The following is a 144,179-nucleotide window of genomic DNA, read 5'->3' as shown; positions in this document are numbered from 1 at the left end:
TTTCTAAAAGAATGACTGTTGAAAAATGAGTGATCAGCATATTTTCTTAGACATGGACATAGGCACAGCTCAGATGTGCAGAGTGCTTCTGGATCAAGTCAAAGGAACCAGCACTACCCAGCGAGAGTGCATCAGTTTTAACAGCACAGTAACTGGTAAGCACTGGGCAAAGTTCACGTGGTCCTGGGGAGAAATAAGAGGGGAGGCCAGATATCAACCCATGGAGGGGACACCAGAGCTGAGACTTATAGGATGAGTAAGAGTTTGTGAGGAGAAAGCGCGTTTGGCACATAGACTGGTCAAACAATGAGTGTAGAAGCAAAAATGGCAATCTCTGATTTGATTTTAACCTTGTAGAAAACTTTTTTCTCCAAGACCAGTAGTAATTTATAATAAACCAACAGATATGCATGGGGCATAGAATATGTCTAGTATCTTTTGTATTGATATCATGAGATTAGTGCAGAGTTAGTAAGAAAAGTTTTTAAGCACTAGAAAATTTCATACTTTCCTAAAGATTGGTATGCATTAAAAAATTTATAAATTGTTCTTACCAGACCCTTCTTAAAGTTCTCAATCCTTTTCTTCCCTAATTTGTTTGTTACCCACAAGGCCCAGGTTGGCATATACTGCCACAAATACGCCATTGCCAAAAAAGGTTGATCCGAAATCCAAACTTCTTTCAAGTCATTGGCCATGCAGATTAACATCAGCCGCACGCACCGACTGGTTGCCATCTTGTAGGACTGGTCTGCATCACTATGCATAGCCTAAGAAATATTTTAAAAATTAAGTGAATGGTGAGTATTTATCCAAGGTATTTCACAGAACTTTTAAGCTAGAAAGGACCCAGAAGTCATCTAGTTGACTTTTCAATGTGACCTCATACCTCTTCAGACCCCAGTGGATATTAATAGGTGTCTATAATATTCCCAAAAGCCTAACAGGAAACACACACTTACCAGATAAGATTGTACAGGCTAACTAAAAGATGAAGGTTCTTGGCTTTTAATTACAATTGTGTCATCTTAATGTACTTAATGATAATTATATATCACTTTAGTAATAAAAATCTTTAAGCAAATTAACACATACATTAACAAATGGAAGTCTATAAAACATAGAGTCCATGGGGGTAAAACAGAGCAAAAAGATAAAAGTGGTTTCTTGGTAGTGAACAAATCTGGCACTGCTCATCTAGTTAACCCACTACCATTCTATCAATAAACAAACTGAGGCCCAGAAAGGTAGCAATTCATCCGTGCTCACACAGATCATTACAATAACCAGGTCTACATGCCAAGTCCCTTGATTCCTATAATTGGGTGATTATTCTATTTTACCTTAGAGCCTCCACAAAAAATGTGAAAATATAAATTATATCTGTTAACATTTACATAGAAGCATATACAGACTTATGTCTCAGTAGAAATAGATCTTAATGAAGAAGGAAAATGTCATGGTTTTTAGAGGGATTTGGGTATTATTGAGTGACACTGGATTCTTCCTGAGACGTGTGCTATTCATTTGGTAAATCACTTGTGATGTGTAATCTGAGCTGAGGAAAACACAGACTTGGGTGAGGCTAAAATAAAATTATCAAAAGTGTTTTTCTAAGCTCCTTCACTGGGATTTCTCTTTAAAAGCCCAGTCAGGTTAATATGCTGAAATTCAGCCACACAGAACCTCTCAGTGTTGCTATAATTTATGAATTTATAGAAACTGGGTTTTTTAAATCACATAATAGTGGGTCACTTACCAGTACTATCTCAGCAATTTCTTTAGCCTTTATTAAAACTGGCTGCTAAAACACTATCAGCTAACCTTAACAATTTTCCTAATGCTATGAGTTAAGGTTTATAAATAAGTCATAAGCAGTTCTAACATGAAAACCTGAGGCACAGTGATACAAAACCTACATATGACTATGAAACCATTCAAATTATACCCCAACGAGAAAAGTTTACCTGTGTGGTATCATTACGTAGGGAGTTCTTCACAATATTTGATTGCACTGGTCCTGGGTAAATGTTAGAAACTACTATACCTGGGTACGTGGCAAGTTCGGTTCGGAGGCCATTAAAAAAACCCTAATATAAAATAAAGCATATAAAATAAATACAGACATATCTCATGAAATTACTTGTCTTTGACTATGAAGGACAATAAGCAGCACATTATAAAATATGTTCTGAAATGCCTGAATAAAGCACAGGAAATGTAATTGTGCAATCTTATTAGCCATTTTTAACCTTAAGACTGGAGGCAATCAAGAATAGCATTCTCAGCTCTTTCTGGGTATGAGTGGCTCACCTGTTTGGAAGTGGTGGATCATGCCATCAGTGATTTTTAGGGTAGGCAAGCACTGGATAGGTGAAAAATGTCCCCTGGAGATTCTGATACACCCTCCTTAGACCAGTCCCCATGTCCCCACTCCAAAAGGGGTGCATGTTTTCCACTGAAAATCACTCAGATTTTGTTTCTTTTTACCCCTCAAGGTGGTTTAAGGTGCCCATATTGGGGCAAGAGGGAGTGAGAAGGATTAGTACTTAACAAACTCTCAAGGAAAAATTCAACTTTTTCTATTTATTACTAGTTTAACAGACAATTAATTTCAGCCAACATCCATCTTTTCTGGGTGGTAAAGACCCTCTAGAACAGCGGTTCTCAACCTGTGGGTCGTGACCCCTTTGGCAACTGAATGACCCTTTCACAGGGGTCGCCTAAGACCATCCTGCATATCAGATATTTACATTACAATTCATAACAGTAGCAACATTACAGTTATGAAGTAGCAACAAAAATAATTTTATGGTTGGGGGTCACAACATGAGGAACTGTATTTAAAGGGCCAGAAGGTTGAGAACCACTGCTCTAGACTTAAAGATACTGGCCATTTCTAACCCAAACAGGGAGTAAACATCTTTCCCTAATCTCTTTTCCTAATTTAGGAAACGGTCCAAGACTAGAAGCTGAGTTAACTACTGAAAAGCCTAAACAGCTAACCCAGGGTACATTTACCTGTGATCCAACAACATTAAATAGTTTTACCAACCCTTAATGCTGACCTCTAACAAATAGGGCCTGTGAGGATCCATGCTGTCAGAGACACACACAGTGCCTAACTCAGATGGACAGGGAAAAAGGCTAAGTGAACTCCCAACCCCTTAGCTTTCCGCCCCACTTTAGCAAAGAGGAGAGAGGAAAGACACCATGAGAGCCAACACATCAAACATCAGCACCTCTCCTTGTTTGAAATCACATCTAGTATAGCGTGTGAACGTTTCATTGATAAACAAGTTCACTCTACAGCTTGCTGGGCATCGGGGAAGGAAACATTCTCTTCAAAGAGCTTTCTGGTTTCAGAGTTCAGCTACTGGTATAAGCAACTAGTCTCAATCTGCCATATGCTGTCAGAGCATCAAATCCAGTAACAAAACAGTGAGTCTTGGAGGACAGGCCAGACACCTCATATTATCTGACTGAAAACATCCTGCATGTCTTATGAGATACTTGGTGCCAAACAGATGGTGTAGCTGCTTTCCCTCATCTACCAGCCCGAGACTTGCCCAACTGCTCTGCAGGAAGTGACTGATACCTAATAGTGCCAGATATGAGGAAATCATCAGTGTAGCTTTCCATTTCATCACTCTCTTCAACTGTCTACTTTTCACAACAGAAAGGACGTCCTAAGGAACTAAAGCTTCAAATTTTCATGAAGCTAATGATCAGTCAGCTATTCATCTCATTATTCCAACAGTGAAACATCCTATGTAAACTGACCTTCAACAGCATTAATTATAAATTGTGTGTCTCCTTTAATCATTCTTCTCCTCTTGGCTTTATGATCTAATTTGTTCCATGTTGCAGTTTAATAACATTTCTTCATATCCACTCTCAGCCAGCATTAAAAATTCATATGTTTCTAATATTCACATCTCATAAGTTAAGCAAACCAAACCAAGCTTTTCTCCTAGCCTCTGCCTTGACTAGATTTTCTTCTTCCAATGCACCCAGGGTAAATTGAGTCAAAGCTAAACCCAGCAAGGGATATGAAGATCAAGGCTAAACATCTAGTGGGTAGTTCCTATTTCTGACATGCTTATATATATATTTAGACCAGGTAAGATAAACCCCACCTAAAAGGGGAAAGGAAAAATAAGTCACAGAAATGGGGAGGAAAACTACATCCTGAAGTATGTAAAGAAGTGAGGAGTAGACCCCAAATTTGCCAAGAAGATATGGTAGAAATGAAGAGAAGGGGAAGGGTGACATATTGACTAGACTATAATTCTTGAGGGCAGGGACCATAGCTCATCTTTATATTCCCAAGATTTGTTGGCAGTGTATAACACAATGTAGGTACTCAATACATGTTTGTTGAATTACAAAGAGGCATGTGAGGCTCAAGTCTTTTTTAGCATTTTCTGGGAATGTCATCTATCAAAGGTCTCCTTGGGGTTCTCTCTGTCTCTCCACATCACTGCCCAGTTCCAATGACCTCTTACAGCGATGGCCATATACCCCCATGTACATTCAGGTCAGTTCTATCAAAGTTTGTTTGAGCAGACTTACCCGAAGAGCATGTTTGCTTGCACAATATCCACTGGAAAGGGGCGCAGCCATGATACCCATAACGCTATTCACAGTTACAATCTTTCCTTGCTTCCTCTCGATCATGTGAGGCAGAACACACTTTGTCAAGGACACAGTTCCTAAGTAGTTAAGCTCTATTAGCTCCTTGTAGACATCCATGCTGGCTTCCACACATAGAGAACGCTGGGATCTTCCACCATTGTTGACCAGAATGTCGATCTAGACAATACAATTAGAAAAGAGGCACTTTGGTGATGACCTGTTGATGGATGGATGGAATCCCCCCTAGGGGTGGTTACTTAGACTGATAACTTGAAGAATCACTGGAAAAGACTGGTGTATTTTCAGAGTCAGTAATAAAAATATAAAATAAAAATTAGAATTCATCCATGGAATTAAATTTCTATTTTAGGTGACTCTTTATGGAAAGTAGTGTCATAAAAATAAAAGGTGCCCTGACCAGTTTGGCTCAGTGGCTAGAGCGTTGGCCTGTGGACTGAAGAGTCCCAGGTTCAATTCCGGTCAAGGACATGTACCTTGGTTGCGGGCACATCCCCAGTAGGGGGTGTGCAGGAGGCAGCTGATGGATGTTTCTCTCTCATTGATGTTTCTAACTCTGTATCCCTCTCCCTTCCTCTCTGTAAAAAATCAATAAAATATATTTTTTTAAAAATCCCTGACCATTTTGGCTCAGTGGCTAGAGCGTCGGCCTGTGGACTGAAGAGTCCCAGGTTCAATTCTGGTCAAGGGCATGTACCTTGGTTGCAGGTACATCCCCAGCAGGGGGTATGCAGGAGGCAGCTGATCGATGTTTCTCTCTCATGGATGTTTCTAACTATCCCTCTCCCTCTCTGTAAAAAATCAATAAAATACATTTTTTTAAAATAAAAAATAAAAAATAAATAAAAGGCACTGAATTTTTAGTTTCTTTTGTTCTACAAGGAGGAGTTAATACTTGTTAAGGTATGAAAAGTACTAATTTCACAAAGCCAACAACTCAGAGATTAAAAAGCCCAACTCATGGGTCTTGATCTCACTGCATGGACCCATTTGCCTAAAGCCCTTTTAATGAAAGCACCACAAATGGGAATCTCTTTGCAGCTACTTCAAAGCAAAACATGTCAATTCAAAATGCTACTTACTTTACCAAACTCCTGCAGAACCGCTTTGGTCGCCACTTCATGTGAACTTATGTCAGCCAGGTCAAAGGGCAAAACAAGTATGTCTTTTCCTTTTAAATTGCCATTCTCTAAATAAAGACACTAAAAATTAGCGTGGAAGTCATGCAACAGTTCAATCAAGCTCTTTGCTACTTGCATTAACACCCATCCTACAACCAGACTTGGCAACAAACTCATTTCTGAGTGGTTCTGCGGAAGAGTTTCTCAGTGATCAGGAAGAGGACTGGTGGTAATGTGGCAACATCTTATCGGATAAAAGCTAGCTGGGTACACAGGAAATAGAATAGCTCTCCTCAACTTGTATATAAACAGTCTAATGTTGGAACAGACTCTAGAAGAAGTCAAGACAGTACTACATGCTAAAAATAAAAATTGCGAGGGCCAGGTCCATGTGGCTCAGCAGTTGAGTGTTGACCTATGAACCAGGAGGTGATGGTTCAATTCCAGGTCAGGGCACATGCCTGGGTTTTGGCCTCGATCCCCAGGAGAGGGTGTGCAGGAGGCAGCCAATCAGTGATTCTCTCTCTTCACTGATGTTTCTATCTCTCCCTCTCCCTTCCTTTCTGAAATCAACAAAATTTTAGAAAAATTTTGGGAGCAATTTCTTTAAAGTACAGAGGCACTTTTGTTTTATGAAAAGTTCACAAAGTTAGTTGCTCTTTTACACACATTGAAAAACAAAGTTTATGCTTAAGATCAGGAAGAAGCTCAGAGCCCTCTGGTGACATGACACATAAAAGCTTCCTTCCAGAGGCTAAGGATCCCAGGAGGCACACAAGGAAAAATACATAATCCTGGAATTTCTAACCAGGAAACATGTTGGACTGTAGAGCCCTTTCTATTTCTGTTCATCAAAAACAATTATTTTTCTTGTGAACTCTAACCTTGGAATACAATAAGTAGTGCCAGTAAGAAAAAACAAGCAAGTAGAGAGATATGTAAAAGCTTTATGGGCGCCGAAACCGGTTTGGCTCAGTGGATAGAGCGTCAGCCTGCGGACTCAAGGGTCCCAGGTTTGATTCCGGTCAAGGGCATGTACCTGGGTTGCGGGCACATCCCCAGTAAGAGATGTGCAGGAGGCAGCTGATCGATGTTTCTCTCTCATCGATGTTTCTAACTCTCTATCCCTCTCTCTTCCTCTCTGTAAAAAATCAATAAAATATATTTAAAAAAAAAAAAAGCTTTATGGGCAAAGGAGTAAATTGTAAAACATTAACTATTTTAAAAGAAAGAGAAAAGTTTGCACCAGTTGTCTGACAGATAAAAGGAAAACAATCAGCTTCATTCCAACTAAGAAATGCTGATATGATTCATTTTTGCCAGTACAGGAACTGCAGGTCTGGACAGTGGAAGAGCAACTATCATAAGAAATGGCCCAGCCCTGGCAGATTTTTCCCAGTGGGTAGAGCACTGACTGTACACCAAAGGGTCACAGGTTCAATTCCTGGTCAAGGACACATACCTGGGTTGCAGGTTCACTTCCCAGCTCCAGACAGTGCGCATGTGAGAGGCAACCAATCAATGTGTGCCTCTCACATCGATGTTCCTCCCCCCCTCCCTCGCTTTCACTTTCAAAATCAATAGAAAAAATAAACTCAGGTGAGGATTAACAGACAAAACAAACAACAAAAGCAAAGAAAGAAATGGCCCAGGGCAGAAACACCAGAGGCCTTTGAACTCAGTGTCCTGAAACGGCCCTAGTAGATTTTGCAACTGACTCATTTCTGGGTGGTTAGTTCCATCAGCAAAGTGAAAGAAAGGTTTCTAAAGAATGATAGGTAGATGACCAAAAAAATGGTCTGCTGGAAAATTCAAAATTATTTCAGTTTAGATACAAAGTGTCCATGAGAAATTATAACTTTATTACTTAAGGCTGCTTTCAATGTGAACATAACTACGTTAAAACACAAACAAAAATAAATATTGTTGCAACATATAGCAATATGAAAAATATTGTCTCAAGTTGCATTTTTTAAACTTCATCCTTTATAACAAAAATTTTATATCATCCTATATGACTTCAATATCTGACATTTTAGCAGAATGTGTCAGGATCCTTTCTAATTAAATTTCTGTGCTTAACATGTGTGTCATACATAAGAACTATTCCTTCTTTAAGTCAAAAATATAAGACATTTATGTGATTTCTAAAAATCCATCAACATTTGAGAGAACTGGTGGTCACTCCCTAATGCCAAGAGGCAATGCAAAAAAAAGTAGAAAGGCAGCAGAAAAAGGGAAGAAAAAGACAAGGGCAGCTAATTAAGAGATGCCAAAAGGAAGAGGATTTGGGTCAAAACACTTGGAGCATTTGGAACCAGAGTATACTGCCCAGGAAAATCCCAGTCTTACTGCTGAAATTCCCCGAACTGTATTTGATTTTGGATTCTGATTTATTGCTGTTTCAGATTTACTTACCAAGGCATCTTCTTTTCACCCTTTCCAGCTCATGCTCTCTCCTGGCAGAGAGCACCAGAGAAACTCCTAGTTTCGACAGCTGGTAAGCCAGCTCCTCACCAATACCACTGGATGCGCCAGTCACCCACACCACCATGTCCGTCAGCTCCCATTCTATTGAGAAAGGAGTAAGGAGTGAGGGGAGAAAATAAGCTATGGATTACACGAATATCCAGAGATTATCCCCCCAAAGAAGTATTTTAAATAATATCCCTAATCATGAACATATAATATGTGGAACTTAAAAATTTTAAATATTGTTTATGGCCTTGATATTATGGTGAGAGTCTCACAGATGTATACTTCTCCCCACACTCAAGTTGTTTGTAAAACTATGTGCATTTTTTAAAAAATATGTTTTTATTGATTTCAGGGAGAGGGAGAGATAGAAGCATCAATGATGAGAGAGAATCATGGATCGACTGCCTCCTGCACACCCGCTACTGGGATCGAGCCTGCAACCTGAGCTTGTGCCGTGACTGGGAATTGAACCGTGACCTCCTGGTTCATGGATCGAGGCTCAACCACTGAGCCACACCAACTGGGCTATGTGAACTTTTATATGATTATCATACCTAAATAAAGTGATTTTTAATTTTTTTATTAAATATCCTAAGAAAACAACTCCTATGCAATTAAAAAAAACATGAATATAAATCATATTGGTAACAGTTATCAATTCTTTTATTTTGTGTATTCAGACTCTTGGGTGAGTTTTCCAAACTTTACTTCAAGGTAAACCTTATAACTCCATGGTCTGACTTCAAGGCTCTACTCATCTATGTATTTGATGGAGAAAAAGTAAGGCTAAGTAAATAGGAAGTCTGCCTAGACTCACTTACTCACTTTCCTTCTCCATAAAACGAGGGATTCAGATTAAGATGATTACTAAAGGTCCTATCCAGTTGTCAATTCTATTATTCTAATTTCTTGCAATGGAGGTATTGATAATGAATCTGAATATGCTAAGTCCTACTCCATGGTATGGTATGGCGAAACCACCCTGGACTTTGAAAGTCATACGTTCCCCTCTGTCAATCATATCTGATGCCTATCAAGTAAAGGTTATTTTGTAAAAATATTCCCCCAAATGCCTGCGCTTTCATCTTAGGAGAAGCCAGTGGTTCACTCACTATGAAATGCATGACAGCGAGATGAAATGCTATACTCTGCTTGCCCAATCATGTTCTCATTAAATAAAAATGTTACAATAATAAAGCAATGATGAGTGATTTATCCTTTTGTCCAATAAAAAAAAACTTGTTTACAATGAAGGAGATGAGAGCCTTGTCTCTCTGAAAGTGTCGAGTCACTGTGATGCAACATTCCCGTGTGCCTTACTCATCAAAATGTGTTATTTATTTAAAAAATAGTTAAGCCAGGAATCACTTAACATGTGCATTTCTGGTTTTCTATTAGAAACATTAAAAATCAGGAAGCTAGTTTACTATTTTCATCAAGCAATTCTACAGCCTGCTAGGTTGACAGTCTGAGCTCCAGAAACTGCCAGGGTTCAAATCCCAGCTCCACCACACACAACAGCGAAATGCTCCTGTGTGAGAACTCGGAACCTTCATTTTCTACAACTGGAAAATGGGATTAATAATAAGAACTCCTCCACTGAACTGTTGAGAGGAATGAGTTAAAACCTATAGTGTTCTCAGAGCAGTGTGTGACTCATACCCAGTGCTTAATCAAATGTCCATTATAATCACTGCTAAAAGTCTTTAAAAAAATAGATGTTTTAAAACCAAAACATAAGATATTCACTCAGTAACTTGTGTGTCCCAATTTCTCCAGCCAGGGGCCATGGGATTACTAACTGTAACCGCTTACCATTTTGTTCATTACTTCCTATGTGTTTGCATTACCTTATTAAAATCCTCAGAAGAAACTTATGAAGTAAGAATTATCTCAATTTTATAAAAAAGGAAACTGAGGTTTACAGAAATTAATTTACCGCATTGGACTACAAACTCCCTTAAGGCTGAGACCCTATCTGCCTTGTTCCTTGCTAGGTCCTCAGTGCCTAGCACACTGTAACATCAATAACCGTAGAGCAAACACCCAAGAGCCCTAGCAGAGCTGGGAGATGAGCCCAGGTACATCTAGCTCCGAAGTCCACACTCTGACCACTAGACTATGGTGCCCGCATTTTAATATAACCAATGATTTACAACCCAACTGTTTTTCAGCCATTCAAGAAAAAGCAACTTGTCCTCAGGAAAGTGGTTTCACGTAAATATCTGAACTGAGGATGGAAACATCCCAAATACCATGTCTAGCCTACAATACTTTCCCATCATATAATATGCTTTCCTGGAAAGGCACAACTGAGCCACCTCCTAAAGGACTTTCTCGGGAATATAAAAATGTCTAATTCAGATAGTCATTTATCCATTCATCGACTACTGATTGTCCCAACGTTCTGCAATTCTCAGACTCTAGGGTAAATATAGTTTGTTTATAATAACTATTTACTAATTAGCATAGGACTAACAAAGATTTTATTTTACTCCAATATTCAAATATTATTGAAATCCAATGATTTACTTTAGTCCACCTGCAGTTCTGGAACCTTCCTGACGAAGAAAATCTTTTTTTAGCACTAACTTTTATTTGCCAATTCCACAGAATCTGGCATACACAGCGGTCTCCCTAAAAAGCCTCTGAAAGCAGATTCTCGAAATTGGAAGGAAACTTACAGTTCACCCCCAAACCCAGTTTGCGAATTCTCTCCCCAGGTTGGCCAGTCTCAACTTCATTCCCTCACAGGATGAGGAAGCTAGTTACCTCCGAGGCATTTGCTCCTTGTTTGGACCAGTCTAATCATTCAAGGAGTTCAAGGATTCTAACAGTGATGTGATGATATACCTTTAACTTCTACCCGCCAGCACCTGACGCCTTGAGGCATCGGAAAGAATAACTCAAGCCTGTCTTGCACATGACAATCCCTCATTTCTTTGAAGTCAGCTGTTATGTCCTCCTTAAGTCCTCTCCTCTTGCTTCTCTAAGGCTACAGAATACATAAACACCTCCAATTTCTGCTACCCTCCCTCAGATGACATGGCATCAGGTTACCTCACTCTTCCGCTCACACCCCTCAGCACAAGCTCTAGTTGGTCAACGTCCCGCTCTATTGAAAGGAGCTGACCAGAGCAGGACACAGGATTCCCCCGGGGGGTCTGTACAGTTCAGAGCAGGGTAAGATGACTAAATTGCTTCGGTTGTTCCCCAGAAGACAGGCTGTGCGAGGGCCTGGACAGTGGCTGGAGCAGTCATCGCTGGATCCCCAGTGCCCAGCACAGAGGCTGACACGGATTATAGAAGACATCTGTTGTTGTTTGCAGTTTGTTGCTTCAAGACACTAAATATCTCCCGGGCTTGCCTAATTTTTCTGGCATTCAGTTCACAGTTGACTCATATTTAGGTTACTGTCAACTAAAACCTGAGTTTTCCCCACATGTGCTGCTGCTGAGACTTTCTCTACTCTGGACTTGTGCCATAGATTTTTCCCTGGACTAAGGTGCAGTATCTAAAATTAGTCACCCTTAAATGTCATCATGAGAGAGATATGCCTGGAAATGCAGAGAATTTCTCTAGAAGGATACATAACAGGTAGGAAATGGTGGTGGCCTCCAGGGAGGCAGACTGGCTAGCTGGGGGAGGAGGCTGGGAAAGCAAGAGCTTTAGTTTTCACTGTATAACCTTTTGTATTTTTAATTTTCTATTGTGTGAGTACATTGTTTATTTTTCAAGTAACAAAAACTAACTCTCCAGAGAAGATAAGGAGGATAATTTTTTTTTCACTTTGGTCTGCCCAGTCTGAGCTGTTTTGGAACCTGAGTCTACCCCATATTCCTTTAACTTTTTTTCAGTATCACCCCTACCCCCAGGAGTCCTATAAATCATTTTTTTCTTAATAACTCCCCCATAGAATTTGAATTCCACTGATATACTACGTATCTGTTTATGTCCTGTACATAAGGAGTTCTATCAAGGTTACTCTTCAGTAAGAATAGCTAAATTTAAAAATTAAAAGTTAAACATTAACATTTAACTTTTACATCTGTATTTGCTGGATAACTTTTAATGTAATGTGTTTTCTTAGATAAATGATAATGTATCAACCTACATATGCAAATTATGTAACTATATAAGAGCAATGTAATTAAAATCCTCCAAAATTGTTATTTTTCCACCAAAAGTAAAACACTGAAATTAAATAAATTTCTTAAAAGTTATGTTTAGTAACATTAACTTTTAACTTTTACTTGATATGTGAAAATAACTTTTAATTTAACTGACTGCTAGATATTGTCAACATTTCTCCTTTCCAATGCTTGACATAATGAGCAGTTGAATATTTTTTGTAGAATTAAGTAACAAAATATAAACTATTTTTGTGTACTTCTCAAATCCAAGTTAATTCAAAAGCATTGAGGAGCCCTAGCCAGTTTGGCTTAGTGGGTAGAGCATTGTTCTGTGGACTGAAAGGTCCCCAGTTCGAATCCAGCCAAGGGCACATGCCCAGGTTGCAGGCTCGATCCCCAGTGTGGGGTGTGCAGGAGGCAGCCCATCAATGATTCTCTCTCATCATTGATGTTTCTATCTCTCTCTCTCTCTCTCTTCCTCTCTGATATATATATATATATATGAAAGCACTGAGGATCAAACACAAACATCCACAAAGCAGCCAGTAGGCACATGCATTCCATCTGCTGAGATGGATGGAGCAAACCATCAAGAGAGAGTCTGTCAATCACAGCCATCAATTTGTCATAGTTTTGTAGCATTGCCCTTGCTATGTGTAGTGTATTTTGCATGAACTCAATAATGTCAGTTGCATATGTTTTACTCCACCCCCCAATAAAAAAGAATGAGAGAAATGAAATACTAAAGAGTAAGATTTTGTCGGGTAGGTTTTAGCTTTGGAGGGGCCCTCTAAGCTTTTTTTCGGTCCCCAAGAACCAATTTTCACCCTCACAAAAGCAATACTGCTTCCCTTCTCTCCTGGCCCCATTTTAAAAGCATAGTAGTTCTCACTTCCAAGCAAACCTATGAATCTTTTCCTACTGGAAACTTGGTCCAGGGGAACCCCACTCCCCCCAGCCCTTATGAATCCAAAGCCCAACTTTGGGCAGGTCATGAAATTTCTCTGAATATTAGTTTCCCTACCTGGAAGATAAGATTCGCAAAGCCTACTTTGTACGAGTCCTTGTAAAAAATAAAGACCACATCTGTAAAGAGCCAAGCACACTGTATTTAATGAATGTTAAGCAGGGCACAGATACCGGTGGGACATGCAGAATGCCCCCTTAGTATGCCAATAATGACCTTTCTCCAGGCAAAATGCCAATTTAGTTCTTTTCGGCTTTATACCTTTACTATTCCAGTAAGTAAGTAGGACCGAACTCTAGATTATGTGGAGAAAGAAAGGATGTTTTAACTGCTCTCACTAAAAATCAGTAACCAAAGGAGAATATAGCCTTTCAAATTCCTTACTGGGCATATTCCATGGGGATAATCACATATACTTTTCAACAGTTTCAACATGAAAAATAAATGATAGAAAGCAGTGCTGTTCTTTCTGCATCCTGAAAAAAGTTTGCCTTGAAGAATAAGTATTTCCAAACTCTATTTTCAGATTCCCCGATGACAAGAGGGGGAAGACCCAACCTTATCTGTACATCCTTTCCACCTGGTGTGAAATGTTAATCTCTGAAATGTATGTACTTCTCGCTCACTCTACCTATACAAGCAGCCCTCACGCTTCCAAGTTAAAGCACAGTTTTAAGGCTTCTCGGAGTTCTTCTCTCGGGCATGTCCTCAATTTGACCCAAATAAAAACTTTTTTCTTAAATTTATAGAGGTCCAGGTGTTCTCTTCGCTGACAATATCAAATTTTACCACTTCAAAACCCCCGGAGAGTGAAAAGTAGTGGATAAACAACTTCAGCAAGTAGATATACGCAGCTCCCGTCCGCAGAAGGGATCTCTCTCTCTCATAAAGCAGGGGGGATGCGCTCACTATTTCTCAAAGTATCCCCGGGGGGCCCGCTAACAGCTTAGGGTGCTGAGGGCGCCCGCCCAGTCCAGCCTGTCCAGCCGACCCGGAGCGAAAACAACGGGCAGACGCGCCTCCTCCTCCCCCACCCGCAGCCGCAGGAAAAGGCTGAGCCCGGCGACGCGGAAGCTCCACGGCACCAGGAGAGACGCGGAGGCAGCGCAATCTCGGCGGCACGGGGCGGCCTCGCACTGCCCAGGGGCGGCTGCGGGCCCTCACCTGGACGTCGGCCCTGCCATTCGGCCCACAGCAGGGTCAGGTCGCCATCGGCCCGCAGGAAGCGCAGCAGCTGCACCACCAACGCGAGCAGCGCGCACAGCGCCAGTAGCCAGAGCAACAAGTCCCAGCTCATCGCGGCCGCGCGCCCGGCTCCGCGGGAGAAGACGGACCGCGCCCCAGCGGCGCCGCGGCTCCGGGATCCCTGCGGCCGCCTCCCGCTCCGCCCTCGGAGTAGCGCCGCCGGGCTCCGCCCAGCCGCACCACCTCCGGGAGCGCCCCCCCCCCCGCCCCCTGCTGCGCGCGTGGGCGTGGGGTGTACCCGCACGTCGGGCCAAGAGTAGCCGGCCCGGCCGTTGCTGCGCAAGTGCTGCCTGCGTGTGCGTCCGAGAAAGGGTTGCTGTAGGAGCAAAAGGCTTGGATTTGTAATATCAAAACCGATTCTTTAGCAGTTGTTTTGAGGTCAATTTTCAGGGCTCTGGTTGTGTCCACAGGAAGACCACAAATATTTCGACCTAAGGACGCAGCCTCCTCCTTCCCCTTTTTCTTCAACTTAAATGAATCGAACAAACCATCAAATCGACCCAACCAAACCCCCATCGAATGAACACAGTCTCTGAGTTAAATTGGTCCCGTGTCAACTTAAATTTGGAAATCACGTTGCAAATGACATTTGCCTCGTTGCTGGACCAGAAAGTGCAACTTCGGCCATGACTGGCCATGAGCACTAGCGCTAGGAGCTTGGATTGGGAAGCTGGGCCAAACGCAGATGAAGTTTGTCACTGCGCAAAGCTGATTAAATCATTTACTTACCTGTGCGCACAAAGAATATGGAAGATGACTGAAATGAAAAAGTGCCCGTGATGTGGCTCAAACACAGTAATTAATTCTTTTGTAATTATTACTATTCATTAAGTATCATTATTACTTATTTATTGTTTCAATTATTATAATTTCTTAGACTTCAACCTGAAAGTCAGGGACTTTGTTTACAAACTTGTATATTCTGCACCCATAAAGTTCCCCTCGCACGTGAGAGCGATAAGAATGTTTAAATTGTGATGAATCAGAAATTGTTATATGGTGTTGGATTCCTCGAGGAAGCTGTGAGCTAGCGAAACTTTGATCTCAACTAATTGTTTACCCCAATTACAACTTGCAATAATATTGCTAGGAGTTGCCCTCATTCGTTTGTCACCTTTGCAATAGGGGTTTATATTCCTTATGAAGAATGACTTTTAAAATAAGATGCTTAAACATACCACACTGAGTGTCACGATAGTGAACAAACTCTGTTTCCTCTGAGCCTGTTTCCCTTTTTGTAAAATAGAAGGGTTGAGTTAGATTTAGTGTTCCAAGCCAGACACCATATTACGGATGGATAACTAGATTCCTATCACAAACTCCAGCTGTTGGGAGGGTGAAAGGGGAGCAGAGCTGCACGTTGCAGTTAGGGCAGTGGGAGATGGAACAGCAGGTTCAGGACTGGGAAAAACTCACCAAAAGAATATGATCTCTAATCTGTCCAGTCCTAGATATTAAGAAGTCTATGTGAGCTCTGAACGTCTAAGTCTCAAAAATGTGTCTCTGCACCCTAGCTAATTTGGCTCAGTGGAGAGAGCACCAGCCACAGACTGAAGGGTCCTGGGTTTGATTCCCATCAAGGGCTGGATCCTCGGCCCTGGATGTAGGAAGCAACCAATCAATGTGCCTCTCTCACATTAATGTTTCTCTATCTCTCCCCCTCCCTTCCATTCTCTCTAAAAATCAATGGAAATTGGGTAAGGATTAACAAAAAATTATATGTATCTTTGCTTTTTAATCTGATAACTTGTCCAGTATAAATGTCTCATTCATTCCAGTGTATGTACTTATTGTAAACTCATATACATAATTTTACGTACATGAATTTATAAGCTGTGATGGTTAATGTTATGTGTTGACTTGGCTAGGCCATGCTGTCCGGTTTTTTGGTCAAACACTTGTCTAATTGTTGTTATGAAGGTATTTTGTAGATGTGATTAACGTTTAAATTAGTAGACGTTGAAAAAGGCAAATTAGCCTCTGTAATGTGGATAGTTCTCATCCAATCAGTTGAAGGACTTAAGTAAAAAAAACAAACAAACAAAAAAAAACCCAAGAAGATGGAGTTCTGACTTCAAACCACCTTTGAACCTGAGCTGCAATATCAACTCTCCCTTCAGTCTCAGTCTGCTAGAAAATTTCAGACTTGATGGCCTCCACAATCAGGTAAGTCAATTCCTTAAAATAAATCTTTCTGTATATATATGTATATATGTGTGTATATGTATTTCCTATTGGTTCTATTTCTGTGGAGAACCCTGACTAATACCCAAACTATAATAAAACCAGACAGTCATGTCACCTCAACAGCAGTTCATACATTGGGAAATGAAAACAACAAATTAATATATACATTTCAACATCAGAAATTTTAATTTCCCTGAATAGAGGCATAATTCATTTTGGAATTCAACTATGTTTAAAGAATCTGTTACTTTCATCAGAAAAACAACTATTGGAGAAACCAAGATGGCGGCATAGGTTAATGCCGGAGTTTGCTTCCTCGAACAACCACTTCAAAAATACAACTAAAAGACGGAACGGACATAATCCAGAACCACAGGAAGGATGGCTGAGTGGAAGTTCTACAACTAGGAGGAACCGAGAATCAGAGGAGGCGCAGTGCTGAAGTAAAATACTAAGGTGCGGAGTGCGCGCGGCGCGGGCTGGTGGCTGAGGGCGTGGTTGTCTATTTCAATCCGGAGGGAGCCTCAGACTCAGAGCTCCAGATCCGGGCGAGTCTCTAGGGACCCAGACTCAAACGGGAGAAGCAGGACTGTCTGGTTACAGTCCCTCCGAGGTTTGCAGCTGTTGCTGGGACAGAGAGGCAGAGCTCCTGGGGACGGACTGAGAGCAGCCATAACTGCTCCCTCCTCCGCCCTGTTGATCCCGTGGGACCCGCCCCGCCCAAGCCCTGCACAGAGGCCGGATAGCCTCAGGCAAAGGCTAGATTAGCACCTCCCTAGAGGACACAAGTTCTTCCACTGCAGACACAGCTGATTATCACAGCCAGTCGGCCTGGAGGTCAAATCCCTCTAGTATTAACTATAACAATCAAGGCTTAACTACAACAAGACTGCGCACAAAGACCACTAGGGGGTGTAACAAGAAATCGTAAAAAAATGCGGAGACAAAGAAACAGGACAAAACTATCAAGGGAGGATATTGAATTCAGAACCACACTTTTGAGGTCTCTCAAGAGGCTTCTAGAGTCTGTCGATAAACTTGATGAGATGTACAGGAAATCTAATGAGACCCTCGATGGTGTGATAAAGGACCATCTAGAAAGTAAGCATACACTGACTGAAATAAAGAATATTATACAGACTCCCAACAGCAAACCAGAGGAGTGCAAGAATCAAGTCAAAGATTTGAAATGCGAAGAAGCGAGAAACACCCAACCGGAAAAGCAAAATGAAAAAAGAACCCAAAAATACGAAGATAGTGTAAGGAGCCTCTGGGACAGCTTCAAACGTACCAACATCAGAATTATAGGGGTACCAGAAGATGAGAGAGAGCAAGATATTGAAAACCTACTTGAAGAAATAATGACAGAAAACTTCCCCCACCTGGTTAAAGAAATAGACTTACAGGTCCAGGAAGCGCAGAGAACCCCAAACAAAAGGAATCCAAAGAAGACCACACCAAGACACATCATAATTAAAATGCCAAGAGCAAAAGACAAAGAGAGAATCTTAAAAGCAGCAAGAGAAAGAAACTCAGTTACCTACAAGGGAATACCCATACGACTGTCAGCTGATTTCTCAACAGAAACTTTGCAGGCCAGAAGGAAGTGGCAAGAAATATTCAAAGTGATGAATAGCAAGAACCTACAACCAAGATTACTATATCCAGCAAAGCTATCATTCAGAATTGAAGGTCAGATAAAGAGCTTCACAGATAAGGAAAAGCTAAAGGAGTTCATCACCACCAAACCAGTATTATATGAAATGCTGAAAGGTATCCTTTAAGAAGAGGAGGAAGAAGAAAAAGGTAAAGATACAAATTATGAACAACAAATATGCATCTATCAACAAATGAATCTAAGAATCAAGTGAATAAATAACCTGATGTACAGAATGAACTGGTGATTATAATAGAATCAGGGACATAGAAAGGGAATGGACTGACTATTCTTGGGGGGAAAAGGGGTGTGGGAGATGCGGGAAGAGACTGGACAAAAATCGTGCACCTATGGATGAACACAGTGGGTGGGGAGTGAGGGCGGAGGGTGGGGTGGGAGCTGGAAGGAGGGGAGTTATGGGGGAAAAAAAGAGGAACAAATGTAATAATCTGCACAATAAAGATTTAATTTTAAAAAAAATTAAAAAAATAAAATAAAATAAAAAATAAACTATTTAATAGAGGTAAAAAAATAAATAATAAAAAAAAAAAGAAAAACAACTATTGTAACTAATATCTTTGCAGTGCAAAATTGTCCATTCTCTCCACCAGTGAGAAAAATCCAGCCTTCAAATCCGCTGCCTCTGGGGAAGATGCTCAGCAAGATTTTCATAAATACTAGCCATCAGAATTTCAGCCATCAGAATTTTCTCTTCCCGTTTGGCACAGAATTTATCACAAAACTTGGAGCCAAAGTGCTCAAAGCAAACAAAGGACAGATAAACAAATGAGCGAGTCTCCTAAGGCCATAATAGTGATGTGGTCATCGCGTGAGTCACCACAAGCCAAGGCAATGGTCCGTGAGTTAGAACAGGGTCCTTTCACAATTAGGGAAAAAAGACTGAAATCATATGCTCTATTTCAGCACCCTACATGATTCTGCCAACACACAAACTTATTCTCGGTGGAAGTATCTGTTTTGGCAAACTATATCCTAGTTTGGGACTAAATCCTCCCCTATCCAAGCCATGATTCACACCTATTTTTTAATTGTTTTATTCCTTTAAGTATTACAAAGAGTATTACATATTTCTCCTTTTTTTTCCCCCGCTTTTGACAATCCCCTGTCCTCCCCTGCCCCCAGTGTCTTATGTCCATTGATTATGCTTATATGCATGCATACAAGTCATGATTCACATCTTAATAGTAAACAACACCATAAAAACAGAATGAAATCAAAACACCATGGTCTAATTACACAAAATATTAAGATGCTATTTTTGATTAATTTCCACTAGAAAGAGCTTCAAAACATTTAATTTCTCCCTACTTACCACCTGCATGTATTGAACAGGCAACAGCAGCAAATTTATTTGTTGTTTTTTTTTAATTAATCTTTATTGTTGAAAGTATTATAGATGTCCCCTTTTCGTCCCATTCTCCCTCCACCTGCAACCCCACCCCCAGGCCTTTACCAAACTACTGTCTGTGTCCATGGTTTATGCATATCCTAATATATAAAAACCCAGGACCCCTAACATCCAAAACGACTGAAGGCTCCACCTACCAGAAGTCAGTGCCGCTGCTGCGGGTGCCCCGACCCAGCACTGACTGCCGAGGGGGCTACAGATCAGGCCCGAAGAGAGGCCTGGAGAGAGAAGCAGGGTTTGATCCATAGCCTCCATGGCAGCTGTTGATCAGCACTTGCCTCTCTCTTTTGCTCCGGGCCTGGCCAGCAGCCTCACCTCTCTTTCTCTCCTGCCTCCGCTGGGGCTGCTGATCAGCCCTGCCTCTCTGACCAGGCCCGTTGATAGGCCCGGAGACGCTGACTGGCATAGAAATCGACCAATCAGAACTAAGTCTGGGTGAAGTGCAAGGAGCCAATGGCTGCCTAGGAGGCGGAGATTTTGACGTTGACTGGCATAGAAACCAACCAATCAGAACCAAATCTAGGTGAACTGCAAAGGCAGAACCTAAGGTGGGGACTGAGGAGGGGTTTTAAGGGCAACAGCTGTTTGGTATAAGGTGTAAGAAAATGGTTCAATTTTTTAATGACTGGTTTGGCAGTATAGTGCATATGGCTGGCTATCAGTCCAGATATAGGGATTATGTATTTTTGTCTGCCAAGAGCATCTCCTCCTGATGAAAAAGGCTTCCCCCCACCCCCGCATTTAAGCAATCCTATCCTATATAATCTATCTATACTACTAAAAGGGTAATATGCTAATTAGACCGGACCGACAGGCCATCTTCCGGACATCCAACTTCCTTCTGGACAAAGCCATGGTGGTGGGGGCCGAGACAGAGGCCATTAGGGGCAACCAGGCTGGCAGGGGAGGGCAGTTGGGGGTGAGATCAGGTCGGCAGGGGAGGGCAGTTAGGGGCAGTCAGGCAGGCAGAGGCAGTTAGGGGTGATCAGGCCAGCAGGGGAGAGCAGTTAGGGGTGAAATCAGGCCAGCAGGGGAGAGCAGTTAGGGGTGAAATCAGGCCAGCAGGGGAGGGCTGTTGGGGGTGAGATCAGGCCAGCAGGGGAGGGCAGTTGGAGGCAACCAGGCTGGCAGGAGAAAGCAGTTGGGGGTGAGATCAGGCTGGCAAGGAAGGGACGTTGCGGGTGATTAGGCAGGCAGGCAGAGGCAGTTAGGGGCAATCAGGCAGGCAGGCAGGTAAGCGGTTAGGAGCCAGCGGTCGCAGATTGCAAGAGGGATGTCCCCCAAGGGTTCCCAGAGTGGAGAGGGTGCAGGCTGGTCTGAGGACCCCCCCCCCCCCCCCGCCCCCATGCACGAATTTCGTGCACTGGGCCACTAGTATGCATATAAGTTCTTAGGTTAATCTCTTCCTGCCCCCTCTCCCTTTCCTCTGAGATTCATCAGTCAGTTCCACGCTTCCATGTCTCTGGATCTATTTTGTCCATCCATTTATTTTGTTCATTAGATTCCACATATGAATGAGATCATGTGATATTTGTCTTTCTCTGACTGGCTTCTTTCACTTAGCATTATACTCTCCAGGTCCCTCCATGCTGTCTCAAAGGGTAAGAAATCCTTCTTTATTACAGCTGCAACTTTCTGATTTTTAAGCATTTAAAAGCAAGAGCTTTTTCAATCCACAAGCCTCACAGGGACCCAGTTAGAGTGCATAGAAACTAAGTCTCATGGCTGAGAACAATGGATTGTCAATGGAGAAAGTTCCAGGCATTCATGCAGCAGAACTTCCAGCCTCTCTAATTCTTGGAATACTTGTATGCTCTAATGACTGTTTTCCTTGGCAGAAGTCAAATACAACTTTAAAACAATAATGAAAGTAAAAAGACCCTCTTCAATGTTTTATTTTCCAATCTTGTCTACCAAACTTTCTTTTTCATCTTGAAATGTGTTAAAGATGTTATTTGAAGTAATTAAATTTCCTTAAACAGCGCTTCCTTCTCTCTTTCCAATTCCTCTGCAAACCTTCACTCCCTCTTCTTCCCCACTCCCATTCTTCTCTAGAAAAATTTTTCAGGCTACCTGGGAGGGGAGAGAAAGAAAAGGAGAGGTTTTCATAAGTAGATTTTGCATTCATATTCATATTGAAGGTGCCCATGAATAAGTCAGCACTGCCCTCTGCTGGATGATCTGTGTTTATTACTCAATAGTTTGTCCAAGATGATTTAAATAGAATTTTTGATATTTTTTCTTAACTTCAATGAAAGGTGCATGGACACCAGGATACCCGAGCTGTCTGGATATTCCTTCATGTCTCTTAATATGGTCTCTTAACATTTGATAAAATGTTCCTCAAAAGAAGCCTGCATTTTCTATTTTTAGAATTATAATTTTAAAAAATGAATTCCAATGCATTAACAAAGAGAAAGAGTCAGAGAGACAACAGAAAAATAGAGGTAGAAATGAGTGAGAGAGAGCTACAGAGACAGAGACAATTCTCTTCAGAATAAATGGGGACTGCTGTCTAACTTTGGCAACCTCAAACATAAAGTCAAGTAAATAAATACTTTCTTTGTGACATCGCCAGCTGCAGTTCTTATAGTGCATATGCTAATTCTAGCTCATGGGACAAACCTTTTACCTTCTTGAAAGAAAATGTCAGCTGTGAGCTTGGTCAGGTATTGGTCCTCCTGCTGTGGAAATGTGATGCTTCTATCAAAACAGATTAAATTGTGGTTTGTTGAGAGTCAACATAAAACCAACTGAAATGTAGCCCCAATTTTGACTTATAAGGTAGGAAAAATAAACAGTACTTAAAAGATACTACTAGATGAGTATCTCTTAGGAAGAAAGAGAAGGAAGGAAGGAAGGGAGGGAGGGAGGGAGGGAGGGAGGGAGGAAGGGAGGAAGGGAGGAAGGGAGGAAGGGAGGAAGGGAGGAAGGGAGGAAGGGAGGAAGGGAGGAAGGGAGTCTCATATAAATTAAACTATATGCCATAAATTACAGTGACAAGAACACCTAGGTGCAATCTTAAGAAAACAAATGCAAATGCAAAATGAGCCACCATTTGTGGGTTAAAGACTTCCAAACCAGACCCTCCAACCCCAACCTCCATCATCTCACCCAGAAGCATGATCCTGGAAGGACATGCGGTTTGGCACAGACAACTTGGATTCCAATTTCACCTCTGCCATTGTGTGGCCTTGAGAAACACCTTGCTTTCCTTATCTGTAAAGTGGAGATAGCGGTACACAACTCACAGAGTCTGAGGAAAATTAAGTGAAATAAAGCATGTAAATCATTTAACATAGTGTCTGGCATATATTAGTTTAAAAAAAAATACTGTTTTCTCCAAACTCCTATATCCACCCAGTTACTAGACAACTAAAAGTGACACGCAGGACATCATGTTCAAGCAACAAGTCTAAAACTCTTGTCCCAGCCCTGATCGGTTTGGCTCAGTGGATAGAGCGTCGGCCCTCGGACTCAAGGGTCCCAGGTTTGATTCCGGTCAAGGGCATGTACCTTGGGTGCGGGCACATACCCAGTAGGGAGTGTGCAGGAGGCAGCTGATCGATGTTTCTCTCTCATTGATGTTTCTAACACTCTATCCCTCTCCCTTCCTCTCTGTAAAAAATCAATAAAATATATTTTAAAAAATAAAAAGAAAACTCTTGTCCCTCAAACCCTCTTTCCTAATTAGTTTCACCATTATTCATTCACCAGGTGTCCACCAGACACTTGAACATTACCCTGCATGCCCTTCTCCCACTTGCCTCCACATCTGCTTGAAAAACACCTCCTCTGCCTTTAATGCTCAGTCCAAATGTCACCTCTCCTGGGAAGAACCTGTATTTTTCTGCTCCTCTCAGACTAAGTCTTTTTTTATCTGGTCCCATTTTCCCAAAGCACTCCATATATATGTCTCTTAGAGAAGTGGCTACACCATGTTGTTGTCACTTGGTTCTCTTTCCCACTGGGCTGTGAGTATTTTTAAAGCAGAGATTGTGTCTTATTCATAGTTTTACTTCCAAGTTCTAGCATTGTACCTGCCACATGCAGATGCTGAAAAACATCTTACCTAATAATAGGCAAACATGCAAATTGACTGTACCTTTGATACACCCCAAGCCATGCCCACCAGCCAATCAGAGTGACTATATGCAAATTAACCCAACCAAGATGGCGGCCAGCAGCCACGGAGCTGGCGCAAGCAGGAGGCTTGGTTGCCCCAATGATGGAGGAAGCCAAGCTTCCCAGCCAGCTGCTGCCTCCTCTCAAGGCAACAAAGTTTCAATTATAGAAGGTAAATAAACCCCAGATACCTGCTTCCAGCCACCATGGCCACTGAGCTGGAGCAAATAAGAAAAAAAACACATAAAAAAAGGAAAGGCTGGGAGCTTCGGTCGCCAGGGGGCTTGGTCAGTCTGAAAACAGCCATCAGCCCCTCACCCAGGCTGGCCAGGCACCCCAGTGGGGACCCCTACCCTGAAGGGGCTGTGGCCAGCCTGAAAACAGCCATCAGCCCCTCACCCAGGCTGGCCAAACCCCCATGGGGTGAGGGTCCCCACTGAGGGTCTTGACCAGCCTGCAAACAGCCATAAGCCCCTCACCCAGACTGGCCAGGCACCCCAGCAGGACCCCCAACCTGATTCAGGACACCCTTCAGGGCAAACCAGTCAGCCCCCACCTGTGCACCAGGCCTCTATTCTATATAATAAAAGGGTAATATGCAAATTGACCCTAACAGCAGAATGAATGGGAATGACTGGTTACTATGACACACACTGACCACCAGGGGGCAGATGCTCAATGCAGGAGCTGTCCCCTGGTGGTCAGTACGCTCCCACAGGGGGAGCTCTGCTCAGCCACAAGCCAGGCTGATGGCTGCCAGCACAGCAGTGGTGGTGGGAGCCTCTCCTGCCTCCTCAGCAGCACTAAGGATGTCCGACTGCAGCTTAGGTCTGCTCCCTGCTGGCAAGTGGACATCCCCTGAGGGCTCCCTGGCTGCCAGAGGGATGTCTGACTTCCAGCTTGGGCCTGATCCCCCAGGGAGCTGGCCTAAGCCAGCAGGTAGACATTCTCTGAGGAGTCCCAGACTGCAAGAGGGCATAGGCCGGTCTGAGGGGACCCCCTCTCCCCCCAAGTGCACAAATTTTTGTGCACCGGGCCTCTAGTTTCTGGAATAAATGAATAAATGGATGCATAGGTGAATGAGTATGTTGTTTGAGTTTCTGAAATGCTAATCTCGCCCCTTTCCCCTGTGGAGCAATAGAGTTAGGAGTCAGATGGAGAATGCCAAGTGTTCCTGCAGCCAGGGTCAGGCTTCCTGTTCCTTCCCCCAACTTTAGATTTCTAGGCCCTGAAAGTCAGACAAGATTTGCTAAGCAGCCACCTTCCCACAGAGGAAATGGCCACCTGTGAATACCTGTCAAGCACGGAGTAGAGACAGGCCTGCCCCTGGAAGCCCGCCCTTGGGTGCTTACCCACGGAACCAGGGGCAGAAGAAAAGGATTGCTATCTGCAGGCAGTGCAGTTCTAAAGATGAGAATGCATACACTAGTGCAAGTTTCCTGTGCAAGGAGCCAGCTGAGTGGCAGGTCGGGGGTGGGGGGGGTGGGGCTGAAATTCAGCCCACACACCACTAGCCAAGTTGGACACACGGGTTTGAGTCTGTGTTATATAAAAATATTGTCTGCTGCCCTGACTGGGCAGTTCAATTGGTTGGAGATTCATCCCATACTCAAAAAAGGTTGTATGTTTCGTTCAGTCAGGGCACATACCCAGGTCACAGGTTCGATCCCTGGTCGGGGCACATATGGGAGGTAACCGATAGATGTCTTTCTCTCTCTCCGTCTCTCTCTCCCTCTCTCTTCTTCTCTCTCTAAAATTGTATATTTGTCTGCTAATCAAGCTCTGTGTTCAGAGGGCTGTGTCCATCCAGAGGGGAATCTTTGTCTCATTTGTACTAAAGCTCCAGGTGAACTCAATGGGACTCTACTAAATATGCTTTTCTCAAATCTCATCAATCAGATGGGTCTTCCCTTCCCCTTGCAGAAGTAAGGACAAAAGTTCCCTTCCCACTTCTTCCAAAAGGTTAGATGTTTCATTTTTTATGAGGTAGGAGAAGGGAAGAGTTCTCCCTAAGAAAAATAGGTGGGGAAAAGAGAATGACTGCTAATTGAACATCTACTATGTACTAGGCACTGGAGCACATGATTTGGATAAACCATTTCATATCATTCACACGATTCTGTAAAAATCGCTATCTTCAGATGAGCATACTGAGGGTTAGAGCTGGCAGACCACCCCTCCAAAAGTGATGACGCTTGGATCCAAAGCCCAGTATCTTAAGCACTACCCCACCCCCATGATACTCTGACTCATCCAACAGATGGCTTATTCTGTAGAATTCCTAGGAGCTAAAGAGCATGAAGTTGAGCAATGCAGACACAAACTATTATCCCAATGTTCTGAACTGAGAGATGCTATCAAGGAAGCACCCAATTTTCAAACACGAGCATTCCAAAAGTTCATCCCAAGACTAGAATTTAGCAAATGCTTTTTTCTAAGTTCTAAATGAAGGTTGGGTTCTTGGGCTAGCTCACAAAATTGTTTTTAGTGTAGTTTGGAACCTTAAGCACTGAAATAGAGCTTCTATGAACATTGATCACTACTGGGCGCCCTCGTGAGCTGTCAATAACCAAGATGGGCTGACTGACTGTGTATATAAGTGACTTGTAAGACAGATGGAGGCAAGGACAGAAGACAAGGAATATAAAACGAAGGATCTATGTAAAAAGTCCTACAAATAAGATTTTGAAAATCTCTTTTGCAGGGCTTCTCAGTCCCATCACTAACACATTGGATTGGACAATTCTTTGTTGTAGGAGGCTGCTGTGTGCATTGTAGAATATTTAGCAGCATCCCTGGCCTCAATCCACAAGATGCAGTAACAATGTCCCACCACCTGTTTACAGGAAAGAAAGGTTCCTTGGGGGATCAAAAATCACTCTCCACTGAGACAGTGAAATGCAATGGTCGCTGAATAATGGCTTACAACCACTTCAGTTTTCTACAACTCTCACAGGCCAGAGGCCCACGTTTCTGTGGATAAACTACTAATATGCAAGACACATAACATTTTTTAAAAGTAAAACACAAGTTCTGAGGGTTGTGACGAATAATTTTTAATACCTGGAAAGATTTAATACCTTTAAACGTCTAGGTATTTTTAATACTTAGAAAGATTTAATGCCATTTTCTTAAATAAGGGATAATTTGAAAATTGCATTCCGGTCAAAATATACTGTTCCCAGGAACAGTCTAAGATATTTTAGGTGAATTATGATACTCTTGTTTTCAGATGGTGATTTAGCACCAACAATGGGCCTTTTCTTTGGCCATAAACAGAAAAATGTGGGTGTGGACATAATGAAGCAATTGTATGGTTTGAAATAGTGACTAACTCACACCCCTCATTGAGAGAGGGTCATGCTACCTTCACAGAGCAGGCCAAGAAAATTCCCATGATGCTAAGCCACATAGAAGAGTTTCTGATTCTACAAAATACTTTGAGTCCCCTACTTTTTTCTCCCTTCCCACTATTCTCCCTTTTCAAATGAACAAAATGTGGTGAAGTTTTCTTCAGAGGCCATCAAGCTAAGGCCCAATTGCCGCTGGGCAGAGTTCAACCTCTCTTTTATATGAAAATTAGAATTTTTATCTGATCAACTTCAAAATCTCCATTCAGAGATGAATGCAGAGGTAGCAAGTTGCTGTGGCTCTCTAAATGTTCCACAAAGCAAACGAAGTCTCCTGAGTCTTCCATAGACATGAGATATTCTCACCTGAAAACTGAATTCTGTAAGGTAGCTGTTACCATTAAACTGATCTCTCTTCTCACCACATCCCCTAATACCAGAACTTTCAAAGAGAATTGAAAACATTCACCTATATGAACAGAATGGAGTGGTTATGAGGTGGGATTCGGGAGCCACATCTGGACCTGGGTCCAGAATCTCAGTTCTGCCATTTACCAGCTGGTGACCTCGGACCCTCACTTCATCCTCTGTGTGCATGTTTCCTCATCTATCCAATGGAGATACTAAAAGTGCCTACTTCTTAATCTTGTTGTGATGAATAAATTAACATTTGTAAAATGCATAGAATGGTGTCTAACATCTAGTAAATGCTATAAAAATATTTGTTGCCCAGCCGGTATTGCTCAGTGTTTGAGTGCTCACCTATGAACCAGGAGGTCATAGTTTAATTCCTGTTCAGGGCATATGTCCAGGTTGCGGGCTCAATCACCAGTGTGGGGCATGCAGAAGGCAGCCGATCAATGGTTCTCTCTCTTCATTGATGTTTCTATCTCTTTCTCCCTCTCTCTTCCTCTCTGAAGTCAATATATATATATATTTGTTAAACAAAATTATAAAATAAATAAAGCAACATGAGGCTTTTGCCCCATTATTGCAATTATTGCCCTAGGAGAAAATTAGGTAATAGACTTTTTGTCTTTCCTACCCACACTTTCTTTGTTCAGTCCCTTCTCCCTTTTTCTGTTTATCTTGAGTTCCCTTTCCCGATTTCTACCAGGGTGTTAGCAAATCACAACTGGTGATGTTTCAGGTGCTAGTCTAAGCTTCCATCTCTAAGGGGACTTTGAATTCCCCTTGGAGACTGTGAAAGGCTGAAAAGTCACTAGCACTTAAAAAAAATGAATCCCCAATTCTAACATGTCATCTACAAACTGTATTTTCAGCTGGGGACACTCTTAAGAGCTTTGTCTGCACACTCCTGAGGCTTGCCCTGGGGAGAATGGTAATGTGAATTCATACCTTTGAGCTTAAAATTTAAATTAAAAATAATAATAATAATAACCAAGCCAAATTTCTGTATTCTAGCACATGACAGTTGTGGCACTGTCCTGAAACGAGTCATCCTAAGCCCAAGTTAGAAGCAGACATAAATTCCAGATGTCAAAAATGTTTTATTTCTTCACTATATAAAAAAGCAAGCAAGATGGAGTGTGATTATTTTTTATTATGGCTTCTTTTACTAGCTGTTAATGTTTACTCACTTCTGATTTTTCTACGATTATCCCCTTGTATGCTGTGGCCTAAATGCATTTAAATTGCCTTTGAATATCCCAAGCAATCCTTACTACCATGGAAACAGAACCAAGGATATGCAAGATGACTCCTCTGGGGCATAATTTGGTGCTTTAGATACTTCTGATTGGTTGCTCCCTGCTCCACCACCCCTTCTCTAAAATGCAATCATGGTGGTTGGATTTATTTTTATTAGCCATGGGAGCACACAATTCACCGAGTAGTGGAAAATGCCATTCATCCATCAAAGCCCTTCCACAGACATTCACAATCATGGGCAGCATTAGCAAGAGCAAATCTGTCTGTATCAGAAAGTATGGGCAGATTGATCCAGGAGAATTTAGGCATTTGCTCAAAGGTCTATGAGGTAACCTGTATCTTTTGTACTTTTATTAGTGGAGGAGAAAAGAGTATGGCCTTGTGCCCCAAAGAAATGCTGCCTAATGCCCTGGCTCTTGAGAATGTGACTTGGCAGTTGTACAATTCTGTATAAAGGGCATATGAGATAGGAACAATTAGGGACCAAAACTGAGACGTATCCAATTTCTGACTCAGTTGTTACAGTATTTATAACCCTAATAAAATAACTTTGCTATATCCCCCCTAGCCCCCACATATGTAAAATGGCCATTTATAGCATGTAGAATTAGGCTTGGGTTTCATTTGAGGTCCATATTTATAAATGAATGATCTTTTGGATGAAAGATTTGACATAAAGAACAAATATTATTTCCCTTGCCTGTCTCATCATCCATGATTAAGATGGGAGAAAAATGTCAAGGTCAAGTCTATCTTTCTTTTTCAAAAAATACCACCTGAGCATGAATATCTATCTCAGCCCCTTAAAAGCATAATGTTCTTATGTTTCCTAAGATAATTGGATTTATGAAATGTACAAAGGCATAAAATATATATTTGTGATTTTTGATTCATTTTTTTCTTCTCCTTTTAGAGTTACTTGGAATTCTCTGGGCATATGTCAATAGACCAGCTGCTTCTTAGAATAAATGATATCATGGCAGTGAAAGGGCACCAAGGCCAGACAAGCCGAGCCTACCTGACATTCGCCTTGCGTAGAAATGATTGTGACATTTAGATGTTGAAGGATGAAAAATTGACAATGAAGGTTAATCTCTATGTTATACAAAAGCTTCTATGCATCTATGAGAAATATATTAATAAATATATTCCAGATATATCTAATAGAAATGTTTATAATATTTCTCATAGATAAAAAAGATGGATTGATAGTTTATGTGAGTGGTTGTAAAATTAGCACATAGAAACTTGGAAAGAAATTGAATTAGTAATCAGATAAATGAAAATAGGAACTATCATGTAACTGATTAGCAAAAACAATTTAGTTATATAATGCTGGCAGTGATGAAAGGTGAGGCAGGCATATATCATGTCTGTGGCCACCAATATCTTTTGATCAACCTTCTTATATTTAGAGAAGTTGTCTTATTGTGAGTCCTGACTCTTAAGGAAAATACACAACTCATTTTTCCAAGCTTCTTTGAAACAGGGATGTAGACATGTCACCTACAGCTATACCCAATTAAGAGTTTGATGTAGAAGAAGAACACAGGAGGGAGCAGATAATGCACAGGATTCATTTTCCGATGGAGATGACAGCAGAGGTGTCTAGCTTGGGGACAGCAAAGGTTCTTGCATCAGCCAGTGCCCAGACTCAGCAGGTGAGCTGTGGTGGTGTTTCCTGATGACAACAACACTGTCTTTTCTGAAACAGTCCCACAGTGTGGTGTGGGAATCCTTTATGGCTGTGGAGCCTCCAAGACTTACTCCCTGGACCTCTGGAAGGATCAATAAATTTCTTAGTTTGCAACTAAGAACACTGATTAGTTTAGTATGTTCATTCATACATCCTTGGTGCAACTATAAATTGGAAGAGTGCTTTAGTATTATATATCAAGACCCAGAGAACATTCCTCTCTGATTCATTAACCCTCTTCTAGGAAGTTATGCTAAAGAAATAGTCCAAAGGAAGAAAAATGGACATAAGAATGAGCATGGTTTAAAATTTCAAAGGATTAGAAACAATCTGAAGGCTCACCCACAGGAGAAGAATTAAGTCAGTTGTATACCCTTAGTAGTCAGTAGACCACCAGCGTTCCTATATGGTGGGTGGGTTGGGACACAGGATTTTGTTGGAGGGAGGCCAGGGGGCTTAAAGCTGCATTTACATAGAGTGTGTGATCTTTTCCCTTAGACTGAATATTTGGGGTTGCTTGTGGTGAATGGAGTTGAAGTACATGAACACCCGCCCCAAATATCTCCCCCAGAGCTGCCACTATTGGCAAAATATTGCACAGTGTACAATAATTATTAGTGATCTTATGTGGCAGAAAATAATGTTCATGATGTCTTAAGGGGATAGAGCAAAACACAAAATTATATCCATGTTGTGACTACAGTTATATAAAACATTGAAAAAATAAATTGAGCCAGGTCTGTAAAAACAAATACAGAAAAACAGTGTGACTTATTGAGTGACAGATTGTTAATAAAGATTTGGTTCTTGTTTTCTGATAATGTCATTTAATGCAACAAATATTTTTAGTCTTTACCAAGCTATCTTAAGTGTTCGAAAGACCCAATCTGAGCTCTAGGTAGCGTGGCTACTTTAGGTGTGCATGGACTCACAGAACCAAAGGAGAAAGGCATCACTCTATGAAACCAGCAGCCACATAGGCCATTCCACCAGAACTCTAAAAGTACACCTGCTCACACGGAGTAACGGGGACTGCTGGTGAGAGAGTAAATTGGCAAACCTCTTTGGCACAATCTAGAAAAGTCAGACTTTCTGTGACTCAGAAAGTCCACTCCTAGGCATTTACTCTGGAGAAACTATTGGCTCAGTTGAACCAAAAAATATGTACAAGATTGCTTATAGTAGTACTATTCCTATTCACCCAAGACTGAAAACAACTCACATGATCAACAAGAGTAGAATGGATTAAAAATGGGCAAACATACGGTGTAATCACATCTTACTTTATAACAATGAATGTATACAAACTAAATTTAGATTCAACAAAATGAATGACTTTCATGAACATAATGGCAAATAAAAGAAGCCAGATATATGACTCCATAAAAAGTTTAAAAGCAGGCAAATTTATACTATTTAGAGATTCATACAAAACTGGTAGAACTACAAAGTAAAGTTAGAAAATTATTAATTCAAATGTCAAGAAACAGTTACTTCTGAGGAGGGAAGGGAAGAAGGAAAGGGGCACATTGGGGCTTCTGACCTGGCAATGTTCTCTCTTGACTTGATGGTTTTGCAGATCCTTTACTCTATAGTTTTGCATTTGCATTAAACAATGTTACATTTATGCTCCTTTCTTTGTGATGTTATAGTTTATATTTTGCAAAAAAAGAAACAGAGGAGACCCTAACAAAAAGGCCTGTCTGTCAGGGATGAGGAGGAGGAGAAAACACCTTTTCCAGAAAAAGAAACCACTTTTAGGTCATTGAAGTAGGAGTTGAAAGCTAGAGAATTGAGTTGAGACCTTGATTAATGAAACTGAGCCACCTGCAGGATTGGGTTATCCAGGAGTATGGTTCAGAAGCACTATTTAATGAATAAATGTGCTCTTTTGAATTCCTCAAAGCAAGGTAACAAACCATCAGGAGCTGTGCCTTTGAAAGGCTTTGAGCAGTGGAAATGAGAGCTCTCTGCAGGTTCTGGACGCTAGTGAACCAGGAAAAAGAGTCCTTTCTTTAGTTCATACCAGAACTTTCTCCTGCCAGCAGATAAGTCAAGGTTGCTGCTTCTGGATCCAAATTAAGGTTGTCTAACACGGTCATGAAGAGTCATGAACACCGGCATGCTTAGTAACTGGCCAGTCCCCACAGGGTTTGGTGGCCCGTGAATGTGCTCTGAGACGAAGAAGAAAGCATTCCAGGCACTATTAGCCTGTTGGCAGGACTCCAACAATTTTAAATGGAACCTCTAATCCCAGAGTAGTGAAGAGTAGAGAGTTGTCACTGCATTTGGCCATGACCAATGAGGCCACCTGACTTGTCGCCTGGTTATAAATTGCTGCCCAGGAAGATTTACGTTAAGCCTACCAAGCCTTCCTCAAACTCACTCGGAACGCAAACTACCTAGCAATTCGTTCAGTTGATTGGGAAGCATGAATGGTCTCCCCCGAACAAAACATTCCACCATGAACCAGAAGTTGTGTCATTACCTGTACATTTGAAAGCTATCATTTAAAGCTCAAGACCTGAGAATTCTCACTGCCTCGAGTTGAGTTTTGTGTTCCTGGCACACTACTAAACTTGGGAAGAAGCAAAAGAAATGATTACTCAGCAATGTAATCATCTGAGCTTGACTTTTTTTTTTTTGAGCTTGACTTTCTATTGTTTAGGATATTTGCAACTCTGTAGGAGCGGTGGTGAACTTATAGATTCTTGTCTGATATAAATACAAGCAATTTCTAACCAGTGCAAAAGATAACCCCATTGTCAAGAGTATGGGTCTTTGGACATTTACAAGTTTTGTATATAACGCAGCAATCTTACACTAGTGCTGTCAAAAATACCCAGTTCCGCCCTAACCGGTTTGGCTCAGTGGATAGAGCATTGACCTGCAGACTGAAGGGTCCCAGGTTTGATTCTGGTCAAGGGCATGTACTTTGGTTGTGGGCACATCCCCAGTAGGGGGTGTGCAGGAAGCAGCTGATCAATGTTTCTCTCTCATCGATGTTTCTAATTCCCTATCCCTCTCCCTTCCTCTCTGTAAAAAATCAATAAAATATATATTTTTAAAAATACCCAGTTCCTCAAATGCTCTTTGGACAAGTTTTAAAATCAGGTGGACATTCATAGGCTAAAAAACAAAAACAAAATAGACCTTTGCTCTGTAAAATCCAGGTGAACAGGATAAACAGACAAGCTACTGACTTAGAGAAAATATTTGTGTGCCACATATCTAATAAAGGACTGTAACTATAATATTATAAAAAATAAAAACTCAATACTAACAAAAACCCAAATAATTGAAAATGTGTCAGAGTCATAAACAGATATTTCAATGCAGATGGTAAATAAGCACATGAAAAGATGTTTGCCATTATTAGCTATCAGGTAAATTCAAATTTAACCCACAATGAGATATCATTATACACCCATCAGAATGGTGAATAAAAGTTAGTGACGGCACTAAACACTTGGCAAGGAATGGCGAGAAACTGGGTCACTGTTACATTGTTGGTGAGAATATAAAGTGGTACAGCCGGTCTGGAAACAGTTTGGTAGTTTCTGCAAAAACTACTAGTAAACACACAAATACCATAAAGTGTAGTGACTGCACTCTTGGGCATTTATCCCAGAAAAATGAATACTTATGTCCAAATGAAAACCGATGCACAAATGTTCATAGCAGCTTTATTCAAAATAGCCACAACTGTAAACAGCCCAGAGGTCCTTCAACAGCTGAATGGTTAAGGAAACTGTGCACAGCCATACCATGAAATACTAGTCAGGAGAGAGAGAGAGAAACTATTGATACATGCAACAGCTTGGATTACTCTCCAGGGAATTATGCTGAGTTTAAAAAAAACAGTCCTAAAAGTTACTTACTGTATTATTCTATTTATTTAACACTTAAATGTTAACATTCCAATCTTTAATATATTTTAACATTTTGAACATTTAATATTCTATTTGTTTAATATTCCATATTTTAAATTAGTTAAATTTAAACATTTATTTAACCTATTAATATAAAATTTTAGAAATAGGGAACAGATTGGTAGTTTCCAGGGTTAAGGATCAGGAAGGGAGGGTGGAGGGAAAGGAGGTAGGTGTGGGTATAAAAGAGAACAGGAGGGATGTTTCTATGGTGAAGGAGCTGTATCTTGCTTGTGATGATGGATACACAAACCTGTAAGTGTGATAAAATTGTATAGAATTAACCACACACACAAATGAGTACTATAAGATAAGAAACTGTACAAGATCAGTGAATTGTATCAATGTCAATATCCTGGTTGTAATATTTACTACAGTTTTGCAAGAGGTTACCATTGAAGGGGAAAGGGTAAAAGGGTAAGGGATCTCTGTATTATTTTTTACCATTGTAGTACACAACGATCTCAACTAACATTTCAATGAAAATAATCATGATCTCTATAGAAAATAAAGAAAATTTTTAAAGAAGAAAAATAAAATAATCTTCAATTTAATCGCTTAGAAATAAACATTTGTTAAGAATTTAAAGTATGTCTTTCCAGCCTTTAAAAATTCATATTAAAAATATTGGTATTGCACTGCTTTATAAACTAATGTTCTCATTTAATATATTGTGAGCAGTTTTCCATAGCATTATATAGTCTCCTAAAACATATATTTTTAAAAAATATATTTTTATTGATTTCAGAGAGGAAGGGAGAGGGAGAGAGAGATAGAAACATCAATGATGAGAGAGAATCATTAATTGGCTGCCTTCTGCATGCCCCCCACTGGGGATCAAGCCCTCAACCCCGGGCACATGCCCTGACCGGGAATTGATCCATGACTTCCTGGTTCATAGGTCAACACTCAACCACTGAGCTATACCAGTCGGGCTAAAAAATCATTTTTAATGACTGCATATTATCCCTTCATATGTAAAAACAAAAAACAAAATTTATTTACCTAATCCCTTGTTTTGTTCTATTTTTCTCTATTATGAGAAATGTTCAATGAGTATCATTGCAGATAAACTTTTGGCCAACATCCCTGATTATTTCCCTCATAAATTTTAAGTGGAATTGCTTTTGTTCAAAGGGTATAAGCATTTTTAAGACTTTGACACTTATCACTAAAATGTTCTGAAGACCACAATTGACAAAAACAGGCAGTTGGAGAGTAGCCTCAGGTGACAGAGGGTGGTGAGAAGGGAGGTTGAAAGAGTAAAGGAGTCCCTGGAGAAGAGGTGGGGAGAGCTTCTTCTACTGGAAGTTTTCCCAGGGCTGGTGCTGGGTACACATTCCAAGAGGAGGACTTCCTCTGGGGATCAAGTAGGGAGGGCGGGAATGTGAAAAGAGTCCACACCCTTGACATTCACCTAGAGCAGTGGTTCTCAACCTTCCTAATGCCACAACCCTTTAATACAGTTCCTCATGTTGTGGTGACCCCCAATTTCATTGTTACAAATTGAACATAATTAAAGCATAGTGATTAATCACAAAAACAATATGTAATTATATATGTGTTTTCCGATGGTTTTAGGCGACCCCTATGAAAGGGTCGTTCGACCCCCAAAGGGGTCGCGACCCACAGGTTGAGAACCGCTGACCTAGAGGCTCCGAGGTTCATTGGAAAAGGTGCATGAGAAGCTATGTCTAAGGGCATGCAAACATACTAGTAAAGACACAACACCATAAAAGGAGACAGCTTTTTAGATTTTCCTTAAATCCGCAGGCCTGTGAATTTCTTTAACAAAGTTCTTGAAACATTAAACCTTTAGTGTCACTGCCATAGTGATGCTGATCTTAAATTCCAACACCAGGGGGGAAATTGGGGAAGGGGAGAGGTGTCAATAGCGTTACCTTTTATGTCAGTTCCTACTAGCTCACACAAATACTTCATATTTCTTTGTGTTTTATGGGGGTTGCGATGAAACAATTTTTGTGGTTCTACTGATTATGAAAGCAATGAGTGCTTATTGTAAAAAATTAATGATATAGAAAAAGAGGAAGGTGAGCTTCTGCTCTCACCCTGCCACATTGTAGCAGGCCTTGTCCAGATTTTATCACACTCTTCTACCATCAGCATTTTTACTTAACAGAAAGTTATGGGCACCTATTTGTGTCAGTAAATGTAGCACTCCATCATCTTTACTAACAGCTCCATAGCAATCCACGTTATTTTCTGTACCATAATTTATTCAACAAATCTAGTTGATGGATATTTAGGTCATTATAGTATCTTCCTATTATACAGTATCCTTGTACTAATTGTTCCCAAAGCATTAATTTCCCAAGAAAAGAATTGTTGAGCCAAATGACACATATATTAAATTTTACTACCCATTTTCATATCTCCACTGCTTGTTTATAGCCTTTGTCATGTCTTTTAGCAGTGCTCAGCATTTTTCAGGAATCATTTTTAGCTTGCCCTATTGTTCCTTGTTCCATTTCACAATTGGTAGGACGTTGGTTAAGTTAACAGGGAACTCACAGATTCTCAAATGTGGGGCATCTTTTATTCTTTAAAGAGATCTTTCTAGGAGCATCAGACATCAAACTGCTGGCAAATGAAAAGTCTGCCACAAAAGGAGTGAGGCTCTATGTTCTCGCTGTTCATTGTCATGCAATTAAATCTTTCTTATGATTGTTTTGGTGAAAGTGAGTTAGGGAGAAAAGCGCACTTTTTTTTAGTCTTGGTTTTCTTGAACTGCATAAGAGAATCTGGAAAGGAGCTACTGAGACCAATGACAACCTCTTCCCTTTGTGCTGAACACTGTGCAAAGAGATCAAAGTCTTGGGGGTAATCTCTTCCTGAACCACGTAGCTGCGTTTTCTTCCTGTATCTATTATACCTTTAGACCTTGCCAGACTTAAAAAATGAGAGCCAGAGATTACAAGAAGCCCAATCACAATCATGTGGATGGCAGTAGGTCAGATCTATTGGCCCCACTCAAAGAATAGCAGCATAACAGCTGAGCAAATTAGAATGCATTACACTTAGTTCATGGACCTCAGGCTGAGCTGGACTGGACTGAGAATCAGGCCATGTGTCTATTGGAAAATCAATGAAAAAAGAAAAACAAAACAGAAAATGTGCAGTCAAGGGAGGACAGTCTTCAAAATCTCTGATTAGGGCCATGATCATCCATGACAGTGACAGGGTGTGGCTGCTAAAGAAAGAAACTAATTCAACTGATAGGAACAATAACAACAACAAACAATAAGTGCCTGACATCAATGGAATCTACTCTTCTTTCCATCAGACTTTGTAAATCTGCATATCTTTGTTTTCTTGCTTCCTTCTCTTTCTCTCTCTCTCCTTTTTGCTCCTTCCCCTTCTTTCCTTCATTCCTTCATTCCTTTTATCCTAAGTCAGTGGTTCTCAACCTTCCTAATGCCACGACCCTTTAATACAGTTAGTTCCTCATGCTGTGGTGACCCCCAATTTCATTGTTACAAATTGAACATAATTAAAGCATAGTGATTAATCACAATAACAATATGTAATTATATATGTGTTTTCCGATGGTCTTAGGCGACCCCTGTGAAAGGGTCGTTCGACCCCCAAAGGGGTCGCGACCCACAGGTTGAGAACCACTGTCCTAAGTGCTAAAAACCCAGAAGCAAATGAGACTTATACCACTTCTTTCTCTCTCTGAATGCTTTCCTCCCTTGCCTACAAACTGTGTCAGGCTTTCCCCATTCAAAGGATTTCTTCTTTCAACCATGTTCTCCTTTATTTATTTATATTTTGAATAGTTTAAATGAAATGAATTCCATAGTGTCGGTTCCTCAGCAACTAAGTGTTGTCATAAATATAACAAAAGCAATCCAGATTGGTACTGCAATAAAATCTCAATTACAGATTTCAGCAAGTGGTCTACATGACCCAGCAATTTTACTTTTATTCTCTAGAAAGCGTGAGTTCCCATTCTCTGCAACTATTTCTCTGGAACCCTGTCCCTCTCACTCTCAGAAGAACACCTATTACAGACATTGTAGGTTTGTCTGTGCTTACAGAATCCGAATTTTGTATCAGTGAGATGGCAACACATTTGGGCTAAACCATCCGTTTTTAACCTGTGTTATGTGAACCTTTAGGTAAACACTAAGACTTTCCAGGAAAATATGAACACAGATCCTCAACCATCTTCTGTAAATTTTTCTGAACTGATCCACTTGAACATGCCCTCCCGTTCCTTTGTTCTCACTTCCTCTTTTGCAATTACCCTTCTTTGAGTTTATGGGAGAAATTAATACATTCACCTTTCATAAGTCTTACTGTGTGGTATTTTACACTGATGTAACCTATGAAGTTCTAAATCAGCGGTTCTCAACCTGTGGGTCGAGACCCCTTTGGCGGTCGAACGACCCTTTCACAGGGGTCACCTAAGACCATCCTGCATATCAGATATTTACATTACGATTCATAACAGTAGCAACATTACAGTTATGAAGTAGCAACAAAAATAATTTTAAGGTTGGGTCACAACATGAGGAACTGTATTTAAAGGAATCAAGAGATATTTCAAAATATTGATATCAGAGAAACTTTTTAAATGAAGGCACCATAAACTCATGATAGGGCTTCATGTCTTTATAACTTATTTCCATTAAGAGTGAATCATGGTTTTAGAAATGGGGCATTTGGACTATATTGGGATGTTTTGAATAAAGATACATTGTAGAGTATGGTAGTGAGAGTGATGACAATATTAATTTAATGACTTAGAAATGTTGAAGATGGAGTACCTGATTGTATCCATGGTGAGGGTCCCAGCTTTCTCCTCTCTATCTTGAAATTCATATATTTAAGATGGTAGAAAGCATGATGGCAAACACCAGTCAGCACCAAAACTAGTCTCTCCGAATCTTCACCATGCACGGTAGTGAGAAAGCACTTTTGAATGAGTTCTTTCCTTTTTCCGTGTCTACAATTGTGCAGATTTTGTTGGATTTGAGGGAGAAAAAGGTGAAAACTTCTATGCTGACTTCCAACAGGTAAACAATATAGCTTAGACTAAAAGGAACATGGATCAGAGTTCAAGTTTTATTTATTTGTTTAGGCTAGTAGGAAAACATCTTCACTAATATTTACTAAAATAGTATTGGATTTAAAATCACACTCACTTTTTGTTACATAAACATCTCTTACTGGCTGTCAGCACCAAACACTTCTCTGCTCGTGTGTTTACACCTACCATCCTTGTAAATGTTGGACCATCGCAACAAGAATATGTACTAGATTCCACTATGCACTTAACAACTAGTGCAGCAACATTGCACAGCTCCAGGGGCCACTTTTCAGGCAGCCCTAGTAGTAACAATCATTAATAATCCTTTTGTAATCCTGAGTTTACAATTGCCTGTTACCTCCTGCCCCGTTTTTTCTCTTATATTCTGTAGCTTTTCACAAAGTAGATTCAACTGCACTATAAAAGGTAGAATCTCTATTAATGTACAGTGTAGGAATATAAGTTCTTTAAATGCAACCTAGAATGTAAGGCTGGCTTCCTTCTCTAGAATCTAGATCAGTGGTTCTCAACCTTCTGGCCCTTTAAATACAGTTCCTCATGTTGTGACCCAACCATAAAATTATTTTCGTTGCTACTTCATAACTGTAATGTTGCTACTGTTATGAATCGTAATGTACATATCTGATATGCAGGATGGTCTTAGGCGACCCCTGTGAAAGGGTCGTTCGACCGCCAAAGGGGTCTCGACCCACAGGTTGAGAACCGCTGGTCTACATGAAGATATTTAATTCTAACTATGCCCAATGGATAGCTATAAATGTAATCGTTTTTAATCATGAAATAAAATTATTAATCTATCTATAAATTGTAATTCCCAAGTATCTGCTTCCTGGTATACCTGTCTCACCTTCCTTTGATTGGACCTAAAAATATATATTTTTGGTATGAATATCTATGTTTTTGTTTATAGATGAAAAGAAAAGAAAATCTAAATATACAATTTCCAATTTTACAGTGTTTTAACAGGTTTGAGCCAATTTAAGCTCCATAAACAAGGTGAAATTAAATGAGTGGTTGGTATAATTAATAGTCATTTAGTAAATGACATTTTTTTTCTCCATGTTCTCCCAAGAACATGCTTTTAAAAAAATGTTCTTTGGGGGGGGAGGGGGGGGAGAGAGAGAGAGAAAGAGAGAGAGAGAGAGACATCAATGTGAGAGCTGGATCAGTTGCCTCCCATAAGCGCCCTGAGTACATGCCGGGACTGGGGATCAAACCTGCAACCTTTTGGTATATGGGACAATACTCAACCAACTGAGCCACCCAGCCAGGGCAGTAAAAGACATTTCATAAGACCTTCTTAATTTTTTTCACAGGTATTGAGAAAATAAATGAATAATATCTGGTTAACAAATTTCTTTGCAAATCAGGTAGATTCCAATTCTTTCTTTCAAACCAAATTGAAAGAGGGCCTAATTAAGCATAATAGATAACTAAAAATAATTTTGATTATAGGTAACTGGGATTTTGTTATGTAACTCAGAAAGAACTAAAAAAGTTGAATAGTAGTGCATGCCAAAACTCCTTTTATTACCATCAACCTATTTACATGAACAAGGTTTTTCAGCATTTACATCTATAAAAACAAAAAATAGGAATAGACTTGATGCTGAACCTTGTTTCTTTTAAGCAACAAATGATATTCATCCATATATAAACTAATTTTAAAAGATCCTATGCATTTCATTAAAAGATACATTCTAATAGATTTTTACTTTGCATGTTTAAAAAACATTTTTCACAATATGCATATATTGTTCTGATCTGTGCTATTCTTTTAATGTATTTTTTATTGATTTCAGAGAGGAAGAGAGAGTGAGAGATAGAAACATCAATGATGAGAGAGAATCTTTGATCAGCTGCCTCTTGCATGCCCCACATTGAGGATCGAGCCCACAACCTGGGCATATGCCTTGACCAGGAATTGAATCATGACCTCCTGGTTCATAGGTCAACACTCAACTGCTGAGTCATGCCAGCTGGGCTAATCTATGCTATTCTAATTGTAATGATAACTCAATCCAGAAAACTGTTTTAACATTTTGAGCTCATTTATTCAATTTTTAAAATAGTAAAATTTCATCCATAAGCATGAAGTGGTCACTCTGTTACTGCAGGGACATGTGACAGAGTGACCACTTAAAGACTTTGAAGTATAAACATATTGTATTAGGATAAAATTCTATGATAGGAGTAGAATAAAAATATGACTTTAAAAAGAAAAATAACTGATGAAATGTCCAACTGCTAAAGAAGAAGTTAGCCATGTTTTATTGAATAATAGTATTAAACATTATAGTATTTGTGTTCCACTAGATACATTTGAAAGAATGATGAGTTTTATTATTTAATAGCAATTTTATATTATAGCAGAAATTACATTTTTATTAACCATTTATACTGGGTGAAAATGTTTAGATGTCAACTTAAACATATGAATGGAGGTAACTAATTTTCAAAATTTTTCTAGAGAGTCCTAAGCAAAATAGTTAGATATTACTATTGTAAGCCAATCATAGTATTCCTGCTCCCCTTTGCCAGTGATTGATCTAGGGGTGAGTCTGTGACCAAGTCCTAGCCAGTGAGGCCTCAGAGGAATGTGGCAGAGGGTTTCCTTAGAGAAGAATCTCCTTCCCCTTTTTGTTATATTTCCTTGTGAGAATGCAACTCTTTTTTAAAAATATTTTATTGATTTTTACAGAGAGGAAGGGAGAGGGATAGAGAGTTAGAAACATCGATGAGAGAGAGAAACATCGGTCAGCTGCCTCCTGCACATTCCCCACTGGGGATGTGCCTGCAACCAAGGTACATGCCCCTGACCGGAATTGAACCCGGGACCCTTGAGTCCGCAGGCCGACGCTCCATCCACTGAGCCAAACCAGTTAGGGCGAGAATGCAACTCTTTTTACAGATGCAGCCATTCTACAGCCTTGGGGGAGCCATCGTTGTCACAGGAGGATGATGGGATGGAAGGATGGAAAGGATGATGTTGCTGAGCTACTGATTCATCCCTGGAATGCTCACCCCTGGACTTCACATTCAGGAAGAACAAATAAAACTTTATTTGTTTAAGCCAGTTTTGGTTGGATATTCTGTTACTTGCAGCTAAAGCATCCACACTGACTCACGTTCTTAACTCATCTGACAGTGAATAATATCACATTCATCAGACAGGAATGCCCCACTGACAAGCCCTCTTTCTCTCCTTTTGTCCCAATAGAGGAGACATCCCGCCACAGATTGAAGGTCATTCTGCCACTCATGGCCTTCCTTCCAACTGAGGATGTTGCTCTGGTGGTTATCTTCTCAGTTTTGCCTCTTTAGCCTCTTATTCTCCAGTCATACCTTCCAAACTCCATTCAAACATCCTCTTACGTCTCCTACCCTCAAACAAACAACCAACAAAAATACCTCCCTTGATGATGAATTCTCCTCTGCCTGTATTCCCAGGCAAGATTCACAAGAGTTATTTGCACTCACTGTCTCTTCCTTGCATTCTTCTACTCCCACCAATCTATAAAAACAGTTCTTACTAAGGTCACTGTGACATTCATGCTACTAAATCCAAAAGACACTTCTCAGTCTCATCATATCTAACTTCTTAGCAGCATTTGACATTGTTGACTACTGACCAATTCTTTTGGCTCCTATGAGAGCACACACTCCTGGCTTACTGTCAATCGTGTGGCTAAACTCCTGGCCTGGTTCCTCCTTCTCAAGGCACTTCTGAAAGCCAAGCCTCTCCATGGCTCTACTGTGGTCTCTCTCCTCTTTTCTATTCTGTTCTGTCTTCCCAGACTGGTCTCATCTGTTTTAGCCACCGACTCTCAATGTGTATCTCCAGTCTGATCTCCTTGATTAGCTCCAGATTTGCATAGATAGTTGCTGCCTTGACTTCAATATTCAAATGCCTCACAGGTACCTCTAACTTGAGACTTACAAAACCAAAATCTGTATCCACTATAATGTGCTCCTCCTTTGGTGTTCTCCACCAATAAGTAATATCTTCATCTACCCAATGTACTTGCTGGAATCCTTGACATATTCTTTACCTTCAATCTCATCTCTTTCCTTTAACCCCAAATTAAATCCCAAATAAGCCACCACCAAGTCCTATAGATTATACCTGTAAAATACTACCTGCATGGATCCATTTCTCTTTGTTTACACTCTAACCAAATCCAAACCACCAAAGGCTCTTACAATAGTTTCTTAACTGTGTTTCCCTTCATCTTTTTTAAAATCCATTCTTCATATAGGAACCAGGGCAATGATTGAAAAGATTAATTTAATCACATTGAAGCGAATGCTTCAATGGCAACCCATTGCACCTGGATAAAAATCTGCTATCTTTAATATTGCCTTCAAAGCATTGTGTAATTTATCTCCCGCCTACCATCCCAATCTCATCACATGTATCTTCCCTTGGCTCACTGTAGCCCAACCACATTAGCCTCCCTCAGTTCCTTGAAGGTTCCAAGTTCTTTGCTTATTCAAGGTCTGTTCAGTGTACAACACTTTTCTCCAGGCTTTGCCTTCTAGTCTAAATTTAAATGTCATTTCCTAAGAAAGTCCTTTCCTAGTACCCAGTGCAAGTTATACCCCTACAGTTACCTTACACACATGTTTACCATTAGCCGTATGCATTTCCCACTTTTTTGCTATTTCAAACAATGCTGCTGTGGACATTTATATATGTATAAATGCATTAATACATATTGCATTTATATACGTATTAATTTGTAAGTCTTAATATTGTATATATACACAAGAGTTTCTCTAAGGCAATGTTTTCAAATCTGTAGGTCCCAACTTGCTGGTAAGTAGTAATATCAATTAAAAAAAGAAAAAACAGGAAGAAAGAGCTCAGCCTGTGTGGTTCAGTGGTTGAGTGTTTACTCATGAACCAAGAAGTTATTGGTTCAATTCCTGGTCAGGGCACATGCCCAGTAGGGGGCATGTAAGAGGCAGCCAACCAATAATGTTTCTCACTCATCAATGTTTCTCTCTATCCCTCTCCCTCCCTCTCTCTCTAAAATCAATAAAATATTTTTTTTAAAAAAGGAAGAAAAAAATAAAAGAGAATAGAATGGAAAACACTAGGGTATATTGCATATAACAAGTGTAAGCTTTGTTTTGTGAAACTTTCGTTTCATTTACCATGGGTCACATGGTAAAATAGATTTATTACTGAAGGTCAAAGTCAAAACAGATCGGAAAGCCACTATTCCATGGTATATTTTAGGAATGGATATCTTGGGTCATAATATTCAATTGTAATTTTAACCACAAATACAGCAAGGCAAAAGCTCAAATGCAAATATATATATATATATATATATATATATATATATATATATATATCCATCCATCCATCCCTTGGTTTACTCATGTTAGTTTCCATAAACTTTGCCCTTGGTTTACTCATGTTATTTCCATAAACTTTTGTTCATATTAACAGTACCTTTTTTTAGGGGGGGGGAATTCTTAAAGTAAAATACCTTACAAATATAGTATAAAAAGTTATTTATGTAGAAATCAGTGTTATTTAAGCACACCGCATGCTGACAGAAACCAGGAGGTCTGAAGTCTTAGCATGCATTCTTTTTTCATAACTTTCCACATCACCAATTTACATTATGGCTAGAAATAAATCCTCCATGTTTATTTAAAAGTTACAAGTGCAGAACCCATTTGTTTTATTGTGTAAAACTTTCCTGGCTGCTTAGGATAGTAATCCCCAATCCATGGACAAAATACCATCTCCATGTGCTGTTTTCTATTCTCAGTTCCATGTGGTGCACTTCTGCCCTTTGACCTACCTTTACTCCACAGCAAAGATCTGTAACTGTGCCAGTCCTACCAAGCCAGAGCAGACAGCTGCCTCTGTGCAGGACTTGAAGGAAACTGAAGGACAATTTACTCTGAAGTATCTATCCTACCGCCTGACTCCCCACCATTAGAGTGATTTGTTTGGTTTCAGCAGAAGGCCCTCAAGAAAATCCAAATACTTTACATAGAAAGAAGTCACATATTTAAACCATTCGTTTTAAAAGCAGGATCAGGAATTGAATAAATGGGATGGAAATAAGTTGGCTACTTGGACAGGCTGCGGTGGGAAGCAACAATGGTGCCTTCAGTGAGGGGGCAGTCTGAGCTTCCCAGCTGGACGTGGAAACAAAGGGCTAGAGACAAACTCTTGGTAATTCACAGTTTGGCCCTGCCTGGGAACACTATCCCTGACACTGTAGGGACATTCCAGCTCTGTTCGATTCGACCTCATTTACATGCTGCTTCCATTGAGAGGTTGCAGGCACTGCCCCACACTCACATTCAAACAGCTTCTCAGAAGTCAATATTTGGTATATGGAAACCACCCTGGTTGGGACGCCCATCTGGTTTATGTGTCACCCTTTTATTTCTGTTGAAATTATCTTTAGAACTAGCCTGACCCTTCTTTTAGCCAGCTTTATTTTTTTCAATCAACTCCGAATAGATAACCCACGTGAGCGAAACCAGTATTGCCCTGTATCCTAGGCCACCAACGAAAAGAGGAATGCTGGATTTCAAAAGCAATAAAAGAAAACAAAACCAGACGGAGAACAGGTCTGTTTCTTGGGAACATCAACCTTACACTGCATTGCTGGAGTCGCTTTTATTGAAAATGACGAACAGTTAAAAATCCCTCCATAGCTGATGTAAGAAGTCTTTTGGTAAGAATAGCAGTAAAGAGAACTCAGGTCTAGGGTGAGATTGCTGTGCCAAGTGTCAGTTGTAGGGGTGAGTTGTCATCAGTCCATCTGCTTCAGATAAACAAGATGTGACCTGATTTTGTTCCCAGGAGCCCAGAGACTCTCTGTTGGGAGACAGGCTGGAGAGAGACAGAGAGTTCCTCACCTTCAGAGTCCACGACTTCTACTTCCCCATCACTCACTCCCTGGCAAGGTTTTGATTAAACTCATTCACAATGAGGCATAAATGACAAATGTGGCTCCTTGTTTTGTTTTGATTCTCCTCCTACTGAAAATGCATAATGCTCATGAGCATGTACTATATATTAGCATACAATGCACAGCAGGTATTAGTGCCCTCATTTTCCAGAGGAGGAAACAAAGGTCAGCAAAGCATGTGACCTTCCCAAGACCACACAGGTACTGGGGGGCAGAGTCAGGATCTAAACTCAAGTCTGTCTGAGTCCAAAGTCATGTGCCAAACTAACCACTTCCTGAGAACAGCTGCCTGCTAAGAGGCCTGGGCCATCATGCATTCCCTCCCCAGAGCACCTAAATACCTCTGTGCAATTCCAGATTCCATGTCCTGGAGATGGTACAGCCAGAAGACTACACAGATGGCACATTCAGTTTTGAAAGGCACCCTTCAGGACTCAAAGTACGATTCTCAGTACCAAAAGTGGACACAATTTGCATTTCATGCTTTCAACTAGGCCAGTGATGGCAAACCTTTTGAGCTCAGCGTGTCAGCATTTTGAAAAACCCTAACTTAACTCTGGTGCCGTGTCACATATAGAAATTTTTTGATATTTGCAACCATAGTAAAACAAAGGCTTATATTTTTGATATTTATTTTATCTATTTAAATGCCATTTAACAAAGAAAAATCAACCAAAAAAATGAGTTCGCGTGTCAGAGGTTCACCATCACTGAACTAGGCTGTACTCCCAAGTGCAGAAGGGAAGACCAGCATGCCCTTTGGAAGTCTTGATTTTTCTGTGGCTCTGAGCCCTGAATGGAGGCAGTGGTCTTTAGAGAACCCAGGAGCAGGAGCTTGTGGCCTCCTGTGGGCGTCCATGCTAGCATTGCAAACCCCAGGCCCCTCTGGGAAGCTCAGAGGTCCTCCGGGAGCTGGTTGGTGATATGGATGTGGCTTGAGGATGTTCATAGCTGCCAAATAGGGTTTGAGGCTGGAGGATGAGGAAAGAGGAGTTGGTTTCAAGGTGTTTTACAAGATCTAAGTGTCTGGCAAACTGCTTCATCTGTAGAGTAAAACTATGTCCTCAAAAAGCCCTGGGTCAGCCTATTTTTTCTCTGAAATGTAGAGTGGCCGACGGGGCCAGAACCCATGTTCCTGACATCTTCTACACCATATATTCGTGTGTGTGTGTGTGTGTGTGTGTGTGTGTGTGTGTGTGTGGCGTTTTATGTTGTACCTGCTGTGGGCCTAATAGCCAGTTGAATTTCAAGAATCTTGGAGTCAGAGAAACCAAGATGGCAGCATAGGGAAACACCTGAAATTGCTGCCTCACACAACCACTTCAAAAATACAACTAAAAGACAAAATGGACATCATCCAGAACCACAGGAAGGCTGGCTGAGTGGAAATTCTACAACTAGAAGGAAAGAGAAAAGCACACTGAGACTCAGAGGAGGTGCAGAAGTAAAGTGCAGAGGTATGGAGGTGCGTGCGGAAAGGGCTGGCGACTGAGGACCCGGTTGTCTTTTTCAATTGGGAGGGAGACACATGCTCCTGACTGCTCTGAACTCCAGTTCCGGGTGAGTCTCTGGGGACCCAGACTCATACGGGGAGAAACTGGACTGTCTGGCAGTGGGGGGAACTCGAGGGCAGCTTTCTCTCAGAGGTGCTTGCAGTGATTACCGGGGGACACTGAGACCTGGGGCCTCTTAGGGCAGGGCTGAGGATCAGCCATAGCTGTTTGCTCTGCCCTGTTGATTTCCTGAGACCCCGCCCCACCCAAGCTGCCAGCAGAGGCTTTTGCATATGAATGACCTGGCCCTTTGCAATCTAAAATTACCTAACAAACTGCAGCTGGGTCAGAGAGACCCAGAACGTCCAAAGGAAGGCCCAAGGCCCCACAGCAGCTTGCATTGCTTCACAGCTGAGCCTCATTTGGGCACCTCCAAATCCCAAACAAAGATGAAGAATCTGCAGATCCCTCCATAGCTCCTGCTGGGTAGCCTCAGGCAGAGGCTAAATTAGCACCTCCTTAGAGTTCCAAGTGCCAGTGTACCCAGTGGTCAGAGTGGGACCATCCAGATTACAACTCCTCAGATCCATAAGGGACACACTCAGGGGGCAGACTCAGTGAGCACCAAAGCCCCACTGAAGCAAGTCTTGCCCCAGAAGGGTGTCTCCATCACAGAAGTTCTCCCCCTGCAGACACAGCTGATTCTCACAGCCAATTGGCCTGGAGGTCAATTCCTCCCAGTGATACCAACTACAATCAAGGCTTAACTACAACAAGACTGTGCACACAGCCCACAAAGGGGTGTATCAAGAGTGTCCACCTCAGGTAATTGGGGAGGCTGAGCTACTGGGCCCTATAGGACACCTAGCACAGAAAGCCACCCTATCAACACAGGGAAGCAGCCAAAATGCGGAGACAAAGAAACAGGTCACAAATGACAGAAATGGAGGAAAGCAAACGACTGGATATAGAGTTCAGAACCACACTTACAAAGGTTTTTCAAGAATTTTCTAGAAACCGCCAATAAATTTAGTGAGATCCTCAATAAATCTAGTGAGACCCTCGAGGATATGAAAAAGGACCAACTAGAAATTAAGCATACACTGACTGAAATAAAGAATAATTATACAGAGATACAGCAGCAGACTAGAGGATCGCAAGAATCAAGTCAAAGATTTGAAATATGAAGAAGTAAAAAACACCCAACCGGAAAAGCAAAAAGAAAAAAGAATCCAAAAATATCACGATAGTGTAAGGAGCCTCTGGGACAACTTCAAGCGAACCAACATCCGAATTAAAGGGGTGCCAGAAAAAGAGAGAGAGCAAGATATTGAAAACCTATTTGAAGAAATAATGACAGAAAACTTCCCCTACCTGGTGAAAGAAATAGACTTACAAGTCCAGGAAGCGCAGAGAACCCCAAACAAAAGGAATCCAAAGAGGACCACACCAAGACACATCATAATTAAAATGCCAAGAGCAAAAGACAAAGAGAGGATTTTAAAAGCAACAAGAGAAAAACAGTTAGTTACCTAGAAGGGAGTACCCATAAGATTGTCAGCTGATTTCTCAACAGAAACTATGCAGGCTAGAAGGGAGTGGCAAAAAATATTCAATGTGATGAATAGCAAGAACCTACAACCAAGATTACTTTACCCAGCAAAGCTATCATTCAGAAGTGAAGGTCAGATAAAGAGCTTCACAGATAAGGAAAAGCTAAAGGAGTTCATCACCACCAAACCAGTATTATATGAAATGCTGAAAGGTATTATTTAAGAAGAGGAAGAAGAAGAAAAAGGTAAAGATAAAAATTATGAACAACAAGTACATATCTGTCAACAAGTGAATCTAAAAATCAAGTGAATAAAAAATCTGATGAACAGAATAAACTGGTGAATATAATAGAATCAGGGGCATAGAAAGGGAGTGGACTGACAATTCTCGGGGGGGGGGGGGGAAGGGGTGTGGGGGGTGCAGGAAGAGACTGGACAAAAATTGTACACCTATGGATGAGGACAATGGGGGGGTAAAGGCAGAGGGTGGGGTGGGAACCGGGTGGAGGGGAGCTATGGGGGGAAAAAAGAGGAACAACTGTAATAATCTGAACAATAAAGATTTATTTTTTTAAAAAAAATCTTGGTGTCTCTTATCTACACTAATAAAAGAGAAACATGGTAATTAGCGTATGACCACTACTCTTCCCATTGGCTAATCAGCATATCCTTATGCAAATTAACTGCCAGCCAAGATGGCGGCTGGCAGCCATGCACTGAAGCAAACAGGGAGGCTTGCTTGCTCCAGTGATGGTGAACTCCAACGTTCCCCGCCTGACTTGCCAGCCTCTCAGCTGCAACTCTAAGAAACATTGTAACAAATATAGAAGCTAAACAAAACCCCAGAAACTGGCTTTCAGTCAGCCGGGCTTCAGCCAGCCGGACCGCAACATTGTATCAAATACAGAAGGTAAAGGCCAGAAACCTGCTTTCAGCAGCGAGGCCACAGAGCTAAAGCTGGCCCAGAATAAAAAAAAGAAAAAGAAAAAAAGGTGCGGTTGGGAGCATCAGTCACCCGCCAGCCGGAAAACGGCCCTCAGCCCCTCAGCCAGACTGGCCAGGCACCCCAGTGGGGATCCCCACCTGATCCAGGACACCCTTCAGGGCAAACCAGCTGGCCCCCACCCGTGCACCAGGCCTCTATTCTATACAGTAAAAGGGTAATATGCCTGCCAGCACCGGGATCAGTGGAGCAGTGAGGCCTCCCCGCACCGGGATCAGCGTGACAGGGGGCAGCGCCCAAACCCCCTGATCACCCTGTGGCTCTGTGTGTGACAGGGGGCGGGGCCACAACCTCCCTATCTGCCCTGCTCTGTTCATGACAGGGGAAGGCGCCCCAACCCCGTGATCAGCCCTGCTCTGTGTGTGACAGGGGGGAGCTCCCCAACCCCCTGATCGACCCTAGTCTGTGTGTGACAGGGTACGGAGCCCCAACCCCCCTGATGGGCCCTGCTCTGTGAGTGACAGGGGGCAGCGCCCCAACCCCCTAATCGGCCCTGTTCTGTGAGTGACAGGGGGCAGTGCCTCAACCCCCTGATTGGCCCTGCTCTGTGTGTGACAGGGGGTGGTGCCGCAACCTCCCCATTGACCCTGCCTTGAGTGTGACAGGAGGCAGTGCCCCAACCCCCCAATCGGCTGTACCCTGAGCGTGACTGAGGGTGGCATCGCAACCCCCCGATCCACCCTGCTCTGTGCATGACAGGGGGCAGCGCCCCAACTCCCCAATCGGCCCTGCTCTGGGCCTGACCAGGGGCTGCACCTAGGGATTGGGCGTGCCCTCTGCCACCAGGGAGCAGGCTTAAGCCAGCAGGCCGTTATCTCCCGAGGGGTCCCAGACTGCGAGCGGGCACAGGCCAGGCGGGCACAGGCCAGATGAAATGTCATCTTTGGGGCTGAAACAGTCCTCACAGGGCTCCCTCAGGCTTACATACTTGCCTACACAGAGACAGTGGGAGACACCAAGGGTGCAAATAATTCCTATAGATCTTACCTGCCCTTTAGGACAACACTGCCCCAGAAAGAGACCTCTTTGTAAGGCACAGGCTTTGACCATAAATACATCTGAGTTTGACTCATGGCTTGCTATGTAATCCTGGGCAAGACATTCAGTTTCTCCATCTATAAAATGGATCTAATATCTTTATGCTGGGAATGCTGTCATGATTAAATGAGTTCATATAACTCAGTTCACAAAATCCTGGGCACATTGGAAGCCTTTAGAAAACAGTAGCAATTATTTCCTTCATGATTACCAAGCAGAGGTCAAAGGCCCGAAATGAGTAAGCAAGAGGGATTAGCAAAGAAAAATCTGCAGCAGTCAAATCTCTGGCTCTGGTGACCCTACCTTGTCCCACTCTGATCCCCATGAGACCTAATGGTCCCTGAATGAACTGACAAATAACCTAGTCTCTTAGCCATCTCCTTGGGCCGGCACATGTCTTTAAATTGAGGCCACATGGGGTAGCATATCAGGAATTATCCCCACGGTAGTCCTGCTTTCATCTTTTCTTGACTATTTGATCTTAGGAAAATAATTTATACTCCCTATATCTCACTTCTCTCATTTGCAAAATGAGAATAATAATGACACCTATCCTACAAACATTTGTGCAGATTAATGAGATGATGTGAGAAAGGTGCATTAAGGTATAGTTATGTTTTATGATGGAGAAAGAGGAGTAATTGTTCATAAATTTGGTCTTTACTGGAAAACTCCCAGGAACAATGAGTTCACAGAAAGGATGATTACATTATTGATCAGTTATGATTATTTAAAGTTTTCCCTTTACATTAAGTAAATGCCTGTTCTTCATCTCAACTTTGACACTAATGGATTTTGTAGGACAAGATCCAGACACTCTTAATCAGAATCTATGAGGACAGGACCTGGGTTTATATAGTTAAAATCCCCACAGGTGACTGAGGGACAGCCAACACTGATCTAGGGGCCAAGAATAACACAGAATTGGGGCAAAAGTGTTGGGCTAACATTTATATGATCAAATTATATGGACAGCAAGGACAGAAACCTACCCAGTGTAGTTCAAACTCTACCCTTGGCCAGGAGTTTGTCTGAAACCCTCTGGATTTCTATGACTTATCTTCCAAATGACCAAACCCTAATTTATCCCTCTAATTGCCCTCGAGTATCTCTGAAGTGACTTGGGGTAAGGGTGGAAGAGAGCAAGGAGAATGGCCACAGCAAGGGTGGCTGAAAAACTGGAGAGACTGAACCCTGCCTGGCTCAGGGGTTGTCAGTTTATTTAGAAAAAAAGAGATGAATGAGGAGACTTCTCTACTGTATCCCACCCCCCCTTACCTGATGCTTGTACATACTTGGACTAAAATGAACACACTCTAAAGATGTAAGAAACTTAAGCCATTATTAGTTTGTGGGTATATAAGAGATTCAGCTCATAGGTCAAGAAAGTGTCTCACCAGAAAAAACAAACAAACAAACAAAAAAGAACCATATGATTTCACTCATATATGGGATATAAAATAGAAAGCAACAAACAAAACCACTCATAGACACAGACAACAGGGTGGTGGATACCAGAGGGGAAGGGAGATGGTGGAGGAGAGTAAAGGGGGTCAAATATATGGTGACAGAAGGAAACTTGACTTTGGGTGATGAACACACAATGCAACATACAGATAATGCATTATAAAATTAAACACTTGAAACTTATATAATCTTATTAACCAATGTCACCCCAATAACTAATAAAATTAACCAAAAAAGTCTCACCACATGTTTTGCATAGTAAGTTGTTTAAAGCATAAATGTAAGCAGTACAAGGAAAAATATACTGACTTCCATTATAGCATTCTTTTTCTATACTCTTCTTCTTGGAACATATTAATATACTTTTCTGCATTGCCATTTCATATTAATTATATTATTTTCTCAAGGATATTAGAAACTCCTTGAGGGAAGGGATTCTGTCCTGTGCAGCCTGATACAAAATTCTGGGTGCTTGGTAGGTGCTCATTAAAACCTTAATGAAAAGTGAGTACTGTGGGACCTAGTACTATATGCTGCTAACCCTGGGTCCAAGATAGATCTGGCTTGTTTGGAAAGTACCATCCAGCATCTTATGTCAAACTATGATGAAACATCCCTGGGAAGCCCCCAGAAGTTTCTCTGGCTGCTTTCTAAAGCTGACATCACCTGAGTGACAGCATCTGTGGGTCTCTAGAGACCAGGACCATGGGATTCACTCTCTCTTCCTCGTTCCTCACAGTGCAGCATTGACTGAAGGGAACTCATTTTTTGTAGCAGGCAGGTTAAGTTACAGATACACACTGTCTCCATTACTGATTCACTGGTGATGAGTTGAGGGGCAATAAGCAGTCTTCTGAGTGGGATCCTTCGTAGCATAATCTTTTGATTCCCACCCTCTCATTTTTCCCTTTCTCCTCTCTCTTTTTATTCGATTGAAATATAATTGACAGATAACATTATGTTAGTTTCAGGTATACAACCTAATGATTTGATATTTGTATATATTGCAAAAGGATCACCATAATAAGTCTACTTAACATCCATCACTGCATGTAGTTACAATGTTTTTCTTGTAACGAGAACTTTTAAGATCTACTCTCCCGGCAACTTTCAAATATGTAATATAGGATTATTAACTACTAGAAGCCCGTTGCATGAAGATTTGCGCAATAGGCCTTCCTTCCCCTGGCTGCTGGCACCAGTTTTCCTTCCGGCACCCAGGACCCTGGCCACAGCAGAGAAGCCAAGCCTCTTCAGTCTTCACTCTTCAGTCTTCACTCCGTGCCTGCATATGCAAATTAACCACCATCTTTGTTGGGTTAATTTGCATAGTCGCTCTGATTGGCTGGTGGGCGTAGCAGAGTGACACAGATTTGCATGTTTCTCTTTTATTAGTGTAGATAGTCACTAGATTATACATTACATCCCCAAGATTTAATTTTATAACTAGAAGTTTGTTTCTTTTGACACCCCTCACCCATTTTGCCCACCCTCACACTCCCAACCTGCCTTGATAATTTGTCTTCCTTCTGCCATTTTGTTTTGAGATTTCTGATTTCTGAAGATATAAAGTAACTTCTGCTCAGGACCTGAGTTTATCCCCTGGAATTTTCTCTGCTCCTAACCACTGGAGCCCATCATCAACCAATGTCCTGAAGTGCTATTAAAATTAAGGCTCAATATTATGTACTCCCTTGATATCTTGTAAAATCCAGAGGTCCTTGTATGGCCTAACTGCAAGTTCCCCTCCCTATTCTGTTCTTGTGGATAAGGTCTCCTAGCCAAACAACCCTTCTTATCAAAGGAACTGGGCACAGTGCCTGCCTATCCCTGAGTAGGGGGTTTCAGTTCCCTGCCAGCTCACAGAATTATTCAAACAAGCCAATCACATCCTTCTGTTGGACTCAGGGGAAGCCTGCCTCCCACAGCCCCTGCTTGTTCACTCTGTCCCCAAGTGCAACTCCCACCCACCCCCCCTCAGGTGGCCCTGCATGCCATTCAGTTTCCTCTTCCCGCAGGCTGTATGTGATTAATAAATTGCTGTTGACCTCATCTGTCCAGTGTCTGGTGTCAGGTGTTTGGCCAGCGCCCTAGTCCCAAGGCTCTTAGGAATCCCTCTCTCACTAATGGAGTGAAGAGGAGGCAATGAAATACTTATGCCCACACTATTCGTAAGTGAATCCTGTGTTGCCTCTACTAAATTTTGTTGGATTCCTCTCATAATCTAGAATGTAGATCTCTCTTCTGCAATGTAGGCCACCTGAAGATTAAATTTACTTGGATTGGCCAGAAAATATAGGTGAATGTTCATCTGACTCCTGATTAGGGAAAGCCAAAGTTCAAAAGCAAAGTAAGAAAACATAATGGGGGAAAGGTGATAGACTTAACTTTATAAAAGTGGCAAACTTTGCTCTAACTGGTTCGGTTCAGTGGATAGAGCCTTGGTCTGCCAACTAAAAGGTCCTGGGGTCTATTCCAGTCAAGGGCATATGCCCAGGTTGAGGGCTCAATTGCCAGTAGGGGGCGTGCAGGAGGCAGCCCATCAATGATTCTTGCTCATCATTGATATTTCTATCTATCTCTCTCCCTCTCCCTTCTTCTCTGAAATCAATAAAAATATATTTAAAAGTGGCAAACTTCTGCAGGCTAAACTTAAAAATTCCTAAATGAGGTTAAAGGTCAAATTGGAGGAAAAATGAAACATATATAGCTGTTAAAGTGTTCATATTTGTACTATTAAAGGAGCACTTACAAAAAAGACAACAACAAAAAAGACAGATAAATGCCCCAATAGAAAGCTAATTATTTGGATAGAAAAGTCATCAAAAGTTATGTTTAGATAGTTAACAATAGAAAAAAACGCAAACCACAAATAGGTCTATCCAAAGGGTCCATCATCTCTAGCAAATAAATAAGTGCAAATTAAAATAATATTAAAGTACTACTTTTTGCCTATAAAACTGACAGTGAGTGGACTCTCCCACCTTGCACGTCTTTGAAGAAGGCAGGCCTCATCTCTCTCTCTATGGGAGGTATGCACACCTGGTACACTCATTGCTATTCCCTAGGCTTGGGCACTCAGATGTGACAACCCAAGATTGTGTGTCTGTTGCCTGTCATGCTGACAAGCTGACAGAGAGCAGAACTCTTTCTGGCTGCAGTGCATCATCCAGTTTCAAGGAGCTCTAAGGGAGTGTTGCCAGCTTCGGTGTCTAGTGTCCAATGTCCAGGCCCAGAACCAGCAGTTGTGGCAAAGCAAGTACAGCTCTCATTCAGCCTCAGTGACAATGGCAGAGGAATCCTCACTGCACTGGATCTGTAGCATGGTCTTGGCTGTGTCTCTGGCTGCACAGCCTTCCTCCATTTTCTAAGCCTGTGCTGTAGCTCTCCTGACAAATTTGTAGGATGCACAATACCTTGCAATAAGCTCCTGCAATGGTTTCTGTTGCTTGACTAATATAGTACTATATAAATAAAGCAATCCAACCTAGTATTTTCACTTCTCAGGGCATATCCTTAGATATGATTAGAAATGTGTGCATTTAAGTAAAAGGGTATCCTAAGCCCTGTTGAGAGTAGCAAAAACATGGAAATGATATGAATATTCTCCCATAGGGAATTAGTGAAATTAAGTGTAATATATCTATAGTCTAGACCGGCGGTTGCCAACCGGTGGTCCGCGGACCACTGGTGGTCCATGAGGTCTGAAAGGTTGGCAACCGCTGGTCTAGACTATTAAATAATAATTAAAAATCAAGTTCTTAAAGAATATTAAGAGAAGAACCAAGAGGGAGGCATAAGTAAATGCTATTATTCGCCACCTCCCACAACCACATCAAAATTACAACCAAAATACAGAACAACCATCATTCAGAATCACCTGAAATCTGACTGAATGGAAGTCCTACAACTAGAGAAGTAAAGAAAAAAGTACATCAAGACTGGTAGAAGAGGCAGAGGCACAGAACTGGCTGGTCTGACACCCACGTGTGGCATTTTTTTAAATTGGGAGGGATATCTCCGCTGTAGAGGCCTCCCATGAGAAGCAAGGGAGCCCAGCCCCACACCAGATTGCTAGCCCAGGGTTCCAGAGCTGGGAATAGAAGTCCCCGTAACTTCAAGCTATAAAAACCAGTGGGGATTGTGCCTGAGTGACATGGCTACTGGAGCCCCAGGCAGTTCCTCTTAAAGAGCTGGCGCATTAACTTACATGGACTAGCTCCCTCTGAGCTCCAGCACTGAGTGGCAGCACTGGGGAGCCAGGGACATACAAGGAGGAGCTTGGAAGCTTTCTACCAGATGGGGGTGCTCACAGAGGTCATTATTCCTGTGCTGGAACCTCCCTGGTCACAGAGCTGACTGGCAGCCATATATGAATTTTCATCAACATGGCTCACACTGTTCACTCCACCCTGGTGATTCCCTGAGACTCCATCCTATTCAACTTGCAGCCCTTTCTAAGCTGTTTTCAGCAGCTTTTCCATATGAATGGCCTGTTCTGGCTCAGGCTCCAGACTCTGCTAAAATCTCTCAAACCAGCAGCAACTGTTGTGAGTGTGCTCCCATACCTCTCAATAAGAGGCCCAAGACCCCAAACTAGCACCCGCCTGACTTGCTCCACAACTTGGCCTCTCCTGAGCACTTCCAAGCCCAACACAAGTAGCAGCCATCAGCAGATAGCTCTGTAACTCCTGATGGGTGGCCCCAGGCAATGGCTGCCTTTGCACCTCTGGGAAGGCCCCAGAGCCAGTGCACCCAGTGGTCAGCTCCAGACCATACCAGATTACAACTCCACACATCCAAGAGCAATACACTCAAGGGGCAGACTCAGTGAGCACCAAAGTCCCACTGAAGCAATTCCTACTCCATAGGGGTGTCTCCTGCATAGCAGCTCTTTCATTATAGTTGCAGCTGGTCCTCACAGCCAATTGGCCTGGAAGTCAACTTCTCCCAGTGATGCCAATAGCAATCAAGGCTCTTCACCACACAGGGATGAACTTAGACTGCCCAGCTCAGGTGACTGGGGAGGGTGAGCCACTGGGCCCTATAGGACATCTACTACACAAGGCCACTCTACCAATTACAGGAGACACAGAAACACAGGGAAGCAGCCAAAATGCAGAGACAAAGAAAAATGTCACAAATGAAAGAACACAAGAAACCTCCAGAAAAAGAAATAAATGAAATGGAAGCAAGAAAACTATTGGGTACAGAGTTCAAAACACGGGTTATAAGGTTGCTCAAGGATCTTAATGAGAGCTTCAAGGGACTTAGTGAGACTTTCAAGAATGTTAGAGAGAATGTCAAATACATAAAAAAGGAGCAATCAGAAATGGAGTATACACTAACTGAAATAAAGAATAATTTACAGGGATTCAACAGTAGAGGATTCAGAGACTCAAATCAATGATTTGGAATATGAGGAAGCAAAAATCACCTAGTCAGAAGATCAAAAAGAAAGAAGACTCAAAAAATATGAAGATAGTGTAAGGAAAACAAAAAAAGATAGTGTAGGGGGCCTTTGGGACATCTTCGACAACTTCAAGCATACCAACATTTATATTATGGGGATGCCAGAGGAGAAGAGAGAGAGAGAGAGAGAGAGAGAGAGAGAGAGAGAGAGAGAAATATTGAAAACCTATTTGAAGAAATAATGACAGAAAAATTCCCCTACCTGGTGAAAGAAATAGACTTACAAGTCCAGGAAGCACAGAGTCCCAAACAAGAGGAACCCAAAGAGGCCCACACCAAGCCACATCAGAATTAAAATTCCAAGGGTTAAAGACAAAGAGAGAATCTTAAAAGCAGCAAGAGAAAAGCAGTTACCTACCTACAAGGGAGCACCCATATGACTGTCAGCTGATTTCTCAACAGAAACTTTTCAGGCAAGAAGGGAGTGGCAAGAAATATTCAATGTGATGAATAGCAAAGACCTACAACCAAGATTACTCTACCCAGCAAAGCTATCATTTAGAATTGAAGGTCAGATGAAGAGCTTTCCAGACAAGAAAAAGCTAAAGGAGTTCACCACCACCAAACCAGCATTACATGAAATGTTAAAGGGTATTCTTTAAGAAGAGGAAGAAGAAGATGAAGAAGAAGGGATCAAAAATATGAACAATGAAATGGCAATAAATACATACCTATCACCAATTCAATCTAAAAATCAAAATAAATGAACAAGGAATCTAATGAACAAAATAAACTGATGAATAAAATAGAAGCATGAAAACATGGAACAGACTGATGAATCTCAGAGAGAAGGGGGGAGGGGGTGGGAAGAGATTAACCAAAGATCTTATATGCATATATACATTTCCTATGTACACGGACAATAGGTTGATGAAAGCCTGAAGCAGGGTGGGAACCAGATAGAAGGGGGCAATTGGGGAGAAAAAGGGGAACATCTGTAATACTTTCAACAACAAAAATTTTTAAAAGAATATTAAAAGACATGAAAATACTCATAATGTAATAATGAACTTAGAAAGCAAAATGTTCATAAAAGTTTAATTTTCCATAAATAACCAAAATGTTAACAGTTGCTTTCTTGGGACACAGATATGAGATATGGGATTACTGGTGAGGTTTGTTTCCTTTGTACTTATTGTGTATCTTTCCATTCTTCATAATAAGCACGCATTTTTTGCCAATTTCAAAAAAGTAAACAAAAGTTAAGTTTTAAAAAATAGATTTATGTGAAGTTGTCAGGTGAATTCATTGGTCTTTTGTTTGGTTGTATGTTTGCTTTTTTTGCAGTATGGTAACAGATTAAATGGCAAAGTACAGAGAAGATTTAACAGGCTTCTGAAGAGACTTAATGCTCCATTTTCTGTATGTTATAGACTGATGCTTGCTTCCCTCCACCCCCCGCCCCCCAAAAAATCATAGGTTGAAGCCACAAAGTGATGATATTTGGAAGTTGGGTCTTTGGGGTAATTAGGCCATGAAAGTGGAGCTGTATGAAAGGAATTAGTGTCCTTATAAAAATAGACGCCAGAGAGCTCTCTCACTTCTTCTGCCATGTAGGGACACAATGAGAAGATGGGCATCTATAAACCAGGAGGCAGGCCCTCACCAGACATGTAATCTGCTGGCACCTTGATCTTGAAATTCCCAGCCTCCAGAACACTAAAAAATAAATTTCAATTGTTCAAAAGCCATCCAGTCTGGGGTACTTTGTTATAACAGCCTGAACTAGGACACTTTTTTCCCCACAACTGCCCAAAGAACATCTCAATATAACAATGGTTTTAACTTAGAAAACTTGCTTAAAAAAAAAAGTAGCCTGAAAATTATTTGTTCATTTATTTATAGCAGGTAGTTAACAAAACAAAATTCAGGTCTAAACTGGGGGAAAGACCAGAAGATAGGTGTATGGGCTGATGGAGAGACTCACGTGAGGAGGGCAAAGGGTCATAAAGGCAACACAAACTCTAAAAACCTAGGGAACACAAACATATCACCGTTCTCCACTGAGGGAACATGTTAATTGTCTTTGCCTTATGCTGATGCCACTCTTAACAACAATTATTACAGTGGCAGGACGCTTTACAGTTTATGAAGTACTTGTTCTTTGCCACATATTATTATTAGGCTCATTTTGCTGAAAAGAAAATTAAGCCCTAGAGAAGGTAAATGATTCATTAAATGTCTTATGCTTCATATGTGCAGAACTGGGCCTACAAACCAGGTCATTTGATCCTTTCATGATTCCTGGAGATGGCAGAGCAAAGTGATTAAAAGCTCGGGCTTTGGAGCCAGACATATCTGGGAATGCACCCAGCTCTGGCCCTGTGTAACTGTGACAAAATAGAGAAATTGCCTACCCCCTCTCAGCCTCAGTTTCCTCATTTTTCAGGTGGAGGTAAAAACACCTACCTTGGAGACTCCCTGGGAGAAAAAAAGGTAGCCGTTATTACCCGACTCATCTTCTTGACAAGCCTTATTTTTTAGTCTCCTGGGACTACAACCCTGTTATGGCTGGAATTGTGTCATTGTAAAATTTATATGTTGAAGTCCTAACCCCAGTACATCAGAATGTGATCTTATTTGAAAATAGGGTCTTTGCAGATGTAATGAATTAAGATGAGGTCATACCGAAGTATGATGGGACCCTGGTCCAGTATGGCTGGTATCCCATAAAGAGGGGAAATTTGAAGACAGACATATACAGGGAGAATGCCATGTGAAGATTTTAGTTATGCCAAGGAACTATCAGAGTTCATAGAAAGGCCTGGAGCAGATCCTTCCCCACTGCCTTCCCAGGGAGCATGGCCCCCTGCTGATACCTTGATTTTGGCCTTCTGGTGCCAAACTGTAAAACAATAAATTTTTGTTTTTTAAGCCAGCCAGTTTGTGGAACTTTATTATGATAACCTTAGGAAAGTAGTCCCAAAATATTAAATGGAAAATTTCAGAAATAAACAAGTCACAGTTTTAAATTGCATGCCATTATGAGTAGTGTGATGAAATCTTATACCATCCGGTTTGGTTCCACCTTCAACGTGAATCATTGCTTTGTCCAGCGTATCCACACTGTATATGCTACCTGCCCGTTAGTCACTTAATAGTCATCTGGGTTATCAGATCAACTGTCCAGTCTCACAGTTTTTGTGTTCAAGTAACCCTTATTTTACTCAATAATGGCTCCAAAGTGCAACAGTAGTGATTCTGGCAGTTCAGATATGCCAAAGAGATGCCTTAAGGTGCTTCCTTTAAGTGAAAAGGTATATATGTGCATATAGAAAAAAAATATAGTTTATATACAGTTTACTACTACCACAGTCACGGGCTTTCACTGGGGATCTTGAAATTTATTCCTTGCATATAAGGAGGGACTACTGTATATGCATTAGTTTCCTTTTACTGTTGTTAAAAAATCACCATAAACTTGGTGGTTTCAAATACACAAATTTATTGTCTTATAGTTCTGGATGTCAGAAACAAGATTTGTCTGTAGCGCCATGTTCCTTCTGGAGGCTCTAGGGAAGAATCCATTTCCTTGCCTTTTCCAACTTTAAGAGACCACCTGTACTCCTTAGCTTGTGAGCCCTTCCTCATACCACTCTGACCTCCTCTTCCATCATCACATCACCTTCTCTGGCTCTGCCCTTCCTAACTCCCTGTTATAAGGGCACCATGATTACATTGGGCCTACTCTCCCAGCACATCACTGTGTGACAATATGCAGCACATTGCCAACTGTGGAAACTCACCCAAACTTCAGTGTCCAGAGTTTTCATTAGGGTTTCATTACATAGGCATGATTAATTAAATCACTGGCCATGTGACTCAATCTCCAACTTCCCGATCCTCCTAGTGGGTTGATCTAATATCACTCTATTCAAAGGCCCAATCACATGGTTGGTCTTTCTGGAATGGTCAGCTTTTGTCCTGAGTCATTGTCTTTGTTAAAACTATCTAATGACCCACCATTGGTCACTTATCAGGGATCATAACAAGTAACAAAGACACTCCTATCATTCAGGAAATTCCAAGGCTTTAGAGGTTACTTCCCAGGAGCTAAGGACAAAGACTGATTTTTTTATTACACAGGCTGACAACTAGAACTCCTACACATGGTCATCCCATGTTATCTGCGGGTCCAAGAGTAAATGTCCTGAAAAAGAGAGAACTGGGTAGAAACTATAATGCTTTTTATTGACCTAATTGACCTAGCTTGGAAGTAATGCGATGTAACTTTAATCATATTCTATTTGTTGAGGAAGTTCCAAAGACTCACCCAAAATCAATGAAGAAGATCCAAGAAGGCAAGGTTTGGAAGAGGAGAAGTAGAAAAGAAATATCATAAAGGCATTTGTTGAAAAATAAATCTTACAAAACCATCAAGTCTCAAGTCCATCTGAAGGCTTTCACAATCTTTGACAATTAGGTCTCATATAACTTTTCTTTCCTAATATCTAATTGCCTCTTCACACTTTGGGAGTCATTCCCATCTCAGAGATTTTGGGCATAACTTTTCCCCCACTGCCTTCTCTTAATGTAAATCCAGCCCATTTTTTTTCAAGGATATCCCTATTATGACATCTGTGAACCAATAGACAGAAATACTTAGTTAAACTGGCTTAACAGAACAGAGAATGTATTGCCTCAACAAACTGAAACTCCAGAGGAGAATTTGACTTTAGGCATGGGTTTGATTCATTATTCTTACTGCCAGCCATCATATACAAAGAACAGGGTGTCTTTCTTCTAATGAATCCCAAACAATTACATATTCGGAAACTTGAAATTCAAAAAGATGAAATGACTTTCTCAAGTTGCACACAGTGGCACATCATCAGAGCCAAGACTAAAACCCCATATTCTGACTCCCTCTTTGTATAGCCTAATGTTTTAATAGACACCAAGATTATATTTTAAACATCAGTTTTGAGTTATTAAAAAACAACAAAAATTATGCCATAGCCGGTTTTGCTCAGTGGTTTGGTCTGCAGACTGAAGGGTCCTGGGTTCGATTCCAGTCAAGGGCATGTACCTCAGCTGCAGGCTCAATCCCCACCTCGAGTCAGCGCGCATCGAGAGGCAACCAATCGATGTGTCTCTCTCACATCGATGTTTCTTTCTGTCTCTCCCCCTTCCTTCCATTCTCTCTACAAACCAATGGAGCCTGGCCAGCATGGCTCAGTGGTTGAGCGTTAACCTATGAATCAGGAGGTTGTGGTTAGATTTGGTCATGGCGGGCTCGATTCCCAGTGGGATGTGCAGGAGGCAGCAGATCAATGATTCTCTCTCAGCATTGATGTTTCTATCTCTCTCTCCTTTTTCCTTCCTCTCTGAAATCAACTAAATACACACACACACACACACACACACACACACACATTTTAAAGACAGTCTCTAAAACAATGATAATAAATCAATGGAAAAAATATCCTCGGGTGAGGATTAACAACAACAACAAACATACAAAAAAAAAAAAAAAAAAAGAAAGGAACAGCAAAAATTAGAATCGCATGGGCTTCAAATTCTATCCACTCACTTGCCCTATTAATTTGACAAGTGACTTATCCTCTCTCAGCTTCCATTTCGCATGTACAAAATATAGTAATAACAGCTACCTTGAAGGGATGTTATCAGGATTACATTAAATACTGTAGAAATAAATATTCTAGCAAACAGGAAATGCTCAATAAATTGTAGCTATTATTTACATCTCTTGCTATGTTTAATAGGGTTTGACACATATTCCATACTTAGTGTTTAACTAACTTAATTCTTTCATACGTGGGGGTTAAGATTTACCTCATCTAAAGCATTTAATTGATAAGTCAGTGAAAGTTCTTGCTCTTAATAGACATTAAACACATATTTTTTTTAAAAAAGAAGTATCTAGCTATACAAGTTAGATAGAATTATAAGGAGCATTTTATGGGCTTCTGAACACCCTTTTGTAACATTGCCTTTGAAAATCCAAGTGTAGGATGGCAGAAATTTTATGTGTCGTCAATTCCATGTGTTTCTGTACTTTGTTTTTTGCTTTCACATCCAGGCAGGGCTGACACGTGCGGATGAGTTTAGTGATGACAGTTTAAATAGTCTGACTCTGCCTTTAAGCTAATGTTTATGGGTACATAACCCAGATATGATACACATGACTCACCAGGCCATACAAATCACTGGTATTTTATCTCAAGTCAAAATTTTTCTGTTGGCATTGCATGTTTCAAGTACTCACAATGTTCCCTTTAATCTGTTTTTGCTGTGATTGACAACACAAAAGAGTTTTGTATGTCTTGCCTACTTGGATAAAGGCCAGTATTTTTACTTAGCCCCAAGAGATGTACATATGGTTCTTTAAGAGTACAGATGCAGATATTTTATTAAATATTTCTCTCAAGAACTTATAATTGCCATAAATGTAATTAGAACAACAAATTATTTCTAACAGATATTTTAAACAGAATTGATGGGACAAGAGTCTGGTAAATAGGAGGTTTGAAATATATTTCAGCAGCTATTATTTGCATCCCTCTCCATGTTTAATGATATTTGATACATGGTAGGTCCTACATGAATACTTGGTTCTGAATGATGGATTATTCTTTCCAATGGTAGGTGCTTATGATTTATACCATCTAGTGCATAGGCTCAATTTGGCAGAAATTATTGTTTGACTCATCAATGTAGAAACTATAGATTGTATAGATGTAATATAATAGCCATATATTTTTTATTAAAAGAAAATTTCACGGGTTATCTGTAATGTACTTATTATAAGATTAAACATAAAATTGGTCATGGTCTTTTGCCAAAGGCTTATTCTAGGTTTACATTGGAGAACACCAATATATGACCATCAAATTAAATGAAGAAAAGACTAAAAATATGAAGTGTATATATTTATTTCAAAGATTCATGTGCAAGACTGGATCTAAGCATGGTGGTGCTTAGTCTTTACTAAATCCCTTTTTAAATTTATTTTACCCTATTTCACCAATGCATGTCAAGGCAACTTGCTTACCAAGTATTAAAACTTGAGTCTAAAAAATCTAAAGACTTTCCTATTAAGATGTAAATGTCTGCCTTAGGTGGGAACACCCAAACTTTCATCCTCACACGACACACAAGATATAAATTAGTAAAATTTTAATTTTCAGCCTTCAGATGTGTGTTGGGAGAGCAGCGAAGGAGAGAGCAATGAGGTCTTCACAGAGTATTTTTGATGGCAATAAGTATTCACCTACATTGAACCACTTAAATGAATACCAATGACTCTTGGCCTTTCTAATAAGGTACTCCTTGCTACATTTTATTAAACTTACCAAGAAAGGTTACTTGATGAGTCATTGGCAAAAATATCTAAGTATAGTTCCGCAGATAATGAAAACATGAGCCCCAGTAACAAAATATCTCTAGAAGACCACATTCGTACCATGAAAATGTAATCACTCTGTGCCTCTTAAAGCTGAAAACTACTTTTGCTTCCTCTGTAAGCTTTTATGAAACTGACATTAAATGATTTTTCTACTTCTACCTTTGCTTTCCTAAAATCTCTTCTCCATACTGCAGCAAGAGCAAAACATAAATCAGATCATGTCACTCCCCTGCATGAGAACCTGCAGTGTGATTCTCCATAATACTTAAAATCAAAGTCCTTACTATGGCCCACAGGCACCCTGCCTGCACAACACTCTCTCCCTCCTTCATTATGCCCCAGACATCCCAGAGTTCTGTTTGTTCCTTGATAGGCCATTCTTACTTGCACCCCAGGGCCTTTGCTCTTACTTTCCACTCTTCCCCGATACCCAGCCTCATCTCACATTTATTATATATGTGTATATATATATTTATATTGATTTCAGAAAGGAAGGGAGAGGGAGAGAGAGAGAAACATCAATGATGAGAATCATTGATTGGCTGCCTCCTGCACGCCCCCTACTGGGGATCGAGCCCGCAACCCAGGCATGTGCCCATGACTGGAATCGAACCTGGGACCTTCAGTCTGCAGGCCGATGCTCTATACTGAGCCAAATCAGCGAGGGTGCCTCATCTCACATTTATAGCGACTTGCCTGGTCCCTATCATAGGCTATTAAGTTTGCAGTCTGATGATAACCTGAATTTCTCCCACTACATGATGCTTTTCTACAAAGAGCCCTCTCCCATGCTTGTACAGATGGCAGGATGATAGGTTCTACAGTGTTTTGTGGAATGGGGGTCAAGGGTATTGTGTTAGCATTTGTCTTGCAAGTGGGATTTTTAAGGAGTGTGTCAAAAGGAAAGGAGGGTGGGTTAGAAGGGAAGAGAGAAGTTTTCCTTGAGTGGAGAGAGCAGGAGATGGAGAAGGTGACAGCTGGAAGCAAAACTCTAGGAAAAGTGATGATTTTACATGAAGCTTGTGAAATATTTTTTCTGTGTAATATGCAGTATAACTCCTTTCCCATCTCACCAAGATACTTTCAGTAAAGATACCATTGTTGAAACTGTTCTTTTTTCTTGGATGGAAAAATGCATTGGAAAGGGTCTCAAGCAGAGAGCAAGCTATCAAGAAGGCCCAGTCACCTTCTGCAACAGAAAAAGCAGTGACTGAAATCAGATGGTACTAGGTCTGCAAAAGAGCTTTTTTTTTCAACCTTAGTTTCCTCTTTTGTAAAATGGAAAAATAGTATCTTATTTGCAAAGTTGTTAGGAGAATTAAATGATACTCATAAGAGGCCTGGTATGGAGTTTGGCACATTCTATCTAGGTCAAGGTCATTCTCATCCCCTTATAGTGAACTAAAATTATCTTCTCTGTAATTCCCACAAATTTGGTTCTAGTTCTACTCTGATGAACATAAAGGGATTTTTACCTTTTTCTATAATGGAGCTCTAGTTTGTCTAGATCCTGCAAGTAAAGAAAATGCATTTTAATATAACTGTATTTAATTGTTCTCAAGCTTAAAATGACTTCATTTTTCAGTTAACACTTTTACTATTATTTCCTAAAAGTAACAATAACGATAAAGATTAAAAGGAATCTAAGTACTGGGGAAAAAAAACACCTCTTAAATATTTAAAGGGTAAGATCAGTATACATCTGACCTTGGCAACTTTTCTAAAGGAAAAGGATTCCCCAGGCCAGTGTGGCTCAGTTGGACATTGTCCCCTGTACTGAAGAGTTGCTAGTTTGATTCCAGGTAAGGACACATGTGTGGGTTTACTGCTGGGTTAGATCCCCGGTGGGGGGCATGTGGGGTAGGGAGAATGAAGGAGGTGGCCTATCAATGTTTCTCTCTCTCCCTCTTCCTTCCACTCTCTCTAAAAATCAATTAAAATAAATAAAAATAAAGGCAAAGGGTCTATTTTGGTGATTAACCTTTTTGAGCACTCACTAGGAGTCAGTGATATACTGTGTTTGGGTGCTTTTAGCTACAAATGACCAAATACAAAAATAAAAGTGGCTTAAACAATGAGGAACATTTATTATTCCTCCCTCCCCCCCAAAAAATAAGTTCCCAAGTAGACAATTCCAGGGAGGGCTCAATGGCTCAACAATGTGAAAGACCCAAACTCATGCCATCATTCCCCTTCTTCACAGTACATTGGTACTTTGCAAGATGACCCAGGAGTTCCAGGATCACATTCTATATAATAAAAGGGTAATATGTAAATTGACCCTAAGGGCTGAACGACTGGTCGCTATGACCACCAGAGAGCAGACGCTCAACACAGGAACTGCCCCCTGGTGGTCAGTGCACTTCCACAGGGGGAGCGCCACTCAGCCAGAAGCCGGCTCATGGCTGGCCAGCACAGCAGCGGTGGCGGGAGCCTCTCCCACCTCCACAGCAGTACTAAGGATGTCTGACTAATGGCTTAGTCCCGCTCCCTGCAGTTGGACACCCCCCTGGGGCGCCCCGGACTGCGAGAGGGTGCAGGCTGGGCTGAAGGACCCCCTCCCCCCTCCAGTGCACTATTTTTCATGCATGGGGCCTCTAATATAGAAATAACAACATATGGCTGAAGAAGGCATTATCTCTCTTGTGACTCTTTTTATTAGGGAGAAAAATGTTTCCCACATCCATCTCCCCAGGTCCTTCCCTCAGGTTCCATTGTCAGCATTGCATCACATTACCCATGCCTTAAGCCAGTGCTTCCCAACTTTTTTTATGTTTCAAATAGAATGTTTTTGACACAAAGGGGTACCTGGATGAGGTTGCCTGTGGCCAGATGAAATCATCTCAGAACTTCAGAGGCTAAACCTCACTTAATGCTCTGAGGTTTAAGGGATCAATATCTCATCATGTCTATAACCCATTCAAGACATACCAGTGTATGCTGGCACATAGAACACTCTGCTCTCGGCTACATGGGAAATCGAGAGAACATGTATCCATATATAAACTTTAGTGAGAGGAGGGGTTTCCAGTGAGGAGGAAGAAGGACATGGTGGTCAAGGGTGCCTCATCTATTCTAATTCTCATTAATACATCATGAAAGGGAGTATTTTGTGGAGAATAAAACTGGGCTTATAGTTTAAGTGACTTATTGAAAGTTAAGTGACTTATTGAAGTTAAGTGACTTATTGCTTAAAGTCATGGAACCAGTAAGTGGCCAGCTGGCACAGTGGATGTAGAGCCAGTGGTGTACTGGTAAATGTTTAACAACCAGCTCTTCAAATGTAGTTCATTTGCCTGTTGGCTAATATTTTCATTTAAGACAAAATTGAAACGACAAAAATGTACTATATGGGAACATACTTGTCTATGTTGTGAGTGACTTCTTTGCTGAATCAGATGCTTTTATGCTATTCACCATGTACCAGCTATATACACACAAAGTGCCTTTTAAGTTTAATCTGCATTATTAACATTTTCTCCATCGCTTTCTTAGGTCTAGACAATCAACAAAGCTATAAGTCAGCCCTGATTTGTGGCATTTGCTGACTTCCATGGTGTAAATACTCCCTCCACAGCCAATTTCAAGCTACCAAAGTGAAGTCATCGAATGCGATGTTGAGAAGAGATATGAAGAAACATGTTATAGAGAATTTTTACCATACACATACAATATGTATAAGTAATCTCAAGTATAGATAATAAAAATATATTAAAATAATTTGAGAGTGATGAGTTTTAAGTACACATTACCTTTGTTTAAAACTCACTTAATTAGAAGTTCACAGTTGGCAAAATTGCTAAAAATTTAACAGCCAACTCTCCTGAGCTAGTACAAGCCAGCTCCACACACCATGACATGCTCTTTCTACTCCTTGACTCTCCTTGCTGCCCTTGTTACTGGCATACAAAAGCTAGGCTTGATCCATAGGCTACCGGGAAAACCTGGGTACCCATCATTACTTTTGCTATCCCTCCCACACTCAGTTTTCTCTTCTGTTAAGGAAGAAGACAACAGTCCTTGCCCTGCCTGCCGACAAGAGTTGTTGTGAGGATTAAATTGATTGGTTTAAGTGGCAGTTCAGAGCCAGATACAGAAAAAGACCTTTATGTTGACGGTCATTTCATCACTGCTTTTCAAACAGCCCACCATTGTTAAGGATGCAAAATGTATTGCAGCTTTCAAAGGTATGGTTTAGTTTGAGATCTTCTGTGTTGCCCGCATTAAACAGTAAACAACCAGAAAAAAAAATGCTTTTTTGTCTATTTCCCTCATTGTAATATCAGTTTTCAAATTTTTGCTAATCTTTACTCACTGAGAACAGCTATCTTTATTGGGAGAAAAACAATGTTTTCAAAGTTTACAGTTTACTCATTTTTAGCTGCTGTTGGATTGTCAGAAGAGAACGCTCCCTGGGTTTGCGGAATGCTTCTTAATTTCAACAGTTACATAAAGGTCCTTTGATTTTTAATTTTGACTTTTCAAGCTGCTTTGCTTTTTTGGCCCAGACCAATTCACTAAGTTAGTTTGTATGCATTGTGTCCCTCTGCTCAAGGCCGTTTCCTAATTGTAAACTGGATTAAGTACCCCAAGTATCCTAAGTTGAAATTCTAAAGTTGAGTGACTTTATAAAATATTTGCCTTGAATTTGCAGAACTTCTCTTGGGTCTATAGACAACTCTTTCGCTGAAAAAGGTCTTTCCCACATCAACCCCTTTGCCTATGCTGGCCCCTCTGCCTGGAGAGCTCGCCGTGATTCTTTGCAAAGCTGACTCTCATCCTTCAGCTCAAATGCGACCTTCTTAAAAGGGACTCCTTGTTTCAAGCCATCTCCCTGATATAGCTCCTTATTTCCTTTACAGCACTGATCACAATCTGTTTATTTACTTCTTTGTCTATATCCCTCATTATAATATCAGCTCCTTGGGAGCTGGGCATTTGCCCAGTGGTGTCATTACCTACCCCCAGCACCCAGCACACAATAACTATCTGTTGAACAGATGAACTTGTCTGACAAGAACCACACCAATGTTGTAAGGCATAGCAATACACAGTTCTCTTGAGGCAAGAGCCTATTCCAAAGCCTAACCAAGTCTTGGCCTGTGGTGTTCACAGTGCCCATTGCTCTCAGGGACCAAGAGGAGCCCACGTGGCAACAGAAGACTGCTGACTTCCCTCTGCTCCACCCTAATGGGCCTCAGTGATGTCACACAGGACAGAATTCTCTAATCCTTTTCATTCTGTAACAGTCCTTTCCACAGCTACGTTTTTCATAACCTGATATGTTGGGGTGAAGGGGGGTAGAGGAAGGAGTACTGGAGTGAGGGTGCACCCCCCCCAACAAAATTAGTGTAGGGGCACTATTTGCTAATATGCATTGCCTCAGTAGAAAGTGGTTAGCAGAAGCTGTAATTTGGACTAAGCTAAAGAAAAGAGAGAAAAGAAGAATGGGGAAAAGAATAAGGAAGAAAAAAGGAAAACAGAAGAAAAGCATAATAAAAAGAAAAGAGAGAAGAGGACAAATGAAGAGGATGTTTGTGAGAAAAAAACATGAAACAGGTAGTAGAGGAGGAGGAGGAGGATGGGAGAGCTGAACCTATGTTCTGCTTGGCTTTGTAACTCTTGAGTAGTGACTGGCTTCAGTGTAAAAGGATGAATGGATCAGGTGAGGGGGATCCTCAGGGGTTCCCTTGAGGAGTCACTTAAATTGCTGAGATTTATTCTGAGAGGCCCAAGCAAGGCTGTCGCAGGGGTGACTCTCCTGGGTGGATTCGCAATAGTAATTTTGGAACCAGGAATGTTAACTTTTTAAAAAATCATGATTGTGGAAGAAGAGAGAGTATTACTCATCAGTCTAAGCTTTAGACTCCTCACTGCAGCCCCTGTCCCACCCAAGCCTCCCGATTACTAGACGAATAGCATATAGTACTTAAATTCAGGACTTGAAAGCCAATCTGTCAGAAAATCTTCTTCCTCTTTGGTAACTGAAATATAAACAGATTTCCAAAGCAGAGTTAGGATAGTTTTAAAAATATACCTATAAAAATTACTAAACTACAGCTATTGCAGTCTGTTCAAACTATTTCACAAAACTATGAACATCCCTAGCATGTGTAGGCCAAAGAAAATCCTTGTAGTTCAAAAGAAAACAAAACTTTTAACATTATTTTTTCAATGTCCTTTTGCCCCTTTCTAGATAGTATACTACTTAAGAAATATTTAGTATAATACTTAAGGAAAATAATATTATAAGGAAGGGAATATTATAATATCAAGCATATATATTCAGGCAATATTAATATACCTTTGCTCCAAATTTTTAAATGTTAATCTTATAACCCACGAGTTTCTTAGTTTCCCAAAATGTCCCTGCAAGCTGTGTCAAGAAATAATAGAGGAAAATGCAGTTTTATTGGCAGTTTTTGATACACTCTACAGACTCCTTAAAAATCTCTTTATGCTCAGCATTTCTTTTTCCTCCTCTGCTATAATTGACCCAGATTCTCCTACAAATATAGAGCAGAGAGAAGAAAGATATGGATGGTCTAAAGCAGTGGTTCTCAACCTTCTGGGCCTTTAAATACAGTTCCTCATGTTGTGAGCCAACCATAAAATTATTTTTGTTGCTACTTCTAACTTAATGTTGCTACTGTTATGAATCGTAATGTAAATATCTGATATGCAGGATGGTCTTAGGCGACCCTGACCGCCAAAGGGGTCGCGACCCACAGGTTGAGAACCCCTGGCCTAAGGAAGGAAGTAGAAAGACAGACAAGACCTTCAAGTTCATTGCCACTATTACCATTGGCAACCCTGGTTCTGCCTTATGAATAAGAAAATTTGTTTTCTAAGACACTCCAAAAACTGGTTGCCACATGAGCTAATCATGCTATTACTTGTCTGAAGTATTAGGGATTTCAATAAGTCAGTTTCAAAGATCTTTGATCTAATTTTCCTTTTTTTTTTTCTTTTGGCAAGTGTGTGAAGAGGTAATTAGGAAATGTGTTCTCACATGATACTGGGACTAAGTGCATAAGTGAATTTTATTTTTACTTTGTACACATGGAAATAAATCCATCTTCATCTTACTCTAAGAAGTTCTAACCTCAAACATATGGGGTAGAGTGATTTGGGGGTTCCTTAAAGATTTGGCTGCCAGTGACCATTTGGTGATATTTGACCCTGTGGTTAGGTCCCAGCCCTAAAAGCGAAAGAGACAGAACCTGCCCCCAAAAGTCATGTTGAAGAAATTGGAGATGGCTTTTACAGCTCTAAAAGCAGCTAAATGGTTGCTGATGACAGAAAGACAAAATTAAGAGTTGGGGCAACAAAGTGGTTTTAGGAGATACAACTTGCTAAGCTCCTGAGATAAAATGGAGAGGCCTCGTCAACATTTACCATTTTATTGGCCAGAACCCAATGTGGCTAATATTTTGCAGTGTTCTTTTTAAGGTACTACTATAGTGACGAATGCATATGTTTGTTTCTCTCTTTGTATATATCGGAGCTTTTAAAAACAAACAAACGGATGTTTCTTTTAAACTTCTATTCCTGCAAATGCGGTGTGGGCCAAATCCATGAACAGGTTAAGCTTCTGACACCAGAGGGACGGCTCCCCGGCCAATGGGAAGCCGCGCTGGTGATGCACTGCTCGCAGGTCCTGACTCATTGGCCGCCCGGGGCTTGTCATTCCATCCCCGCGGCTGCAGGCAGCGCGGGTCGGTCCCCGGTCCCCGGTCCCCGCAGCCCGGCTCGCTCACCTGGATGGTGGTCTCCCGCACGCACACTTCCCATTAGGTTCAGTCGACCCCTGACTCTCCACAGCAGCAGCTGTTACGTTTCAGATTCTACTCGAGCTTCTGAAAAACCTCCTTTCCTTTAATTTCACTGGAGGTCGTTGGCGGTTCCCAGTGACAGAATCATGTGACTAACACGTGCAAATAAATACAATGTGGGATCCCACGAGCTGGACGGAAAACCTGCCAGAACCTCAGAGCATGTGCCCTGTGCGTGCATGAGGGTGGGTGGTGGTGGTGGTTGTGTGTGTGAGTCTTCGCCCTTCGGTTTGGGGTTGGGGTACTTGCAGGCACCTCCCGGGGTCTTTGGGGGAGAATGGGTCCGGGGAGGGGGAGCCTCGGGGAGGGGGGAGCCTCGGGGAGGGGGGAATCCTCGGGGAGGGGGCGCCTCGGGGAGGGGAGAATCCTCGGGGAGGGGGGAATCCTCGGGGAGGGGGGCCCTCGGGGAGGGGGGAATCCTCAGGGAGGGGAGGGCCTCGGGGAGGGGGTCTGGCGGCGGCCTAGAACCCTGCGCGCATTCGAGCCACACACAGCCGCCCGGCGGCGAACAGGCCGGGGCCGCGCCGGAGAGGTGGCAAGGGCAGGGTCCATCCTCGGGGCTCCGTGGACGGCATCATGGCGGGGAGCGGGGTGTGGATTTGCAGACAGGTGGAAGCGCGGAGGGAGCGCTTCCGAGTCCGACACAGCAAACGGCCTGGGTTGGAGAGGCCCTCGATTCTCCCCCCCGCCCCCCCCCCCCACTCCTGACAGTCGCGACAGTGCCCAGAGCCAGTGCCCAGTGCCGACACGGGACGCGAATGCTTCCTCGACTCCGGACCGCCGTCCCGGCCTTCGCAGCGAGAAAAGCTGGGTAGGGAGTGGCGTCACCTACGGCCGCCCCGCCCACGCCGGGCCGCCCGCCCGGCCTTGCCGCAGTTCCTGCCCAACGACATCCGGGTCCCTTCGGCAGCTCGGCCGCGCCGCGGCGGTGGCGGCGGCGGAGCCGGCGGGGCGAGGTGGGGCGGGGCGGGCGGAGCGGTGGGGGAGGGGCGGCAGGGCTCCGTCGTGAGCGCGCCTGCGCGGGTACGCGCTCGAGGCGGCGGCGGCGGCTCTAGGGGCGGGAGCGCGCGCAGGAGCGAGGGAGCAGTGGTCTCGGGCCGGCCCGGCCCGCAGCTTCGGGTGCTTGGGCGGCTGCAGCTCAGGAACCGGTGGTTGGGGAGGGGGGTGGGGGGCACTCCAGGCAGGTGGGGCGCGAAAGCGATGAATCTTCGGCTCTTCCTCCTCCTCCTCCTCCTCAGGGACCCGCTCTCCGCCTGCCGCTCCAACGCCCGGATGATCTGAGCCGCGAGGGCGCCGAGAGCCGGGGGCCCGGACGCAGCCCGGCTCCTCCCCTCCTCTACCCCCTCCCCAGCCTGACCTGGTCCGCAGCCGCCTGGGTGACCCCCATCCCGCCCCCTCCCCGGCCGCCGTCGCCGCCGCCGCCTCGGCCGACCAGGGACCTGCCCGCCCGCGGCTGCTCCGGGTAAGCGCGAAGCTCGGGCCGAGGGCGGGCGGGCGGCGCGGGCCTGCGCGGCGGCGGCGGCGGCGGCGGCGGCCAGGCCTGGGGCCTGGGGCCTGTAAACAAGCCCGGCGTCTGCCGGGGCGCTCCCGGGAGGAGACGCGACAACTCCTCCCCCTGGCCCGACCTCCTCCTCGGAGTCGGGCGGCGGGCGGCGAGGGGTTAACGCTCCGCGAGGGCGTCGGCCAGGAGGCGGGGGCGGGGTGTGGGCGGCGGGGGAGGCGGCGGCGAGGGGAGGGGGCGCGACTCTCGGCCGGGTGGGGTGTTGGTGGCGGCGACGCGGGCGAGGGCCGCGGGCTGGCCCGGCCCGAGCGCGGCCGGCGGAACTTTTCCCGAGCGGCGAGGGGGCTCCCGCCGCCCCCGCCCGCCTGGCCGCCCTGGACTCCAACCAGTGGGAGGGAGGTCCGCGGAGAGAAGGGGGGCGGGGGCTTCCTTTGGACCGAATTTGGCCTCGATACATCACATTCTGTAGAATTTGCTTCAGGTTTTTTTAGGGCGCAGAGCTGAGAGCGAGGCTTATTCAGAACTCAAGTCAGTGATGCCTCCGATTCATTCATTATTCAGGCGTCGAGCAGATCCATTGAAGTCAATCGCACTGATTCCTTCTCGTCTTTGTAGCCGTGCTAATTGTGCGGGTCAAAGTTGTTAGCGTTCGCGTTTGGTTGCGGTGTCGTTCTGCTCTGCTTGTCGATTGGAAATATTTTCCGGCTGTGCAGAGCCTTCCACCACTCGCAGTTTTAGATGCGTTTTGAAAATTTCATCCCCGGAGTTATTTTTCCTTTTCCTGAAGCACGCGGCACTTAAAACCCACAGAGGTCATTAGTTGTCCAAGCCAAGAAACCTATGCGCCACCGCCCCCCTTAAATTTTCTGCTAATTTGAAATAATGAGCCTGACGCATTCTAATAAGTGATTGGAAGAGGATCAGAGATGTAAAAATATGGGAGATGGTTACTTTCTCGCAGTGAATGATTTTGACATTGAAAGGAAGGAGGCATTTTAAAAATGGTTTTGCGGAATAAGGCTTGATCTTTTCAAATGTGCACCTGGGGGATTTTAAACACAGCCATTTTTTAGATGCGAACAGCTCTGAAGGGTCAAGAGGATTGATTCATGTAAACAGTTCTCTGCTGCGCGTTAGGGGTTTCAGAGCCCTCAGAGGTCCGGCAGGGCTGGCTCTCCATCTCCTTAATTGGAACAACCTCATTTTTATACTTTTATTTATTTGTATGTTGGACCTATGCCAAAGATTGTATTTCTGTAACTCTTTACAGATTAGAAAACTGACTAGGAGGACAGTGACCCACCCCACTGCCTATTTCCTAATCATATATGTTACCTTTATTAACTTAGTATTTCCTTTGCCAGTAAATAATTTGAAGCACAACCATTCCTTGTCTGATGTTACAGCCCTCTTCTTATGTGTAACATTTCTAATTAAACAGTCATGTAGGGATGATTGCTTTTAACTTAATGAACTACACATGGAAGTTTTTTAAGACATTTTTTATTTGATATCTAAACTTTTTTTCACATCAGTGAAATCATGGGAAAGGTAAGGTTTGGCTAGATACCTCATATATTTGAGAAATAACATGGTTGAAGGCTGCTGCATTCATCAAAATTTTGTACATGGCATAGGTATAAATATATATATGTGTATATATATATTTATTATTTTTAACATGGTTTGTATCTGTTTATATTTTAGTTTGAAGGGCTGAGTGATGACCATAATTACAGTATAAACTGTTGAAGGGAACATTGCACTAGGAGATGAGAATTGTTTAGTCATGGCTGTGCTCCAACATATCTGTGTCCATGGACAAGTCCTTTAACCTTTTGAATCTCGGCTTACAAATCGGTAAAGCCAAAAGAGTAGATTATATTATCAGATGTACTGTCCAGTTGCTAAATTTTTTTTTATTATCTTGTTCAATGTGCCTTGACCAAATACTTGGTATGTACTTTAATGTTTCAGCATTCTAAAGCTAATTTTCTGCCTGGGGTTTTGTCTTATTTAGAAGAATTTTAAGTTGGTGATTGTTCTTTAGAAAAGATATCCAGTAGATAGCCTTTATTGACTTTTCTATTAGTATTGGGAAGTCTAGAAAAACTCTTGGGAGGAAGGGGGATTGAAATCAAAGGGTGGTTGAGATTCTAGGTTTGAACAATCACATGGCCCTTGGTAGTTTGATGTGAAGGGTATTATAAGAACATATTAAGTTTTTTCTGTCAGTTCCAGTTGTGTCTTGTTTATCTTATTAATAAACTTTCATTTAAAAATGTTCCCTAATACCTATATTTTCTTTCAAAGAAATTTATAGCACTATCATATCACATGGTAAATATTGCTAAGCAGTTACTAAAAATATGCAGTCACTGAATTTGTTTAGATTATACCTAGACTATTTCTTATAATGGCTAATAGTGTAGCTGATTCCTGTTTAGCTACACTATTTTTTTTGTATGGGATATTTATTTACTTAATAATTTAAAACTAAAGACTGACATATGCCCAAAGAGAGCTTGTTATCTTTGAAATTCTCACCCATGAGAGCTGATTAATTTCTGAAGACATAAATCTGTGATCGTGTAGAAATAATTAAGTATAATTATTTTGATGATCACCCCAAATTATATCTAACACTTATATAGGCACCTGACCCTGAATGTTACCCCCACCCCAAGTATCACATTGTTTATTGATAGATACAAGTGTATAAAATTAGGGCATGAACATGACTTGATAATGAATGTTACTCTTGGCTACTTTCCATCCTTAATCCAATCAGAGGAAAGAGGCAGCCATGTAAGAAAATCCGCTCAAGTGGAGTCCTATAAGGGTTAAACAAGAAGATAAAACAAGGTGTGGCCCTGTAAAAGATATGGACCTTGGGGGAGGAGGAAGGTGTTATGAGGCAACTAGGTAAAAGTTTGTATCTTCCTATTCCTTGAGTAGTATTTTTTATTTCAGAATATGTTGCTTTCCATCTCAAATCACATTGGTGACCAAAAATTTTTAAATTGAGTTGTTTCATTTATTATTTTACTATTAGCCTCTATGTATAAATTCTGTGAATTTCCACCTGGGATTATTCCCACCTGGGTCCTTATATGAAAGAAGCTTGGGTTAAATTATATCAAAATCAAAAGATTGATTATATTCTTTTTTGCCTCTTTCTAATATCTAATGTGCTCCATATTACTCAAGTAAAAAAATTATATTTTGAGTCTCCAGGATATATTCTGTGATGATTTTGACCTTTGCATGTCCTACTTGTCTCTATACTACCTAGATAATCTCTTTACATAGCTTGTTTTGCTGAGGCAGGTAGGAGGAGCTACAGAAAATAAACAGTTTTGAGAGGTGAGCGTCAGTAACCTTTATCTAAAATGTAATACACACTTTAGAGTTTTTGTGAGAAACTGAGGGAAAGATACTGGATATTAGCATATATTAATAAAGTAAACGATACTGTGTTAATAAAATTAAAAGTGTTTTAAACATTCCTTGAGTTAAATGTGCAATAAATGAGGGAGCTTGAGTTTTTATAATTATTAATATGTTTATTTGGAATCCATTGACCAGGTTTATGTAGCATTCATATTTAGGATCCAGTTTGAAAGTCATTAGAGTTTTTGTGGCTGAAAAGATTTGAATTAAAATCCTATGATACCAAACTACTTTTAGATCAGAAGAAAGTGAATAAGAAAAGCCATAATTTGTTACTATTTATTTGTGTCAGGCTATAATTTTCACCACAGCCCTATAAAATATCTGATGTTGCTATCTCTGGTTCACAAATGAAATATTGGCTCAGAATTGAAGTTACATGCCAGGATCAGATCTGTATAGATACAAAATTATTTTCAAAATATTTCTGAGTGGATTTTTCCCAATTAGATGATCCTTCTTGTTCTTAGGAATTAAAAATTTGAAAAGCTGATTTGACCCAGATTCCTAGAGTTAAGAGTATTTATATTTACTTAAATCTTGCAATGCAAGGGTCTCTTCTAAAATATTCAGAAAAGATTTAAGAAGCTAAGTTCATTTCCTCATTCCCAAAGTTTCAGAAGTCAGCAGAGCTAATTTTATGTCTATCATTGCTCAAATTGAGGAATGAATCAATGTACTAAAATGGTTGATACTAAGGGAAATGTTTTTGAGTACACTCAATGTGTAGAGCCACATTGAAGGCTACAAAGTGGAGAAGGTAACACTTCCTAGTGGGGTGATCTTGGACAAGCTTCTTGATTTCTCTAAGCCTCAGTTTTCTTTATCTGTCCAATGGGAAAGCCTTTCCCATAAGGTAATCTTAAAGATTAAATGAAATAATTATGTAAAGCAGTTGATATATTTTCTACCATGAAGTACCAAAGAAATATGGTAGCTATTATTGTTAAGTATATGCTATTATTGAGTATATGAAATCTTGAGATACCTAGGGGAATAGAGACTTAGTGGGTATGAGAGGGTTGTCTTTGAGTATAATTTTATTTATTTATTTTAAAATATATTTTTATTGATTTCACAAAGGAAGGGAGAGAGACATCCTATATAATAAAAGCCTAATATGCTAAGTGTCTGGTCGTCCATTCAACCAATCAAAGCATAATATGCTAATGATATGCTAATGTAGCTCAGCTGCTCACTGTGACGTGTACTGACCACCAGGTGGCAGATGCTCCAACTGGTGGGTTAGCTTGCTGCTGGGGTCCGGCTGATCGGGATTGAACAAGACAGGCCAGACATGCCCTGGAGCCCTCCCGAGGTCCCTCCCCAGCCCTGATCGTGCACTGGTGGGGTCCCTCGGCCTGGCCTGTGCCCTCTCGCAATCTGGGACCCCTCGGGGGATGTCAGAGAGCTGGTTTTGGCCTGATCCCACAGGCCAGGCTGAGGGACCCCACTGGTGCATGAATTTGTGCACCGGGCCTCTAGTCAATGATAAGAGAATCATTGATCGGCTGCCTCCTGCATGCCTCTGTTGGGGATTGGGCCCACAACCTGTGCATGTGCCCTGACCAGGAATCGAACCGTGACCACCTGGTTCATAGGTCGATGCTAAACCATTGAGCCATGCCGGCTGGACTGAGTATAAATTTAGCCACTAATCTGGAAGCTATAAGAACTATAAGAGAGTGAGTAGAGACTTTAGAAGAGATTGAGATTATAGAACTTATATATGAATAAACGAGAAGTTAAGAGATAATGGGAAAGTAATGTATGAGTAGATTTATTTGACTATGAAGTTGGAGAAGAGTCATGGGTTTGGAGTAGATGATTAAAAAGAGGATAAAAAAGTAAGTAATAAAGCAAAGATGAATGTTCAGTAAGTGAGGGAAATACAAGGGTTGGTATTTCGAAGAGGAGTTAACAGTTCATGATTAGAAATGGGCAAGACGATACTGCTACAGGAAAAGATGAAAGAGTAAGAAAACTAACTTATTCTAATTAACTTAGTTCTTCCTGTAAAAAGGAAATAGGGAGTTTTCATAAAAGGTATTAAGGTTTTATATGTGGGTCCTGGGTTATTTAAAGTTGAAGAATTGCATTGGAACAATTTCAGTCTTCTTACCTCATACCCAGACTATGGTTTTAGAACGCTTAACTTGTCTTTACCACTAGCATCTTGTACTGTCTCTCTCTCCCCCATTCTGTTCAATATACTCAATGACTTCTTTTGCCTCTAGAATAAAGTTTGGAAATCTTGGTTTGGCTTTTGACACTTTCCATGATTGGACCTCAGGACTGATCTGATTTCAACCAAACTGATACACTTGCTATCTCTGGAACATACCCTGTATTTTCAGTGGATCCTTGTTTATGCTAATTGGTAGCTTGAAATTCTTGCCCTTCTTCAGCTTTTGTTTTCTCCTTTATGAAAGCTCATTTCTAAGATTTCCTCTTCCACAAAACCTTCCCTGATTAACAGAGTATTTCTTCTTTTTTCTGTACTTCTATGTATCTATTGTATTATATGGATAGCTTTAATAATATAATTTACTCTGTATTTGTGTTTTAATTATAATTGTGTGTTCATTTTAATTATAAAATTCTGAAGGGCAAAATATAATAACTTTTTTTTTTTTGAATCCTCAACCGAGGATATTTTTCCATTGATTTTTAGAGAGTGGAAGAGAGAGGGAAAGACAGAGAGAAATATCAATGTGAGAGAAACACATTGGTTGCCTCCTGCATGAGCCTCAACCAGGGGAGGAGGAGCCTGCAACCACCGTACATGTCCTTGACTGGAATCAAACCCGGGACCTGTAGGCCGATGCTCTATCAACTGAGCCATACTAGCTGGGACAATACAATAACTTTTTATTATACCCAAGGCCTAGCACAATGCCTTATGGATAGTAGACTTTCAGATATTTTGTTAGGGTTAGGCAAAATCTACCTGAGAGTGGGAATGATTGCTGTAGGCAGTGGTGGAAAAAGTTAAGACCTTTCTGGGAGCAGATATTTATTACACTGTTTATATATTATTTTGGCTGAACCTGGATATTTAAGAGTGAATATTACGCAAATCTGAAATGTGGCAGAGTTTATGTCGGTATAGAAAATTAACTTGACTGATTCTGGACCTTAAAGGTTTCATTTTAATTTTCTGTATTTAGGCTTTGAAGCTTCATAAGACATTCATAATGTGCATCTCTTTTTCCAGTTACATTTGCAAATATTATGAACTATACATTCTTTTAAACAGAGGAATTGTGGTATCACAGCAATTACACATTGTATTAACAACTATCAACTGATTTAATGTGAACCAAACCATTGTTTAATATATGAATAGTCTGTTCATTAAAACCTCTAAAACTTTAAACCTAATCAAACTGTTAAAACTATTTCCAGTATTTAGAAAATACATATACAATTGCCTTTATGAAATGTTTAAATGGATAATTTTATATAGGCAGCTTAGATTCATTTATTGGAGTAGGATACTAAAGAGACCAGATTCATGAATTTGATTCTTTGTGTGCCTCTTCATTTTTTCTAGCCTTGACATTAGCTAGTAACAGTGATAGAGCATAATTGAGCACTTATATGCCAAGTATTATTATTAGAAAATTTCAAGTGCTATTCATTAAATATTCATATCTATATGGGATATATATTATTATTACCTATCTGCTAACAGATGAAGAAATTGAGACGGAGATTAAGTTACCTGCCCAAAGTTTGACAGCTAGTAACAGAAACCAAACACATTTCATTGGACTCTTCAAAGTAATTATATATGTGGGTTACTGCAGTTTTGTTGCTATTGCTAAAAGAAAATATGTTGACACTTGTGATGGATTAAAAAATTTGTATGGGGAGGGTATGACTGGTTTCATTGTACCCAAAAAGTGAATCTTGTGATTGAGTTGGGTTCTGAAGTGGAAGTGTATGCTAAATTTGAGGTTACAGTATTATGTGTCATGTCAGCTCCTTTTTAAAACTTTTCACCAAGAAGAACTATTCAATTTTTAATATTAAAAAAGCATATAAGATACACATATGATACAACTAGTACCACAAGCCAAACACAATTTTATTTTATGACATTCATCTATAGGAGATGCAACTTGCTTACTTATGACCTTTGTTGCCAAAATTCAGAAATGAAAATGTTAATGGTAAGGATAAGAGAAGAAAGACTGTGTATAATTTTTTGGTTTTGTTTTGCAAACAGAATCATAAAACTTAACCAGGCTTTAGAAAAACATCTTTGAAGTATGCCATCATGCTTCAGAATGTAAGTAGGCAATAAATAAAATTTTCACTTTTTATAAAGCAGTAGAATATTATCTTTGCTGAGAGTCTATAAGGCTGTTTTGGATGTCAAGAGGCTGATCTTAGAATTGGCAGCTTTTGTTTCGTAGTCAACCCACAGCTTAATCCTGTGTTATTCCATATCTGTTGTCTTCATTTTCTCTATCTGTATACATGCCTCCTGATACAAGCGAGTACTTCAACAACTACTGAGCCACCTAGTGTGATCTATATTGTAAAGAATAACAAAATGGAAATGGCGGGACACAGTTTGTTTGCAGGTCAATTTCTATGGGAATGAATACCTGGGTAGAAAAGAATTCCTAACTTTTGAGAAGGAAGGAAGAAGGCACGATGATGGCTGTCATTCATTTGTCTTACATATTAATCAAATGTCATGATACAGTAAGTACTATGAATAAAAAGGCATGATCCCTTCCCTCATGGATCTTAAAATCTAAAATGAGATAACTCTTTCACAGGGTTTTATGTGCTTTGATAAGGGAAATACAGACAGAATTCTGTAAGTTCATTACTAATGGTAGATTTATTTCCTGAGACACGGAACTGAGTAGGAGAAGTGGTAGGGAGTTGAGAAATGCCATTTTGGGCCATGTCATTTGACGTGAGGTTAATAAAGTATAGGAGGGTGTATGTGTGTTTAGAAAGATGAAATTTTCACTGAAAAAAACTTTTTCTGTTATTTTTCCAGCACCCTTTTCCATATACACAAAGCATCTCATGGACAAACTCAGTGAATAATTTTTTTTTTAAAGAGTGTTAGCTTGTATGGACAGAAGTCTATCTCTTCAAGACAAATACTTTGGGGTCCTTTTTCCAGTTGAACATTTCACAGCAGTCCAGGACCCTCGGGTGATGTTGGACTGCTGGTTTCGGCCCCATCCCCGCAGGCCAGGCCGAGGGACCCCACCGGTGCATGAACCCATGCACTAGGCCTCTAGTTGAGATATAACTCACTTAGCATAAATTCACCCATTTGAAATTTATAGCTCAAAAAATACAATTTATAGCTCAGTAGTTTTTATTATATTCATAGGATTGTACAACCATTACCACAATTTAATTTTACAACTTTTTTTTTTTTTTAAGAAAGAATTGGGAAGGGAGGTGGAGAGACAGGGAAGAGAGAAAAACGTTGATGTTAGACACATTGACTGGTTGCCTCCCGCACATGCCTCAACAGGCCAGGAATGAAACCTGCAACCAAGGTACATGCCCTTGACCAGAATCAAACCCGAGACCCTTCAGTCCTTAGGCCGACGCTCCAACCACTAAACCAAACCAGGTAGAGCTGGAACGATTTTATCACCCCTAAAAAGAACCCCTTGTACTCATTAGCAGTCAATCCCTATTCTCTCCCCCAGCCCTTGTCAACCAGTCATCTACTTTCTGTCTCTATAGGTTTTTGCTTTTTGGGTTTCCTATAGGTAGAATCCAGATAACTTTTTGATCAGTGATTTCTAGCCTGTATCAGCATCTTGTATATCTCATGAAACAGCCTGCTATGAATAATTTAGCCTCCTTTTTACAGCTTAAATAAGGGTTGTTTTTGCTTCTCCGAGCAGGAAAAAATATTCAATAATTGGAAGACTGTATCCAAATTTAAACCAAGATTCAGGCTTTACACTAGTATAACTTGAACAATTATGTATCACTCATCCTCACCTTTAGTAGTAGTGTTTTTCACTGTGGGTTGCTCAGTAGCCCCCCAGCTTTCCCTAGAATGTTGCTGTGGTAGCCATTTCTCTTCTACCTCAAACTCAGATTTGCATGAGTTCATTAACATGTTTCCCCTTGCAGCTGGCTTGCTGCAACCCTACCTTCTCATTCCTCTAAGCCAGTGGTTCTCAACCTTCCTAATGCCACGACCCTTTAATACAGTTCCTCATGTTGTGGTGACCCCCAATTTCATTGTTACAAATTGAACATAATTAAAGCATAGTGATTAATCACAAAAACAATATGTAATTATATATGTGTTTTCCAATGGTCTTAGGCGACCCCTGTGAAAGGGTTGTTCAACCCCCAAAGGGGTTGCGACCCACAGGTTGAGAACTGCTGCTCTAAGCCCAAGAATGAGGAAGAATTAAAAGCAAGAAAGGGAAAATAGAAGAGACTGATCAGGCTGGGGAGGGACAAGGTGGTAAGAGTAGGAGTAGAAATGGTATACAATTTGCAAGAAGACTGAATTTGTGGGAAGAAGAATGAAACTTGGCTGCTGCTTAGGAGAGAATAAGACCTAGAGGGAAAGACAGAAGGAAAAAAAAAAAGACATAGAAGCCAAAGATGTTATGATGTAATAGAAGAAAAGATAGATGAAGTTTTTTAAATGTTCAGTTCTGAATTTTGAATATTAGTGATATGTAAGTAAAGCACAAATGATAATTTCATTTTCTGATGCGGATTAGTAGTACCCTTGACATTGTTTCTTTCCAGAACTTTGTGTAGACATTCTGAAGCTGAACCATAGTCATGTCTTTTGGGTTGTTTGAAGATCTTCAGGTTTGAATCAGTGCAGAGTTAGAAACTCATTTCACCTTGGGATTATCCTTCAAAGAAGTCCCACAGAGAATTAAAGGCACCATCCCCTGAGGTTTTCTAATTGAAAGGGCAGAAGTCCTCTTCTGGGTGCCTCATGTTCAGTGGGCTGCTTCAGAGATCTAGAATTAGCCAGAGTTTGGCTACTAATTGAGAAGTTGCTATTGCCAAAGAAAATCTTATTTGATTTGATACATAAGGAATATTTTGATTGGATTAGAATTGTTAGTGAGATTTTAAGGACAGTCAGTAAAAGTGTCTCAAAAGAGCCAGAATCCCACATGTAGTTGTAAAGTAAGTAAAGTCATATAATAAGCAAACTGGAAATTGGGGAAGAGGCAAGTGCAAACCAATAGGAATTGTTAGTTCCTGTATGTGACCACTTGGATGAAATGTTTCAATCCCTGTATTCAGTTCCTTGATCAGAAATATTGCCTATTATATTTTGTATATAACTTTTTCAAGGACCTGGTGATGTAGATAAATTACTTTTTTTTTTTCAGAATAACTGAGATTTGTTATTTAACAGGTAAATTGTATTATATAATTTAAATGAATGTTTTTAATATTGGAAACCAAGTTTGACCAAATATCTGTGTATATAATTTGTTTTAATAGCAAGTGTTCCTTTCTTAAAGAGCTCTATATACAGGGGTGGGCAAAAGTAGGTTTACAATTGTGGGTATGGAAAATAATACAGTAATTAATAGAGAATAGTACAAGATAAACTGTTTCGTGTACTCAAACTATAAACTTACTTTTGCCCACCCTGTACATTTGACCCTTGAATAACACAGCTTTTGAGTGTTGTCCCCATACACCAAAAGGTTGTGGGTTTGATTCTTGGTCAGGGCATGTATGGGAGGCAACCAATCGATGTTTCTCTCTCTCTCTCTCCCACTGAAATTAATAAAAACATATCCTGGGGTGAGGATTGAAAAAAAAAGAATGCAGTATATAATAAAGCATACAAAACAAGTTTTATCGACTGTTTATGTTATCTATCGGTAAGGTTTCTGGTCAACAGTAGGCTATTAGTAATTAAGTTTTGGGGGAGTCAAAAGTTATACTCAGATTTTCAACCGCATGGGGGAGGGCAGTGGTCCTAACTCTCATATAGTTCAAAGGTCAGCTATAAATTTTCATAACTATTTCCTATATTAGTTAAATTGTAGAAGGAGAGGCTTAAGAATAATTGTTGATTTAACTGACTAATCTGTACTATTGCCCTTTATTGAAAGAATATTTAATCAGAAAACCTGTGAAAATTTAGTCCTGAGGGAAATTGGAGAAATATAGAGACCATGATCCTGAGAACTGCAAACTAATAGGTCTTAAATTTCTACCTTAACTAAAGAAAGATGTGAAAATTTAAAGATTGCTATGAATAAGTATATTTAGAAAAAAATGAAATACCAGAGAAGCATTTGTTCAGTGAGATTAAGCTTTACTATATGGGATTAAGATAACATTATTTGGCTGGTGTTTTCTGATTTTTTCAGTAGAATGTGTTGGTATTAAGAGTCTACAGAACTCTATTATAATATACTAGTAGCCCGGTGCACGAAATTCATGCACATTGAAAGGGAATTAATTAGAGGAATGTAATTTGGACTCACTATCTAATATTAATAATATGTGAGCGTGAGGCAGTCCGCATTTCTGAAATTCAATGACATGAATTTTAGCTATTACTTTGCCAAATTAATGGAATTTACAGATATCATTTAAAAGAGCATCCAGCTTAATATTAAAAACTCTGGGTACCAAGTCAGGTCTGTTTTCAACTTTTTGCCAGCGTTGTAAATTGCTTGCAATATCTGCCCATTTGGGGTTGCATATCATGGTTATGAATAAATCGGGCTTGCCATTCTTCGTTACAATTGCCATAGCATCCTGATATTGCTGCTGCATAGTTCTGGGACTACCCTCAAAAGATGATGGAAGTATTATCATTTTACCAATTGGCACATTGTCATTTCCAGATCTAGATTTGAGATAATCCATCAAACCACTATGTTTTTCAACTCTCAACTTAGATTGGTTTGCTTTGATGAAATCCGATTGGTCTCCATTTTTTAATATGAATCCACGATAAACTGTTAATTTTCCTGCATTTAAAATAGGATTGAACGTGTCCCACACAGAGAGATGAAATCCATAATACTGCATTTGTGTGACTCATGTCCTTACATTTTGTCTAGTATTATTGTCGATTACACTGTTGTCTCTTTAATGCAATATCTGTTCCCCAGCCTTTTTCCCCATGTGGAAAAAGAATAGGATATGTCGTTGCATCTAATATAGGAAACAGGATATTGATTTGTTTCATTTTAGTGGCATTTGGATTATTGGGATCTGGTTTACAGTGAATGAGCAAGTCCCTTTCAAAAGGAGGTTCTCCATCTTTGTTTTTAAATATGACAGCAACCTTGGTTACACTGGGAGAATTATATCTACCTGGGTCACTGTTACGATCATATTTAATTGCCATTGTTTCTTCTGTGGGAGCAATACCTTTTGCTGCTGCTTTAGATTGGGCTTCCTTTTCTACCTCATGTAGCACCTTGTACGATTTTGTTAATTCATTTATTTCATGCATGTGGTTGTTGATGTTGATCATGAGTCTTTCTGAGCAGCCCTGGTTTTCTGGCATTGCTAATCTTTTACTTGTAGCTTTGGCTGTATCCAAAATAGAGTTGAGCAAACTTCTGAGGAACACCATCCGAAGGATGTAAAGTTCCAGTATGGTGATAAACTTGTCCGTGTATTCTAAAACAGTATGGCCCATGTCCTGATGGCGATGCAATATTTGCACCCATGGAAGCAAAAGCAAAAGAACTATTTATGGAACGAATATTTTCCATGAAATTTTTACTGTCAGAATTTTCGTTTGTCATTAATCTTTTTAAATATCCGGGTAATCTGGAAAATGTATATCATTTGGACAGACTTTCTCTTTGCTACAACATCGAGTAAATTTCCATTCCCATTGGATAGTTTTTCATCAGAGAAATTTAGTGATAGGCACAATTCACATTGAACAGTCATTCCACCACAACTATGTTTGAGAATTGCATCCTCATGTACTCCATTTTTGCCGAGAAGGCAGTTCCTATCAGTATTGGTAGTACTTGTTGATGACTGTTCTCTAGACATATTCTGTCGTCGCCACCACCTTCTTTCAACTTCAAAGGCATGTTGGTCTTTAGACATTTTCTGTCGATAACGCCGGTATTTTTCGGCATCAGAGTGACGTTTTTTCAGTAGCTGGTGTTCAGATACATTCTGTCGCAGGTGCCGCCTTCTTTCAAGATCAGACGCACGCTGCTCTGCAGACATTTTCTGTCGATAACGCCGTCATCTTTTGGCTGCAGAACTACGTTGTATCAACATTTGTTCTTTACACATAGTCCCACCTCTCTACTGTCACGGTCTGAGATGCAGGTGAATGAGAGTCCTGGCTGTCAGGCCACTGAGAGCTATCTGACCAAAGGCTGATTCTGGCAGATTCTGTGGAGGTGGGACTTCCTCCTCCCTGCTGTCAGTTTCCACAGCTGTAATGAGGAATCTGGGGTGACAGAGGGAGCCACGTCCTCCAAGCCACCTTCTCTCTCGCTCTGCTCTATGTCCAGCGGTCTCCTGCTCTGCCAAGTCCTCCAAACCTCCCGCTCTCTGCCCGCTATCCTGCTCTGCTCTCTCCGGCAAGGTCCTGGGAGCCCACAGGCGTGGCTTGGCGTGGCAGGCCTCGCCTCCTGGGCCGGCAATGGTCCCAGGAGCCCACAGCCGCCGTCGCCTCCTGGGGTGCTTGACACCTGCGTATGCAAATTAACCACCATCTTTGTCAGGTTAATTTGCATACTCACTCTCATTGGCTGGTGAGTGTAGCAGAAGGATGGTTAATTTGCAGGTTTCTCTTTTATTATATAGGCTAGCCAATTCCAAGGATTTAACATAGAGATTAGTTAATAGTAGCTGGACTTCCAGAGGTGTCAATGTCCTAGTCTTAAATTGCTAGGTTCCTGCATCTGTATTTATGCTATTTTACTATCATTGGAGAATTTTATTTTTCTTCCCCTTTCTGTCATTCTTGGTTGAAGCTTTTTTTTTTTTAAAGCAAACATTTTTTTTAATTTTTTAACTCAATGAGCTAATCTACTGCATTTGTTTCTAATCCATTGTTTAAGTCATCCTTTGAGTTTTTAATACCTCGATTTTTTATTTAATTTCTAAAATGTTATTTAATTCTTTCCCAATTTGCTTGATAATTTTTAAAATACTTTCTCATTTTTCTGTTTCTTTTTTAAAACCTTGTTAAACATTTCATACATATTTATTTTATATCTTCTATTCTCTGATTCCAATTATCTGAAGTTTTAAAGGATATATATTTATTATATGTTAACCCATACTCATAGCAGCTTGTTTCCTTCTATATTTGGTGATTTTTTTATAATAAGCTCGCTAGAGGCCCGGTGCACAAAATTCATACACTGGAGGGTGGGAAAAGTCCCTCAGCCTGGCCTGCACCCTCTCGCAGTCTGGGACCCTAAGCTGGCAGTCAGACATCCCTCTCGCAGTCCAGCACCCCTCGCTTCTTACTGCCCGCCTGCTCGCTGCTCCTTACCTCTCGACTCACTGCTCCTTAGCGCTGTCACGAAGGTGGGAGAGGCTCCTGCCACTACCGCTGCACTCGCCAGCCGTGAGCCTGGCTTCTGGCTGAGCAGCGCTCCCCCTGTGGGAGCGCACTGACCAACAGGAGACAGCTCCTGTGTTGAGCATATGCCCCCTGGCAGTCAGGGCGCATCATAGCAACCAGTCGTTCCGCTGGTTGTTCCACAGTTGGGTCAATTTACATATTAGGCTTTTATTATGTGGGATACTTGATTAAACACTAATAAACATTCCTCCATCATCTGTATAATTACCTACAATTGTATTTCCCCTTTTTAAACATTTTTTAAAAAATCTTTATTGTTGAAAGTATTACATATGTCCCCTATTTTTGCCTATTGAACTCTTCTAGACCTCCCCCATCCCCTGCCCCAAGCCTTCACATTATTGTATGTGTCCAAGGGTTATGCATATATGCATACACAAGTTTTTGTTGATCTCTTCCCACCGTCCACCCTCCCCCACCTATGCTCTGAGATTCCGCATTCTGTTCCATGCTTCTATATCTCTGGATCTATTTTGTTCATCATTTATTTTGTTCATTAGATTCCACATATGAGTGAGATCGTGTGATACTTTATCTTTCTCTGGCTGGCTTATTTTGCTGAGCATAATTTCTAGATCCCTCCATGCTGTCTCAAAGGGTAAGAGATCCTTCTTTTTTACTGCTGCATAGTGTTCCATGGTGTAAATGTACTACGGCTTTTTTATCTACTCATCTACAGATGGGCACTTAGGCTGTTTATTCTTATATGTGGTATAAATTGATAGTCTGGTTTTGTTTTTTTTCATGTGCCTGTCCGATTTTCCCAACACCATTTATTGAAGAGACTATCTTGACTCTACTGTATGTTCTTGCCTTCTTTGTCAAATATTAATTGAGTGTAATGGCTTGGGTCAATTTCTGAGGCCTCTGTTCTGTTCCATTGATCTATATACCTGTTCTTGTGCCAGTACCAGGCTGTTTTGATTACAGTGGCTTTATAGTATACTAGTAACTTGATATCTGGTGATCCCTCCAACTTTGTTATTCTTTCTCAAGATTGCCATGGCTATTTGGGGTCTTTTTTGGTTATATATAAATTTTTGGAATATTTGTTCTAGCTCTGTGAAATATGCCATTGGTAATTTAATAGGGATTGTATTGAATCTATAGATTGCTTTGGGTAGTATGGACATTTTAATGGTGTTAATTCTACAATAAATGAACACAGTATATTCTTCCACTTGTTTATATCTTCTATCTCTTTTTTTTTTTTTTTTTTTTTTTTTTTTTATATCTCTTTTTTCAATGTAGTTTTCCAAGTACAAGTCTTTTACCTCCATGGTTAAGTTTATTCCTAAGTATCTTAGTCTTTCTGTTGCAGTAGTAAATGGGATTGTTTGTTTAGTTTCTCTTTCTAAGAATTCATTATTGGTGTATAAAAATGCCATAGATTTTGCCTGGCCGGCATGGCTCAGTAGTTGAGCATTGACCTATGAACCAGGCAGTCATAGTTAGATTCCTGGTCAAGGCATATGCCTGGGTTGTGGACTCCATCCCCAGTGTGGGGCGTGCAGTGGGCAGCTGATCAATGATTCTCTCTTATCATTGATGTTTCTATCTATCTCCCTCTCTCTTCTCTGAAATCAATAAAAATATATTTTTAAAAAGTAACAAAAATGTCATAGATTTCTGGGTGTTAATTTTGTATCCTACTAGTGCCAAATTCATTTCTTAAATCTAGTAGTTTTTGATGGAGTCTTTATGGTTTCTGTGTACAATATCATGTAATCTGAAAATGATGAAAGTTTTACTTCCTTTTTTTCAATTTGGATGCCTTTTATTTCTTCTTCTTGTGTGATCACTTGTGGCTAGCACTTCCAGTACTATCTACTTATATAAAAACCCTGGGTGTAACATCACGACCCGAGGCGCGACCAAATGGAAGGAAGTCAGTCCTGCAGGGGTTGTCTTGGAAACAGATGCACCCTCCCCTGAGCTGTTTCCAGTAAGGGCGAGGTTTGAGGCAGCACGGCCAAGGGTGAACCTGAGTGGGGGTGGCTGAAAGGCTTTGAAAAGACAGACAAGAGAATGAAAGCTGGGTCTCGGTGGGACGCTGCTTCTCTGAGAGACAGTGACCACGCCCACAACCGTGTCTTTATTTTATAGCAGATGCCATGAGGCAAGGTAAGGGCATGACCAAGATGTTTACAACATTCTCCTGGGTTTCAATCCTGCTGAACTACATGCACCTGAACTCTATCAAGCCTACATCACTCAGACACTTGGGGCCATGTGTTTGGACCGTAGGCTCAAGCTTACAACTATAGCTGTTGGCTATAATTGTGCTGGGAGGGCCCTGCCCTCCAAGCTGGGACTTGCACGTGGCAATGAGAGGACTGTGTCCTCTCATCAGTCCAAAGCTTGAACCTGTCCAAAACACTGTAGTGGCTCCCCACAATAAAGTTTTAATATATTATATTAGAGGTTGTGGTGGTACTGTTTTACCCACAGCGTCTACAGGAATTGCTGCAAATTTACTTCTTGGTGGAGGAACCTTTCAATCCCAATATAAATGACCAATTCCATTAAATGAAACTTCAATTTCTAGACTCGATATAAACAGTGAAGTTGATAAAACTATTAAAAAGGCCCAATTTCTCATTATTGATGAATGCATCATGGCATCCAGTCATGCTATAAACACCATAGACAGATTACTAAGAGAAATTATGAATTTGAATGTTGTATTTGGTGGGAAAGTTCTCCTTCTTGGAGGGGATTTTTGACAATGTCTCAGTATCGTACTTCATGCTATGGGATCAGCCATAGTACAAACGAGTTTAAAGTACTGTAATGTTTGGGGATGTTTCAGAAAGTTGTCTCTTACAACAAATATGAGATCAGAGGACTCTACTTGTAGTGAATAGTTAGTAAAACTTGGAGATGGCAAACTTGGTAGCAGTTTTCATTTAGGAATGCATATTATTGAAATCCCCTGTGAAATGATTTGTAATGGATCTATTATTGAAGCTACCTTTGGAAATAGTATGTCTATAGATAATATTAAAAATATATCTAAACATGCAATTTTTTGTCCAGAAAATGAGCACGTTCAAAAAGTAAATGAAGACTTTTTGGATATACTCGATGGAGATTTTCACACATATTTTAGTGATAATTCCATTGATTCAACAGATGATGCTGAAAAAAATTTTGCCATCGAATTTCTTAATAGTATTACTCCTTCTGGAATGCTGTGTCATAAATTAAAATTGAAAGTGGTGCAATCATCATGCTATTGAGAAATCTTAATAGTAAATGGTGTCTTTGTAATGGTACCAGATTTATTATCAAAAGATTACGACCTAACATTATCGAAGCTGAAGTATTAACAGGATCTGCAGAGGGAGAGGTTGTTCTAATTCCAAGAATTGATTTGTCCCCGTCTGACACTGGCCTCCCATTTAAATTAATTCGATGACAGTTTCCTGTGATGCCAGCATTTGCAATGATTATTAATAAATCACAAGGACAAACTCTAGAGTAGGAATATTCCTACCTGAACCCGTTTTTGCACATGGTCAGTTATATGTTGCTTCCTCTCAAGTTTGAAGAGTATGTGACTTTACAGTTAAAGTTCTAAATACTTCATCACAAGGGAAATTAGTCAAGCACTCTGAAAGTGTTTTCACTCTTAATGTGGTGTACAGGGAGATATTAGAATAAGTTTAATCACTTTATCAGTCATTGTTTGTATCACTGTTGTTTTTATATCATGTTTTTGTTGTTTTTATATCATGTTTTTGTTTCCATATCATGTTTTTGTCGTTTTTATATCATGCCTCTGTTGCTGTTATATCCTTTGGTTACTATTCATTTATTAATAAATTTATATATTATTTTCATATACATTTTACTAATTTCCTTTCATCTCTCACACTTCTATTATAGAGAAAGGGCAAATAGCAATATTAAAATGTTTCTGCTAATTAATTCCCTTTTAATGTGCACGAATTTTGTGCACAGGGCTACTAGTCTATATAATAAAAGCCTAAGCAACCATTATGGCGGAATGACCAGAACGACCAGTCGCTAGGATGCGCACTGACCACCAGGGGGCATATGCTCAATGCAGGATCTTTCTCCTGGTGGTCAGTGTGCTCCCACAGGGGGAGCACCGCTGATCCAGAAGCCAGGCTCACAGCTGGCGAGCACAGCAGCAGTGGTGAGAGCCTCTCCCGCCTCTGCGGCAGTGCTAAGGAGCAGCGAGCCGAGTGGTAAGGAGTGAGGGGTCCCAGACTGCGAGAGGGATGTCCAACTGCTGGCTTAGGGGGAACGGGCCTAAGCCAGTAGGCGGACATCTCCCGAGGGGTTCCAGACTGCAAGAGGGTGCAGGCCAGTCTGAGGGACCCCCCCAGTACATGAATTTCAAGCACCGGGCCTCTAGTGTTGAGTTAGAGTGGTGAAAGACATCCCTGTCTTGTTCCCGTTCTTAGGGAAAATGTTTTTAGGTTTTGCCCATTGAATATGAGGTTGGCTGTAGGTTTGTCATATATGGCTTTTGTTATATTGGGATATGATACCTCTATTCCCACTTTGCTGAGAGTTTTTATCAAAAATGGGTGTTGGATTTTGTCGAATGCTTTTTCTGCGTCTATTGATATGATCATATGATTTTTGTCTTTCAATTTGCTTATGTTTTGTATCACATTTATTGATTTGAAAATATAGTACCAGCTTTGCATCCTTGGAATAAATCTCACTTGGTCATGGTGTATGATCTTTTTAATACATTGCTGTATTCGATTTGCTAATATTTTGTTGAGGATTTTAGCTTCTATGTTCATCAGGAATATTGGCCTATAATTCTCTTTCTTTGTAGTGTCTTTATGTGGTTTTGAAATTAGGATAATGCTGGCCTCATAAAAAGAGCTTAGAAGTGTTCCTTTCTCTTGGATTTTTTGGAATAGTTTGAGGAGTATGGGTGTTAGCTCTTCTTTGAATGTTTGGTAAAACTCTTGTGAAGCCATCTGGACTAGGGTTTTTGTTTGCTGGGAGTTTTTTTTATTATTATTACTGCTTCTATTTCATCACTTGGCATTGGCCTATTCAGGTTTTCTGATTCTTTCTGATTCAGTTTGGGAGATTGTATTTTTCTAGGAATTTGTCCGTGTCATCCACATTGTCCAGCTTATTGGCATATAATTGTTCATAGTATTTTCTTGTAATCCTTTGTATTTCTGTGTTTCAGTTGATACTTTTGCACTTTCATTTCAGATTTTCTTTATTTGGGTCCTCTTTTTGTTTCGTGAGGAGTCTGGTTCATCAATCTTGTTTATCTTTCAAAGGCTCTTGGTTTCATTGTGGGGGTTTTTTGTGTTTTTTTAGTCTGTATGCCATTTCTGCTCTAATCTTTATTATTTCCTTCCTTCTATTTATTCTGGGCTTTTCTTGTTCTCTTTTTAATTCTTTAAATTGTAGGATTAAATAGTTCATTGCTAATAGTTGTTTTTGTCTTTTTTTTGAGATAGGCCTGTAGTGCTATAACTTCCCTCTCAGGACTGCTATTGCTGTGTCCCAGAGATTTGGGGTAGTGGTGTGTTCATTTTCATTTGTTTCCAGGAAGTTTTTGATTTCTTTCTTGATTTCATTGGTAGCCCATTTATTGCTTAATAAGATGCTGTTTAGCCTCCATGTGTTTGAATGTTTTTTGAGTGATTTTACTGTAGTTGATTTCTAATTTTTGCTGTTGTTGTTGTTCTTTTGGGCGGGGGATGGGGGGCGGGGGGAGACAGGCAGGTTAATTACTATTGTGGAAGGCTGAGCGAAATAAATGCTTTAATAAACGTATAACGGGAGAGAAACCAAGATGGCGGCATAGGTAAACACCGGAGTTTGCTGCCTTGAACAACCACTTCAAAAATACAACTAAAAGACAGAACGGACATCATCCAGAACCACAGGAAGGATGGCTGAGTGGAAATTCTACAAATAGAAGGAAAGAGAAAAGCATACCGAGACTCAGAAGAGGCGCAGTACGGAAGTAAAATACAAAGGTGCGGAGGTGCATGCGGAGTGGACTGGCGGCTGAGGGCGCGGTTGTTGTTTTCAATCGGAAGGGAGTCTCAGGCTCTGAGCTCCAGTTCCGGGCGAGTCTCTAGGGACCCAGACTCATACGGGAGAAGCGGGACTGTCTGGCATCAGTCGGAACCCGAGGGCAGCTTTCTCTCCGAGGGGCTTGCAGCGATTACTGGGACACTGAGAAGCAGAGCCTCTGAGGGCAAGACTGAGAGCAGCCATAACTGCTAGCCCCGCTCTGTGGATCCTGTGGGACCCGCCCCGTCCAAGCCCTACAGGGAGGCTTTTGCTGGATAGCCGCAGGCAAAGGCTAGATTAGCACCTCCCTAGAGATCCAGGAGCCAGGAAACCCAGAGGTCAGAGTGGGACCATCCAGTTTGCAGCTCCGTGGAACCATAAAGGACACACTCAGGGGGCAGACTCAGTGAGCACCAAAGCCCCATTGAAGCAAGTCTTGCCCCAGAGGGGTGTCTCCAGCACAGAAGTTCTCCCCCTGCAGACACAGCTGATTCTCACAGCCAACTGGCCTGGAGGTCAATTCCTCCCAGTGATAACTACAACAATCAAGGCTTAACTACAACAAGACTGTGCACAAAGCCCACAAAGGGGTGCACCAAGAGTGTCCTCCTCAGGTAATTGGGGAGGCTGAACCACTGGGCCCTAGAGGACACTCAGCACAGAAAACCACTTTATCAACACAGGGAAGCATAAAAAATGCCGAGACAAAGAAACAGGACACAAATGACAGAAATGGAGGAAAGCAAACTACTGGATATAGAGTTCAAAACCACACTTTTAAGGTTTTTCAAGAATTTTCTAGAAACTGCTGATAAACTTAATGAGATCTACAAGAAATCTAATGAGACCTTCGATGTTGTGATAAAGGACCAACTAGAAATTAAGCATACACTGACTGAAATAAAGAATACTGTACAGACTCCCAACAGCAGACCAGAGGATCGCAAGAATCAAGTCAAAGATTTGAAATACGAAGAAGCAAAAAACACCCAACTGGAAAAGCAAAATGAAAAAAGATTCCAAAAATACGAAGATAGTGTAAGGAGCCTCTGGGACAGCTTCAAGCATACCAACATCCGAATTATAGGGGTGCCAGAAGAAGAGAGAGAGCAAGATATTGAAAACCTATTTGAAGAAATAATGGCAGAAAACTTCCCCTACCTGGTGAAAGAAATAGACTTACAAGTCCAGGAAGCACAGAACCCCAAACAAAAGGATTCCAAAGAGGACCACACCAAGACATCATAATTAAAATGCCAAGAGCAAAAGACAGAGTATCCTAAAAGCAGCCAGAGAAAGAAAGTCAGTTACCTACAAGGGAGTACCCATACGACTGTCAGCTGATTTCTCAACAGAAACTTTGCAGGCCAGAAGGGAGTGGCAAGAAATACTCAAAGTGATGAATACCAAGAACCTACAACCAAGATTACTTTATCCAGCAAAGCTATCATTCAGAAGTGAAGGTCAGATAAAGAGCTTCACAGATAAGGAAAAGCTAAAGGAGTTCATCACCACCAAACCAGTATTATATGAAATGCTGAAAGGTATCCTTTAAGAAGAGGAAGAAGAAAAAGGTAAAGATACAAATTATGAACAACAAATACACATCTATCAACAAGTGAATCTAAAAATCAAGTGAATAAATAATCTGATAAACAGTATGAACTGGTGATTGTAATAGAATCAGGGACATAGAAAGGGAAAGGACTGACTATTCTTGAGGGGGAAAGGGGTGTGGGGGGTGCGGGAAGAGATTGGACAATAATCGTGCACCTATGGATGAAGGCAGTGGGTAGGGAGTGAGGGCGGAGGGTGGGTTGGGAACTGGGTGGAGGGGAGTTATGGTGGGAAAAAAGAGGAACCAATGTAATAATCTGAACAATAAAGATTTAATTAATAAAAAAAAATAAACATGACCTCATTATATGTAAAAATAAATAAATAAACGTATAATGTGCATTATGGAGACGCAGGGAGACCGTGATGACAGCTGGCGGGGCGTTGGGAGGAGCTGGCATTGGAGCTGGGCTTCAAAGGATGCCACGGAGGAGAGGGGAGGAGGGGTACCACAGAGAAGGGCGAGGGTGCCATTGAGAAGGGGAAGGAGGAGGGTGCCATGGAGAAGGGGAAGGGGAGGGTCGATTTCTAATTTCATTCCACTGTGATCTAAGAAGATGCTTGATATGATTTCAATCTTCTTGAATTTGTAGAGACTTGTTTTGTGTCCTAACATATGATCTGTCTTTGTGAATGACCCAGGTACACTTGAGGAGAATGTATATTCTGCAGCTTTGGGGTGAAATGTTCTATAAATGTCAATTAAATCCATTTGATCCAATGTGTCCTATAGAGTCTGAGTTTCCTTATTAATTTTTTGTTTGGAAGATCTATCCAGTGAAAGTCAGTGGGTTGTTACAGTCTCCTACTATGACTATCTTGCTATTTCTCCCTTAAGTCTTCTGGAAGTTTTTTTCATGTATTTAGGTGCTCCTATGTTGGGTTCATATATGTTTACCAGTGTTACAATCCTCTTGTTAGATACATCTCTTTAGTATTATGTAGTGATCTTTATTGTGTTCAGTCTATTTTGTCAGATATGAGTATTGCTACCCAACCTTTTTTTGTCTCGTTTCTATTTTCATGGAAAAAAAATTTTTCCATCCCTTCACTCTCATCCTTTGAGCATCTTTTATTCTGAGGTGGGTCTCTTGTAGACAGAATATAATTGGGTCATGGTTTGGTTCCATTCAGCTACACTATGTCTTTTGATTGGAGCATTTAATGCATTTATATTTAAGGTTATTTTTGATAGGTACTTATTTGTTGTCATTTTTATTTCTTTATGCCTATGTTTCTGTTTCTTCTCATTATAGCAGTCCCTTTAGCATTTCTTGCAGTGCTTATTTGGTATTGATAAACTCATTTAGCCTCTTTTTTTTTTTTTTTTTGTCTGGGAAACTCATTATTTCACCATCTCTTTTGAATGATAGCTTTGCCGGCTATATTAATCTTGGTTTCAGATCCTTGCTTTTCATTACCTTGAATACTTCATGCCATTCCTTTCTGGCCTGTAGAGTTTCTGATGATAAATCAGCTGACAGCCTTATGGGATCTCCTTTGTAAGTAACAAATTGCTTTTCTCTCACTGCCTTTAAGATTTTCTCTTTGTCTTTAATTTTTGGCATTTTTTTTTTAAAAGAGCATTTGTGGGAAGTTTTAATTCGTTACTTTATTTATTTATTTATTTATTTTGGTTTGTTTTTTTAAAAATATATTTTACTGATTTTTTACAGAGAGGAATGGAGAGGGATAGAGAGTTAGAAACATCGATGAGAGAGAAACATCGATCAGCTGCCTCCTGCACACCCCCTACTGGGGATGCGCCCGCAACCAAGGTACATGCCCTTGACCAGAATCGAACCCGGGACCCTTCGGTCGCAGACCGACGCTCTATCCACTGAACCAAACCAGCTAGGGCAATTTTTGGCATTTTAATTATGATGTGTCTGAGTGTGGGCCTGTTTGGGTTCTTCTTGCTTGGGACTCTCTGTGCCTCTTGAACTTGTGTGACTTTTTCCTTCACCAGTTTAGGGGAACTTTCTGCCATGATTTCTTCAGATACTTTCTCTATCCTTAGCTCACTTTCTTCCCCTTCTGACACTCCTATTATGCGAGTGTTGTTCTGTTTCATGTTGTCTCCCTTAAGCTGTCCTCCTGTTTTTTGGTTCTCTGAGTGATTTTTTTCTGCCGTCTTCTAATTCACTGATCCTATCTTTGGCTTCCCCTAATTTGTTGTGTATTCCTTCCACTGTGTTCTTTATTAGTGCTTTGTCATTCTTTATTCACAACTGGTCTTTTTTCATAGTTACTATATCTTTACTCAGGCTGTTGAGTATCTTTGCCATCATTATTCTGAACTCCATACCTGATAAATTTCTTATCTCCATTTCATTTATCTCTTCTTCTGGAGAATTTTCTTGTTCATTTTGGGCTTGTTTTTTTGTCTCCCCAGTTTGGCTGCCTCTTTTGGTTTGTGTCTGTGCATTAGGTAGTTCTTCTATGACTCCCAATCTCTAGTGCAGAACTCTGCCAGATGCTGTTTGTGACTGGCCTGAGTACCCTGTTTGGAGCTATCAGCAATCCACAGGTTGTAGCTCCTTCTTCTGGGGCTGGGTGCCTTTGGAAAGGAACAAGATGTACACCAGGGTCTACTTTTCCTAGTCCTGGGCCCAGAAAGAGATCAGGCAAAGACTCAAATCCTCTATAGATCTGCCTTTGCCTGCAGTCCAGTTGACACTCAGACTTGATTAGCTTCAGTCTGTCAACCACACAGTGGGGCGAGAGGTCTTCCAACAGGGTGGAGCAACTGCCTTTGCTCCTGGCAAAATCCACTTGGATAGCAAAATTCTGCTGGAGAAAAGATGTTCTCTGCAGCATGAGGGGATGACTCAGCACAGGAAACCAGGGTGTCTGCCCTCTGAGCTCCAACCCCAGTGCTCTTAACTCTGGACTTTTCTTCATACTGCTCCAGTCCACTCTGTCCTCCCTCTGTTGGAGCCCAAGGTGAGTGGCTGCACATAAAGTTTTGTGTGTTAGCCCTTTAAGAGGATGCCTGCATTTGCAGCTGTCTCTCACTGGCAGACAGCAACCCTGCTGCTTTTCACAGTCAGGTGTTATGTGGGCACCATTCTCAATTCTGGTGCTCTGGGCTGGGAAGCCCAGCTTGGGGTTTAGACCCCAGAGTTTTCAGTGGGAACCCTCCACAGCTGGGAAAGCTCTCCGGAGCTTCAGATGCTGTCTTTGGGAGCCAGGCCAGCCCTTTTGTGCCTCCACACTTCCTACCAATCTCTGTATGGTTTCTACTTTCCATCCTTGGTTATTAGGGTTCTCTCCAGCTAGTTTTCAGTTGATATTTCAGGGAGGTTTTTCTGTATTTTAGTTGTATTTCCAGTTTGATCCTGGGAGAGTGTCAACGTTAACTTCCACTTACTAATACTCCGAAGCCATTTTGGAATTGCCCTATTTCCCCTTTTTGTAGCATAAAAGTGATTTTCTAAAAAAAAAAAATAGTTAATACCTAATATAATCAGCTAGTATATTTTACCAGTTTCTAAGGTATTTACTGTTCCTTGTATCACACTCCTGGGTTTACTTTTCTACTTGCTAAAATATATCCTTTAGTAATCATAATAACAGAATATAGCTAGTTTTTGTCTGAAAGTGTATTTTGCACAATATATTTTTTAAAACAAATAAAGAATTCTTGGTTAATAGGTTTATCCCCTTCCTATTAGCACCCTCAGGATATTATTTCATTGTACATATTATGAAAATTGGCAGAGTTGATCTCTGAGAGGGCTGGTCTCTATATAATTGTTATACCTTTATATATATAAAAAATTCCTATTCTGTATCTTGTCACCACTGCTTATTTTGAAAACTTGGGCAAGTCTAAACAGAGATAATGAAATAATATCTGAATCATGGGGGGGATGGTTGTAGCGATGATTACATTAATATATGTAAAGCACTTAGGACAGAGCCCTACATACTTTAAGTATGATATGAATGTTAGTATTTGTTGTTTGTTTTAGCATTCTTGATGTTCTGAACACATTCCTATGATATGCCTTGGTGTGTGTATGCTGTATTATCTGTGGGTACTCTTTGAAATACATTGTCGATCTGAAAACTCCTCTTTCTTCATGTCTAGAAAATGCCTTAGCTTTCATATCTTTGAATATTGCTTTTCCAGTATTTATTCTTAATCTCTGTGTTGTGTTCTAGGCATTTCCTAATCATTATTTTCCAATTTACTAATTTACACCTTGAGTTGTTTCTGTGTTTTTCTCCTGTTCACATTCTCTCTCTTTCTGTCTTTCTGTTTCTCTCTTTAACAGCTACCTATTCTGGTTTGATTTTTGAATTTAAAAAAATTTTCCTTCATGTCTACTGTTCTTATTAACTTTAGGAGGCTCCTACACATACTTATTGTAAGTTACTCACAAATTATTATTCTTTCTATTATATTTTTTAATCCTCACCCTTGGATATGTTGAGAGAGAGAGAGAGAGAGAGAAAGAGAGAGAGAGAGAGAGAAAAACATTGATATGAGAGAGAAACATCTTGTACACGCCCTGACTGGGGACCAAACCAGAAACCTAGGTATTTGCCCTGATGGGGAATGGAACCTGCAACTTTTTGGTTTATGGAATGACACTCCTAACCAACTGAGTCACCTGGCCAGTGCTATTTTTTCTTCTAGATTGAATTTCTGCAATTATTGGGGTTTTTTTGGCTGTCCATTGCTGGGGTCCAACCCCAGCGGGTCCAGGGGTCCCCAAAGGTGAGGACGGAGTCTGCGAAGAAAGAATGACATGGAGACAGTGTTCAGTTGATCAGCAGCCTAGCCAGGATCTCTAGCCAAGTTCTGGTCAGGATCTCCAGCGAAGTTCTGGTTAGGATCTCCAGCCAGGTGCTGTGTCCATGTTCTCTTGCTAGGTTCTCCAGCCAGGTTCTGTCCAGGTTCTCCAGCCAGGTTCAGTCACCAGGTTCTTTAGCCAGGTTCTATCCAGGTTCTTTTGCCATGTTCTGTCTAGGTTCTCCAGTGAAGTTCTGTAGCCAGGTTCTGTCCAGGATCTTTTGCCATGTTCTCTGGCTAGGTTCTGGTTAGGATCTGATGAGGTTCTGATGACGATCTGATGACGATCTGATGAGGAGCTGATGAGGAGCTGATGAGGATCTGATGTGGATCTGATGTTTATTGTCTTGTTACATCCGTATTTATACCAGCCGATTTTAATCCTGTCAATTTCTATTACAAAGGTTAGGGCGTTTCTTATCTCCATTCCAGGGAGTAAAGATTTTGTAGCTTAACTACCCGCCTGGCACTTAATTAAGGGGTTGTATCCCCTCCCTAACCTCAGGGAAAAATTCCTACCTGGGGAAACAACCTTTCTCGGAGAGGTGACTTTGGTTAAAACACATAGCACCAAGAAGGTGAGCAAACATATTAAGAACAGTATGCCATATATGCCAGGTCCCTTGAAACACCAAGGATGGACCGGCTCCCGGCAGTCCATCTTAGTTTAATTTTCCTCACATACTGGTATGTTGGAATTTGGTTTTGCAGTCTCATGTTAAATAGAAATTAAAATTAGTTTTGTTTTCTTGCTTTAAAAAAGGTGTTTTATTGATTTTAGAGAGAAGAAGGGAGTGAGAAACATTGATCAGCTGCCTCCCACACACCCCATCCCGGGGATCAAGCCCACAACCTCGGCATGTGCCCTGACCAGGAATCAAACTGGCAGGCTCCTGGTGCATGGAACAATGTTCAATCAACTGGCCACACAACTGGGCTATTTTCTTCCTTTTCGCCCTTCGTATTTAATGTTTTTGCATGTGCCTACATGTTGTCCCTGGGGTGCCCAGTTTGAACCATGTCTTACGTTAAACACGTGGTTCCCCTCATTCTTGATAACATCAAGATTAGGCTTATCTCAGACAGAGAAAGACAAATATCGTATGATCTCACTTGTATGTGGAATCTAATAAACTGACGAACAAAATAGAAACAGAGTCATGGATATATGGAACAGACTGACAGCTATCAGGGAGGAGGAGGGGTCTGGATGAAAGGTGAAGGGATTAGCCAAAAAAAAAAAAAAAAAATATATATATATATATATATATATATATATATATATATATATATATATATTATACACACACACACACACACACACACAGAGAGAGAGAGAGAGACTCAGACAAATAGCATGGTGATAAGCCAGAGGGAAAGTGGGAATGTGGGGGAATAGGTGGAAGAGGGCAAGGGGGCTGGGGAGTGGGGATGAAAAGAGACTTTGCTTGGGGTGATGGGTGCACGATGCAGTTGCAGATGTTTTGCTGAGTTGTACACTTGAAACCTATATGGTTTTGCCAACCAGTGTTACCCCAATAAATTCAATTTTTAAAAAGTGGTTAGGCTTTTATCTCTTTATACTTCTGTTCACTAAGCACATACTAGTAACTTCAGTGAGCCTGGGGTCTATCCCAGCCTTGTACAGGGACGTTGTTAGGCCCTGTAGGATGTGGACTTCTCTCTGTCGCTGTTACTTGAGCCCAAGTTTCACAGTTTCAGCTTCACAAAGTACTTTGTATCTTAAGAATTTATCTTTAGCAAAGGTGACTTGGTCTCTTAATGTTCTGTGTTATAGTTAAAATGCTTTAAAAATACATTTGAAACAGAGAAGCACTTCAAAATGTAAATATGTAATATTTATATGAAAGTCAACATTTAAAATTAATGTATATCATACATATCCTTCACAAAAGTACCAGTTTGCTCTCCTACGTACGAAAAGGATATATATTTACTTCTTTGCCATTAGTAGGCATTGTAAATTTTTACTCTTGATAAAGTAATATGTAAAAACAAATTTGTGTTTAATGGCTAATGAAATTGGTGGTCTATATATTTATTGGCCATTTGAATTGTTTGTTCATGTTCTTTGTCCATTTCTTTTCCTTTAAATTGTTCATTTTGTTGTCTTATAGGAGCCTTTGTCTATTAGGAATATTAATTTGATTACATACACTGCAAATACTTATTTAAAAATATTTGCCATTCAAGTTTCTGAGCTTTATAGTGTAGAGATTTTATTCTCTGGAGTCACATTTTATTCCTTTGCAGTCAGTCTTTCCCTTTTTGCTATTGATGTCATACTTATATTTAAATAAAATCCTTTTCTATCATAAGATTATAGAAACATTTGCCTACATGTAGTTGCATCATTTTATTATTAGTGTTTCAAACTTAAATCTTTAATTATCTGGTATTTATTTTAAGATGTGTGTTAGGAATTCAGCTACTCTCCACAGGAGGGCAAGAGGGTATGACATCTGTTCTAATACTATTTATTGAATTTTTGTTTTCATAGCTCTCTTTCTGGACTGTAAATTCTATTCCACTGATCAATCCCTCTTAAATTGTTTTGATATTAGGTATGGTAAATTCTCATGTTTTAAAGACTCTTTTGGCTATTCTCAAACATTTATTCTTTCATATGAATTTTGGAATCAAGGTCTGGGAACAAAAAGACCCAGTTGTGCCATAGCTGGTTTGGCTCTGGATAGAGTGTCAGCCTGCAGCCTGAAGGGTCCTGGGTTCAATTCCGGTCAAGGGCACATGCCCAGGTTGTGGGCCCGATCCCTAATAAGGGGAAATCATCATTGATGTTTCAATCTCTCCCTCTCCCTTCCTCTCTGAAATCAATAAGAATACATTTTTAAAAGAAAAATTATAAAGGCCCAGTTGTGATTATATTGAATTTCTGATTAATAAGGGCTCGGGTGCAAGGAACGACACTCCTACCGAGCCACACAGGCCAGGGCAATGAGTGATTTTCTGGCCCAGCCTTACAATTTTTCAATTTGGGAATTAGTTTGGTTTTAAAAGACCAAAATGTTCATTAAATTTTCTGGTTATTTCGTTGATGAATTCAGTCTTATGCTTGTTATAGTAGTTTGTTTTGAAATGTCCAGATCAGCTGATAATGGTAGTGTTGTAATGAGACCCAGTATGTGCTCAGAGGAGATTTAAGACTTGATGAGAACTAAAATTTCTCTCAGAAACTTATTTAAACTTTCATGGGTAAATTGAATCCCCCTTGGGGTCTATTACTTGTAAATATATGCCAATTTAATAATTTGACTAAATAAAATATTCTTTAGTAGTTCACTTATGGAAGACGACTATGTAAACATAGTATTTATAAGTAAATAACTTTTGGTAAGAATTATATTTACATAACCATCTGCTATATGTATGTAGCTATAGTTGGCTCCTTCACCAGGATTCTATAAATTACTCAGAACCCCAGGAGGTAAGATTTATGAATTGCCTATTTTCAGTATATTAAAGTTTAACCACAAAATTAATTTGCCATGACTATATTATACATTTGCTATTGAGCTGGACCTAAAATTTTACATTTCTAATATTTGTATTTCAAAAATTTGGGTTTTGGTTTTAGGAAGTATACCCTATTTATCTTAAAAGAATTATTTATTTGGTAGTTTCATATCTCTATCTGGAAAATAATTTCTGGACTTTTCTATAAAAGAGACAGTCAGGATCCTGTTAGGTGATAATTAGAATCTAGATGTGGCTATGTATGTAGGAATCTATCTTCTATATATATAGAAGTCTAAGCAACCAAATGACCAGTCGGTGGGTCACTATGACGTGCACTGACCACCAGAGGGCAGATGCTCAACATAGGAGCTGCCCCCTGGTGGTCAGTGTGCTCCCACAGTAAGAGTGCCACTCAGCTGACCGACGGGCGCCAGACGCAGGGCTCATGACTGGCCGCCTCAGCCTGGAGACCGCAGCAGAGCGGCAGCAAGCCTACCAAGTGGCAGTTTCAGCCCGATCCCTGCAGGTCACACCAAGGGACCCCACTGGTACACAAATCCGTGCACTGGGCCTCTAGTGTAATAATAATTAGTTTCCATTTGCTGAGTGCATCATTTTTGTCAGATTCTATATGGCTACTTTGCACTCATAACCTCATTTAAGTCTTGCGGCAATATTCAGAGGTATTAATATGCTCATTGCACAGATAAGGAATGCTAGATTAGTGGTCATCAAGCTCTTTAATATAATACCTCCTTCTTTCTCTTTAGCCTAGCTAAAGGTGTCAAGAGATAAGGCAACTTGCTTTACCTTCAGCAGATGGCCTACCTTCACCTGGCTCAGTCATCTACCTACCAGACTTCTCTACTTGTCTAGGCATTATGTCTAATATTTTCCACAGATGCCTAGGTTCCAACCCTACCCTGGAAATTCTGATTTGTTAATCTTGAGTTTTCAGAAGGTCCACAGATAATATTTGTGTGGACCATTGCCTTAATAGTAAGTGGTGCTTTAGAGTCAGGCAGGTTTGAATTAGAGTCTTGATTCCTCTAAATTGATCAATTGAATGACTTTGGCCAAGTTCATTAGTCTAACAAAGATTCTTCACCTGTAAATTGGAGATATTATTATTACACTAGAGGCCCGGTGCACGAAATTCATGCACGGGAGTGGGTCCCCTCAGCCCAGCCTGCACCCTCTCCAACTGGGGACCCTTCGGGGATTGGGCCTAAACTGGCAGTCAGATATCCCTCTCACAATCCTGGACCACTGGCTCCTAATTGCTCACCCGTTTGCCTGCCTGGTCACCCTTAACTGCCCCTCCCTGCTGGCCTGATCGCCCCTCATTGCCTCTGCGTGCTGGCCTGATCACCCCTAACTGCCCCCCGTGCCAGCCAGGTCATTCCCAACTGCCCCCCCTGCCAGCCTAGTCTCCCCTCACTACCCCCCCCCCTCCCCCGCCAGCCTAATCACCCCCAACTGCCCCCCCCCCCCCCACCGGCCTGGTCTCCCCATGCAGCCTGCTGTTCAGTCGTTTGGTCGTCCCTCACTAACCTCCCTGACGACCTGGTCGTAGGCAGCCATATTGTGAGGGTGTGATGGTCAATTTGCATATTACCTCTTCATTATAAAGGATACTTTATAGGGTTTTTGAGGAAAATGAATGAGATAATGCTTATAAAACACTGAGACGTTTTAGAATTCTTATTTTTTTTTTAAATATATTTTTATTGATTTCAGAGAGGAAGGAAGAGGGAGAGAGAGATAGAAACATCCATGATCAGAGAGAATCATAGATTGGCTGCCTCCTGCAAGTACCCCACTGGGGATCGAGCCCACAACCCGGGCATGTGCCCTTGACCGGAATCGAACCTGGGACCCTTCAGTTCGCAGGCCAACAGTCTATCCACTGAGCCAAACCAGCTAAAGCCGTTAAGGTGTCATCATGTTAATTTTTGTTCAGTCAAAACACTCACCCTACATTTACCAAAGTAATGTGTATCAACTTTGTGTCAGAACAGTACTCTGATGAATACCAACGTAAGAAATGAATGGTGATTAGTTTTCATTATTTACCTTCCATTAGTGGAATTACAACAGGGGCAGAGGAGTAGGCAGGAGATTATTTTATAGTACCAGTCAACCAGACTTCTCTACCAGTGTATTTGTTTGACCCTAGTAGGAAAAGGAACAGGGAGAGGTTGCTGGTAAACTATTTCTTTCATTTTTCTTCTTTCCCTTTCTCTCCTACCTTCTTCTCAGAGTTTAGCATCACCAACTTCATCAATCCTCTAGTCTCATAACTGTATCCTGATTTACCTAGGTAATTTTTCCCATTCCTACTCCCTACTACCCATCTCCCCTTCACTTCCATCAAATCTCATTCTATCTTTTTTTTCAGATTGCTTTGTGTTCAGTTGTGACTCATTTGATGACTTGGACCCCAAGTCTCTACATTCTTAGACTATTACTCAAGTAAAAGCCAATCTAAATCCTGACCAACTGTCTCCCTGCCTTGTGTGGGCTCCTTTCACACCAGGAGTTTTAGTTTTTTATTATTGCTAAGCATTAGATTAGGTAAACTTTCAGGCTTGTCCACAGTGCTGTCCATAGTCCCTTTCACCTCCTTTACAATTTATACCTAATGACCATCTATATATACAAAAGCCTAAGCGACCGAACGACCAGTCGACCAGTCACTATGACGCACACTGATGACCAGGGGACAGATGCTTAATGCACAGGATCAGGCTCCCTCCTTTCTGGATTGGGCCTGCAGGGATTGGGCTCCCTCCTGTCTGGATCGGGCCTGTGGGGATCGGGCTCCCTCCTGTCTGGATCAGGCCTGCGGGGATTGGGCTCCCTTCTGTCTGAATTGGGCCTGCGGGGATTGGGCCGATACCAGCTATCCAACATCCCCCAGGGGTCCCGGATTGTGAGAGGGCACAGGCCAGGCCAAGGGACCCCACTGGTGCACAAATCCATACACCAGGCCTTTAGTAGAGTATAATAATAGTGATACTTGTTATTAGCACTAGATTAATAGAATACATTACAGTAGATTTGTTAATATGTAAGCTTTGTTACATGTATGTATAATTATTTTGCAACTTGAAATTTGAAGCTGGACCACTTAACGATAATTTAATAACTTACTGACTATCAAAGACTGAAAAACCTATAGAAAAGGTAGAATTTAAGTAAACTTTAAAGGAGGGGTATGCTTTTTTTATAAGTAGGGAGGAAAGGCAAGGGACTGACATGAGCAAAGGCTTAAAGGAAAGGGTGCAGATTTGGACCTTTGTGAGTAGATCACTTTTTACTTTTTCATAGGTTTGATGGAGTAGGAATAAAACTAGGTGATTTGGAATCAAACTTTGAAAAGTTTTAATGTTTCATTAAGATTTTTGATTTAGTAAGCCTTTCGTATGTCCTGTGAATTAACTTGGCTTTTCTTAATATATACACATACAAGTTAGTTCTGAGATTCCCTGATAGATTCACATGTTTAATGCAACCCCAAACGTGAAGCCTACTTTGTATAAGTTAATGGCTTCTGCCAAGTCTTTCTTCCGCAAGTGGTTATGCCTTGAAAAGAGTGTTTGATCCTCCATTTTTATCATGATGCTTTAGTTCTTTCTGCTTATTGTCCATTCTTAGCTGTTCCTGATCAGTCTTTCCTCCAATTCTTCCTTCTTAATATCCAGGTTTCAAGTAAGCAATACAATGAGTGTCTGCTAATCACAAGAGTTGTAAATTCTTATTGAAAGTTTTTTTTGTATCTCCTTCACTTTTAAAAGATTGTTGGATATGTATTTTGTTTACAAAATAGTTATTAATTTTCTTGTTTCTCTTCCTTTGCAGACCTAAAGGATCAAGACATAATGGGAGCATTTTTAGACAAGCCAAAGATGGAAAAACATAATGCCCAGGGGCAGGGTAATGGGTTGCGATATGGGCTAAGCAGCATGCAAGGCTGGCGAGTTGAAATGGAGGATGCACATACAGCTGTGATTGGTTTGCCAAGCGGACTTGAAACATGGTCATTCTTTGCTGTGTATGATGGGCATGCTGGTTCTCAGGTTGCCAAATACTGCTGTGAGCATTTGTTAGATCACATCACCAATAACCAGGATTTTAAAGGGTCTGCAGGAGCACCTTCTGTTGAAAATGTAAAGAATGGAATCAGAACAGGTTTTCTGGAGATTGATGAACACATGAGAGTTATGTCAGAGAAGAAACATGGTGCAGATAGAAGTGGGTCAACAGCTGTGGGTGTCTTAATTTCTCCTCACCATACTTACTTCATTAACTGTGGAGACTCGAGAGGTTTACTTTGTAGGAACAGAAAAGTTTATTTCTTCACACAAGATCACAAACCAAATAATCCGCTGGAAAAAGAACGGATTCAGAATGCAGGTGGCTCTGTAATGATTCAGCGTGTGAATGGCTCTCTGGCTGTATCGAGGGCACTTGGGGACTTTGATTACAAATGTGTCCATGGAAAAGGTCCTACAGAGCAGCTTGTTTCACCAGAGCCTGAAGTCCATGATATTGAAAGATCTGAAGAAGATGATCAGTTCATTATCCTTGCATGTGATGGTATTTGGGATGTTATGGGAAATGAAGAGCTCTGTGATTTTGTAAGATCCAGACTTGAAGTCACTGATGACCTTGAGAAAGTTTGCAATGAAGTAGTCGACACGTGTTTGTATAAGGTAGCTAGACTTTTTTTTTTTTTTTAAGATAAAATGATTTTATGCCATCTTAATTACTACTCTAGTATTTAATCATCTTAGAACCTGGTAGTTCTCAGAAATAAGATTTTGCCATAATTACAGGATACTCTTCACTATGAAACTATAGGAACACTTTTTATAAATAAACAACCCTGTTACCAAATATACAAGTTATAATCTGAATGTTTAGTCTTTTAGTAACCATGACTACTTGAGCTTTTTAATATTGTATAACATTGTCAAAGATAAAATGATTGTATAAAAAATGCATGTTTTAAAAAGGAGGATAGCAAAAGGTTAGGCCTCAGTATCTATAAATGAAAAGTATTTTAGAATTTTAATGTTTTATTTCTACCTTGGGATATCTCAGTATATTTATTGCTTTGAGACTATAGTCTAATGAATCTGTAGCATCAACAAAGAGAACTGAGCAATCAGTTGGTGTGATGTAATAGAAATAGTCTTGGACATAGAGTCAGAAGAAATTGGTATGAGAATGTGTATGACTTTGGGTAAGCTGTTTAGAAAATCAGTTTCTTTAATTGAAAAAAAAAGGTAAGGAATATTAATACACTGTCTCATGGGGTTGTTGGCATGATCAAATGGGTTCATGTGTGTAGATGAGCCAGCTCAACACCTTTATTTTACAGAGGAAGCTGAAGCCAGAGAAGGCTCTGTGACTTAGGCATACACACCTAAAATCAAGGCTTACTTACTTCTGTTACTTTTGTACTCTAGGGTATTGAACAAAGTATCAACCTCTCAGCTTTTGAATGAAAATAATAATATCTAACTTGGGATTATTAAGTAACTAAATTAATGAACTAATGTATACATATGAAGTGCTGAGTTTACCAAATAGTGTGTACTGAGTACATGCTGTTCCCTATCCTAGAGAAGTTAAAAATGACTTCTAGAGGGTTATACAATTTACTTCTATGGTAGCACTAAGGCTAGAATCTAAGACTTGACTTAGGTTTAGTGTTCTTTCTACCACACTGTTCTCTCTTGTCAGTAATGCTCCTTGACTAATTCTTTGATTGTTTTAAGCAAATATTGATTATGTACAACTCTTCTGAGGCTATATGTATTTGATTTTCTTTTAACATACAGAAATAGCAAGTCAACATAATACTCTTTATAGTTTTAAATTTTTTAATTTTAATTTTTTGTTTATTCTCACCTGAGGATATTTTTTCCATTGCTTTTCAAAGAAAGTAGGGGGTGGAGAGACAGAGAAACATTGATGTGAGAGAGGATGTGAGAGAGGCACGTTGACTGGTTGCCTCCCGCACGCACTCTGGTCAGGGACGGGGACTAAATCCAAAGCTGAGGTACGTGTTCTTGACTGGGAATCAAATTCATGAGCCTTTGGTGTGCACGCCACCATTCTAACCATGGAACACATGTGCCAGGGCAATACTCTAGTTTTATATGCACACTGCCAGCTCTACTTAAACTTAATTAAAATCTGATCGTACTTAGAGATCAGTTTTTTTGTATCATCCAACATGAATCACGTTTATGTAACATTCAGCACTTAAGTTAAAAATTCAATAGAGCCACAACTTAATAGTGTACACTATTAATTTTTTAATTTGAGGAGAATCAAACAACGATGCATATGTTCTTTGTCCCTTTTAGTATGCATAAAAATAGCATCTATTTGTTGGGTTTATTCTGTAGCACTTGAGAATTAAATGCTTTTTTGCTAAATTAAAAGCTGTTTTCTTAAGAGAATTGTCAGCTTCAGATATTAGTAAATATGGTTCAGATTCCACTTTTTCTCTTTTGCATTCTACTCTATTTTAAAAATTATTCAGCCCTGGCCGTTGTAGCTTAGTTGCTTGGACATCATCTCATGCACCAAGGGTTGCTGGTTTGATTCCTGGTCAGGGCACATGCTCAGGTTGTGGGATCAATCCTGGGTAGGGGGCATACAGGAGGCAGCTGATTGATGTTGTGCTCTCATGTTGATGTTTCTCTCTTCTCCCTTCCTCTCTCTTTAAAAATAAGCTATTATAAAAAACTAGAGGCCCAATTCACAAATTCTTGCACAGGTGGGGTCCAGCTGGCCTGCCCTGATCAGGGTCAATCAGGCCAGGCCGGCCCGGAAGAGGGGTTGCAGGGCAGTTGGCCGGCTAACTCCACCCCCTGGTCGAACTCCTGGTTGAACTCCTGGTTGAGGGGACAATTTACATATTAGCCTTTAATTATATAGGATTATTCAGTACCTTATCATTTGCCACACTTAAATTCCCCAAGATCTTTTATTATTAAATCTTTGTATTGTTTGCTTAAACTAATGATTCAAGGTTGGTTTTCCCATATAATGAGATTAAATATTTAAAATGTAAAAAGTTAATTCCAATTACTAATAGGAAGGGGAAGTATGGGCACTCCACATTGATTCAGGTATTTTAATTATAGTATTTTGAATACCTAGGTGTTTTTAAAAATGAATGTGCTTTCAAAAAGTCAACTTTTTTGAAGTTTGAAAGTTAAAAGCTGGTTTATAAACTTGATATATGTAATTTTGCTTCTAATTCCAATTATATATCTAAAGTAAATTAGCCCCACAATTCATTATAATTTATTCTAAATGGAAGTTTGTCAAGTATACATGTAACTACAGGTCATATAGTTAAAAAAAACACCACTGGAATTTTCTATTTTCTTGAATTAAATGAATGTCTGTGTATATGTGTACTTGTCTTTAGATATCATATCACTTTAAGTTAAGTAGGCCACCAGCAAATGTTCAGAAATATTTTTGTTTTGTAGAATTTAACTTGTAGTGTTTCAGTCCTGTTTTTTTATAGTGTTGGTTATACTGTGTACTATATGTACAATATGTGTTAGGAGGGGTGTACCTTCCACATATTCATAAATTTCTTTAGAAAATTATAGAAAATATATAGAAAAAACTATATATTTTCACTAAAACAATTATATTTATCATTGGCATGGCTGTAAAGGTTCTCAAGGCTTCCAAGAGCAAAAAGAAAACCAAAATATTTTCTCAAATTTTTTTCTTCCCAGGGAAGTCGAGACAACATGAGTGTGATATTGATCTGTTTCCCAAATGCACCCAAAGTATTGCCAGAAGCAGTGAAGAAGGAGGCAGAGTTGGACAAGTACCTGGAAAGCAGAGTAGAAGGTGGATCATTTAACAAAAAATAAGTTTCTTTATTAAAGAAAACCTCAACACAATCAAACTTTAACATTTTAGCTTTTATATCTTTACATGCCTTTGACATCTAGTGTTTAGTGTACAGAAGAGGGAAAGAGCATTTCTGTAGTAGCTGTTTAGATGTTTGTGATTGTTTTTATCACAGTTAGCAGTAGAAATAACAACTGGTGTGGTCCTGTACATTCTCTTAAGGATACTTTTGTTTTAAAAGGCTCAAGTGTTTGTATGCTTTCAAATTCTTGATGAATTCACTGGTTTGAGTGATTTTATGCCAGGAAAGTAATTTGTGGTTTATTTATTTATAAACATATTATTTATGATGGTGATAATTTGATTACCATCTTTGTAAAGCCGTGTATATGAATTTGAGATCTTTAGGAGTTTTGTTTTTTTATTTTTGTTTTTTAATAACTTGAAGATCACAGCATGGTTGTTAACAACTTCCATGTGCCACCACTTCAAAATTTTTATTTTAAACTCTTAAGACTTTCTTGCCAAAGTCATAAACTGCCACACCTGGACAACATAGACCTGAATAGAAGACATACTAGGTTTCTACCTAGCAGAAATATAAATGCTGAATAAAATCAAGAAATAAGTTTGGAATTCTAGGAGTATATTTGTCAGAATTCTGCAAATTATTTTGAGATGATTAGAAAGATGTTTGTAACTCTCGAATGTCATGCCTTTAAATCCTTGAAAAAAATTAAATGATCTTTAATGCAATTACTATTTGATATAAATATTAAATCTCCTCAGAGAATTCCAGTTTACTGCATATATGCCATAAGCATGTAAATTATGCAGTTTCTTTAAGCAGAAAAACTTGGCATGCCTATAATAGCATTAAAATGCATTTTGGGCTCCTAATGTCATTAATTTGCACGTTAAAGACCTCTAATAGCATGTAAGCATTGACCTACACACTATTATATCCTGCTGTGCCTGCATTATTAAAATCAATCTGCACTTTAATTTTGTTTTCTCCCTTTTTACTGTTTGATATCAGTTATAATCGGTCTGATATTAAAATCATGATTGGTTTTGATTTGCAGTACTATCTATAGCTGCTGTTTTTATAGTTCTCCACTTGATAGTGATATATTTAGTACTGTGTGTATGTTACTGTTTAATATTTCATTCATTGGACATACTATTCAATGAGTTTGTTTCCTCACGAAGGGTCGTAGAATTTTTATATTTTAAATGAATAATTTAAATGTAAGTTATTTATATATAATACAGTAAAATAAAATATTTAGTGATACCAAGTCATATCACATTGGTTTAAACTGCTGGTTAGTGAAAAAGTATGAAGCCATAAGAAAAATATGTATTGGGATAAGTTGATATTTAATTTATTGGCACTTTAAAGTAACTTGGGCATATATGTTTCCTTATTGATTTAAAGAAACAATAAGTAGTTTCATTTACTATGAAATGGGATCAAATTTTAGAAATAAATTGCTACTTTTCAATGTGCACTCTTAATTTTGATGCAATTCTAAATAATTGCTGTAGATATATAATTTTGTGGTACACTATTGAGTTTTACATTGCTTATTATTGAACAAGAATTGCCACCTGAACAGTTTACATTAATTCTCAATGTTTTTGATATGTTGTAGTTTTATTACACTTATACCATTCAGTTGGAGATTAAAGAATATGATATTCTTTACTGAGATTTGATGAGACTATAACTAGAGAATAAATATTACATTAATTAAAACTATATTTAAAAAACAAAAAGGATATAACTATTTGTATTATAAATATTATATCTTAAAAAGTGAAAAGTACTGCACTTAGCTTCTAAAATAGACATCGAATACCTTTTAAAAAAAATTTATTTAAATACATGCCTTCAGTAAATTGCTGTGACTTACTAAACCTCATTTTATTTGTTTTGAATACTTTTGGCTTCTCTGTCCACATCACAGAAAAGAACAGAGACCTTTCAGCTCTCCTGCTATTATCTGTGCCCATCTAAAACTTGACTCTCTTGGGTTGTGAAAAGATTGAGCTCATAATTTAAACCATATCACATAAGATTGTGGTCCTACTAAGTCAATTTAAGATTATACTTGTATGTACATATTTTTTAAATCTTTGCTACTGAGTGCCCAAGCTTTAAAGTTGCTAATTTGGAGATAACTGCTAGAATCTCTCAGACTTAGTGGATGGAAGAGCAGAATGTGTTTATATATGAGTATGTGAAACACCTATCTTCTATACATAAGTGTTGTTCAATAAAAGGCATTTAGTCTTTTTACAATTCTAATTAAAATGTATAGTCCAAGAACAATTAAGGAATACTTATTAAAGTTCTTTCTTTTCATTTTTTTTTTAAAGCAGAAAGAAACAAGGCTAGTGTAGTATTAATGGTCAGATAATTTACATGTATTATCCCCTGTGGAATAGGAGATATTAACAGTTTTTAAAGTCTTAAATTACTTTTTTAAGAATTTGTCTTCCTGTAATTTTCTTCACAATTAAAATATCCTAATTTATATTTTAACAAAGGAGATGTAAGATAACATCAAGCATAGACGACTCAAGGTAATGATTTTTTTAGACCTGAAACCATCATTGATTGAATTTATCATCAGTGTTCATTTCTATTATGTCTAGTTATCTACCCAGTAATTGTATTGGCTTAGCAGAGTCTGTATGTTAAGTGTAATAACAGCTTTAGATTGTGAAATTGTGCAGTTTAGGTAAACATCAAATCCCTTTATTTTTGTACAGCAGATTTCCAGCATTAGAACCATGTAGAATAAATATACTAGATGTTAAAGATTACACAATAAAGGAACTTGGCAAACCAAATCTGAGATCCTTGCTTTTTGTTCAGATTTAAGACTGTTCTTTTTTAAAGGCAAAATATAATAGATGGTAAAATTTGGCCTTAATTCCAAAAGGATAGTTTGAGCCATTTAAAGAAACATGGGTAGTATTGTCTGTCTTTTAATAGGTGGCTTTACGGATGAATTAATATTTTGAGATTCGATCAAAGAATGAAAGATCTTTATATGCATTGTTATTTTAAAGGTATTTACAAATTGAGAACTAGAATGATAATTTTCTTGCTCCAGTGGTGACAAAGAAAATATCTTAGTATAGTAAACATTACTAAAGCAAAAAATTAAACAAACTTGAACATATAACTTACACAAATACCTTTGGCATGATCTTGCATTTAGAATTAAATACACTAAAACTTCAAGTAAAGACTTGTACTTAAAGTGATTAGTTTGAGAGTTCTTTAAGTTGCTTGTACATAATTGTTGGTATTCTGTGGTAAAAATGCACCTGCATGGCAACACTGCAGATCATATCACTATACTCATTTAATAACTGAATTATTGATTTCAAATACAGTTGTATGATTTATCAGTTTTTTTCTTTTTAAAAATTTTGTCATGAAATTTAGACTTTTACATTCTATAGGCTTTGTTCAAATAATCAACTAAGGAAGGAAAAGGTATTATGTATCTCTGTATTGCTTAAAAATACTTTAGACAAAAATTAAATAGAATGATGTGTTAGTACATAACCTAATCTGCACATGCTATTTAGGAATCATTTTGAAATATAAAATTATATGTAAAAGTAATTTGCATTAATATATAATCAGTAAATTCCTCTGTACTTAAACGTTAATTTTTTTTCAAATCTTGAAATTGTTTATGTTTTTTTAAAATCTTTGTATTTTCAGGGCAAAGTTCAGGAAATATATTTCTAGTCTAAAGAGAGGAGCTGATTTCAGAAGTAACTAGTTCGCATCTTAAGAAGAATACTCATTTGTACACACATATTTCTGATTATATAACACATTGATTTTAACATGAAATTTTGTTTTCACATTTTTGTCTTGTTTATTTTCACTTTGCAATTAATTATGGAAAATACCTTTTGTGTCATTTTGTACATCCCTTTGTCACAAATGTTCAAAGGTCAACTTGATTTTTTTCCCCCTACACCAGTTTAGAAAATCTCAGATATGGTAAATGCCATCTTTAAAAACCTAAGTTATCTTTGTTTCAGTTTTTTTTAAATTAAATTTGGATAACACTTACAAAAAAAGTACTTCTGATTCCCAGAAATCATAAAGAAGCAGGGGGAAGGCGTCCCTGACTTAGTCCATGTGATGCGCACATTAGCAAGTGAGAACATCCCCAGCCTCCCACCAGGAGGTGAATTGGCAAGCAAGTAAGTTACATTCTGCATACTCTTATGTTTTATCTCAGTACATGAAAATGTTATGTGTTTGCTGATTAAATGTATATTTACTAGTACATAATTTCTAAAGTGATGCAATTATTTGTATCCTCAGAACATTTTATTTGTGGTTCAGTGTTTTCCAGTATTAATGATATATGATGCTTGTTTAGAATAGGTATCAGAATGTTATTGTTTTTAACTAATTACACTGAAAGCTGTCCTTAGTGGAGGTTTGGATTTCCTTATATAGCATAACTGAGATAATATAGTGAAAGAATTTTTTAAATTAAATTCTATAGCACTACAAAATTCTAAGTGTCATTATTATTCCTATTATTATATTTGATCATGTCAAGCCCTGGATAATTTACCCCAGAGATTAGCATCTTTTTCCTCCTCCATCGGATCCATTTTTTTACATCTGACTTTCCCGGTGTTTTTAGTTGTTGATTGCTGGTAGGTTGGGTTTTGGTGTAAGGTTACATTTTTCTCTTTGCACTTTATCTCACAGAGCTGGACTTACTATGTTAAATATTAAGCTTACATCTTTATAAACTAAAGTGGAGACTTTAAGGCATTTTATAATTTAAGGTTTTAAACATTTTTACCTCAGATATCTATATAATTGACCTATAAGGATATATTGATTAATTTCATTGATTCTCCACTGTATTCTGTAAGTGTAGCCATATTTTTTTATCATCCTTTCACATTTAGTCATTATAAAACTTCCTGTTTGTAGCTTTTGTTTTTAGGAAACGTTTTTTCCCATATGACCTTCTGTGAAATGAATGTCTATAAAATTTTCAAATTGATTTTGGAAGTAGGGAAGCTAAAATACCACTACAGATTTTTTTTTTTACGAAATATTATTCAAAAACGAATTCCTAGACTTGTCAGGGAAATGTCATACTTTACATTTCAGTTTGTTTCTTTTAATCCTCACCCAAAGATATGTTTTTAGTGATTTTTTTTTTTTTTTAAGAGAGAGATACAAACATCCATGTTAGAGAGAATCATCAATCGGCTGCCTCATGCATGTCCCCCCACTGGGACTTGAGCCCACAGTTCGGGCATGTGCCCTGATAGGGAATCAAACCGTGACCTCCTGGTTCATGGGTTGATACACAACCATTGAGCCACACAGGCCGGGTACACTTCAGTTTTAATAAAACTGTTTTAAAGGGGCATTACAAAAAGCACAAACTGAAATGTAAAATATATGTAAATTACTTTACTACCACAGAGGTTGAAGTTAACTTCTAGTTCAAAACAGTCAACTTTAACCAGAATATATTAGTATATCTTAAGAACTGCTTCATCATTGCCAACTTAAAACCACTTAAACAGTTCCAATAGAAATGGATCATAGTGGCTGATTTTTTTTTTTTTCATTACTTTTAGTCTTCTGTTAATTAAGTTGGTGGCATAATACATTTTAGAGTAAATTTACCTCTACTTTAACTTTGGGCCTCAAGTATCTTAAAGTGAGGCTCATTTATTGACAGCTAGAAATAGAACTAAAATAATTTCCAAGTATAAAATTATCTCTGACATTTTAATCAACACCTGGCTGTGAGTTATTAAACAACTTTATGCTCTGAAAAAAAAATTAACTTTCTGCATTTTTTAAAATTTAGGCGGAATATAATTGAAGCCGTTTACAATAGACTGAATCCTTACAAAAATGATGACACTGTAAGTAGCATTTTAGTTCCCTCTGCTTTCCCTCCCCCTCCACTCTAAATGCATATCCTTCCTACCTGTTTTTGCAGAGTTGTTCACTGCACCCATTCTTTTACACACACCCCTGATTGATTGCTCTGAACTCTGCCTGCACCACAGTTCTAGTGATTGAGGACATAATCATGGTGAGTGGCCACCTCTCTCAAAAAAGAAGAAAGTCCCTTTGAATTATTGTTGGTTTTTTAAGCCTCTACAAGCAGTCAATTTTAAGAGGTTTGCCTCCACTAAACATTTTTTTGAAGTTGGGAATAATATATCTACTCAGAATCTTGATCTGAGTTTGTAAGCAGCTACAACAGAACTTCAGAATGCCCATCTCCACTTTTTTATGGTTGGAAATACTTTTGCCAAGAACCTGAAGTACTAATACTTCATTTAAATATTAAAGTAGAGAGTTCTGTTTATGTAAATAGACATTGGAATGCCATTCTTCAATTAAGTTTCCTATTAGTTGTGTTATAGTATGGTTTGTGGAGAAGAGTGGTAACTTCAAATCATTTGGGCAAGTCCTGAAATATTTTATATATTGCAAATGAAGCCTCCTCGAATCTTATATTACTTGAGGTCTTAATCTCTTATGCAATAAAAAGTTTATAAAAGTAGTGTTTTAAAAATTGAGTTTTATTGAAGAAAAAAATATTTAGTGGCTTTATTGGCTTAGAAATACTTTTGGTCAAACTCATGGAAAAATCATATTTCAAGTACTATTGTATTTGAAAACAAAAAGGGTTAATTTTTTGCAAGATTAAATATTGATATTTCATATACACATAAGCTTTAAGAAACATATTCTGAAAGTCAACTTTACAAAACCTATCTTCTTCATTGTCCAGAAAGTATTGTATTTTGGCACCTCTGTGCTTTAATTTAGTTCCTTGTTTTGCTTTGTTTCCTTTTATGAAGGACTCTACATCGACTGATGATATGTGGTAAAACTGCTCATCTAGCCATGGAGTTTATCTTCACCTCCAAAGGAGAGTACAGCTCAACTTCATTGAACCTTTTAACATTCATCCTCATCTTTAAAGAAGGACATATGACATGGGTGAGAGTGATTACACCAGAGAACTTCAGCAGTACAACAGCTAGCCCAGAACTGATTTTTTTTTTTGTAAATTTGAGACTTATGTAAACGTGATTTTAAACCATAATTCATGTTGTAAATCAGACTCCAGCAATTTTTGTTGTATGATTTTGTTTTTTGTAAAGTGTAACTGTCCTTGTACAAAATGCTCATATTTAATTATGAACTGCTTTAAATCATTATCAAAGTTATAAGAAATGTTTGGCTTGTTGTGTGACGCAACAGATATATAGATCTTTCAAGTCATGTTGTGTTTGGACTTGGGGTTGGGACAGAGAGAGCAGCAGCCATGTCAGCTAGACGCTCAACTGTGCACATGATTATGGAGAAAAATTCCAAAATCTTATAAAGCCAAGCATCCAGGGAGTTAATTAGAAACTATCTTAATGTTCTTGGCAGTGGGATTGGCATTGTTGATAAAGCTGGTCCCTTCACTTAATTGTCTCTAAGTTGTTCTCTACTTGTTGCCATGAGTATTGCAGGTTATACAGTATATTCATAAGAATATCAGTCTTGGGGCTAAAATGCCTTGATTCTTTGCACCTCTTTTACAAGTCCTTACATTTAATTATTAATTGATAAGCAGCAGCTTCCTACAGATAGGAGACTGCCACATTTTGCTATCATGATTGGCTGGGCCTGCTGCTGTTCCTAGTAAGATATTCTGAATTCCATTTTATCAATAAAGCTTGATTTAACGAACAAGAAATTTAATCATGTATGTGTAATTCCTCCTTTACCTTGCCCTTTTAAAACACCATGCCATTGTAAATGAGAAGTTTCTATGGGAAAAGATGTTAGTCTCTTTTAATTGGAACATCCTGTTACTCAAGGCATAGAGGGAACTGTTTCTTTTCCATTAGCAAGACTAAAAGATTTAAGTCTCTGTTGTTCCTTAATCTATTTTTTAAATGGGTTTCTTTCTGGCTGCTTATTTTTCATTAAGATATGTATCAGCTCGAATTTGCCTACTGTTTAATTAAAATAATTGTCAGAGCTTGACAATCTAACATTCTGTGGTAGGTGTGTGTGTTTGTGAGTGTGTTTGCCTGTGATTTTTAATTGGCCCATGTCTTTAGAATCCAAGTAGTTAAGATGTATTTGTGATTTGAAATATAGCATGTTGATAATATTTAGCTGTTGGCCTTTAAAAATAACTCAAAGTTTAAAGAACTGTAGATATAAAAAAAAAACTAATTTAATTTAGGCTTAAATTCCTCTGATTAAGCATGTGAAAGTAAGTTTTAAAATCTGTCACATTGAAAAGACTACTGTTCTGTGCCCTTCTGTATTTTTTGTCTCTTTAGGTTGAATATTGTATTTATACCATGTAATTTAATCATTCAGTAGGCAGATTCCCCACTAGAAAAATATTAAAATACATTTGAATACAAGATCAAAACTTTGTGTATAAAAGGTAATATAACTAGTTTCCTTTTGTTTTTACATAATTTGAAAATATACATATTTGTATATATAGCCTTAAAACTAATCTAAAGGTAGGGGAATAGTGGGAAAAGTGATGTGAAATGTCTCAGATTTAAGTAGTTACATACCAACAAAATCTTTTCATTATCCCTCTTATTCATGAGGTGATTAAATGTAACTTAACTGTATTTAATTTATATTTTAATCTAGCATGAATTAAGAAAAACAAGTACTATTTATATTTAGAAATTCATAACAATTGGAATTACAGAACCAATTCCATACTTAATTTACAAATAAATGCTTAATGTCTAAAATCTGTGGTAAAGTGCGAAGTATGATAATGTTTTAAGTTATGGCTTTGCAAGCATCTAAATGTGCATTTTATGAATAGCAGTGCTTGTAGTATAGATTGATTACCAGACATACTGGTACTGAAAACTAAATCCCTATTGCAAGAAGCCAGGTCCTTAATTTTTTTAAGTAGACTCAGTTTTTAGTTCTGGAAACTTCAATTAGTTTTTGAAATGAAAAATCTTAAATCACAAGTAAGATATATGATAGAAAGCTATATTTTAAACCATAACAGCATATGTAGAGCCTTTTTAAATTTAAGGATCTTTAAATAAAAAAAAATCAAAATATTCCTCTGTTAAAGTTACTAGTACTGAAATTAGGCTTGGAAGTGAGAGAAAACTGTATGAAGTGTGATCTGAGAAAACTAAATCTTTTCTACATGAGTCAGCATTGCCATATTAGGTATAGTTTTTCATTATTAAAATACAGGAAGAAAATATACATTGTAACAGCAAACTGTGTTCTTCATTCCTGGGGGTAATGGTGGTTGTAGGGAACCAACCACACTTTTAAAAGGCACTTTTGCACCTCTGTTGTGCACTTCATTTTTGTACCACTTAAATTCTTGACCTCCCGCCCCCTTTTGTGTGCTAATTAATTAGCATCTCAGGGCAATGCCTCAAAATTTGTTTGATGTGTTGTATGTTATTTTCTTTGGAGGGAAAAAGTTCATGTGTGATGATAATATACTATTCAACATGTGCTTTCGCTTAAATGTTTTAATAGGATGAACCCACTTTGCTGCTTTTAGTGGGAGATTCATTTTGTATAGCAGACTCTTGTTACCCTAACATTAAAGAATTTCACTGATCTCTTATTGTTTTAGCAAGGTAAACTCTTAATTTCTACTTTCTTAGGGAATATACTTTTACAGATAACAAAAGCAGGTCTTAATATTAGTGTTAACTTTTGAAAATCCTAGAGGTATTTTTCTTACTCAGCTTTAGAACTATTTGAAACATATTTTTAATTATAAAGCATTAACTTGCTTCTAGAGTACTATGCAATGAGTGTACTGCTTCGCCACTAATTTTTTTAAAAAAATTAACTTAATAACCAATTTGGGTCAAAGAATAAATCAAGTATGTAATTCAGATGCTCTGAATTATAGCAGTACTTTTAGTGATCATCTATTGACCAATTAATAACTCAGCTTTTCCACAAAATGTTTTGAGTAGTTATCTGCAAAATACTGTGCTAGACAAAACATCTTGTACTATAAAGAAATGAATAAATAGGTCCTTGCCCTCAAGGAGTTTACATTTGAGTAGAATTTACAACCTAATATATGTTAATAAAACTGGGTCACTCATCCAAAGAAATAGTTAAATGTCCACCTACTGCCTGCCAGATAATTTCCTGAACACACAGGTCTCTACCCTAAGCAGCTGATTTGTACTTCCTTTATTCACTTAAAAATCTGTTTATTTTCTCCACAAAGTTAAAAATCTCATTCAAAAGAAAATTTTGCTCAGCATAGGAATAAGGTTGGACTGGTGAAGCTCAAGTCTATTCAGTATGCTTGACTGCCTTGAACAGATAGCCTTTACTCGCCTGCTGAGAGCAGCAAGTCAGAGAAAAGGGTAATGGATTTCATAGCACTCTGCAATCCTGGAAATTTTGGTGGATTTTGAAATTTTAGCTAAAATATATATATTTAGCGAAATTTATCTTATTTAAGTAAAACACTGTTCTTTACTTGAAAACATACTGCCAGTGCTAATATCTAATTTTAGCTAAATGATTACTATGTGTTTGAATTTTTAAAAATAACTTCACTGCCTATTTTTATTGGACAAATTCATATGGGAATTCAGTTTGTGATTTCTGAAAGAAATGATTAAATTGGTTAAGGGTTTTCTCTTTTGTTTTAATTTTTAATTTCATGATGTATATGCTTTTAATTCATAAGGTTTGAGTGAAAGGTTTAAGCCTTTTAATGTTTTAGTTGCTATTTGTACAGTTTTATGTTAGGATTTGGTATTAGAAAATACTCTGTAAATATTTCAGGATATAAATGTCACTCATTTGAGGTTTAAGGAACTTTAAAGAGTTTCATATACTTTTGCTTGCAGATCCTGCTGGTGAGGTGACCATTTTTTAATTGAGTCATCTAGTCTTTTCTTTAGTAAGGGTTTTCTTGTGGGTTTGTTTGTTTGTTTTTAGGATTTAGGAAGACTTCTTTATAGCTTAAAATTTTAGAAGCCTAATTTTACTTTATTTCTTTTAATAATGTGTCATGAGTTTTGGATTGTATTTGTTTTAAATTAAACATTACTTCAGAATATGCTTGAAATATTTAAGAATAATTTTCTAAATGTTATGATTATAATACTTCATTGTTTGTTAATGAGAATAATGTGTCAGTTAAGTGTTATTACTGATAGAATGCTCTATGCAGAAATGATGAGAAGCATTAGCCTCCACTTCATTATCAAATGAACATTTCTACTTTTATTCAACTCAACACAGATTATTTCTCTTTTACATGCTTTATATATTAAACTCGTGGCTTCTGATCTCATCTTTTTCTAATTATATTACCAGCAGTTAGGAATGTGCCAATTAGAAAAATTCAACTGTATTGAAGTTGTAGTTGGAAACTTATACTTTTAATTAATTGGGGGGGGTGTTTAAATTGATATAATAACAAAGAGATTTTTTTTTCCCCCCACTTATTCTGTATCAAATGTTGCTTCATTTCCTGTACTAGCCTCTTGGTGTTTTCTCTCTTTTTTCAGATGGAAACTGGCCAATTCCTTTTTTTAAGCAAGAAAACTTAATGTATTACCTCACCAAAGCCAACAAATAGTATATAAAACGGCCAAAATTAAGAAATCTTGGGAGGTGGAGGAGTGGGGATATGCCAGTGAGGATAAAGAGGAGAATTAATTATTTTTAAAGTCATAGGAAGGTCTTTCTTGGACCCAGCTATATATTAAAAACTGTTGCATTACGTAAACCTGCAAGAACCAACTTTGCTTCTTCAGATAATATGATTTTTCCACCAAGGGAAATAATGATAAAAAAACTACTGCTCCTTCAACATAGAAACTACTGAGAAAAATGAATGCAATGTTTCTTCACCACAAAACCCAACCTTCAGTTCTTTTCATTGCTCCAAACCCAGTATTTTACTAATAGCTTTGTCATTGAACTAAATGTTTAGAAAAATTTAGTTTTTCCTTTCTTTTTACATAGTTCTCGACCCAGTAAAAGACATTTACTAACGTTTGCATTTGTATGGTACTATCTGAAGTTAGATTTTGTAGGAGATTGGGTAATGATTAGGTTTAGGTATAAGCATAAATTCACTATAGCAATTGTTCTTAATCTTTTAGGGTTATAGGCCCTTTGAGACTGGTGAATCCTAGGGACTTCCTTACATAACTCCACAAAGTATACAATATTGCGTGGTTTAGGGACCCCTGCTTAAGATCCCATATAATCGCACAATAGGGCATCAGCTTTTTTCCTACAAAGCCATAAGAAATACTTCAAGGGCATCAAAATAATTTGACTCTTAAGGAATTGTTCCACTTTTTTAAAAATAGAGGAAGTAGAAGTGGGCCTACCCTGGAATCTGACATTAAAATAATGCTTTTTAAAGGTTGTGTTTTGAGGAAATGGAGAGTAATTAAAGGTGAAAAACTAGTATGAGGATAGTTTCAGAGGATAACATTATTCTCTGATTTTGCCACTTTCGAAAGTCAACAGGAAAGAGTTAAAACAGAAATTGAGTGTTTCTGGAAAGTTTCTGACCTTCATGGTGCAGATGTAATATATTCACAACCAACATACTTAAGTCAGATCTCACTCAGATTTTGAGCTTCCTGGTGTTAGAGTTCATTAAATGTTTAATTCACTTCAGATTCCAAAGAATTAGATATTTACTTACTGATACAGAATGTTAACATGCAGCCACCAATATACAGGATTAATGAGATTTCTACTAAAATATAACTACCATGAAAAAATTCATTAGCTTGTAGCATTTGTTGCCAAAATTGGATGTTTAGTTATAGCTTATTTACTTCCCATTTATGGGACTTTTTAAACAAAAACCACTCATTGTCTATGTTGTTGACTAACTTAGGAAAATAACTTGTTTGTAGTAATATGTCCTTTTCTGCTTAGTTTCACTCTTGAAATGATTTCTCCTAATTTGTATAAATGTTATGAGTGGAGAGACCATATACATATTAGAAGCATGTTGTATAATATATAGATTTTTTAAATCTGTAAGTGTAAAAAAACTAATACAACTGCAGAAATATTTTTCCTAAATACAGTGTATGACAAAATTCTCTACAGTAACTCACCCACTCTTTACAGTTTTTGTGATCCAAACTTTTGAAGAAATTTCATAAATGTATATTTTGTATTATGTACCAATTCCTGTTCCAAGGAAAAGAAGTGAATTCAGTTCTAACTTTAAGAATGTACTTTTTGTTTTCAAGTCCGTTGGAGAAATTTCATTCAGCCTTTGAATGGTTGCAAATTATATGTGAGATGAAAAGTAGAAATAATCTCTAGTTTGCAAAACTGGTGCCACTAAGTAAACAGGCAATTGCATAATGTGTGAGTATTTATGATTGATATTAAAAGCAGCATTTTTGTTCTGGCTAGAAAAGAAACCTGGACTTTTTAAAACATAGATATTTTTATTGATTTCAGAGAGGAAGGTAGAGGGAGAGAGAGACAGAAATATCAATGATGAGAAAGAATCACTGATTGGCTGCTTCCTGCATGTCCCCCACTGGAGACCGAGCCTGCAACCCGGGCATGTGCCCTTGACCAGAATCAAACCTGGGACCCTTTAGTCTGCAGGCCAACACTCTATCCACAGCCAAACTGGCTAGGGCTGGAAATTTTTAATTAGTTATTAGGAGACCTTAAGAAATTTTTTAAAAATTGAAATTGGTTAATTTGCTATAAAACAATGGATCTGATAGTAACTGTTTGAACTACACCTCCTATTTCTTCTTGATTTAAGGAAGAATACTGAAAGTCAGTAAGTTTGGATTGATGGTTATTTGCAATGAACACCACATTCCAGTAATAAAGGAGCCAAAGTTACTTCCTTTGGCAAGATCATTCCCGTTGTTTTCTTACAGATGATATATATATCTCTTATTCCCTTGAAGAGTTGAGATTGGGAATTAGGAGTAGAACTTCCCCATATAGTATCTCTGATGTAAACTTTGACTTAGATTGCAGCCCGCTTCGTGGTAGACATGCGTGTGTGTGTGTGTGTGTGTGTGTGTGTTTTAGGATGCTTACTTCCTCTGCTGATTACGTTAAGTGGTTGTATTACCTGTGTTTTTTCTTGTCTAAAAGTGTGACTTAGAGGCTTACACAATTAAATTAAAGGGACTTTAGAGTAAGTTGAATTAGTGATGTAAGTGAACTTCAATGACTGCAAGAACTTATTTTGTTCGTTGTAAAATTTTTAATGAAAGCACAATAATGAGGCCTCCTAACCAGTCTTTAAAAGTAAGTAAGATTGCAGCAAATAAGGATTTACTTAGCTATATGTAGCTAATACCTGTTCACTTACCAAGGTGTATCCTTTTGTTTTAGTTTTTCATTTGAAAGTTGAAGCTAGGTTTGTTTTTAGTAAAACATTTATTTCAGTTATTCCCCCCCCATACTTGATTACTTCACTGAGAAACTAATATTGGGGTACTCATCTTTTTCTTTTTCCCTTTTTACTGCTATTAGCTCATACTGAAATTTTCATCAAATCACAGAAATTTCTGTTCCAGTTAAAAAGTCTGTTTGTAGATTAATTACCCCAGAAAACCTTGGCTTGCGTGCCCTCCATAGGACTTTTGTTTACTTGCCACAAAACATGTGCTATGCTACTGCTTGTTGTGTACATGAGAGTTATATTTATTTGTCCTGATACCTTATTAAAATGATTCAGAGTTTCTAAAAAGCTTTTTATTAGTTCATGTGTTTCATGTTAATAGCTGTATTGTTACCTAAATAGTGGATTTACTAAGCACACCATGTGTGTCATCTATTCTCTGCTATATTTTAGGTCCAGGCTTGGGTCTTCAGACCAAAGCACTTTCCCTATAACTTTCCTGGTAACTACCCAAAATATTTTCCAGGTGTTAATTCAAGCCAATGAAATTTCCAATATTTGACCATCTACCAAAATGGCAGGGTTTTTTAAAAAATATATTTTATTGATTTTTTTACAGAGGAAGGGAGAGGGAGAGGGAGAGAGTTAGAAACATTGATGAGAAACATCGATCAGCTGCCTCCTGCACACCTCCTACTGGGGATGTGCCCGCAACCAAGGTACATGCCCTTAACCAGAATTGAACCTGGGACCTTTCAGTCCGCAGGCCAACGCTCTATCCACTGAGCCAAACTGGTTAGGGCCAAAATGGCAGTTTTATTTGGATCAATTTACCAGTTTCTGAAATTAGTTCTTGAATGGCCAGATTACAAGTCAGTACTTCTCATTTATATTTCAATTTAATCATGTCTCCTTAGAATTGATCCTGAAGGGGGGGTGTGGGGGGACGGGCGGGTAGCTATCTGAATCTGTGCCAGTAACCTGCATTCTGACACACACTCTTACTTGCCAATAAACACCATTCTAATCTGTGATGCCTGTCCTGCATTGCAGAACCTGTTTCCCAGAATACTCCCATTTTACAGAGATCATAAACTATGAACCAAATACAACCCCCTGTGGGGGTTGGCAGCACTGGCGCCAGACAGGCCTCTGAGTATAATCTCACTTCCCCCATCCCAACTCACGGCGGGCTGCAAAGCCCGTGAAAAGTCCGGAAGCCTGATCTATATTTGGAGGACAAAGAAACTAAAGGGGGAAAGCTTCGTCCATATTCATCACTCAGGATTTGGAAACGGACTCCCCTGAGTCACAGCACTAGTGCATCTGCAAATAAAGGCTACTTTTCTGAATATCCGCTGAGTGCCGGCTGATTAATTCTCCCGCGCCGCCTGGCAGCTTATCTGCAACAATCCTTAGAACAAGGTAGATAACAGGTTTAAAGAAAAGCCATATATATTTGAACAAATTTGCAAATACGAAGTTTGCTAAAATAGACAGTATCAAATATATCATTTATTTTAAATCACTAATTTATTGTCCAATTTTTCATAGATGTTCAACTTCTGCTCAGACATTGGTATGAGAAATGTTACATCAGCAGTAACCTGGAAAGAAAATAATACTGAATTTAGTGTTCAGGCAGGCTTATAATAAAACAAAGATAAGATGGGAAAATGATTTTAATGTTTTATTTTGAATTACATAATTAAGTGAGGTGGATGCAGAGTTTCTTTCAAATATTTTATTAAAGGTGTTGAGATGTATGGACCCAAAGGATCCTCACTGAAGTCTCTGAACTATTTAAGTGCAATCTTTGTTAAGGGCTCTAACTTTGTTCTAGGTGAGTAACTCTGGCTTAGATTGCAGCCATGCTGTGCCCTTCCTAAATATCTTTTTTATATTATATTTTGCTATTTGTTTTGGTAACCGTTGACTAAAATTGTCTAGTATTTAAAAATCAAAGGGTTTGCTAGAAGAATTGTGACTGTTCTAGGTCAAAGGAGTTGTATATGTACCTTACATTAGCTTACTGAAACCATTCCAGAATTGTTTGTCTTCTAAATTCTCAGTATAACAGCCTTGAATGTGTAATTTGATTATGTTTAATGAAAAAAACAAAGATTTACTATGTGTCATTATAAAAGCAGAATTATTCTTATTTTAGCCTTTGATATTTTGCTTACTAACAAAACTGAAAGGTTTTTCAAAACTAAACATCTCCAGAACATTCCTAACAACAAATTTTCTGGTGATTGGATGTAATAGAAGCACATGGGAATTGGCTTTTTGAAACTGTGATGTTAGACAAATAAAAGTCTCATGTAACTGATATAAATTCAACGTTTATAACTGTCTGCCTTTCTTGATGTATTTTGACAGACTTTGCTGCAATGATCCTTAATAAAATAAAAAGAGAGAGAGGGCTTAGCATTTAATAAGGGAAATGAAACTACTTCTGTGCCTAGATCACACAAAGAGGCTGCTTGGTCTCCTTTCTTAATATTTACTTTATGTCTGAAAATCAGAATGCTTGCCTGTTCTTTTCCTTTGGTTTTGTTTTAAATATATAAGTTCCTAGACTACATTCTGCTTTAGGGCCTTTGTGAATACTTTTTCAGAAAAGTCAGTGGGCGTTGAATTCTGCATCCTTGAATATCATAAGGATTTGCCATGTACTTTATGCTGATTTTTTTTACAACATGACAATATGGCTATAAGCGTATTACATATGCATGTATCAGTCAATACCCTTTCCAACTCCATAGTCCCTGTCACTAGTGTTACTGGTTCAACTTGACCTTCAGAGAGTTTTGCCTGCTTCACAACCGGATAGATTTGGCATATTATTGATTTCAGAGAGGAAGGGAGAGGGAGAGAAATATAGAAACATCAATTGATGAGAGAATCATTGGTCAGCTGCCTCCTGCACACCCCCTACTGGGGATTGAGCCTACAACTGGGCATGTGCCCTGACCAGGAATCGAATCATGACCTGGTTCATAGGTCAATGCTTAACCATTGAGCAACACGGACCAAGTTATAGCAATTTTTTAAGATCACGTAGTTGATTCTCTAAATCTACTTGAACTCTTGATATTTTAGTTTTCTTAGACTGACTGAAAGTCAAACATTCAAAAATCATGTTCAGGTATAAAAATTTGAATACTTTATATAAAAATAATTGTACTTTTTAATTTTAGAATCTGTGATTATCTTAGACTTTTTACTTGAAATTTAGTGAAGTTTACATTTTTCTTTTTTTGGAAAGGAAGGGCAAAAAGAGGAGGTTTTAAAGTAAACGTGTTTTTTTTTAAGTAAAGAAAATTCTATTTTTCTGATATTCAAATGGAATTAATCAGTTTAGGCCCAATAAATCATTAGGTTTTATAGCAGTCAGTCTGCGTCACTGGTTGGTAGGTTAGTCAAGTCTCTTTGTTGTCCCTCAAAGTATTAGGGGAAAGGGAAGGTAATCTAATTTCAGTTGTCAACTATCACTTGTATATTTGATTAGCAAAGCAGTTAAAATTAGGTTTAAGATAAGGATTGCAGATTTCCCTTTTATTATCAGTTTTGTTCTCTGGTCTTCAACCTGCCACCTGCCGGCAAGATAAAATGACCTGGGAAATTTTTTTAAAATCCTTCAGCAGTAAAGATTAGGTTGGAAGATAACAATTGAAAGTCTGTTCTCTCCTCCCTCTCCAGCCCCTTTGATTGCCTGCAACCTCCTTTGCCCCTCCTAACAGCCTCTGTTCAAATGCCTGTGATGGCTCCTGTTTCACTCAGTAAGAGCCAAAGTCCTTACAGTGGACTACAGAGCCCCCTATATGATCTGATCCCTGAGACCTCTTGGATTCACTTCAGTCTGCTGTACCCACACAGGTCTCCTTCCTGGCTCTCCTGTTTCACTCAAACCCCAGGGTCTTACAGGCACTTGCTTTAGCTGTTCCCTCTACCTGGATTGTGCTTTTGGCCAAAGTCACATCTAACTTCAAGAGGGACTTAAAAGAAACAGAAAGGAATACTTGTGAACCATGACAGCCTAAAATGCATTCAATGGCTATATGCGCCTGCAGAAAATGAGATTGGTGTTATGTACACTCCAGGAGACAGTCTTGCTTGAACAAATGCCAGTAGCAGAGAGACTAGGACCATAAGGGATCGTCTCATTGTAAGCACTCATTATTAGAAAGAGGTCAATGTTCCTGCATCTTTGGGGATGAAGTAGACTGGTGGTCTGTGAGGTCCAAAAGGTTGGCGACTGCTGGTTTAATGTTTGGAGCAGTGATCGCCAACCGGTGGTCTGTGGACCACTGGTGGTCCATGAGGTCCAAAAGGTTGGCGACGGCTGAAGTAGAGCACCTGGCGTTTAGGGCGAGGTGAAATTTGCATGGGCAGAGAGCTAAGTAGGAAGAGATTCCAAGCAGAAGAAATAGGATGGCTGAGTAGGGAAGGCAGTGAGGCCAGTGAGGATGTTGGTCTTAGCAGGAACTTCACACACACTGACCTCCTAAGGGGACTGAGAGGTACATCCCTAAGAAGGCCTGCTGTTTATGTCTGAGGTTTCTTATGTTAATGATACTGCTTATCTCAAATCAGCTTTACTCTCAAGTGCAGTGCCATTTCAATAATACATGAATTTGTTTTTCACCCAGTGCAGTGCTGCCCTAAACCTAACAGTCTTGATGTAATTTTGGCTGATTGTCCAATCAGAAAAATTTGTTATGCCCCCCACCCAGATGAAGTGTTTGGGGCCTCAGGAAGAGATGCGGGCTGTATAGAGCCTTGGCAGTGGTCTGGCAGACCTGTGGGTCCACGCAGAAGACATTCTTCATAACCTCAGTGAGCCTCACTGGGCTGCCTGGCTAGCACCTGGCCAGCAGGAGCTAGGAGCTGTGGTCTAATTTGAACTGTGCACTTTAAGGCAAGTGCATGTGAGCAGAGGGGCGGGGACCACATGAAATGCTGTTTGAGGTTTCCTGTTTGCTCTAGCTCCACTGTTGCTGCTGCTCCTTTGCCACCACCACCCTCCAAGCCAAAATGAAGTAACATTAGCATTCAGCAGGTGAAGTTAGAGCTAAACGCAGTTAGGTATTTGATAGTTCATCATATTCCAAGTTTTAAACAATGGACAGCGTATTTCATAATTTTAAACATAGCCTTCAATTTATTAGCAACTTGTTTCTGAAGTGACTATCTTAAAGTGTATCATTATGTGCATATTTTTAGCTTCTAAAGCTACTACCCAAGTCTATTTATTGTGAATATAATTTGGATGTAAATATTACAAAACCTTTTGTTTTAATCAGAAAGCTTCCCTCCATCCACAGTGCTCTACTTCCTTCCATTCTAAAGCAGTAACCTATACCAGTTGTGGTTAGGACATGAGATAAAACAACATATTTTCTTCTTAGCACATGTGATTCTTTGGAGTAGAAAGTGTGTGAATATAGTGGGAGTAAAAAACAAAAGCAAAACCCAACAGTGTGGGCTCTGCTCACTCACAGGACATTTCATCTTCCTGCTGCTCCAGCTGTTCTGTCTCACGTTGCAGGGGAGAATTATTAATCAATGTTAATAAATAAACCCTGCCGTCACTAACCCTGAAATATGAAAGCTGCCCCTTTCAGAGTCTTCTCCACTGCCATCCACTCCTGCAATTGGTGTTTCTGCCTTTGAGACGAGTAGACAGTTCACGTGGAAACCGTTGCTGTCTGCTTTCACACACCAGCAGGAACATGATGATCTCATCCTCTCTAGATAATGATACTTATCTCTTTGAGGTGCTTCTGGGTCACTAAAGAGAATTTTATGTTTGCCACGGAGCCTATATTTTAAGTTAGACTACCTTAACCCCCCTAATTTGATGTCAGTCTTTCTACTCATTTTCTGGTGGTGTGGGGAAAAGACAAATAGAAAATCTGAAAATATGGATTATTGTATATGTTGAATATTAACAATTAAAATGTACTGGATTTATTTCCCAGCATGATTTGAAATAACCTGTAAAAAAAAATCTCAAACTGGGGAAAAAATATTTTTTTTCAAACATCTTTGATTAACATTAACCACCCTAATTAATTTCTTAGGGAAGATCTCACCAGCTTTATTACCTTTTGACATAATTCTAATTATAAAATATGCATAATGAAATTTATCATTTTAAACATAAAATGTAGTGGCATTAAGTACATTCACAATATTGTTTAATCATCACCACTATCTATTTCCAGAGCATTTTTATTATCCCAAACAGAAACTCTGTACCAATTAGGCAATAACTCACCATTCTCCCCTCCCCTCAGCCCTTTGTAACTGCTGTTCTTTCTATCTCTAGGAATTTGCCTATTCTAGATATTTCATATAAGTGAAATCATACACTATTTGTCCTTCTGTGTCTGATTTCTTTCACTTAGCATAATGTTTTCAAGTTATATCCATGTTATAGATTGTAGGAATGTCATTTCTTTTTATGACTGAATATTATTCCCATGATATATATACTAGTTTGTTTATCCATTTACCCATTGATAGACACTTGGGTTTTAGCTATTGTGAATAATGCTGCTATGAATGTAGGTGTGTATAAGTTTGAGCCCCTGTTTTCAATTCTTTTGGGTATATATCTAAGAGTGGAATTGCTGGGTGATATTTTAATTCTCTGTTCAACTTATTAAGGAACTGCCAGACTGTTTTCCACAGTGGCTGCTCCATTTTACATTCCCACCAACAATGCATGAGGGTTCCAGTTTCTCCACAGCCTCACTAATACTTTTTTTCTGTTTGAATAATCAGTGTGCAATGGTCTCTCACTGTGGTTTTCGTTTGCATTTCCTTGATGACTAATGATGTTGAGCATTTTTTCATGTGCTTATTGGCTATTTATGCATCTTTGGAGAAATGTCGAGGTTCCTTGCCCATTTTGTGGTAGGGTGGTTTGGGTGGGGTTTGTTGTTGTTTTCTGGTGTGTTGAGTTTTAGGAGTTTTATATATTCTAAATATTAATACTTTATCAGATAGGTGATTTGCAAATATTTTTTCCCATTTGTGGGTTGTCCTTTTACTCTGTGGATGTTTACCTTGTTACTCTAGTGTCTTTTAATGCACAAAAGTTTTTAATTTTGGTGAAGTCAATTTTTTTTTCTTTTATTGCCTGTGCTTTTGGTGTCATACCTAAGAAATCATTGCTTAATCCAAGGTCATGAAGATTTTCAGCCATGTTTTATTCTAAGAGTTATATAGCTCTTAAATTTGGGTCTTTGATCCATTTTTTATTTTTATTTTTTCTAGCAATGATATAATATACTATTGTTTACTTTGTTGAGTCAGAGGGCTGTAAAAAATAATTTATTGCCAAAGTAGATATCAGACCAACAGAAAGGTGCTTTAGAAGTTCAGTTACCCTGGGTTTATTTAAACTAAGAGGAAAAGGTTATAATGTTTCCATGCAATACATAATTGGTTCTTTAAATAGGGACAAGTAACAGAAAGAATTAAGGAATGCTACACTTGTCATTCATATAAAACACCAACATTTTGAGTCATACATAATTTAAAGAAATGTTTCGAACACTTTTCAAAATAGTTGTCACCATACATGGAGGCATGCCTTAGGTGGGCATAGGAATGCAGTTTAGAAAAGAAAGAAAAAAAGTCACACTGGCCCTGGCTGGTGTGGATCAATTGGTTGGAGCGTCCCGTGCACTAAAAGGTGGTGGGTTCAATTCCTGGTCAGGGCACATGCCCAGATTGTGGGGTTTGATTCCTGGTTGGAGTGAGTGTGGGAGGCAACCCGTCAATGTTTCTCTCTCTCTCCCATCCTTTTTCTAAAATAACTAATTTTTTTTTTGAAAAAAATCACTCTAGAACTACTCAATTTCTTCAAAATTACTGTGCAAGAAAAACAACATTCAGCTACCATACTAATTTTACACAACTTCTATACAGTACCTTGACTTAAATCCAAGAGCAAAAGTTAAGACTCTCCTCTATTTTTGACAAACAACTGCACTTAGGTGACTTCCCCCCACCTCCCCCCTGGGTTTTACAATTTAGGCCTTTTAAATTGTTTTATTTAAAAGAAGGCAGGTTTTGTGCTTTTATACTGATGTCACCAGTGTTAATATTTCTTGAGATCTCAGGAAGATTCACATTCTTTACTGCTAATACAGCATGGGCTAGAGCTCCCGCTAAGCCAGCCTCAGATTTCTCCAGTTTATTTTGTGCATCAATTTGTGTAACAATCTCATTCATGTTGGTCTCATTCATGTTGGTCCCCCATCACTATTTCTGCAAGAATATTGTGAACCTCGCCTTCATAGAAAATTAAATCCAGTTCACAGACATTTTCAAAAACTGTCTAATGTTTCCACAAATACTTGAATTAGATCTAAAATGCCAAGTTCACTTTCTGAAGAATCCACACAGAAGACAAAATATAACACTGCATAATGTCTGCAAATCAGTTTGTTGTCAGCTCCAATTAATAATCCTCCTCCTAGGAAATTACAAACATGTGCATCTCTCTTGGATACCAAATGGAATGTCTCCCTGATTTGTTGTGTTTCTTCACTGGAAGGCCTGTAGAACTTGGAGAGCCCAGCTTCCTGTGGTTGTTGAAGATGAGCATGGCCTTGATCATGGCTGAGCCAGGCTGGCCGGGTGGGTGCTGGTGACCAGGGCGGGGGCAAGAGCCTCACCTGGGATCTTGGTGGGGATCCTTCCCCATCCACCCCTGATACATTTTTTTCTTTCGTTAACTTTGGTATATGGTATAAGGTAAGGGTCCAACTTCATTCCTTCATGTGTGGATACACAGTTTCCCCAGCACCATTTGTTGAAAAGATTACCACTTTATTTATGATGATGGATTGAGCTATTCTTTTCTTTTTTCCTGCCTCACCTGACACTGGACACACAGTTTGGAGACGGAACGCTTGCAAACTGCTTCTTCCCCTTCATATTGCCTGGCTGGTGAAGATCCACCTTCATTCCTACAGTAATAACAACATTTATGCTCCCCATGGGTTCTATGATTCTTGCTACCAGCAATTAGCCTTCATATCCCTGTCTTCCCCATGGGCTGGGAGGTGGCTTTGAGAGTTGGCGAGACAATGTTTACAAAACACCTAGCACTGTGCCTCCCACTCAGCAGGGGGATCAGTTATGCCCTTCCTTTCCAGGCAATAGCTCCTGACTCTTCATGACTTAAGCAAAAAGTGAAATTTATAGAAAGGCCATTAAAAGCTCACAGACGAATAGGAAGGCTGGAAAGCCAGGCTTGGAAATGGGTAGGAACCAAGGTCATTTGAGGAAGGGTCTGTCCTTTCTTGCTTCATAGTGGGGCAGACACCAAAATTTAGTGAAGCACCAAGACTATACATAATGCTGTATAAAAGATTTCCCAGAGGAAATCAGAGGACCATTAGGAAGAGGGAGTCAAAGATGGGCGACAATTTATGGCAACTGTTTGCAATAATTCATCTGGTTGGTTTCCCAACATCCACATCCTTTTCATTCATACACTCCCCAAAATGCTCCTGCCTCACATAATGCATTAGCCTCTCCCCAGAGGGAGACAATAAGAAGTGTTGTCAACTTCTATTCCAAGTCCAGGATGGCTCTGTGATGTATATATGTATGTGTACATATATATATTTTTTTCTGAACGATCTGAGAATTCATTGGAAACATTGTGCTTCTTTACCTCTGAATACTTCGATGTGGTATTTCCTGAGAACAAGGATGTTTTCTTACATAACCACAGTACAATTATTACAATCAGGAACTATAATAACGATAAAATACAGTTACCTAATCTAAGTCCACATTCAAATTTTATCAATTACCCCATAGCTCCTTTTCCCACTCCAAGGTTCAGCCCAGGATCGTGCATGGCACGCAGTTGTTGTTCCTTTAGTTTCCTCATTATGGGACAGTTCCTCAGCCTGCCTGCATCTTTAATGATGTTGCCACTTTTGAGTAGAGGCTGGTTATTCTGAGAATATTCCTCAATTTGCGATTGTCCAGTGTATTCTCATTATTAGTTTCATATTACACAATTCTGGCAGAACCACCACAGAACTAATGTCATGTCCTTAGTGCATCACATCCGGAGGCACATGTTATCTGTTTGTCCCATTACTGGTGATGTGATGTTTGATCTCTCAGATAAGGTGATACCTGCTTTTTTCCCCCTCCACTGTGAAGTCATTGTTTTCTCCCTTGTAATTAATGTGTAATTTGTGGAGAGATTGAGTCTAAATAGTCTGTTCCAGATCAAATTTTCACGCATGAGTATTTTCCAGCTCCAGTCTTTATAGTCTACTACTAGAGGCCCGGTGCACAAAAATTTGTGCACTCAGGGGGGCGAGGGGGGTCCCTCAGCCTGGCCTGTGCCCTCTCGCAGTCTGAGACCCCTCAGGGGATGACCACCTGCTGGCTTAGGCCTGCTCCCCGGGGGATTGGGCCTAAGATGGCAATCAGACATCCCTCTGGCAGCCTGGCAGCCCTCGGGGGATGTCCACTTGCCAGCGGGGAGCAGGCCTAAACTGCAGTCGGACATCCTTAGCGCTGCTGAGGAGGCAGGAGAGGCTCCCACCACCACCGCTGTACTGGCAGTCGTCAGCCTGGCTTGTGGCTGAGCAGAGCTCCTCCCATGTGAGAGCGCCCTGACCACCAGAGGGCAGCTCCTGCATTGAGCGTCTGCCCCCTGGTGGTCAGTGTGTGTCATAGTGACCAGTCATTCCCAGTCCTTCTGCTGTTAGGGTCAGTTTGCATATTACCCTTTTACTATATAGGATAGAGGCCTGGTGCATGGTGGGGGCCGGCTGGTTTGCCCTGAAGGGTGTCCCGGATCAGGGTGGGGGTCCCGCTTGGGTGCCTGGCCAGCCTGGATGAGGGGATGATGGCTGTTTGCAGCTGGTCACACCCCCTTCAGGGTGGGGGTCCCCATGGGGTGCCTGGCCAGTCTGAGTGAGGGGCTGAGGGCCGTTTTCAGGCTGGCGGGTGACTGAAGCTCCCAACCTCTCCTTTTTTTCTTTATTCTGGGATTTATTTACTTTCTATGGCTGTCACTGGAGCTGAGAGCTGGCTTTAGCTCTGAGGCTCGGCTCCAGCTCTGAGACCTCGGCTGCTGAAAGCAAGTATCTGGGCTTTGTTTAGCTTCTATAATTGAAACACTGTTGCAACTCCAGCTCTGAGGCCTGGCTGGCTGAAGGCAGGTTTCTGGGGATTGTTTAGCTTCTATAATTGCAACATTGTTTCTTAGAGTGCAGCTCAGAGCTGGGCCACAGCAGGCGCAGAACCTTGGCTTCCTCCATCACTGGAGCAAGCAAGCCTCCTGTTCACTTCAGCTGCCTGGCTGCCAGCTGCCATCTTGGTTGGCAGTTAATTTGCATATCACCCTGATTAGCCAATGGGAAGCATGTCAGAGGTATGGTTAATTACCATGTTTGTCTATTATTAGATAGGATAAGGAAAGACTTTCCCTTTTCCAGCTTTCAGCTCTTTGAAAATTAACACGGGCCCAATATATTCTCACCCCATCTCTGACTCACCCTATTCTCAGTTCACTATTAGTCCCCATTCTAGTCCTGAGCCTTACTTTTGACTGACTGCTATCCATCTGACTCCTACTCCATCTCTGGACTTCACCGCTCCCCAAGTTTTCCTGTCTCCTTCACCCCACCCTGTTTTCTGCCTAGAGTCTGGACAGTATACCCTGGCGGGTAGAGTGGATATTGATAGTCTGTTATCAAGAGCATTTACCTCGCCGAAACCGGTTTGGCTCAGTGGATAGAGCGTCGGCCTGCGGACTGAAAGGTCCCGGGTTCGATTCCGGTCAAGGGCATGTACCTGGGTTGCGGGCACATCCCCAGTAGGAGATGTGCAGGAGGTGGCTGATCGATGTTTCTCTCCCATCGATGTTTCTGGCTCTCTGTCTCTCTCCCTACCTCTCTGTAGAAAATCAATAAGATATATTTAAAAAAAAAAAAAAAGCATTACCTCAGAGAACATTATATCAATCTTCCCCTCCTTTTAAGTATTTTATTACATCTTTATAGATTTCTACTATTTCCCATCAATCTTAAAAGTTATAGACAGCCCTAACCGGTTTGACTTAGTGGATAGAGTGTGGGCCTGCGAACTGAAGGGTCCCAGGTTTGATTCCGGTCAAGGGCATGTACCTTGGTTGCGGGCACATCCCCAGTAGGGAGTGTGCAGGAGGCAGCTGATGGATGTTTCTCTCTCATCGATGTTTCTAACTCTCTATCTCTCTCCCTTCCTCTCTGTAAAAAAAAATCAATAAAATATATATATTTTTAAAAGTTATAGACATACTTTCATTGTTAATCTTCGTATCATTGGCTTTTCCAATAGTCAAAACTAGTTGGGGGTTTTTTCTTAAAACATGAGTCCTGGTTTTACTTTTTTTAATACTTTATTCTAAAATGCAGTTTTCAAAAATACAGTGGGGCCTTGACTTACGAGTGTCCCGACTAACGAGTTTTTTGAGATACCAGCTGTCTCTCGGCCGATTTTTTGCATTGAGTTGATAGAGTAATTTGAGTTAACAAGCTCCTTAACGAGCTCGGTCTCAGAACGAATTAAACTCGTAAGTCAAGGCCCCACTGTATACAATCCAATGACTTTTTTGAGAGAGAGAAAATAGGAATTAAGGAGTGGGCTGAATGTTCATTTATTTCATCCATTCATATATAAAACTCATATGGTGAAACCTTAATCTCTAATATGATAGTATTTAGAGATGGGACCTTTGAAAGGTAATTAGGTCACAAGGGTGGAGTCCTCATGAATGGGATTAGTGCCCTAATGAGAAAAAGCCAGAGCTGGCCAGCTCTCTCCACCATGTGAAGACACAAGAAGTTGGCAGTTTGCCACCCAGAAGAGAGCCCTAACCAGAGCCTGACCATGCTGGCACCTTGATTGCTGACTTCCAGCCTCAGAACTAGGAGCAATGAATATTTTATGTTTATAAGCTGTCTTTGTTATAGCAGCCCATCCTGACTAGGACAGGAAGCAAGAATAGCAAAAGTACAATTAAGCCTGAAGAAAGGCTAGTATATAGAATGCATGTCATGTGGGCATTGCTTGGTTTGGGGTATCCTTGTAGCCATGCGAAAGGAGTTTTATCATTAACTTATCATCTTTATTCATCAAATAGCAATACATTTTAAATTTCCCAAACTGAAGTAACAAAGTTAGCTACTGAAAATGTGGGATATTTTTACCATTTTCCAGTGCTGGGTGGTTCTGTCCCTGGCCTTACATAGTTTCCTCACATGCAAATGCTGATTGGTACTCAGCTGAAGACTTGCATGGACCTCTGCAGATCTCTAGAGCTCTTTACCTTTTCAGCTTTCTCCAAGACTCTCCTGAGAATTTCAGTGGCCTTGGCTTCCCTGGACTCCCAACTCTATCTGCTCAATGCATTGAGGCCACCAGGCCCCATGTGGTTCTCCCTCCCACAGAGAGAATGTTCCCAGGGAGGATGCTGGAGCACTCATGGGGCTCATGTTTTATATTTCCCTTCTCTCAGGGAGGATCCCTGTGTCTCGCTGCCTGGTTGTCCAATGTCCCCAAGAACTTTGTTTCATATATTTTGTCTGTTTCCTTAATTGCTTCATGTGGACGGATAAATCTAGTCCCGGATAGTCCATCTGATTGGAATCTGAAGTCCCTTGCTTTTTTTATATTTTTAAAAATTATTTATTTTGTTAATTCTCACTGGAGGATATTTTTTCCATTGCTTTTCAGAAAGAATGGAAGGGAGGGAGGGAGGGAAGGAGGGAGGGAGGGAGTGGGGGAGAGAGAGAGAGAGAGAGAGAGAGAGAGAGACTGATGAAAGAGACACATCGATTGGTTGCCTCTTGCACATACCCCAGCCGGGGCTAGGGATGAACCTGCTACCCAGGAATTGAACCCATGACCCTTCGGTGCACAGGCTGACTCTCTAACCACTGAACACACCGGCCAGAGCTGAAGTCCCTTGCTTCTTGACAACCCCACACTCTTAAGTCCTAGCCCGATGGACCAACCTGTGATCAGAACTCTCAGGAAATGCTGCATCTTCTGGACAACACTTACATAAAAATATCCTAACGAAAACTCAGTGCCTTTTTGTTTCTTCTCATTGCTTCCACGTTGGATGTCCTCAGATCTGCAGTGATCTGGGAAAGGAGATTTTGTATTACTACAAGATCAATTATAGTATCAGCTTTTCATGTTAACTGAACCCAAAGACTTCTTTTATTTTCTAGAATATAGTCATTTTTGTTGTTTATCGTGTCACATTTGTAAGCAATGTTTGTCATGTAAACATGTTTGCATCTCACGTGGATAATATATGGAATATATATATATATATATATATATATATATATAAATTTACTAAATATATTCAATTCCCCAATATCTGGAGACAAGTAAACTATAATGATGACAGAAAAAGACAATGCACATTAGAAAAAAAGTAAATTACCTGGGTATCAATAACAAGCACCTACAGATTGGAAGGCATAGGTATCTCTTGTTTGCACTACCTGGAACAGTAGACCCCATGCTGGATCTACCATACCTAGGAATGGCCCCTCCCTGGCCAAACATAAATACAACTTATCCAAATAGAGCTTGATTTCTCAACCCACAGCCCCTCTGGAAAGCAAGGCAGTGACCTATCATCTAGGAATGGCGTCTGCATGGCCAGAGATCCTGTTCCAGTCAGCCACGTGAGACCGTGGAATTAGGTTCAGAAGGGCTGAGGCAATGGAAAGTGCTTGGCTATCCTGAATTTCAAAACAATGGGCTCAGCTAAGAAACCGTTTGGCTGTTTTCATCCCAAAATCCTTTACAGCATTTATACCTTTGGATGATGGTTGTAGAAGAGTCAATGTGTAGCATGTAATTTTAGCTAGACAGACAATGCCTCAGGGTTACTCATTCAAGGTATAACAGCTCCAGCCTCATCCACAGGCAGCCATTGCTGGTCACTTTCAAGATTCCACCACATTTGTGACTCAACTTTGTTGCTGCTACTCCTACTGATGGGCTCTCTCCACAGACCTTTATTCCGGTTTCCCTCAAAGAGAGGATCTGAGTGTCTGGCCAGTCAACATGGCTTCTCCAGTCCTGCTGAGCTGACCTCCCGCTCTGGGCCACAGCCAGCCTGTGAAACGGCTGCCTTAGACTCAGGGGCCAGCCTTTGACCTCGGGCAGCAAGGTCACGTGGGATAAGGCCAGGTCACCTGTGAGCGTGACAGGCACTCAGTCCCGTCACAAACACCACAGGAGTGGATGGTTTTACTTAACATTTCCAACAGTACATGCAAGCCCCTGAGCGAACCTCTGTAGAAGATAAAGATGTGGGAAAGACTTCATTCCTGTC

The 144,179-nt window shown here is 39.8% G+C and overlaps 2 protein-coding genes and 1 pseudogene across 4 annotated transcripts in view; 1 reads left to right on the top strand and 2 right to left on the bottom strand.

Annotated features, from left to right (window-relative positions):
* DHRS7 (dehydrogenase/reductase 7) overlaps nucleotides 1–14,693 on the bottom strand; it is a 17,211-nt gene extending 2,518 nt beyond the window's left edge. Inside the window, exons 1-6 of the mRNA XM_070418923.1 lie at nucleotides 14,520–14,693; nucleotides 8,196–8,348; nucleotides 5,739–5,845; nucleotides 4,576–4,815; nucleotides 1,968–2,090; nucleotides 555–770 (exon numbers count right to left, since the gene is read on the bottom strand). Coding sequence (XP_070275024.1) covers nucleotides 555–770; nucleotides 1,968–2,090; nucleotides 4,576–4,815; nucleotides 5,739–5,845; nucleotides 8,196–8,348; nucleotides 14,520–14,652 — 972 coding nt within the window. The 5' untranslated portion in view covers nucleotides 14,653–14,693. The remainder of the gene's footprint in view (nucleotides 1–554; nucleotides 771–1,967; nucleotides 2,091–4,575; nucleotides 4,816–5,738; nucleotides 5,846–8,195; nucleotides 8,349–14,519) is intronic.
* A 60,302-nt stretch (nucleotides 14,694–74,995) lies between these two features.
* Nucleotides 74,996–122,405, top strand: PPM1A (protein phosphatase, Mg2+/Mn2+ dependent 1A). Of its 3 annotated transcripts, none has more exons than XR_011471889.1 (7): nucleotides 74,996–75,366; nucleotides 110,271–111,124; nucleotides 114,188–114,305; nucleotides 118,445–118,553; nucleotides 120,206–120,263; nucleotides 120,341–120,436; nucleotides 121,215–122,405. XR_011471889.1 is itself a non-coding variant. In XM_070418896.1 (6 exons), exons 2-6 carry the CDS (start codon nucleotides 110,291–110,293, stop codon nucleotides 121,242–121,244), a joined length of 1,149 nt encoding a protein of 382 aa, XP_070274997.1. In that variant the 5' UTR covers nucleotides 74,999–75,366; nucleotides 110,271–110,290; the 3' UTR covers nucleotides 121,245–122,405. The 3 variants fall into 3 exon arrangements, 1 of the variants encoding a protein (XP_070274997.1); XR_011471890.1 differs by lacking the exon at nucleotides 74,996–75,366 and adding an exon at nucleotides 83,093–83,155; XM_070418896.1 differs by lacking the exon at nucleotides 120,341–120,436 and having other exon boundaries at nucleotides 74,999–75,366.
* Nucleotides 122,406–136,843: 14,438 nt separating this feature from the next.
* On the bottom strand, nucleotides 136,844–137,414 carry LOC139002543 (AP-3 complex subunit sigma-1 pseudogene; annotated as a pseudogene).
* Between the last annotated feature and the right edge of the window lie 6,765 nt (nucleotides 137,415–144,179).

Source organism: Myotis yumanensis, unplaced genomic scaffold (assembly GCF_028538775.1).
Source record: "Myotis yumanensis isolate MYYU_CA2020_CCGP unplaced genomic scaffold, mMyoYum1.0.hap1 SCAF_1, whole genome shotgun sequence".
Taxonomy (NCBI): Eukaryota; Metazoa; Chordata; class Mammalia; order Chiroptera; family Vespertilionidae; genus Myotis; species Myotis yumanensis.
The sequence above is the reverse complement of the archived record's forward strand: the minus strand, read 5'-3'. Positions and strand labels throughout refer to the sequence as shown.

What these genes read in the sequence shown, in the direction of transcription:
- PPM1A (XM_070418896.1), top strand. Translation starts at nt 110,291, where the DNA reads ATGGGAGCATTTTTAGACAAGCCAAAGATGGAAAAACATAATGCCCAG. An exon ending in CCTGGAAAGCAGAGTAGAAG is followed by an intron (nt 114,306 to 118,444) that starts GTGGATCATTTA and finishes TCTGATTCCCAG; the next exon opens with AAATCATAAAGAAGCAGGGG. An exon ending in CTTACAAAAATGATGACACT is followed by an intron (nt 120,264 to 121,214) that starts GTAAGTAGCATT and finishes CCTTTTATGAAG; the next exon opens with GACTCTACATCGACTGATGA.